Below are 144,179 nucleotides of genomic sequence, written 5' to 3'. Positions count from 1 at the left end.
GTAAGGAATAGCTGTGACAATAGAAATATATAGGCATATGCACACATAAAAACTAAAATACAATAGGCTATTTATATTAAAACTGAATTTGGCTACTCATTCTACCATTGAAATTTAGTCCTAATATACAGAACAGAAATAATTGCTTTGTTAATGTTTTCAATCACGTTTTGTCAAATCTGCTCAGCCATGGTGTTCTGAACAAACCACACCTGAACCGCAACTGTGTTTTTGCAGCCGCTCCCAATGCCAAAACTACACCAATATTTATTCCCACATTCCTCTAATTTGGCTCTAGATCTTGTCTTGGCAGCACATGGTCTGAGCAGAGTTAGCTCAAAACTGCTTGCAAACTTCCATTTCAATTATACATATGCCACAATTGCTTTAATAAATTAGTTAAACTGCTGTGTTTAATGGTGTGATTTGCTAAATGCATAGATCGTCCTTCCTTGTGCTGAGTCTTTGCTTGTCCGGGAAGAGAAGATGTAATTCATATCTCATTTACAACCTGTCTCATAAGATCAAGATGACTCACGATTTATGCAGGGACATTATTCTTATTAGGCTTGTAAAAGAAGGCATTAGTCCACACCAAGCCTAAGTAAAATTCACTCTACCTAACAAGGGCCAGGAGGGGGTTAGCTACGAGTTGCTCTTAATCAGGACTCCAGAAGGTGATGGCCTGGCGCCCACTGCTGCAATGATAAATATGAGTAATGGTTAAGAAGAGAACAGGGAGTTGGAGTCAGTGAAGGGTGAACTTTCAGACTAGGCGAGGTCTGTTTGGTGTTTTTGGTGATCTGTGGAAACAGTAAAAAGAAAGACAACATTCAGATAAACATTGATAGTTAAAGGGCCTGTACACATTTCTTTCCCATGTATTCAAGTTAAATTTGTGTTGCCCCAATACAGATGTATTGTATAAGCAGCTCTCGAAGTCAAAATAAATCCACTGTGTACTGTTTGCATCTAATTAAAAAGCATGTTACTGTCAGATTATCAGGAACTCGTTTCTGAAAGCTGGGAAAAGCGTTTATAAACTCATCATGGTGAATAATTTGTATGCTCTGAATACAGAAGGTAAGTGAGGAATAACTTTAAACCACTGCAAACCATTTCAAATGGACAGAACTGTCATAACTAAGTGAAAATAAAGTTATTTTTAACCCATTAACACCGACTGTCACAAATATGCAACAAACCGTTTGGATCCAGATATAAGCCGAGATAGTGATAATGCTGGTTTGTGCATATGCAGTATCTTCCTAGGAACCTTTGGTAAGCACTTGTTTCTAGCTGTCCCAAATTTTCAGCATACCCAAATTTCTATTTATTATGATTTTTTTTTCCTATAGTCAAATTAAAAATCTCAACTTAATTTACCATTAACAAGGCAAAAACACACACAAAACATTTTTTATATATACCTCTATATAAATTCAGGTGTTAAGGGGTTAAATCATAATTCTCGATTTTAAAGTTAAATGAGTAAATGCAAAATAGCTAGAGGTTAATGCCATTCCAGGCAAAAGTCAGTGCAATCCTTCATTTGTTCAGTATTGGTGAAGGTACTTTGCTCATTCAAGGCAAAGCAACATTTCCAAGCAGGTGTCAGATACTTATGTAAGAATGTTCCACAGTATGACATTAAACATACTGTATCTATCTTGCATTTATTCAATTACTGGCTTCACCTGCTTCATGTCTTTCTGTGGAACTTTCCATACATCCACATATTCATGGAGAAAAGGCCCATTTTAACTAATGGATGTTGCCTGAGCATTACCGCTGCACAAAGCACAGATGTTGTCTTTGATGTCAGTAGAACCACAGCTATAACTCAACCCAACGTCATCCCACAGACAGTGATGCAAGAGCAAAATAAAGTCAACACAACATGGAGGACCTCAACGCCTCCAGTGAGCACCACACGAGGATCCTGATTTTGCATGGCGGCTTTTGGAAATCCGTCTGTCCCAGGGCGTGTCAAATCGCACACAGAGGAGCAGCCGGGAGCACCGCAGAGCTCCGTCTTGGGCCCCTTTGATTTGTGCTTCGTGCAGCCATGGTTCTCACATGACCAGATAACTGCACTGGACTCGAGGCAGCTGGGATGGGACGGGACACAGGACAAGTGAAGAGGTGACGTTGTTGGGATGAAGACAAACATGGAAGGTCCAAACATCTGAGATCATGGAGAAGACTTTGGTTCACGCTTAAAGCAAGAGTTAGAATGGACACATGGATACCAAGTCTTTACCGAAAACTAATATGCAAATTAAATTACCCCACTGCGCCCTTTTATTTATGTGGATTAAACCATTAATCTTCAGGTTTGTGTGTGAATGCTCTTAACTACTAAGCCACCCAGACTTCTATAAACTTGACAAGGAATATGCAGATAGATAAACTCCAATACTACCAACTAACTCACCTACAGACAAACAATAGACAAACTACAAAAAAAAAAAACAAAACAAAAAAAAAACACCTTATATGATTCCAAAGAGATCATAATTGTATTGCCTGTAATGGTTCACAGTATGACATTACTTTTATCTATCAAGCATTAGAAGTATTTTTATTGCTAAAAATACATTGAAATAAAATTGTATCTCTCTCCAGGGACTAGGTCAGAAATTGGAATATACTAGAGGGTTTGCAAGAACCCTGGAAGTTGTGGAAGGTGCTGTGAAGAGCTGTGAAGCCATGATGTCAAACTCAAGCACCTGTCTGGGCCCCTTTTGTGGTACAACACAACAGTAAACAAAGCAGTCGAAATGGATTTAGACGATACAAACGTTGCATTTTTATTGCACCTTTAATTTGCAAGTTTAGATCGTAGAAATGACAATGATCATTGACAGACATGTTCACTCTCTACTTTGTTTGCTGTTGTGCCGGCAGTTACTTGGACACCACTGAGTATTCCCACGCATTACATACATCATAACCAAAGAGCAGCGATTGGTTAAATAAAACAAAAACAAAAACCTTTTGCATTTAAATAAGAAACACAATCGAATGTTGCTTGAATGAAGAAAAAACACACTTATTCCATCGGTAGATAATTTTACTTATCAAGTTGAAGTTACTCAAATAGAGTAAAATATTCTTAATTTAAGTTATTTTCACCTAGATATTGTTTTTTCCAATTTACGTATGTTTCTTTGTTAACATCTTGAGTGTGGGACCCTCCACCAGAAAAGTTAATTACTTCACCTTTGATATACCTTCCCAGTCTTATTGTGGAGGCTACCTGGTTTTACTATTGACTGAAACATCTATGATTTGTGGTATGATATCTCTCTCTCCCTCTTTCTCCCTCTCTTCCCTCTCTCTTGCTGTCTCATGTGATAGGGTTTCATAATAAATGTTCCAGGATGAAGCATTGCGTCTCGCTGCTGGAAAACACCATTTGTTTAGTGACAGATCAATGAAGAGATCCAGGGCATGGGCTGTTGGAGATGATGGACGAACTAGCAGCAAGAAAACCATAAGAAACACAACATCACTGTGGGTTTACGTTTATGTCACATGCAAACACTTTAGGAACTGGGGCAAAAACCAGCATGGGAGATGTGCCTGCAAAACAGACTTGAAAAATAAAAATGTTATATCAGTGTATGTATGGATGTATTGATGTTGTTTCCTTGTCAAATTTGAACCACAAAGAAAACTGAAGGTGAATTTAGTTTAATTCACGCTGGTATGAGGGGTCATGGATATGTGCGCTGTATTCTTCTCAAAATCTCTAACTCAGAATCAGGGTGTAATGTCAATGGTGATCTAGAAATGGGATCTCCATGTTAAAGTCCATTCTCCATCAACTCCTTAATGTGTTCAGACAACGAATAACAAATCGTTATACAACACAATAGCTCTGTCAATTAACAGAGCACCAGAATCACCCTCACTCAGCATTTTAGCCGGGTGTAGACTGATTAAAACTCCCAAACAGAGCGAGGTGGGAGCTTCCTGTCTTGACTAAGGAGGGGAGGTAGTGGAACATGTCTCTGGGCCCCTCCCCGCTGCTCCTCTGTCCTGTACAAAGACATCCTGGCTCAGTGAGGGCTTCCTGCTTCCTCTTTTGTGGTTTTGAACATGAACAAGGTGGTTACATTGGTCTAACCACAACTCAGCAGGAGGTAGAGTCTAGTCTGGTGCCTCGCTGTGTCAGTCTGGGCAGTTGTATGGAGGCATGTTGGAGACACGTTTTGAGCTGAAAAGGTATATAGGGATTATGAAGACTTTTGCTACGATTTAGACTTAGACTTAGAAATGATTTGGACACAGTCGCTCACACATCACAATATATTATAATAACAAAGAGCAAAAATATAAATGGTAATAATAAATTCAAGATAAAATATGGGGTGCAGTTACTAAAGAATCTGACTTAGACCTATGTGTAAACTCTTTCACATCAACCCTAGGTGAATTGATCAATTCCCATACCAGGACTTGGAAACCAAGACCCAGAAAATGTGGTCTTCCTTGGATCAACACCAATGTCCTCCAAATGATGAAAAAGCGAGACTTAACACTGAAACGCTCACTGCTCACCAAAACCAATACTGATCATCAACTGTACATCAGCCTCAGGAACAAAGTAGTACATGAAATACGGAAAGCAAGAAGTGATCATTTTACTGGGAAAATAATAGATGCTAAAGGGAACAGTTTTAAACTATGGCAGCAATTACATATACTAACTAATTCCTGCAAAACTAAAGATACCAAAATAAAATGTCTGAAAGATGGTGATAACATAATCTACAGTGATGAGCAGATTGCAAATTCACTGAATAATTATTTTATTGAATCTGTGGAAGCTTTAGATGAGAACTTTGATCAGACACACTTAGTTGACGACCAAACTGTTCCTCATACAAATGACATGTTAAAAATTCAACAAGTATCTCAACACAAAGTAAGTGAAATACTCACCAACATGAAAAGTACCTCTTCCAAAGACATTCTCAACTTAAATAATAAATTTATTAAAAAATATCATAATTACTTACTGGAACCCATAACACATATTGTAAACCTCTCCATAGCTACAAATACCTTCCCAGCGAACTGGAAAACTGCAGTTATTGTTCCTGTTTTTAAAAGTGGTGACAAGGATGAGGCTTGTAACTACAGACCAATAGCTATCCTCCCTGTGCTTTCCAAAATTATAGAAAAAGTTGTTGCTGATCAACTAATTGTGCATCTTGAAAGTAAATTACTTCTGTACTCAAAACAATTTGGTTTTAGGCCTAAATACTCTACTGAACTGGCAAACTGCCATCTAATAGATAACATTAAAAAGTCTTTGGACCAAGGTAATGTAGTTGGGGCAGTGTTTCTTGACCTAAAAAAGGCCTTTGAAACGGTCAATCATAGTATTTTATTGGGTAAGTTACATCAGTTCAATTTTGCAAATGAAACTGTTATATGGTTCTCATCATATATTAAAGGGAGAACCCAGTGTGTTCGGGTAAATGGTGTCACTTCTCAACAACGAGCCAATCCCTTTGGGGTGCCACAGGGGTCTGTACTTGGCCCCTTGCTTTTTTCCTTATATATTAATGACCTCCCTCAATGCTGTCCTACTGTTAATGTTCAAATGTATGCTGATGACACTGTATTGTATGTATCTTCAAAAACACCAGCTCAGGCTGGTGCACACCTGAGTCATGCCTTACAACTTGTCTCAAAATGGCTTAGTGTCACACCTGACTTTGAATGTGAAAAAAAACAGTTTCTCTTTGTTTTTCAGTGCGTACACAAACAAAAAACTTTGACTTTGAAGTGACTATGCACAATGAGAAAATTCAAGCCGTCAGTGAAGTTAAATACCTTGGCCTCATTCTAAATGAAAATTTAAAATTTACTGGTCACACAAAATACTTGGTGAAGAAGATTAAGATTAGTCTGAGTTGCTTTCGTTTCATACGTAAAGATCTATCGCTCCACACTTCTAAAATATTCATGAACGCAATGATCTTCTCTCATCTGTCTTATTGTATCACTTCATGGTCCCAGGCCTCCTCAACTACATTAAAACCGCTTTGTTCATTATACAAACTGACCCTTAAGATTTTTGACAAAAAGCCCAAAAACTGGCACCACTGTGAAATTACAAAGAAACATCAACTTTTTAACTTTGAAAATTTTATAAATTTTAACAATCTTAAATTATTTTTTAAGTGTCTTAACCGCAATACACCATTACACTCAGAATTTGCCAGGACCATAAAATGTTCACACAGAACGAACACAAGAGGCGCTACTAGTGGTAATTGTGTTGTTCCTAGGTACAGGACGACTCTTGGTCAGTCCTCGTTCTCTTTTAAAGGGCCTAGTCTGTGGAACGGTTTAACAGCTCATTTAAAATTGGAAACCAACTACAACAAATTTAAAAGGAAATTAAAGTTATTGTATGTTTCCAGTCAAAACTGCATCCACTAAAATCTACTGTATATATTTTATCTGTATGTAATTTATGTGTCTTGTACTTTCTGTTTTTATGCATGTAGTTTATATTTTTATATGGACAGGTGTTGAAAACTAGCACTTGTGCTAAAACACTCAAAGCAATGCATCTGGCTTGTCTAATGCGATTGTGATGTCCTTAATAAACATAAATAAATAATATTAGTGTCAATTAAGGCGTAATTATATAAATGTATATATGAGTAAAAATGAAGAGGAACAAAGAACAAACTGGTGCATAAACTGTAAAAAAGAAACCTTATTTTCTCTTTAATTCCTACAGCCACTTTTTGTATTGTTTTTTTGCCACCTGTCATCTTATTGGGTCTATCTGCTAATCTACACAAACAAAAACTCAAAAAGAAACAATGCATTAACTGCCCAAATATCAGTATTAAACCAGTTTTAGGTCAAATGTATGCTTTCCGATGAATAATAACCCTATCTTCAGGGAGAGAGTTCAATTTTGGGCCCCTTAAACCCTGGAGTACAGGACAACACACTCCTTTGTCCCCCCGTCCACTGCCCTGATAGTTTGATAGAACGAATATGGCCTTGATATCCATATGTAATCTGCACTGGCTATGTTGCTTGACTGAAGTTGGAAAAAATATTTTATAGATATTTACTTGTATTTTACTTCCTAACAAATCTATAGATGTATTGGTACCCTGTTGCCATATTCATATTTTACACACTTTTTAAAAAAATCAATAATATTGTTGTTGTATATTTATGATTTTATGTTTATTAATGTCAGAATATTTTGATTTCTCATCATATTTAATTGTTTTTATTGTGCAATTTTTAAGTTATTTTGCTCATGTATTTCTCTCGCACAAATCTAACTAATGTTCTTTTACCAACCTGTGTCTCCTCTCAATACTATCTTCACTGACATGTTGGAATAGATGGGGCAGGATGGGTGTATCTCCAAAATGTGAACGCTGTCAGCTCTTTGCTCCACAGCGGGAGTCCCTGTGATGTATAGTCCGGGAGTCCCATTGAAATTCCAGTGTCCCGTGCGGCCGTGGCACAGATGGAGAGGGCAGGTGATGGATGCTGCCTCATGTCCCAGGTCTAAGTGCTCCCATAGATTTCAGAGCACGTCGGACACTGACACAAATATGTTATGGCGACGCCTCATCGGTCTCACCTCTCATCGCTTCTTTTTTCATTCCTCAAAATGCCAAAGACAAATTGACTGACTGAAAAAATAATCTAATTGTACCCTGAGAGTAAAGTCTGAAGAAGGAAGTAGGATTTTAATTTTAAACTCAGGGTAGACTACATTCTTACATGGTTTTAAAAAGCAAGCTGGGCTGGCAGAACTTTAAAATGCATATAAAGGTAACATCTTGTTTTGTTCATTCTAAATCGATGGACAGGCCATGTGAAAACTCAGAACCTCCAGTCTTCAGACACTGCACTAGCACTGCATAATAACTGGATCAGAAAGAGGCATTTTGGGGTTTAAACCAATTTTGCTTTCTGGCTGGCTAATCATATCCAGGCTGGCGCCACCTAGTGCCTCTGCTCAATTGCATTTCTCTCCAGCTACTAGGTCAGGAATCAGAATACATGGGGTGGTTTGCAAGAACCCCATAAGTTGTAGACCGCGCACCGGCCAATCAGCAAAGAGCTGTGAAGCCATGACGTCAAACTCAAGCACCTGTCTGGGTCTCTTTTGTGGTACAACACAACAGTAAACGAAGTGGTCAAGATGGATGTAGACAAAGCAACAATTGGCAACAATTCTCGAGATCGAGGATTTCAAGCCAGAACAAAGAGAATGTTTGGTGAATTTTCTCTTGGGAAAAGATGTTATTGCCATTCTTCCTACAGGATTTGCCACATTACATATGCCACGACCAAATAGCAGTGATTGGTTAAATAAAAAAAGTACCCGCCTACCGTCAAGTGAACAAATCCTAATGCTACGAGGTCGGACAATTTCCATGAAGTGAAACCGGCTGATGAATCAGGCTGGGAATGAAAACATCAAATAGCACCATTAACAACTTGACCATTGTGTCCAATGTTTTTGTAATTAGAATAAATCTCCATTATAACTGTTATCAGTAAAAGCTATGTTTGATTGGAACATATCCATATATGACACAGATCCCTATGTCATAGTTATGAAATTTGAAATTAAAATTCTACATACACTCCCTTCAAGTCCATGGCACCTTTCTTTCTGCTGAGTTGTCACCAGTGCAAAGAGCATTAGGTGATATCAAATCTTCTGCACCACTCAAAGAATGTCTCTAAGTCTCATGTCTGGACTTGTCTGAAGTGGCCATGATTAAAAACAGTTGTTCACACCCATCACATAGAAATAAATAGAAACCACTGCTCTCATTAAACAGACCTGATGTACTTGATAATAAGGCGACAAGAACCTACTGCAGTCAGGTCTAATGTATTTAATGGATCTTAACATTCAACAGGTCTTTTTATAATGAGCATGTGTTGAGCATTTCAAGATACAAATCACCATTAGGATGCAATTACAGTTACACACACATCTCATCAAAATTGGGACTGAATTTGATACAAACCTGAGACTAAATCTGGACTAAAACAAAACATGTGAACCGTTTTGTGAGCCAGACCTTGATCACGGAGGATAAACTTGGAAATTAGTCCGTTTAAGACAGTGCAGAGGGAGAACACTGATATCACATGGTTAAAAAATGTGCCAAAAATGTGTTGGAATAACCAGGGATTTTCTTGTCTGGACTATTATCCATTTTACTACAAATACTGACGTTAAACAGTTCTATACTCTGGTCTGAGTGAGTATTAGCTCACCGAAAAACTAGTCCTCTTCCAGGGACAAGCTGACGATGCGGGGGGTCATCTTACCATATACCTCCTTCAGCTGTTAATTACATATGAGTAGAGGGAGGCCTGTTTAATTACACAGTATGGCTGACTCATGCATTACACTCCAGAGCCCCCCTCCAAACCCTCCCTCCCTCTCTTTCTGTCTGGTGCGGTCGAGTTTTAATACAAGGATACCCACTGACTTGTCTCTAACCTGCTACTGTTTTCCGATAAACCAGGAAGACTCCAGACCAATTCAAAGCATGGTTATGATGACGCTTTTTGCCACACTAGCATTTTCAGTTTGTGGTTGTCTGGAGTGTGGGGCCACCAGGTGCAAGTCATAAAAAGACTAAATGTAATTAGTTTTATCAGACTGCAGGAATCGTTTATGCCCCCTGCTGTTTTGCTTATATACTGCAGGCCAGGTGTGAGACAGGTTGTATGCCCTCTCGTCCCGGTTTATGTCTCCCTTGATTGAGTGGAAATAGCCAGTTTGCAAAACTTTTCACTAAACCTTTGATTTCATCTCAAAATCAAAAAAGCAGAATGAATGTTTTTCAGTTATTGTATGCACCAAAACAAAAGTAGTTGCTTCAGATCAGATGCATTTGCAGGAACTGTTACAAATTACCATTAAAATTTAGTGTTTGTGCCCATATTACACTGTTTTCTGATTTGTTATAATGTTTCATCCTCAAAAACTTACCTGGAGTTGTGTTTTGTTTCATTCACTGATGCTGAATACACAAATCCTGCTTAACCCAAACAGAAAACACTCTGTCGCACCTTGTGATGTCATGTGATAATACAGGAAGTTCTTCACTGTGTTTTTAAACTCCATCATTGGGGTGATTTCAGCACTGGAACCGCCAATTTCAACTGAAAAAAAGGTAAAAGGTAGCTGTTAACCTAAAAACGATACCACTTCATAACATCACAAGGTGGAAGATGTAGGTAGACTAATAATAAAGTTACTCAAACATGTGTGAATGAAACAAAACACAACTCCAGGTATGTTTTTGGGGTAACAACACTGTAACTTGGCTTAAAGCTCACGAGACAATTTTGCGTAACATAATTTATAAAAGTTTAAAGACTTCATTCATCTTAAGATGTTATTAGTTCTGTGGAGAGACAAAATCTTTTTACATTTGTCTCGGAGGACTGTGACTGTAGAACACAATATTTTATTCGAACTGTATTCTCAAGGACAACATTAAAACAAAACTGCGTCTCTGTGTATGGAGTCAAGACATGGAACTTGTTAAATCATGATTTAAAAAGTTGCACTAATGTTTCAAGAAAATGTACAAGGATAAAATAATGATAGACTGTGTGACTAAGGAAAAAGTTTAAAGTTAATGTGAGCACAAGTGAGGTATTGTAACATGCATATGGCTTATTGATTGGTGACTTGGTTTGGTTTTTGGGGTGGGGACCAATTATTAAAGAAATGTTTAATTTTTTTGATCTGTGAAAGGAGCAGGGTTTATAAGATTTTCTTCTCCCTGTTCCTTTTGTTCATGCAGCAAAGACAAGGCAAATAATGGTAGAAAGATGTATTTATGTTAATAGTCAGGGTTTTGTTGTTGTTCTTGTTATTCTCTTTAAATTGATGCCAACAAAATAATAGCATGAGTAATAATAATAATAATAATAATAATAATAATAATAATAGTATGTTTGCATAATGTAACTTTGCTGATGGAAGGTCCGTCACATGATGGCACTGTGACTTGTCTTGTATTATTCTAACATCATGAAGTGCATTGATTTCCAAGTGGAGTCCTGTATGTATGAAACAGCAGTGGTGAAACCTTTTGTTTGAAAGTTTTATTTAATTCTCGCAGACAGGAGGCAGGCCAGTCCTTATTGTACCTATAAAATAAGTCTAGACTCATCTCACATTTGAATCTCAGACAAAACAAAGTCATAAAGATGTTAATGCACAAATTATACCTGCACCTGTCCTGTCCATCGGTGTTATGGGCAGCAGAAGGCTATCACAGCAATTGGAGAGAAGCAAGGCATTTACTATGAAAGGCAGTTTTAGCAATAAATTATATTTGTGTGCAAAAAAACAATAGAACAAGTTTTAAATAGTTTGCAGTGGCTAAAAGTTATTCTTCACTTACCTTATGCAGTCCGAGCATCATAATTATTCATCACTTTGACTGAAGAACAGAATCACGTTAAAGCTGACAACAAGTGTCAATTGTCAGTGGACATATTTTGACCTGCTTATAAAATATATCAGCATTGGGGAAAAATAAAGTAATTACATATCCACGAAGCAAGCAGGTTACATGGTGCATTTCTACAAAATTATTTACTCTTGATTTTTCTTTTATTAGTATTTCTCATAGGAAGGTCTGAGGGATCAAAACGACGTACTAATAAAAGAAAAATCAAGAGCCAGACAGTGTACGGAAGTTTTTCTTTAAAAATTGCTAAGTGCCTCTCCTCCAATGCACCTGTCGCCCAGTCAGGTGTGCAGACTCTACAAAATGAATGAAATTATTTACAAAATCACTCCGAAAATGTAATTCAAAGATTAAAATTCACAATTCAGATGACTTCCCATGAAAAAAGGTTTTGAGTGAGTTTATTCCAAATGATCTATTGTTTTATCTGGTTACTTTACATTTTACACAAATACTTTTTCTTTTAAATACTTTTCAAACATGCCGCATTCCTGTCTCCAAATGCAAGGCTTAAACAAAAGAAAAAAGTCTCTCCCACACTGTCTATCTTGCAGCACCAGCGATTTTATTTACAAAACAGCAAAGCCCTTGGCCCTTACACTTCATCAAGCAAATTTGCCTGTAATCTGCATTTTGCTCGATGAAGGCTCCTAAAGTAAAATGTGCAAAGTTTTACTGTTGTAAAGCTTAAACAAAACAAAAAAAAGAATTTGTTGTCACCTCTTGAGACCATTGTTGCTGGCACCGGCTTGTAGCTCCCTGCATCTGTTTGAGTAAAGACAAAGAGAGAAAAAGAGAGATAGTGACTGGAGAGTGAGGAGAAAGAGATGTCGAAATAGACAGAGAGAGAGAAAGGTAGAGAAAGGGGAAGAGTGAGAGAGGAGGAACGAGACATATAAAGAGACAGAAATAGCAAAAGCGAGAGAGAATGAAAACAAGACAGAGAAAAATTCAAGAGAATGAGGAGATGTAAAGAGATAGACTGCAAAAGAGGGCGATATAAGGCAAGAAATTGAAAAGAGGGGGAAGAGAGAGAGTGAAAAACCACCTGCATATCTTTCTCAGAGGAGCTGCCAAGCTGAAGCGGACAGATGTGTGAGTGGATGTGCAGCAGACAACTCCATCACTCTCCCTCCCTCTCGCTCACCCCTCCCTCCTTCTCTCACCCGTCTGAATAAATCTGTGTCTATCACTGCTGCTGCTGGTGGTGCTGCTGCTGTTGTCCTTGGGATGTCATTAGTGTGAGTCTGTCGCAGAGGGCATCGAGAAGGACATTTAGAGATGATCAAGTACAGACACAAAACACAACACGGCTATTTGTACAGTTAAATCCACAGTTTGTAGGTTGTTGGGATTCATATTGATTTCCGTGTTGGAAGTTCAAATCTCTATAAACTATATCTTAAAGGTGCACCGTGTAACTTTTCTGGTTGAGGTTCCATTAATGCTTGTTTCCATGGTGATGTTATTGCTTTGGAGTGTTTCACAGTATGGCATTAAACCTTTCTATCATGGAGACCAAACCAGGCCAAGTTGCAGGTCAGAAGTAAGTATTTTTGAGCAATAAAACCTCCTGTAATTGAATAAATGTAAGGTAAAACTGTTTAATGTCATACTGTGGAACATTCCAAGCAGAGCGAAGCAGGTGAAGGACCTTAAAACAAAAAATTATAGTGCACATTTTAATAATTTGATTGAAATCATAATGACAAAATGTAAAGCAAGAACAAAATTTATTCCATTTTGGTTGCATTTGGGAAATTGTAAGTTACTGAAAAGTGAGCATTACCTTCATCTTTCATGCTTAAATAAATATGCAAATGTGTTTACACAAAATTTCAAACTCAATTTTGGTACTAATGAAATCCTTGATTATAATTTCGATTCCACAATGATAACAAAAAGCACAGACAATAGAATATGTTTTTAACACAGTAGTTTATTTTTGACATAAAGACCATTTAAAAACAATTCTGGAAAATATTGTTCTATTTTTCACATTGAGTGTATCCATTTTTGACAACCCCTAGAGGAACATTCTCAGCTAATTGTGTACCATTTCACTTTGGGGGGGTGAAATGTGAGTTATTATTATGTGAATGTGACGAGAAGAGATAAACAAAAAGCACAGAAATAGTTGTGTTTACAATTTTATAATAGGAACTGTATATTTTGCATTGGTATGTGATTTTTTGTTAGCCTGGTGTGCTTGGTTCAGATTGTGGTCATTTAAAAGTCCTGCCCCCTGGTCTCCTCTCAGCTGGAGCATGAAAATAAAAACAACACTTTGACAGTTTTGACAAGAATGTGGGACTAATCAGGGCCAAAACCAACGACTCCCAGCTTTGTTTTCTAAATGTAGATACATGAATGATGTAGAACAGTTGAACTAATGAGGATTTACGGACTGCTTTTTACAATTACTGTTAAGTTTGAGGAATGCCATTGTTTGGAGCAGTAAAGCTTTGAATGCATATGCGTAACCATATGGTCTCAGTAATATTTTTTCTCATAGACATGTAATAATCCAAAACTGCCATATAAATAACCATATTAAACAATTGTACATACTTCAATTGAGATGTTATTTGTTTGTTGCCCTCAGTATGACATTAACCATATGACATTATTTACCTCCAAAGAGACAAGAGGTGATGCTACTGGTCAGAACTGTGATGGGATGAGCCTGCTTACAGTAAGAATGCATGTTTTTAAGGTACTGTTGAACAGTTGAAAGTACTTGTAATTGAATAAATGCAACCCTAGAACTAAATCGGGACTAGACTAGGACCAAACCAGGACAAGAATGCACTCTTAATTTGATTCCGATTTAGTCTAGGTCTAATTTGGAGTTGAGTTGGAGTCCCAGCTGTATTGTCCTAATTTTGATATGCTGTTTCCAAGTGAATGCACTCTAAAAATCTCAGAAGCAGTCTAGTTAGTCTCTTGCTTCATAAATAAAAATCCATCTTAGTACATCTTATCCTGCTATTTGTAGGCTTGAGAAAGAGGTTTGCCTTTAGTCATCAAATGATAAAAAGTGAAGTTGCACAAGTGCGAGGCAGTGGTGTCTAAGTTGGGAGACTCTTAATTGAAGGCAAACTGCTCTCAGGAGAAGGTCTTTGTGCCAGATCCACTTGGCAGTAAAGAGGAGCCGTTAGAGCCTGTTTAACGGGCTCCATTCCATTACTGAGAGTCGTAAATGTCCAGAGAAAAACACACATCATCTCAAAGTGGGGAGTGGGATAGTCCAGTCTCATCTTGTGTCTGTGTGCAGTTTAATGGGGAATTTGAGCACTTTCTCTGCAAGTAAAGCCATGTTACAAGATGTTATTTAGCAGACATTTACACATATTTGAAAAGTGAACGTTAGAAGACCCCAGTGGTACAGGTCATCTCATGGTGCCATCCCAGAGAAGGGGAGGCTGGAGTCTGTATTGGGGTAAATAACCATTTTTGTGAAAGAGACATACATATTCACAATTCTTTAGATATTTATTCCCCCCCACCCATTAGTGAAAAAAGTCTAGGATGCTTCCCAGAATTTAATAAAGAATAAGAACTATAAATATTAATAATAGCTTTTCATTGTAACTCCTGGTAAGGGACTTCTGTAGCCACAGCTGCCCTGGACAGATGGAAGTAAGAGAGACTGCCACAAGAGGAGCACCAAATACTGTAATAGAGAGAATGAAGAAAGTAAAAACCAGTGGCATATACCATTGGCGGTAAAAACAGGGGTTGATGGTAGCAGTGACGTCTTGAATACAGGAGAACAAAGATAACTCAAATACACATGAATCACTCTAAATACAACCTAGAGTGGGTATATGAGACTCGGAAACTACTATAATATGGGTAAAAGCTTTAAAAAGGCTACATATAATCCTAAACTACCAAAACTATTCCACTCTATATTTATATTTTTACTTGAAATCACTGAAGAAAAAAAACAAACAAAAACTTGTACATTCAACACATGCACGCACATTTAGCCCCCCACAGACCAGCTCTCCTGCCCAGTGCCCATTCATCAGTTTGTGTATATCAATAATTTCCCATAATTACAGTGTGTTTGGTCTGGGCTCTGAGCTGCAGCCCGGCCTCTGGATCCTGGGGTAATATTTCTCCTCTTGGGGGGACACACTGAGAAATGCAGACTTTGTGAGTTATGCCTTTTGCCGATGGCGTAACAAGAACAAGATTAATATTGGCTCACAAACACCACAGCTCTTTTTAGATTAATTTCACATTTATAATTTAGTAATTGCTGTGCTTGGACATTTGGAAACACAGCTGATGAGATTTGCACTTTTGCTTGAGGTCTTGCTCCACTCCGGAGTCTGGAATAGGACTAGAAGTCTATATACATCATAGCAGGACCAGTTAAAAGTATCCCAGAATGTACAATACAGATGGGGAGACAGATGTTGTACCTGCATTGTTTATTTTGTATTGTCAAAAAAAAAAAAAAAACTTCTAAAAGTAAAAATCCATAATTTAAAGACTGACAACTTTTCTCACAGTTGCTTGCTTCAATGGAGATTTTATTGATTTGCTTTGAATGTTCCATCATATAGCATTAAACTGTCTCCAGTAAGACAAGCAGGAGACACCACCAGGCCAATTAACTGATCAGATCTGTGGAAAGGTAACCTGAGTAAAAAATATATTTTGAGAAGTGAAAACACCTGTAACTGATCAAAAGCAAAAATAAAAGTATGTTTAATATCATACCGTGGAACATTCCAGGCAAAATATTCACATGTTGGCCGACCCCTCATGGCAAATTTCAACAGCACACCTTTAAGTGTTGGATTATATTCAATTTTATTGCTTTATCAGATCAAAATCTAAAATCAAACTTGCCAGGCTCTCAAATATCATGCAGTTTTATTCAGTTTCAATGTTACACATGTTTTATATATTTTGTGTTTAAAACCACTTATACAATATCTTCACAAGGCTATGCAACATGAGCTTTTGGTAGGTTCATTTTCAGCCCCAAAAACAGTAAATAAAACTATAAATAAATTATATGACTCATTTTCCCAAATATATTTTCAATAACAAAGAGGTCTGCCCTTTCCAAATCGTGCTAATTCATAACACTATTAACAGCTCTTTTACAAAACCCCAGCCCATTATAGTCCCAGTGATATATTCAGAGCTGTACCCGATCCGTCACTCCGCGGGCACTGTCCCGTAGGAGACAGGGGCGGGCTCTGATTGGTGGGTGCTGGTCTCATTTGTCTGGGACGCCCTGTGCTGCTGGTCGTGAGCGCAACCATCCATCTCCCTGTCACATCAGAGCTCAAAGTGACACTGAGCGAACACTGCTCTCCTCCACGAATGTGTCAGTGTTACTGTATATGTATGTATGTATGTATGCTGCAAAAACATGGGTGAAATCTGTAGTGTACGTGTGGTGGACTAAACCAAAGTGTAGAGTTGTAAAAGCATGAGACTGGATGTTTAATGAAAGAGTTAGACTGTTTATTTGCTTATTGTGGCGTTGTCTATTCAAGCCTGGCTATGCTTCAGTTGTAGGGAGTATTATACCTTTGATAAGATAGCAAGGAGTGAGCTGGCAGCATGTAACCTGACTCATGCTATACTGATATATGTAGCACTCTGAAATGAGCTCTATACATAATCAATCTGGAACAGCTCTCACAGAAAGGGATTGGAAAACGCAAAGTGTCATGACGACTATATGAATGTGATTGGTGGAAGCCTCACAGAAGCAGAACAAGCCGAATAATCAAACTTTTGTTAAATCCAGTTGAGAGAAAAGCACAGACTCTATCAGTAGGCTTTGTCTGGCTGTCTGCTGTAATGTTGAATCTGTTGATGTGGTGAGGACGGTGCAAATTATAACAGAACAGACACAATATATGCTGTAAATACACTGGATTGTAGCGATGGGCTAATCTCCATCAACTGTCCAACATTCATACTTCAACATAGGGTTAAGGTGGGTGAAGTGTCTTGCCCAAGGACACAACAACAGTGTGCGCTGGTACAAGTGGGTGTGAACCAGCACCTGGAATCCCCATCCCAGTACCAGGCTTAACCAGGCTGACAAGATCGAGCATTCTCAAGGTGGTAGGTTTATAACATAGTATGATTGTGAACATGAAAGAATTTGTTTAAGGACCAATAAATATATTTAAAACCAGCTAACTTATTGCTGTTTATTGTGTTCCATATTTAAATACTAGCCTATATGTTCCAAGGAGGCCCATCAGTCTTGACTCATACGTTGAATGCTATTCAATAGATGTCTAGTCATTTATCTATTCAAACTCTCTTCTTGTCACTGTAGACAAGCAAACAATGTAATTAAGTTCAGCCATCTCTGATGAACTGACAAGACAACAATTATTGCCCAGACAAACACAATGTTCAATGCCTGTATTATTAATCGCACAAACAGCAGTTGGATAAAAGCTTCACGAGACGCCATCATTTGATTGTAGACATTTACTAATAATGGAGATATGTTGCCTGGAATCCAGAATAGAAACTTATTCAAAACTTTACAAAGATGTTAGTCTGGTCCCGATGAATCTCCCAGTGTTTTGTTTGCCATGATTGACAGATGGGTTAGCCAATCAAGGACATGCATGCAAAACAAATATATCTGATTATGAAAAGGAAAGAAATATCACAGGGAGTTACTGAAAAATATCACAGATTTCTTCAGAGTCAGCAACAAAGCACTAATTTAAAACTAAAATCTGAGATGAGGTCAGTTTAATGTTGTTTTTAATGTTGTTTCACTAGCATATATATAATGTTTAACTGTAGCAGACCATTCTGTCTCTGAACCATTGACCTGCTCACACCTTTCTTTGAGTTTGCCCCCGAAGCAATTTCCATTTTAAAGACCAGCCACATTAATCAGCGTGATGCATAACTACACAGTATATACTCCAACTTAAGAAAAATGCAGACTAAGACAAAGTAAAGCTAAACACCTTACTCTTCTAAAAGTGGAAAGCCATGTATTATGCAATCCATTTTTCATAGTTTTTCACAATGTCATTTAGGAGCTTTCCAAAAACTAAAGCAGATTTTGGGAATAGACTCAACATTATGGCCATCTGTTCATGCCTCCAGCCTAGACCGTCATAACTGTTGGAAAAAATCACCCAAAACTCATAGCTATAGTTAATGTACTTCCACTTGGAAATGCACACAAAAGCATTCATTGAATTTTCTACACATTTATTGATGGACAGTCTGACATAACATAAGGATCATAAACTCCAAATGAAAAATTAATGACTGTTTCGCCTATATCAGCTTGGCCAAAACAGTAAAAATAAATACTCGAAACTGCTCAAATAACATAATAGTCAATAGTCATGCCAAGTTGAGAACAAGGCATGTTAAAATGGTCAATAAAATTTAAGTTGAAATACAAGTTTAAGATGCTGTTGAGTCAGTTCTTAACTTTATTTATCCCCGAGGAGAAATAATAATAATGTCTCAAACGAAGGTCTCAATGCAACAAAATGAATGAGCACAGTATTATACATATCCATGGGTTTTGGAATGATAAAAAAGTAGGACGATTGCTATAACAGTTAACATTAACATAAGACCTTTAAATGTTGCATATAACAGGAAGCTGAAACCTGTGAATAAATGAATTTGAAATTGTCCCAGAAATACTATCTTGGTTTTTCTGTAATTAATTCCAATCTTCAATATTTGTGGTGTCTTAGGCAGTTAATTTGACAAATATTACCCCAAGTCCAATTCAAGGGATCACCAAGTACCACCAGTATGCAAGTTTATAAAAAGTATTTCTTGGGTAATTAACTTAAATCATTGCAGCTTTATTTATATGTAGTGTCAAATATTCATTGACTGTCTCTGTCAGAAAATGGTCAACAAGTTAAATTGAACTAAAAAGTGAACAAAATAAATATATCATCTACAAGTTACATCATAATATTTAAAAACAGATGTGGTACAGCACTGTTTGTTTGTCAGTAACTGTCCAGTGAATAAGACAAATATTACCAAAGTCCAACTAAGTGAACTGCACTTTTGAAAATACTGTCTCTAAACACTACTGGTCAAAAGTTTTAAAACACCCTAATTTTTCCAGTTATTTATTGCAGTTCCAATGAAGAGCTTGGAATGGGACAAAGGTAAGAACTGAACAGACAGAGGTTAAAAAAAGATAAAAGATAACAAAACACAAGTCCAAGCTCTGCCAAAATTAAGATGGTAAGCTTGAAAACATGGAGTGTCCAGTACAGTCTCCAGACTTAAACCCCATCGAGCTGGTTTTGGGATGAACTGGACAGAAGAGTGAAAGCCAAACAACCTACAAGTGCCACACATTTATGGGAACTTCTGCAACAGACTTGGGAAGAACTTTCTGAAGATGATTTGATTTCTATTGCAAAAAGAACGAGCCACGAGTGTGTTCAGCTGTTATATCTGCCAACGGTGGATACTTTCATGAATCAAAAGGTTAGAATACGTTTTGGTCAACAGTAAACAGTAAACAATAAAAAACTGGAAAAAGTGTGGTGTTCTAAAACTTCTGACCGGTAGTGTATGCACAGACTTGAATACTCCATCTTGCAGCTTTGCCTTATGTAATTAAAATATTCGCTGACTGTCTGTCTCACCTCTCTCATTGACTTGAGTCTAACTATTCAGAGGACACAGACATTTGTAAAGAGCAGTTTGGAGTCAGCTCAGCGTGTTTGGATCTGTGCCACTGTGTGAGGAGTCTCCAACACTTAACACAGCACTACACCACTCAGGCAAAATGTCATTCACACTTTTAAGCAGCTCTTAAATGAAATGATCTTCTGTAAGCATTTTGTCAGCCTATCTCCCACTCTCCATTACTAGCTGGCGCTCCCACCTTGCTACAAGAAGATTTCAGAGCTGTGTTTTGTTTCATTCACACATATTTGAGTCATCCTTTATTATTAGTCTGTCTACATCTCCAAAGTTCAAAATGCTCTGTTCTACCTTGTGATGTCATATAGTGGTAGTATTCAAGTTAACAGCTACTTTTTGCCTTTTGTTCAGTAGAGATAATAACAATAACATCTTTCCCCTTGATAAAATTCACCAAACATTCTCTTTGTTCCAGTAAAAAATCCTCGGTCTCGGGAATCGTGGCCAACACAGAATGTATGGCTCTTCAACTGATTGGCTGGTGCCAGAACTCACACTACCAGGGTTCTAGTGTATTCCGATTCCTGACCTAGTCGCTGTAGAGAAATGAAATTGATCGGAGACACTAGGTGGCGCCAGCCTGGCTAAGTGTTTTCTGTTTAAGAGAAGAAATCATCCTAAATATGCAGGGTTTGCGTGTTAAACATGTGTGAACGAAACAAAACACAACTCCAGGTTTGTTTGTGATGAGGAAACAACATTATAAAATAGCTCTAAAATAGCATAATATGGGCCCTTTAAATGTAATCTACAAAAATGTAATGTCTACAAAAAATAAAATAGTCCCAAACCATAAAATAGCAATAAATAAATGTAACTCCAGTTGATCCAATACATTTACAATTAATATGCTTCCAGACTGTCCCATGAATTAAAAGCTATTCAAATCTCTTAGTGTCCTTTTGTTTCCACTGACTAAAAGTTCATAAACCTGGTTGCAATATGATTTATTGAAGCCTAAAAATCCATAACAGTGGACAGCCACGAAAACCGTACAAATAAACCAACCCTGACGGAATTACTTTTAAATGACTTGTCCATTAATCTCCATAGCGTTCAGTTCCCATTGGTTTGAGCCTGTTGTCGTCACCCAGCCTGTATGTGGACAGTATTGGGACGGAGAGGGGTGGGGGTGGGGGTCTAATATTGCCCCTCTGTGGAGCTGCTGAGGGCCTGGAATGATAAGTGGTGGGACCAAACTCTGTGGGGGAACCAAAGAAATCCCGGTCTATGAGCTGAGGGTCATATTTCAGAGCGACACAGGGTAACTTGGTTTTGGTGATGAGTGGTACATAGAGCGGATATAATGGTAGTTCTTGGGGCGCACAGGTGGCAGGTCCCATGTACGGACAGTCTGTCAGCACATAAAGACTGTACTGGGGGTAAACTAGGTGAAAGATAGATGAGTTTTAACCATGAGAGATTGAGAACAACATGATGAAATGTTTTTTGTTTGCATTATTGAAGATGCATATGCTATTATTCGTTAGGGAAAAAATAAAGCTGTAGATTATTCATTCAGTTATTCGTGAATTATTTACTTATATGGGCTAAAGGTGCACTATGTAACTTTTCTGGTTGGGGTGCTTGTCTGTATGGATATATGCTGCATTTTAGTTGCCGTCAAATGTTGGAACTTATTGGTGGATCTCGGAATGATGTAATCTCTGAGTTCAGATGCAAGTTCCAGTTGTCAAGTCAGAAAAACAATGACCAGTATATTAGGCCTACAGCAAAGATTCAATAAAGTGCTCAAATCAGCCAAAATGAGGATTCAGTTAAGTTAATTTAGTAGCCTGCACTTTCTTACTACATTAACAGTTAATAATGCAACATTTGAGAGTGAATTTCTGCTTTTGTTGATATTTGCACATAGAAATAGTACAAGTACTATCAATATTTTAGCAGTCAGATATCAAAGTTTATCCAAAGGCAGGGTGCTGTCAAGTTGAATTTTCTAACTAGGACTCTAAAAATTTCACAGAGTTTCCAGCCAGAAATTTTGAGATTGCTGCGTGTTCCAGTTGCCAGGTACAAGTAGGAAAATCCGACCTCCAAGGACAACTGGAACTCACCAATATTATTGCTTTGCTTGGAAATTTCTGCATTTAAACTTATTTATTCATGACTTTCAGTTTTCTGTTTATTCGTTTTGATTGGTTTTGTTGACTTAAAACATAGTGTTCCTGTGAGCAGGCTTGTTTCTCCACAAATTTTACATGCAACTTGACCTGCTTGTCTTCACTGAGATAATTTAATGCCATATTGTGGAACATTCTTGGCAAAATAAAAACTTTCTTATGTGGCAAGTTGTGGACTGAAAAAAAAAATACATAGAGCATCTTTAACCTACTTGATTTAACATGAGTTGTAGGGACACGGTGGTTGCATAATATTTCTCAGTTGTTGTTTTTATCTTCTTCAAAATTTTGGTGCAACCATCAGTAACTAAAACTTGTCAGAACCCAAAATATTTGCGCTAAATTGTACTGTAGTGCAGTGTTGTTGGAAGTAGCGGTCTCTGTCACCAAACTTTTAATTTGTGTAATAATACGATACATAGCCAAAGCGGGCCATTTCCTTTCAACCTTCTCCTTCCTCCCCTGGATTAACTTCACAAACTTCCGACCATACTTATCCTTCTTATAATTTTCAATGGTTCTAGTTGCCACTTTAAATTTCCAGTGAACACACTAAATTACATGCACAATAGAAAAACAGACACACCCAGAAAAGAACTGGCCCTTTTTCAATCCCCACTTTTTAAATTGGCTGTTTTTGGTCATATTTGTTGACCTTAACTGTGTATATACCTGGTTTTACTTCTCAACTTCTGTAACTGTAACACAATGGTGCCGGTGCCGTCCAGTTTACGTGGCGAGTCTGGGGTGGACGCATTCCTCAAAAGTAGACCATATAGGATGTTGATGTGATGGTTGAAATTTTGGTTTATTTTAAGATGGGTTTGGGCCAATTCAACTGTAAGGGAAGATTTATTAGTGTAGCATATTTTAGCATGCCATGAGTTCATATAGAGGGCTTTAACCTTACCCAAGATGCTTATAGGAATAAAATACATATTCAATTACTTTCAGATGTCCAGAGTAGCCAAAATTGTACTCAAGTGAAATTACGTTAAGGGTAAAAAGTATTTGGGGAAAGATAATAAATACTAAAACTATTACATCATAGCATGTTACCCTGTTTTCTGATCTATGTTATAATGTTGTTTCCTCATCAAAAACATACCCAGAGTTGTGTTTTGTTTCATTCACATAAATTTAACACACAAATCCTGCATATTTAAGCTGTGGTCTTTTCTCAAACTGAAAACACCCTGTAGCAGTTTACTAAACCAACCTCATAGCCGCTCGGAAAGATCAGAGTGGGTCTTGGGGTTACAGCTTTGTGATGCGCTTGGAGGCTATTGTAAACAGATACGCTGAGACCCAGAATGCGTTTTGGATATTTATTAACAGACAGCTATCACAGCGCAGCAAAGAAAATAGATGGGACCAGTTGGAAGAAATAAAAGGTGAGTATGGATGAACAGTAGCCAGGCTGGTGCCACTTAGTGCCTCTGCTCAATTTCATTTCTCTCCAACGACGAGGTCAGGAATCAGAATACACTAGATGGTTTGCAATAACCCCGGAAGTTGTATACCGCGCACTGGCCAATCAGTGAAGAGCTGTGAAGCCATGATGTCAAACTCAAGCACCTGTCTGTGTCCTTTTTTGTGGTACAGCACAACAGTAAACAAAGCGGTCAAGATGGATGTAGATGAAGACAGACATTCTGTGTTGGCAACGAAACCTGAGATCAAGGATATAAAGCCGGAACAAAGAAAATGTTTGGTGAATTTCATCAAGGGGAAAGATGTTATTGCCCTTCTTCCTACGGGATTTGGTGCATTACATACATCACAACTAAATAGCAGCAATTGGTTAAATAAAAAATGTATCTGCCTACCTTTGGGCGAACGAGATCAGACAGTTTCCACGAAGTGAAACCAGCTGATGAATCAGGCTAGATGAATAGTGGTGGTCATCAAAAATTACGGCTACCCAGTCTTGATCTTCAAGGTTCTTTATTTGTCATTCATTCTGTCATGTGAGAGAAACACATGACAGAACGAAATGTGCTCCCCGAGGCCCAGTGATCAACCAATAAACTGAGTCATGTGAGTGCACCAGAGCAACACACCCACACCCTCCACCACACATACAGTGCACCAGTCCTGTCTCCTACACACCCTGTTCCACCTTGTGATGCTATGTCGTAACACAAGAAGTGCTCCACTATGTTTTTTAAACTCCTTACACTTTTGGATAATTTCAGCCCTGGAACTGACCATCTCTACTGAACTAAAGGTAAAAGATAGATTGAAATCAACCGCTACATGACATCGCAAGGTGGAGCAGAGCAGTTTGAGTTTTGGAAATGTAGACAGACTAATAATGCAGGATTACTCAAACATATGTAAATGAAACAAAACAGAACTCCAGGTTTGTTTTCGATGAAATAACAACATTATAACATGTCTTAAAGCTCACAAGAATCCATTTTGCACAATATAGGACCTTTAAATGTAACTGAGTAAATATAAGTAATTACTACCCTCCTGATTTAGATTGATATCATCTGAGTAAGTGGTTTCCCACTTCTGAAAACAGTTAGCTGTAGGTTTGTGGTTTCAACTGGTGCCATCAAAAACCTTATAAAACAGACTGAGAATGATAGAAAAGGTGCTAACGTCTGCGTGCGCATGAACAGAATCTCAAGTAAAACATTTGCAAAGAGTTTTCTTTCAACATTTGAATACATCATACTGTATAATGACATAATAAGAAGTAGGAGGAATGAAGATGAGATAATATGAGATAGTATTTGTAATAGGAACAAAGAAAGAAGGATAAAAGGAATTAAAACGTTGCACACTTCAGACACCCATATCATATAAGTGGTTCACATGGACCTGTTTGTATTAGGCATCACATAATAAACTATGTAATTCTGTCTGACCACTGTCTTTGCCAAAACATTTGAAATAAGCTTAGCCCTGATCTAATCCAAACTATGAAGTCACTTAGAATATATAGAAGATACACATTTTCCCTTTGACTACAATACAGTGTCATACTCAAAAGACTTACTCACCTATTTGTCTAGTAATGCACCGATACAATACTGCTATCAGATATTTTGCCAATACTGAAAAAATTGATGTGCCAGGTATCTTTCGGTATTGGTTCAGTCGATACGGCTCAGTTCCTCCTTCCTCTGGCTGCTTAACTTGTAATCATGCATTCAGAGTCACGGTTTTATGTGCTGGTACAAAACACAAACTGCTTCTCTAATTCTTTCATGTCTTCTGCAATTAAATTACACAATCCTGTTATTTATACGTTGTTTGCATTGTAATATATTGTTGTATTGAGTTCCACTTGTAAACTGTAAAGGTGTGAATGTGAGAAGTGAGAGCTGCTCTAAGAATGCTGCAAATGAGGGACTAATAAAGTTTTCTGCATCTGATATCCTATAGATAAATTGGTGTAACAAGACAATTTGGTGTTCCGTGTTAGCCCAGTTAGAATTAAACTTATATTTTACTGTGTTGTATTTAGTTTAAACGATAAACAGTTGAAACCACATTCAGATCTGTTTCCCCATACATTATGTGGCATCCCTAATTTTACCTATTCAATTCCTGACCTATTTGATACTCTTGACCAAATTATTACAGAATAGTTCTAACAGATCTACAAGAACAGTACCCTATTCAACTGATTTATGCCCCTGTGTTTCTGAGATAACCCTGAACAACTTTATAGGACTTGTTTGACCAATGACACACTCAGACTTTGGTGCTCACTTTGGTGCCCACTCTGCTCATTCACTTTTTTCAGATTTGGATGACCAGGTTCATGAAACTGTGGCCTGAGGGTGAGACAAACACCAAAGCCAAGTGTGAAATTGGCGGTATAAAACTCAGCTCTATCTGTGTGGCCACAAAGAGCCAGTGATAAAACAGTACATGAAAAAATACTCCAAAAATACTCAAAATTAATGAGGCCTTTAAGGAGAGATGCAAACATAAATGACAGCATGTAACAGCATATGAGAACAGCAAAATAAAAAGGGATGTTCTGAAATAGTAGAAGTTATATAGGCTACAGCTATAAAAAATGATTGGATACTCAGAGACTAATCATTACAAAAAGTAGTATGGAATCATGTAAAGATGCTTTACATAATTTAACTGTTTTAAAAATCTGAGGTAAAAACAGAACTACCTTGTTTGAAACAGTTCACAGTGGTCCAAGGCAATACCTCACTTAACTTATGCATTTTGAGCATCCTTATTCATCACGATGAGTTTTTAAGCACTTTTCACAACTCAGTTTTCAATCTCCATAGACTCAGGCAGTACACCACCAGGCCAATTTAAAGGTGAGATCTGTAAAGAGGTGACCCCACTCAGATGCAGAATACAATTATTTAAATGCAGAATACAATTATTTAAAATGTATTTTTGGCAATAAAAACACCTATAACTGAATATATACATCTTAGTTACCATATTACCATATTAAAACCATATTGTGGAACATTATAGGCAAAGCAATAGCATCTCCATGGTTACGGACACCTAACCCACAAAGTTACACAGTGCACATTTAACAGGTGGTATTGGTATTTGGTTTGAAATGTTAGTATTGTGACAAAAGAGAGTAGTATCAATATTAGCAAGTGATAATAATTGTAGTGTCATTGTGCAAAATGCAAATGGGAAAAAAAAAAAGATTTTGATATTTTGAAATGGCATTTCTCTAACACTGACATTTTTTGACATTTTAAGGGTTGCATGTCTACGGCTTCCATATGGTAAAACTGAAGACTTTAACATACTTTAAAATTAAGCTGTTTTCCTCACTAAACTTAAACACTAAACCTGAGATGGACCCTGTGGTGCCAAAATCCTGCGTCACATTCTTCATGCCACTTTGAGGAGTCAGAGCTTTTTCTATATTTGAGTAACATAGCCCCAGCGCGCTCATATTCATATCTTCATCATCTCCTCCTCACAGTCTCCAGATGTGGTTTGTGCCTCGCTCCAGCCCTGCTCTCACACGCCTGGGACACACGCCACTGTTCTGCCCCTAAAGAACCGTACACTTATGCTTCTACTGTTTATACTTTTGGTGCCAGCTGGATTCATTATTGTAGACCGCTAGTGTATTTTAATTAGGCGTGGAGAGGAGTTCCGGGCTTTTCAAAACACACGTCTCCTCCATGTCCCATTCTTGCACTTTGAGGCTGGTTTATTTTATAGCCTGGAATATATAGAGTGTGAGGATGTTTAGAATAGGTTGCAAGATATAAGAAAAATCAGCATATGGTTTTGGTGATATAGGTAAAAAATGATAATGCAATTTCTCTTTAATATGTGAAACTGAGGTAAATTGGAAGAGGTTTTTATTCACTTTGAGTCTAATTAATCCTTTTTTCAATTTGTAGAACCAAAATTGACATGCAAGTAAAAGTTCATCTGACCCAAAACCCAAACTTCAAATGGTCTTATAATTGCTTTCCTTCATTACAAATTAAAACAATTGAATCATAATTTGGTATATTTTCATTTTAATATGTTATGTTAAATAAACGCATTTATTTTAAATAAATTAAACTCAAATAGTTGCTTTGGATTAAATGCAAATGGTAACATAGTACTTTTTGTTGGTTTGTTTTTTTCTTTTGATTGTAGTTGTCATCTTGCCTGATTCATCAGACAGTTTCACTTTGTGGAAACCGTCTGACCTCACAGTATTAGGATTTCTCAATGGTAGGCAGGTACTTTTTTTATTTAACCAGTCGCTGCTACTTGGTCGTGACGTAAGTAATTTGCCAAGTCCCATAAGAAGAAGGGCAATAACGTCTTTCCCCTTGATAAAATTCACCAAACATTCTCTTGGTTACGACTCTAAATCCTCGATTTCCAACATTGAATGTATGTCTTCATCTACATCCATCTCGACCGCTTTGTTTACTGTTGTGCTGTACCACAAAAGGGACCCAGACAGGTGCTTGAGTTTGACATCATGGCTTCACAGCTCTTCACTGATTGGCCAGTGCACGATCTACAATCGCCGGGGTTCTTGCAGACCGTCTAGTCTATTCTGATTTCTGACCTAGTTGCTGGAGAGACATGCAATTGAACGGAGGCACTAGGTGGCGCCAACCTGGCTAGTTGTTCACCAGCCTAATAAAAATATTCATACAAGCACAAACTACAGAATCCTTCCATTCAACCAAGCTTTAATTTATTTTTAATTATTTTTGCACTATTTGCACTTAAAGGTGTACTATGTAACTTTTTGGCTGGGGGTCTGTAACTTGCTTGTTTCTATTGATATGTCATTGCTCTGCCTGGAATGTTCCACAGTATGAATAAATGTAAGGTAGAGCTGTTTAATGTCTATTACAGGTAGTTTTATAACTCAAAAATATCTAGAAAAGCAAGCATTGTGACTGTGAGCGAGGTTGTCTCTCCACAGATCTGACTGGTAAGTTGGTCTGGTTAGAAAAGTTACACAATGCACCTTTAAACTAAGTAGAGTTTCGATTAATATAACACTGCATAGATAGTTTGAATTTTGAAGATATATAACATGACACCAACTCCACTTTATTCACATTGTCAGGTTTGAGGACCACTTTGAGGAATTTGTTTGATTCAAAACACATGTCCGTGCATCTACAGACTTTGAAGAGAAATATCTTTGGCCACATCAACACAGTCTTTACAGAGCTGTAGACACTTGAACCAAATACAGTGACATTTACATCTTATCGTCTGGTTTAGAGTTTCCTGTTGGGATAATGTAGAGGCCTGGTGTTTGTGTAGAGCTAAAATATTCTCTCTTAAACTGTGATCAGACCGAAGATTGTAACTGATGCTACATTCTTCAAGTCAACTATCTGTGAAGTGCTTTTTACGAAATATACAAGACTAAACTGATGAGAGTATATTGACTAATGATGTCAATATACTACTACTATACTCTTCTACACTGTACAACTACTAACACTGCTAGAACTACAACAACTACTACTACTAATACTACAACTATCAATCAATCAAACTTTATTTATAGAGTGCTTTTCATACAAAAATGCAACACAAAGCGCACTACTACACAAAACTACTACTACAACAACTACTAACACTGCTACCGCTATTACTACTAATAATACTAGCACTGTTACAACTATTACTTCTACTAATACTAACACTGCTACAACTACTACTACTACTACTAAGACAAACACTGCTACAACTACTACTACTACTACTACTACTACTAATACTAGCACTGTATGTATGACCTGTGCTCAGGTCTCTGCACTGGCTTCCTGTGCCTCAGAGAATAGACTTTAAAGCAGCTCTGCTTGTGTACAAGTCTCTCCATGGCCGAGCACCAAAGTACATCTGTGACATGTTAGTGTCATATGAACCATCTCGCACTCTGAGGACCTCAGGGACCGGCCTCCTGCTGGTGCCCAGAGTCAGGACTAAACAAGGGGAGTCAGCGTTTCAGGTTCATGCAGCTAAAACCTGGAACAGTCTTCCTGAACATGTGAGACAGACTCTTCTGTGACGCTGTTTAAATCCAGGCTCAAAACATTTCTGTTTAACTGTGCATATGACTGAAAGGTTTTCATTCTGCACTCTTCTCTCCAATTTATGTCTCTCTTTTTTAATTTTAATCTTCATGATTATTTATGTTTTGATTTGTTTTTATTATGATTTTAATGTATTTCTTATTCTGTAAAGCACTTTGAATTACTTTGTGTATGAATTGTGCTATACAAATAAACTTGCCTTGCCTTGCCTTGCCTGTTACAACTATTACTTCTACTAATACTAACACTGCTACAACAACTACTACTACTAATACTATTACTACTACTACTACTACTACTACTACTACTACTACTACTACTAGTACTAGCACTGCTACAAGTACTTCTACTACTACTACTAATACTGCTACTACTACTACTACTACAAGAAACCCTACTACTGCTACTACTACTATTAATACTACTACTACAATAAAGCCTACTACTACTACTACTACTACTACCACAATGTTTACTACTACACTGAAGCCCACTAGTACAAAACTACTAGTACTACAACTTCTATTACAACAATAAAGCCTGCTACTACTACTACTACTGGTACTACTGCTATTACTATTGCTATTATTATTGCAACTACTACTACTAATATTGATAGATGATAGATACAGAGGTAATTTTCAGTTTCTTGCCCAGATAGTAAGGTTGCATTGGGACAGACATCAAATGAAAATTTAAAAAGAAAAAAAAAAATGCAAACTACAGAAAAACTTATTACACAAGTCTTGTTAAAGCAACATAAATATATGATCATTCACCATTAGAATTTCTTTATGGATAAAATTCATTGACAATACATTTCAAGTTTTTTAAATATTAATATGAACTTATTAAGGCTTTCTTTCATCAAGACAAAAAAGTACATAAATCTATAAGCCAAAAACTCTCCTTATTTGACCTCAAACCAGGAAGTCAATTTTCAGGTCCTGTTTTCGGCCCGATGGGAGTCCTGGCTCATATACTTCACAGCTCAGTGGGTATCTCCCCCTGTTGATACAAGTGCTGCAAAACAACACACGCTACGCTAGCTCCATGCCGTTAGCGTTTATCCTTGAGTCATTTTGTGTGGCATTTTCAGATGGAGGCTGGGGTTAAACTGACCCACATTAGCAGCAGATGTTTGGGTTCAGAAAGTGAAGAAACTCATGGTGTTTTTCTCAGCCAGTTGTGTGGGCGACAAGTTTGCCACCAGCGGGGTACGGCTGAAACAAGAGGCTCTCTCACGAATCTATTACTCTCTAAAATATGATGAAAACACACTGGAGAAAAAAGATTAATAAAAAAAGTTTGGTCATGACGAACATCATACATTTGAATTTGATTTCTTGCAATAATAACAGCATTTCACTTGCTTGTAACCAGCCAAGAATACACACTTTTCCAATACCTCACAAATATTCGTACAGACACCAGTTTTTTCTCCCCACCTTTAAAAAGACGTGATTGACAGGTGCTTTAGCCAATCAGGGGCATGCCTGATGGATCTTATCAAAACAAATACAGCTGCTTACCCTCCTGGGACCCAAAGAAAAAAAGTGTATTGCAACATATATATATATATATATATATATATATATATATATATATATATATATATATAGTGATTTTCTCTCTATTTGGATGTAAATGAACACTTTAACATTTAGATTTTGTTAATTTTATTTTTATTCATCATTTTGTAATTTGTCCTTTGTAACCGACGCTGGGGACATTTTGATATTAAATCCATGTGAAGTTAACAACCTAACAGAAACAACTTTTAACTTTTTTATGACCAACATCTCTGACAAGCTTCTACAGTCCCCTCAAAAATTTTTAAGCCTCCCTTTTAATTTATTTTATTTAAATTTTTAAATTTTTAATCTATATCCAGCCACAAACTAACATCTATTCATTTTTTTTCTTTTTACTCTATATTCCCTCAGCCCTATTTAGGCAGAGGAACCTAGTCCCCCCCATTAAGAGTGTACCTCAAAACATTTAAAAGATAGACTGGTTAACTCAATGTCCACTATAAAGGACACAAATGAATGGGCCAGGTCTCAGGAGGTTACATGTACAAGTGAAAGGAAAATAATGCAGGGGACGAAAAAAATATAAAAATCTGAGCTAAGATAAGTTTGATTTAGTTCTAAATGATAGAGGATCAATGAGCATGGCCTCTCTGAGTTTGGATTGTGTCTAAAATATTGATAACTTTGATAAAACTCTGAAAAGTTTATCAAACCATAATAGAAAGCTTAGATTTGGTACTTTTCAAAAACTCATTGATAGCCGTTGCCATGTCAAAATTTGGGGTCTAGCCAACAGTGAACCAGACTGATCTTCTGTGTAAAATATACAAGGAGAACCTGCGTGGATCAGGCAGATTTTCACTATATCAAATTCGACATTCTTTAGTGGTGACTTGCTCTGGTTATGGTATTTAAGAACTATATATTTTTACTATTTGGGGAAAGTAATATTTAGAAACTGTTATTTTAGAAAATGATAGTAAGTCACATTGTCAAGGTGATCCTAAAACTTGGCAACTTTTTGTTTCATCTGTCCTGCAGGCCTATATGTTAGTGTCTGTATAATTTCAAACCATTCATTTTAGACTTACCTGACTTTGAATAGCTCCTATTTCTGCCACGCTATTCGGTGTGATGGGCCTGTCTCGTCCTGTCACTCAAATCTGCTCTCTCTCCATCCCTCTCTCTCTGTTTCTCTCTTTCTTCCTCACTCACTCTCTCTTCACAGCTGTTAAAACATACACCATCTTATCCCCATAATTGTTTCAGCGTGAAGTCTGTTATTTTAATGTGCCATGCTCAAAGAGTCAAAACTATTCTGGTATAAAAGGAGTATTTTCAAATGATTTTTTACTTATTGCTTCGACATTTTTGTATGAACCATTTTTTACAGTCAGTAAATATGTTTTTATTATTTTTGTGATGATATGTTGCATAGATGGTGTTGCATTTTGAAAGATTTTATGTTAATAAAGCAATATTTATAGATTGAAATTTTAAAAATGCACATGTACAGTTTGGTCCTTGGTCCACCAATAAAGATGTAACTTTTCTGGTGGAAGGTCCGCCATCTGCTTGTTTCCATGGAGATATTACTATTTTACTATATTAAGAACTACTTATATTAAGAACTACTTACATTCACGTCAAAGTTGGTCCTACTGAAAAAAAAAGGTTGCTGGATTTGCGTAAAAAAGTTATGGAAAGCGGTTGCACGCAATAAAATTATGTTTAGGCTTTGAAACTTTTTTCGAACCCCTCTACACATATTTTTCTCGGAACATGAACATCACTTTTTCATGTTGATGAAATTTGAACAAATCATGCTGAATATGCATATTTATCTTATGTTACCTTATCATGAAATGTATAAGTATGTATAATTTAATTTAATTGATCTAATTCTGTAAAATAATACAAAAACAGTCTTTAGTTTTCCACAGTTCTGTATTGTCTTAAACAGAATCAAACACAAAGAGAGCACAGGGACAGAGATACACAGTTTGGAGCTGGACAGTGAGAAGATTTATTCCAGTGAAGAAGCTCTGGTCTCTGCCTGTGGACACAGAATAACACATGATGATCACATTCTGATGATCTACTCTGTTGTACATGTTTAAATACACTTATAGCAATTATTACTACAATAATGGACCAGAACAGAATTACAAGAACATTAGAACTGTATCTGCAGAAACAAAACTCACCATGTGCTGCTTTTCTTCCTCTAAACACAGTAACAGGGAGGGCATCTGGTATAAAGTCCTCCTAATGCCACATCACCTTGTACAAGTACGATAACAGTTTCAATAGGAAGTTCATTTTGAAAAATTTTAAAATAATTTTGTTTGTTTACTTACTTTGTTCATCTGTGGTCTGTGTTTTGTTGGTTCTCAAACATCTTCCTTTTTTCTGAAACATCAACTATAACATTCATGAACTTCCCCATAGCTCCAGCAGAGCTCTGGATGTCACTCTTTGTAGACGACTCTGGAAGCAACACATTCAAATCTTAGTACAACTGTCACACTCTTGTAGATGGACAGTCAAAAACAATTTGTTTCAAGCTGTCCTTACATTAACTCTAATTTCAAATAAAACAACACAAACATGTTTTAACAATGATGACATTGTAGGCCGGAGAAGCACATAATAAAATCTCTGAAAAGTCTTACCTCCAGATCAGCTCTCATAATCCTCCTGCTCCACACTGTGTGTCCTCTGCTCATCTAACTGTCCTGTGTCCTGTTACATTTGAATTTTCCCTCCAAAAGTTTTGGGGAGGAGAATTCCAGAGGGAGGAGCCTCACCAGAAATTATAATAAAGTCATGCTTCCTCAACCTGATTAAAACATGCAGGTCTCACATCGGCCACAATCAAGCGATGTTTGTAAGATTTAAACATGCTTGACAGAGAAACGTAAAAAAGTGATGTTATTGTTGTCAAATTTGTTTTTGCAATTTGAGCAACCCCTCTCGGACCATTTTTTCAGTGTAAGTAAGTAGTCCTATTATAAAGCAATAGTTTTATGAGGTAATGCATTTTGACAAGAGAAATTACAATTGCAGTATATCTACATGATTTCATAATTATTTGTCAGTTTTAAAAATCCCAAATGGGGAAGTACCATTATTACATTATAACTGCGCACGTGTGGGTGGTGGTAATCTAATCTAAACTACTTAAACATGCTTTTGCTGCTTCTGCTAATGACTAAACAAGTACCAGTAATTCCACAGTGAAGGTCCTGGCTGTGTTCACAAATGTGTCTGCCAGACTTTGGGTTTTGGCTGTGATTTCACTCACACTGGAGTTGTATTTAAGGGTTCCCTATAGACTCTTAACAATTACTGCATCCCTCAAAGAATGGACAGGAACTTAATCAAAGTGTGAAGGCAGATGTCAAGATGATAGAAAGGTGGAAAATGTCTTTGTTCAAGCGGCAACCAAATGTGCCTTTACTGCGAATAAGTAAGTTTCTGTTCTGGTGAGAAAGTGAAGCCAGCCTTATCTTAGAAGTTAGTTAGTTAGTTTATTTTCTTCTGTCAATTGGCATAATTTGTGGCCATACCGGCTTGTCAAAGACTGATCCCTTCACATCTCAGAAGCTCAGCAGGACCGGGCCTGTTTAATATTTGGATGGGAGACTGCTGGGAAAATCATGTGCCACAGGGGGGCACCAGTGGCAAAAACTGCTGTTTTGTCCTTGGGTAAGGCACTTTACTCACATTGCCTAGTATGAAAGTGGTATGTGTGTGTGTGTGTGTGTGTGTGTGTGTGTGTGTGCGTGTGTGTGTGCGTGTGTGTGTGTGTGTGTGCAGAGGGGTCAGATGGGCGCAGATTGGCAGCCTCGCTTCTGTCAGTCTGTCCCAGGGCAGCTTACCACCACCAAGAGTGGAGTGAATGAACAATGCTCTGTAAAGCGTCTTTAAGTGTCCAGAAAAGCACTATATAACTTTTTAGTTTGGGGTCCGTCACCTGCATGTTTCTATAATTATGCCATTGTTCTGCCTGGAATATTCCACAGTATGATATTTAACAGTTCTAACTTATATATTACACATTACAGGTGGTTTTATAGCTCAAATACCAAGAAAAACAGACATTCTGACTATGAGCAGGGTCTCCACAAATTTGACCTATAACTTGTCTTGGTTTGATCTCCAGGAAAATAGAAAGGTTTAATGCCTTGCTGTGAAACATTCCAGACAAAGTAATTTCAACATCATTGAGAAAGGCATGTGACAGACACTCCACCAGAACAGTTGCCCAATGCCTTTCAAGTTAAAGTGTACATTTGCAGAAGTATGTTTACATTTTACGTCTTGACACAATTAATAAGAGCTTTCACAAGATGGTGGACAACTTGTTTTGATATAATACCAAGTAATACTATGGTAAGTATTGTTATATTAATCTGATACCTATTATTTTTGTATTAAAATGCAGTAAAATGTTTTTACTGTAAAATTTAGCAGATAAACTAAAATACAGACAATGTATTTCCAAAGTCAACCAAACTTTTATAAAAATAAAAAATAAAAAAAAAGCTTTTTTTCTGGAAAAATTTGCATGAGAATCACTATTTTTCAATACCTGTCATTATATGGATATTTGGTACCAATCCTCCCTTAAAAAGCACAAATAAGGCTTTAACCCCCAGTCTTTGAGCTAATTTCTCTACCAATACCACAGAGTATTCGATTGTATTTGAAGCTTACCATATAAAAGGTCTTTAAGGTCTCCTATTGCAAATCGGATCCTCTGAACTATTCTTCCTTATGCGTTCTTTGTCAATCTGTTTTACAATTATTTTTCTGTTGGTCACGGAGCAGGAAACAGGCTCATGTGTCTTTTGTCGTAACTTTCCTCTTTCATGAATCGCCGCCTTGTTTCCTCTGTGTCAACCCTTCCAACCCAGACGCTTTGACCCCCAAACAGGGAAGTTTTATGCCGGTGACCTTTGACCCCTACGTCTCTGCATTTATGCCTGTGAAAATAGTGAAATTATGACACTTAACTCCGTCGCCTTATACGTGTCTGGCTTTGGGAGTAGAAGACATTGGGGGCATTGAGGACTGGGTGAGATCTTGACACCTCTCAATCTGGTTTAATGGAGGCCAGTTGTAACGCACTGACAGACCATCAAAATAAGGAATGAGATTTGTGATTGGTTAAGAAGGCCAAGAGTGATGGCTGAAAGGTGAGAAGGAGGAGACAGAGGTGGTAAGAAATTGTAGACTTTGACTTTGAATAAACTGGTCAGTATCTGAAATTTAGACAGTAAAACATTACAATCACTTAAGCTCTCAGTATGTAACTTTTTTTGGCCAAAAAACAAACAAAAATAAAGCCAAGTTTATTTACTACAGTTTATTTACTACAGTTTCCGATATCCAAATTTCTCAGTACGATATTTCTCAGTACGATATTTTCATGATACACATCTCACGGTACAATATTTATTGCGATATTTTGTAGAGGTTAACAAAATTGGGAATATGCTACTTTTTCCTTTAAAAATATCTTGACAAGACTTCAGTTCTGTCATGAACTAAAGAGCTATGATTTAAAAGAGCTTAAAAAGTTATTTAATCATGTAAACTGGACTGAAACAGAGCAAAGGATCATGGTCCATGTAGTTCCCTCTGTTTCTTTTAGCTCATGCTGCACCATAACAACGAATTTAAGCGAAGAGACTTGAGATTCGATATATTGTAATGATCCACAATATTACTGAGAGACTTTTGACAATACGATATCACAATATTTCGGTTATTGTTACATCCCTAGTTTGCCAGACTTGCATCTCCAGAAACAGACTCTTATTTCATCTGATGCAGCACCTCTGATCTATCTGTATAGTTTTATGCTGTTGACTACCCATCCCCAGAAACTTAAATATTATTACTTTAAATGCAGAATATTGTTTGAGTTGATATTGTTTGATGTGTTGAACGGAATATATTTTGCAATTCAAGCTAAATATTCTGCCAAATGAGTCACAAAGAGTAATGGAAATAAAAACAGCTTGTTTAATTATATGCTAAACTGTGCAGTGGAGTCAAAAAGAACAGTGCGAGTGGCCTAATAGATATTCACATTTCAAACTCCACCTCTGCAGTCATGTGTTTATGATCAGAGCAGTCTTGTATGATGTCACCAACTACTTGAAACTGTAGAAGCCACTAGAGTCAGCTTTAGATGTTTTTGACCAGAAAGTGGCAAATTTACCTAGTTTGTACTAAAATTGCTAAAAGAAATGGCTAGGAACAGTACATAATGCTATTAAAACACTATAAACACAATTTACTACTGAAAAAAGTGGACTTGGTGCTTAGTTCCACTTTTAAAAGAATCCTCCTAGATACATAAATCTATACGAGCTCAATAAACAATAGTCCATAAATCTCTGTATACACCATTTGTTGTGTTAGCAAGCGTGGATGGAGGTTTGTGTCGGGAGGACCATTCATCTTAAAAAAAACACATAAGCCAGTTGTTTTGTAGTTGCCTCCCTAAAATGCAAAAACAGACTTTTATTTTTCCTTTAGGCTCAGGTTGAAGTATTAGAGGGCTCATATTACACTATTTTCTGATCTATTATCTGTTATAATGTTTCCTCATCACAAACATACCTGGAGTTGTGTTTTGTTTCATTCACACATGTTTAACACTCAAAATCTGCATATTTAGGCTCAGGTCTTCTCTCAAATGGAATAATGTTCCACCTTGTAATGTCACGTTGTAATACAGGAAGTGCTCCAGTGTGTTTTTAAACTCCATATGCCTTCACTGGATTATTTCAAATCTGGATTTGCCAATTTCATGGAAGTAAAGGTAAAAATTACCACTTCATGACATCACAAGGTGGAATAGAGCATTTTGAGCTTTGGAGATGTAGACAGACTAATAATGAAGGATTACTCAAACATGTGTCAGTGAAACAAAACACAACTCCTGGCGTGTTTTTGATGACGCAGCTACATTGTAACAGGGCTTAAAGCTCACATGAATCAATGTTGTGTAATATAGAACCTTTAAAAGTGCTATCTTATTAGTATATTTCAAGTAAAAGTATAGTAGTTAGTTCCAACACTCTCTCCTCTCAACTTTCCTCTCTCACAATGTAAACTATTCACTATTATCAGTGCTTCAGCTAATATTTCTACCCCTACTTAAAATACAGCTACATTCTGAATTGTCAAATTTATAGTGTTCAAGTAACACCTTCCAAATGTGTCTCTCTTACTTAACAGCCATTTTAACCTCGACTCCAAACATGCTTTTTTCTCAGTCATAGTTCGCCCCCTATTGGCCAAGACCTGCATTGCATCCCTAAACTGGCCAAAGTGACATTTAAGTGACTTTGCCCACAATGTGCCATAGCCTCAAGCTTTAAGGCACCACTAAGTATAATAGTGTTTTTGTATGGGCCTTTTGTATTGAGTAGGGTTTAGACAGATGCAAAATAATCACTTTCTAATTATTGAAATAGATTCCAGATGCTGCTTTGTAATAACAGATGGTCTCATGGTACAATGAGTCAATGTATAAAAGCAGCAGAATAAAGGATTAACTTAATGAAATAAACACAAACAAATCAGGAGTTGGAAAACTGTGGAACTTTTGAGGCTACCCACACAAAGGGTCTTTATGTCAAATAAGCACATGTGGTCAGAATCTGTATCGGAATAACAATATTACAATAGACTAGAATATAATTACTCAATTAGCCTAAGGTGTTGTAATGTGTACTTTGAAATATGGTTAAGAAAAAAAGTTTGGACTGGAAGGAGTGAATACTTCTACTGATATTTGTACATTCATTTGTAAAATACACATATTACTACTACTTTTGCTTGTACCACCATATTTCACAACTAACCAGTAAGACCACATTTGGAGCTCACATAATGACTGTCTGCTCTGGTAAATTTTCCATTCATTTATTCCAAAGCCTTTTAGAAAAGTTTAAATTATTAAGAGTTCAAAGGCATCATAGAGGCTAAGCACCTACATGGTGACTAATATTCATAACACGTTGTTTTAAAGGTGCACTGTATAATTTTTCAGATGGAGAATTGATATGTTGTTGTTTTGTCCAGAATGCTCCACAGTATTGCATTAAATGTATCTATGTCCATGGAAACAAAAAAGTGACACCACCAAGCCAAGTTACACATCAGATCTGTGGAGCAACGACCCTGTTTATGATTTTGTAAGAAATAATAACACCTGTGATTGAATAAATAGAAGATAGATAAGTTTAATGCTACTGTGGAACATTTCAGGCAAAGCAACAACATCTCCAAAAAAAATCTGATGACAGACTTTCCACTAGAAAAGTTACACAATGTACCTTTAAACCCAAAAAGCACATTTACAAGTAAAATGCAGCTAAATGCTTTCATAACTTAGATTTTTATAACATTTCACAAACAGATTTTAAATAAAATTATAGGTCTTGTGGTAATTAGTTGCCTCATTGCAAGCTTTCAAACTTGTATTTTTTTGTAATTAATTTCATTTATTTATTTATTTTGCACATACAACATAACAATAAAAAGAAACACACTAGATAAAAAGTAGGTGCCGGAAGAGGCAAAAAAACAAACAAACTAAAGGGTTTATATAAAAAAATTGTACATTATCATATATATATATATATATATATACATGGAGCGACATAACCAAGTGGCGGGCATAGTGTACAGAAACATCTGTGCAGAGTACGGGCTGGAAACCCCAGGATCAAGGTGGGAAACACCTCCAAAGGTTGTGGAGAACGACCGAGCCAAGATCCTGTGGGACTTCCAGATACAGACTGACAGAATGGTGATGGCGAACCAACCAGACATAGTGGTGGTGGATAAGAAACAGAGCAGAGCCGTGGTGGTGGACATCGCAATACCAAGCGATGGTAATATCAGGAAAAAGGAACACGAGAAGCTAGGGAAATACCAGGGGCTCAAGGAAGAGCTGGAGAGAGCCTGGAAAGTAAAGGCATCAGTGGTGCCTGTGGTGATCGGAGCACTCGGGGCTGTAACCCCCAAACTGGAAGAGTGGCTTCAACAGATACCGGGAAAAACAATGGACATCTCAGTCCAGAAAAGTGCAGTACTGGGAACAGCAAAGATACTGCGCAGAACTCTCAAGCTCCCAGGCCTCTGGTAGAGGACCCGAGCTGAATGAGGGTGAGAGAGACCTACCACCGTGGAAGGTGAGAAACACTTAAAAGAAACACACTAGATAAAAAGTAGGTGCCGGAAGAGGCAAAAAAACAAACAAACAAAAGGGTTTATATAAAAAATTGTACATTATCATATATATATATATATATATATATATATATATATATATATATATATATATATATACTTTTTATCTAGTGTGTTTCTTTTTATTGTTATGTTGTATGTGCAAAATAAATAAATATATATATATAGATATAGATATAGATAGATAGATAGATAGATAGATAGATAGATAGATAGATAGATATAGATAGATAGATAGATAGATAGATAGATAGATAGATAGATAGATAGATAGATAGATAGATAGATAGATAGATAACACAATGAAACATCCACAATTGAAAGATTATCAAACATTAGCATGACATATCTAACATTTTCTCAAACTCTTTTTAAACATCACCTGTGATATGCAGTCACTAACCAGATGTGAAAACTGGCTCCAGAATTTACAGTCTTTGTATTGTAGGCAAAACTGAGCTCTTGATGTGACAAATTTTGGAACATGAAAAGTATGAATTTGACGAGTTTTGTATGTATGAATCTCTGCATTGGTTTTAAAATAAAATGTGAAATGTTTGGGGATCATTGTTGAATTATAAAGAATTTTATACATAAAAATAAAAATTTGATAAATATTAATCTCATAGATATTAAGAATTTTAAGTTTGGTGAATAAATGAGCAGACAATGTTAGTGGCATATAATGAGTTGCAATTTGAACAAAACGTTTTTGCACCAGTAATATTTTGTTCAGAGTAATAGAGAAAGTGCTTGCCCAGGCTATATTACAATATGACAGATAGGGATAAACTAAACTAAGGTATAATGTAAGTGTAGACTTTAAATCCAGAATTTTACGAACTTTTTTTTATAATACCAAGAGATTTATAAATTTTTCTGGTCACCCAGATAGCATGCTCTTTTCAGTTTAGATTATCATCGACAATGATGCCCAGACATTTGGTGGGTGAGACACGAATTATTTCAATGGAATCAGTTTTGATTTTAGGGTTAGTTGGAAATGAGTTTTTGCCACAAAAGATCATATAATTTGGTTTTTTTTGACATTCAGAGATAATTTGTTAATTTTGAACCATTTGTTATAAGCAGATAATGCAACACTGGTTTGGTTTATTAGAACATTAAAGTTTTAATTGGATATAAATAAAGTCGTATCATCAACAAACATTATTGAGGTAAGATCTTGAGATATATAACATAAGTCGTTTATGTACAATAAAAAATAATAAAGGATCTAATATGGTGCCCTGAGGACAGAGATTAGGGATTATATTAGGGATTAGAGAGTAGAGAGAGGATTAGGGTTAGGGTTAGTGGGTTAGGGTTAGAGGATTAGGGTTAGGGTTTGGGTTAGGGTTAGTGGGTTAGGGTTAGGGTTACAGGATTAGGGTTAGAGATAGGTTAGGGCTAGAGTGTTAGGGTTCGGGTTAGGGCCCTCACCCGCAGATGAGAGACGCACCCACAGACCGTAGCTATCAACTGTTCGTCCAGTCGACCTGTGTAAGCATGTTTAGGGTTAGGGCCCTCACCCGCAGATGAGAAATTTCCTCACCCGCAGACGAGATGACCCTAACCCTAACCATAACCCTAACCCTCTAATACTTACACTAACCCTAAACCTCGACCCTAACCGTAACCCTAAAGCCTACTCTTACACTTTACCCCTAACCTGAACACTCTAACCCTAACGCTAACCCTAACCCTAATCCTAAACATAATTACATAGGTCTCCAGGAAGAACAATTGATAGCTAATGTCAATTAAATACAACCAATCAATGAACCTGCCCAGGGACTACAGGTGGAAATTAGCACTGGTGCTACAACCTGATGCAATGCATCTCTCTTGTTAAGGTTAATGTAAAAATTGTTTGCTGTCCCTGTCTCATTAAAATAAATAAATAAATAAAAAATAAATAAATCTGTGGGTGAGGGCCCTCTCGTCTCCAGGTGACAGCTCTCTAGTCTGCGGGTGAGGGCTCTTTTGTCTGTGGGTGAGAGCCCTATCGTCTGCAGGTGAGGGCTGTCCCATCTGCTGTTGAGGGCCCTTTCATTTCTGGGTGAGGGCCCTCTCTTCTCTGGGTGAAGTCCCTCCGGTCTGTGGATGAAGGACCTCTTATCTGTGGGTAAGGGTTAGGGTTAAGGTTATAGAGTTTGGGTTAGGGTTAGGGTTAAGGTTAGAGGGTCAGGGTTAAGATTTTAGGTTTAGGGTTGAGGGGTTAGGGTTAGAGGGTTAGGTTTAGAGTTAGAGTCGGGGTTACAGGGTTAGGGTTATGGTTAGAGCATTAAGGTAAGTGGTTAGGGTTACGTTTATGGTTAGGCCTGGTGTTGGGATTGGGACTAGGGGTTAGATTTGGGTTTGGGGTTTGCAGTTATTAGGGTTAATGTAGCGCACGGCATTTGTGGGTGCGCTGGGTGAGGGCTGTTTGATGCCGCTTGCACCTTTAATTTCCTTTTGCTTTATATGACCTTTTCCACAGTATGGCAGTAAACTTACCTGTCATGTAATAAATGCAAAATATATGTTTTTGTTGCTGGCTTTGTTGCACCTCTCCATAAATTTGACCTGTAACTTGGCCTGTTGACGTCACAGGAAAGTCTCCATGACAAGCCCGGCTGACATCATGCATTACAACTATACTTAACATTCTTATCCGTTGTTTTCTTGTCTTACATTATTCATAATTTATTCAATCATCATAATTTCTTGGCCCAATCAGCCAAGACTAATCAGTGATCACAAATGTTTTCTTGTCAGTTTGGCTTGGTCCTACATATGTGCAATGCAATGCTTATCTCTGTAATTGTGTTCTGCTTAATTGCATCTTTGTGTTGTGGTTGGAGCTCATAAGATCTGTATCTCCAAATGAGGTCAGAAAAGGTCCACAGAGGGTGACTTTGGTAACAGACATGGGGCAGTTATAAGCGCTGCAAGTTTCAAGGTCCTATATTACACAAAGTTGATTTTTGTAAGATTTCAGACATGTTATAATGTTCTTACCTCATCAAAAACATACGTGGAGTTGTGTTTTGTTTCATTCACACATGTTTGAGTAACCCTTTATGATAAAAAAAAATACTAAAATACTCTTGTGTGTTAAACATGTGTGAATGAAACAAAACACAACTCCAACATTATAACATAGAACAGAAAATAGAGTAATATGGGCCCTTTAAGGATGTTGTATAGGATCAAAACACAAATGTTTTTGAATTTGGTTGTAAGATTATACATAGGCATTGATTTGTTTTAAGTTAAGTCTTAAGTTTTATCTTAGATTCTTAACAGCGACTCTCAAGACAGACTGCAATTTTAACCTCCAGTTTACGATTATAATGTTGGAGTTAGTTTTTATTTATTCTAGTAGCTAATTTGTGAGTTAATCCTAGTTGAGACTATGTATAGCTCTGCCATAAATCGACAAAGTCTTGATTTTAATCTGGTTAAAATATTATTGAATAAGAAGAATTTAGTTTTAAAAAGTGACTAAAAACACAAACTGCCTTCAAACGACAAGAGATGCTGCAATATGGCCATCTGGGGTGGTCTGAGGTTGTTTGGGGACGTTTCCAGCCAGTTTTGAGCATTTTGAAAATTTGGTCAAATTTGAGCCCAAACGACAGGGCCGGTCCTGACGAAAAATGTCATTTTTGGCCATGTCAGCTTTCGGCCCCAAACTGCCTTCAAATGACAAAAGATGCTCCAATATGGCCATCTGGGGTGGTCTGAGGTTGTTTGTGGACGTTTCCAGCCAGTTTTGAGCATTTTGAAAATTTGGTCAAATTTGAGCCCAAACGACAGGGCCGGTCCTGACGAAAAATGTCATTTTTGGCCATGTCAGCTTTCAGCCCCAAACTACCTTCAAATGACAAAAGATGCTCCAATATGGCCATCTGGGGTGGTCTGAGGTTGTTTGGGGACGTTTCCAGCCAGTTTTGAGCATTTTGAAAATTTGGTCAAATTTGAGCCCAAACGACAGGGCCGGTCCTGACGAAAAATGTCATTTTTGGCCATGTCAGCTTTCGGCCCCAAACTGCCTTCAAATGACAAAAGATGCTCCAATATGGCCATCTGGGGTGGTCTGAGGTTGTTTGGGGACGTTTCCAGCCAGTTTTGAGCATTTTGAAAATTTGGTCAAATTTGAGCCCAAACGACAGGGCCGGTCCTGACGAAAAATGTCATTTTTGGCCATGTCAGCTTTCGGCCCCAAACTGCCTTCAAATGACAAAAGATGCTCCAATATGGCCATCTGGGGTGGTCTGAGGTTGTTTGGGGACGTTTCCAGCCAGTTTTGAGCATTTTGAAAATTTGGTCAAATTTGAGCCCAAATGACTCCCACCACTCTTCTTTTGGCCACAACGGGGACACTTTAACTTCATGTCAAACTCACTTTTTAAAAGGACCTTGGATTTTTTTTTTAAGTCTTATGAAGAGTCGTACCATTAAGAAGACAAAAGCTTCCACTAACCTTTGACCTCTGCTTCTTGTCACCATCCCTGTGGGCACAATTTGCATTATTTGTCAGATACATTTTTCACTTTTTGTCATGCCATGTCAGGAGCAATGTTATATCCTGTCCCCTCTCGGATTTTCTTTTTAAAGCAGGTCAGTGAAGGTTGTTCTTGGTATTTTTCAGTGATATAGGATTTGCATGTCACTCAGACGGAGACTGACTTGCCCGGGAGCAGTGTCCAGATATGGCACCATTAGTAGGTTTAACAGGAGCCCGATCAGACGTGATGGGCCCAGTGAATATGCAAATCACCACATTTAGGAGACGAATGGCATTTGTGATAAGAATAACTGCTTTTCTAAGCAAAATGTCCATTAGGTGCATATTTAGTTTGCGTGTAGAAGAGCTTAAATGTCCTATATTACACGAAAATGACTCTTATGAGCTTTGAGCTTTGAGCCATGTTATAATGTTGCTACCTCCTCAAAAACATACCTAGAATTGTGTTTTGTTTTTGTTTTTTTCATTTGCACATGTTTGACTAGCCCTTTGTTATTAGTATGTCTGCATCTCCAAAGATCAAAATTATCCCTGCCCCTTGCGATGTCATGAAACTGTAATTTTTTACTTAACAGTTCCTTTTACCTACGTTCAGTAGAGATGGGCAATTCCAGGACAGAAATAATCCACATGATTCTAATTGGCCTAAATATGCAGGTTTTGTGTGTTAAACATGTGTGAATGAAACAAATTACAACTCCAAGTATGTTTTTGATGTGGAAACAGTATCATAGTGTCAACATAAATCAGAAGATAGTGTAATATGGGCCCTTTTGCATATGTTATAAAAAAATGTGTCTGATTTAAACCCCCTTTAACTATTCCGATTTAGATTATAATAAAAAAAAAATAATAATACTTGTTTTTGGATATATACTATGTCATAGAGTCTATGCTTGTGGAGATACGGAAACCAGTGCCTCAGTCTTTTTTTTAACTGGGTCTCTCTGAAACCTCTTGCCTTCTGTCTCCTATCATTACTAAGGCCCATACAAGGGAACATAAGGTCGAAGAAAAGGGTCCCCAAGTCGACTCTCACTTTTGGGGTTAGATTTTACGCCTGTTATCCCCCTGTGGTTCTGTGGTCTGGATAAGGGGAACCATACCTGCCTGAACAATAGATCAGCTCACAAAGCAAACTTAAGTCTGTAGCGGTACAATGGCTGACTGCATTGTGTTTTTAAGAATAGTGCGCATAGACGTTGTTACTCAAAGTCCAGGCACCAGAGTAAATCAAATTAGCAGCATAGCGCCCCTCAATGGTTGTCTAAAAAAGTGGGATGTCTTACTCTGTCAGCTTGTTCTTTGTTATTGAGGAGAGGATAGGCAAAGACGTTGGGTCTTGATCTTCAATCCTCTCCTGGTCTAATGATTGCCCGTAGGCACAAGGGCAGCAGGGCAGGTGGTGGGGTTGGAGGCCTGGGTGGATGGGACAGACTTGAATCAATCTCAAGGCTTCATTCATCTTGTTTGAAGTGCAAAAACACCACTGAAAGGTCACTTTATAGTAGCTTTGTTGTAATGCTAAAATTTTAAACATATTTTTGATACTTAAGTAAGAAAAAAATACATGATACTGATTTCAATAACATTCAGCACAAAATAATAGTAGTTTTTTTATGTTTTTATTAAAGGTGCATTGTGTTATTTTTCTGGTGGGTCTGTCAAATGCTTTGCTCCATCGAGATGTTATTGCTTTATCTGGAATGTTTCACAGTATAGCATTAAACCTTTCTGTCTTCATGGAGACCAAACTATATCAAGTTACAGGTCAGATCTGTAGAGAGACCTTTACTGCTCAGTGTCACAATGCATGCTTTTTTTTACGCATTTCTGAGCAATAAATAAATGTAATTGAAAAAATGTAAGGTAGAGCTGTTTATTAGTCCAATGAGGTTCATTTGGTCTTCAAGTAATTTATGTCATTAGGTTCTTTTTCAGACAAGTGAAAAACAGAGAAACAGCGAAATAGTGAAGGCAAAACAGCAAAGGCAAGCACACGAGCAACAAAACACAGAGCAGAACAGGAACAACTCAAATCGGCCATCTCTGACCACTGTAAAAGAGAGAACCACATTATGGACTAGGACGGACCAAACATCATTGGGACAGAGGACAACAAACATCGTTGCTGGATTAAAGAGGCAATTAAAATGTGTGAATGTGCTCACGGGACTATAAACTGGGATGAGAGGGCTTTTTTACTCTCACACACCTGGGATACTGTCCTGAGGAAGTTGGACTGCAGATTGCGCTGTCATCCTGCCTCTAACGGTAAGAAGACAGTGCCAAAACCTGTATAAATCAGCTGACCGGACACGTCACAGCAACATCAGGTGACCACTCTGAGGAAGAGCACTAGTGAGCAGTCGAAACTGTCAGGTATGAAAACAAACCCTTGGTCTGAAAAAAGAACCTAATAACATAAAGCTGTTTAATGTCATACTGTGGAACATTCCAGGACTTGCTGTAACATAACCATAGAAACAAGCAGGCGACAGACCCCTAACTAAAAGTTACATAGTGCACATTTAACAATGTCTTATACTAGTTCTGACATGGAACAAATCTAAGTCTAAAACTAATCTAAAACTACTTTCCAAAGATTTAGCATCAATTAGTGTCTGTATCAACCCAGATAGAGGGAATTTTCCAAGACTACTAAATATTCAATTGCTTGCCTAATGTCAAATTAACAGAAAACAGGCTGTCCAAAAAATATTTCTTGTGTAATTACAGTGAACTTCACAGTGTACAAGGCTTCAGGAGGTAGCAATCAATACCACGTCATCGTTTTTGCCATCATAGACCTTGAATGTATACAAATAGAAGCTCTAATTTCACATCAGCTATAATTCATTTTATTTACAAAGATGGTAACCTGGTAACCAAGCACAAAATAATACACATCCATTCGTTTGTATTTTCTTGATTACTTGCATCAATGTTGGAAACCACAACACTTCTCCATACAATCATGAATGCTTATTTTTGGTCTTGGTGGTTTTGCTGTTTGGATTCCACTGGGAATTGTTAGTGGGATTTATAACTATAGACCCACAAACTTTCAGTTGCTTGGTGTTCGTGGAAAATTGTGAACCAGTGCCGTGGAATAATGCAGGATTCTAGGTAACAACAAAATGATACAATAGTGGCCTCTTGTGGACATTTAATCAAACAACAGTCACCTTACATAACATGAACACACTTTTATTGATCTTAAATAACAGCGATTCATGTCTCCTTTTTATAATCCCTTGTGCTTTACTGAAACTTCCTTTCCTTTGAGATCCTTTAGACTTTTAGTATGTTCTTCTAACTGTGCCATCGACAGCAGTTTAAACTCTGTATGATTGTTGAAAACGTTCACACTTTTCACATTTTTAGAAGATTTCACAGAATTACCCAGATCTGAAACCGATTTTGCCATTAGATTTTTTGTCTGCTCTTTGCTCACATTAGTAGTTGCACTTCTGTTGACCAATCTTTGAGTCTTTGCACTTTGGGATTGCGTTCTCTCCACTGAAGGGGGGTGGGGTCTCATGATGCACCCCGGGGCAGTAGAGACCTCCCTTTTTGGTGTATATTTTGAACCCAAAGTGCTGGTTTTGGAGATGCGTGCACTGGTTATTATGGTGGGTGAGTCATTTGATGGTATAGGAGAGCTCCAGTCATCTCTTAGCTTGGCGTTGTGCTCCATGTTAAGGCCCACTTCGTCCATATATTCAGCCTTTTGTGTTGCGTTCACCTTGAGGAGGATGCAGTCTCTGGATGGAGGTTGGTGAGGGCCTCTCTTCTGGATTCGAGCAAATGCAGCCTTTTCACTCTGGGCCACTTTGACAGAATCTATTTGTTCTAAAAAAGAAGCACACGTTTTTATTTAAATTAACATACAATTGTTACATGTTATTGATAGAATTTGTATTTGTCACATACATTTCTTGTCATATATATATCAAATTGACCAGTAGCAATATAATGGCACTTTTGACCATTTGGAATCAGATTAATAGCTAGTGTATGCTTGGTTTTCATTATTATTAAGAATTATTATTTATTGTAAGCCATTTTACATTTAAATGATTTGGATTTTAGACTACTGGAAGGTTTACCAAAACTTCTGAATGACAAACACTGTGTTAAGCAAGTAACATTTATTTTATCCTGGATATTAGCATCTAAATGTAGAGCTACATTAATACCATATGTTCTAGTTTGCTTCAGTGACTTGATTTTGGACGTTGTCATTAGAGTAATAGCTTTGTAAAGAGTTTTTCCAAACAAAATTAAGATTAAAATTAAAACTGTGTAACTTTTCTGGTGGAGGGTCCGTCAAATGCTTTTACCCATGGAGCTGTTTTTGCTTTGTTTGGAATGTTTCACCGTATGGCATTAAAGCTTTCTTGATACTGTGGTCCAAAGCAAGAAAAATATTTGACGAAGGCTCTTTATGCTTAACGTTATTTGAAAATAAATAAAAGCTTTTGGACATCAGCCATCTGAGTGTGCCATGCATTTTTCACTTTTGTTTTGCTGTTCCTTGCATTTGCACCTCTGCAGGAGCTTTGGTGTGCATTTTCTGTTTCATTTGATTCTTTTCTATCACCATGGAGACCAAACCAGACCAAGTTACAGGTCAGATCTGTGGAGAGGCAATCCTGCTTACAGTTGGAAGGCCTGTTTTTCCAGGTATTTTTGAGCTATAGGAGCGCCTGTAAATGAATAAATGTAAGGCAGACCTGTTAAATGTTGTGGAACATTCCCGGCAGAACAATGACATGTCTATAGAGGAAAACTATAGACCCCCAACAAAAAAGTTACATAGTACCTTTAAAATTACAATTAAAACACACCAAGACATTACCTTGAGTTGAACATTTGGCTGAGGAGCTGGTGAGGTTTGGCAGAGATTTTCTTCTGTTGCGAGGTTTCCCATTGGGTGAAAACACTCTAATGACGGGAGCAGAGGCAGGTAGGTTGGGTGTATCTAAAGTCAAAACTTCCTCAGTCCGGACATGTTTTTTATCCTTGTTTGCAGAGTCTCCATAATCCCAGAAGACCTCTCCAAAATGGTACTGCTTAACATTTGCAATACCGTTCACTACAAAGCTTCAAGATAAAATCATGGAGAAGATATGTCAGCATATGCAAAACCGTATGTTTAATTTGTAAATTTGGAGTTTTAGTTTTACCTGTTTTCCTGAAAACAAACAGACAGGATTTGGTTGGATTTAGCTCCTGCCACTATTGCCCTGAGACAGTCTCCAGTCAGAAAGTTAAATATTCTAATTTTTCCATCTGCACAGCCAGTGACCACACGCAGGTAAGTGAGAGTAAGTGATTTCACCTCTCTGAAAAACAGACACAGCATTAGAACAACACAATATAGTTTAAAGCCACACTGCGTAACATTTCAGTCACCACCAGGCAAAGTTACAATTGAGATCTGTGGAGAGGCAAGCTTGTGTTTAAAGAAAAGCCCTGTAATGAATGTAAGTTTATGAAATGTCCAGTAGAAATATACTATATAGGCAGCTCTTAAGGAACAAATGCGGCTGCTGTGTGCTGTCTGGAACTAATTATAAAGACTTTTATTGTCTGAGAATCAGGAAGAGCACTGTTAGCATTCTAGTTGTTGTTAGCATTGGCAGAGAACTCCAATCTGCTCTCTGAAAGCTCTGAAAAGCACTTTTAAACTCATCATAGTAAATAATTAGGGCTGTGGGAATGCATGAAGTAAGTGATGAATAACAAAGTGCCTCTAACTTGCTGCTGTAAATGTGATGCTTACTTTGGATGGTGGAAGGTCTTGATACAGTCTTTGGCCTCACAGTGAGTGCTCCAGGCCATGACCACACCTTTGATGTCTCCGGTCAGAAGATGCCATTCATCAAAGAAGAGACAGCGCACGGAGATTTGGTGGCCGTCAATCACCTACAATGTACAGAAAATATAAATAATGTGCACTGTTGTTTAAGCTAGAGTGGTGGTATTATATTACAGTGTATTACATTAGTAAAGAACACTATGAAAACAAGATAAACAATACATTATCACACTTCTGCTTCTTGTATTGATGGAGATAGGAGATTTAATACCTTTCTAAAATTCTGGACAAATTAATCACATCTCCATGAAAACCAGCAGGGTGTATACTCTCCATTTGAAATGTTATGTAGTGCAGCTTTAGAATAGATGCAGTTTTAAAAAGCCCTTTGGTATTGTACTTTCTTTGATACTGTACTTTAGTTTGATTTGTGGGTTTTAGTTTGAAGACCACATTACCTTGATCACAGCTGCTTTCTCCAAGTCCCATATTTTGACCTGTCCTTTGTCGCAGCTGCTGTAGACTCTGCTTTGGTGGATCTTCACACACTGGACAGGGCTGGGGTGCTTAAAGTTGTACTCCTCACAAAGTTTCCCTTTTAACAGATCCCAAACTAGAAAATAACAAAAGAAAATATGTTTAGTCTCACATCTATTCTTATTATTTTCATTATTTACATACCTTTTACAGTGCAGTCTTTGGCCCCTGAGACAAGTCTATCTCCACACACATCCAGACAGTTAACCACCCCCGCATGGCCAGACAGCGTCATTACACATGTTCCTTTTTTGAGATTCCAACATCTGCAAGGAGAGAGCAGGAATGAAACTATATCTGTGACTCAGAAATACATGAGATTACACAAGTTGTGTAAATGTAAGGTTGTCAAATGTAAAGAAAAATGTGCTGTTCAGATGTATATGATCAAAAGACAGTACTTTAAAAAGGAAAGCACAATATATGATGATATAACTGGTCAATATTTTTTCACAGTTGCCCCAGTTTGTATGTACCCATGTATCCTTCCCACTTTGTGAATGAGATTTATCTTGTAGGTTTCACAACCATCATTAAAAAAAATATATTAAAGTATATTACATTGCAGGTATATTTACTATAACTTTTTCCATACGTGGGCTTTGGTTTATATTTTTAATGATCACAAAAGCTAGACAAATATTGGACATTGAAAGAAAAATCAAACCATGCCTATCTTAAATTTGATGAAGTCCAGTTTTGACCAATGAGTGTAGAGTCTTGAATTATATATTTTATAAATTTAACTTTCACTATGTCAGCTACTAACACACACTCTTCTGCATTAGTCATACAGTTTGACTCAATACAATTCATACCTACTTTTTAAATTTTCTTACCTGATTATTGCATCAAAACTTCCAGTGATGACCAGGTCCTTGTCCTCGTACAGCCGCAAAGCTCTGATCTGAACACCGTTTCCCTTGAACACAGAGATGACTCTGGCCTCCATAGACACATGAAGGATCTGCACTGTGCCATCCTTGGAGCCCACCGCCATCAATGTGCTCCCCCTGTAGTCTATGACACGCTGAGGGTTACGTCTGGACAAAAAAAAACAAAAAACAAATTAATCAAAGTGCATCTTATTTTGACACTGACAATAGATTATGGTCATTAAAGAAATCAAGATTCAGGTCACAGTTCAAACCCAGGAGCAATAACATTTGAGGTAAATAAATGTATAAGAATCATATGCATTTCAGAACACTTAACTAGATGTTAGTAGGTTTACATAATAAGATATTATAGAGACTGAATATACTTCTCTAAAGAATTTACTTCTCTATACATGGCTTTCAGAATGATGACAAATTAGGGCCGTTGCCATTCTGATGAAGTTGTTAATTAAAACAAAATATTACTTGTTTTGAATGGGAAAAAATTGTTGCTTATAACAGGAAAGTAAAAGACAAAAATAGCAGCGTTTGTGATTTGGTTATTGCCATTCAATGTGTAAAACTGAATCTTAACTCTGACCCTATCTTCTATAGTATATTCATCATAAACAGTACCTCTCTTACTTATCTGTGACATTGGTAGTGAAGAATCCACCACAGAAAACATTACGCTCTTCCATTTGTACCAGTTTTGTTTTCAAAATGGCCTGCAAAATTATTAAAGTAAAAAAAAAAAAGTAATATATTGAAATATTGCAATGTGCATTTTATTATAATACTAGAAATGAATTTACCTCTTTGCCATCAGATGTATCCTCACTGACAGGCACTTGGACTTTGACAACATTGGCATAAGTTGGACTCGCAAAGTTTCCATCCTTTTTCTAAAAACAAAAAAAAATATTCCGTAATATTATGTATATAAAATCAGTAATTAAAGATAGTAGTTTGTTTGTGTGCATGTTAAGTACCAACCTTGACCGCATCCATGATCTTTTCATTAATGCTTTTTCTAAATTCAATCTCACTGAGGGTTTCTTTTGCAAGGAACTCCCACCTCTTTGACACCTTATTGCAGATTTTTAAACAAGACTGATCCAGTAAACCTTGAAACGCAAGCAGCAGATCAAGCTATTATTATTTCTTTTCAACAATTTTCTTTTACTTACTATACTGAGCATACATGTTATTTACATTACATTGCACTTACCTAAGATTCTTTTAGCCAGATTAACAGGTAAATCGGATATAAAATCTTTGTATCGGCTAATCCCACTATAGGACTTGGAGGAACCAGGAACTACCATTATAGCAGGATCATCTGACTCTTCATTAGTGTTACATCCTTTAAGAGAGACACAGAAACGTGCATTCATAAGAAATAGAAATCCTACTAGAGTTGCTTCGATCCAACTATTATCAGTGTTTTTTCAACCATGAGTAACAGAATAATGAAAAATTAGAAACTTAAAATGTTACCAAATCAATTAACAATTTAAAACTGAATATTATATGTTCTGAATGGGGGGAAAAGTCCTCAAAATGTTGCCTATAACTGGACGCTGAAACCATGAATTATTAGAGGCACTTTACTGACCCCATTAGGTAAGTCGAAGAATTACAATAAAATTAAACAGGTTCAAAAACAAAAAAACTAGTTACCTTCAAATGTGAGTAGTCCACGCTGTTGTCTGATGAGTAACACGTTTGTTAAGTTAGCAAGAGCCCGTAATAAGTCATTGTCACAGCGCAAAAGAAGTCGGCAAAGATAGTGAGATTTGATCCAGTCTGGGTGGCTGTCAAACCACTCTCTTATCTCGTGTCCATTGAATCCACGCGGTTTTTCTTGAGATTTTGTGTTGAGGCCAGTGCCAGAACAAGCTAAATTATCTGATCTGGCGTAAGAAAACATTGACCACGTTGTATGGTCTAACACACGGTGCATTTTCTCAGCACTTGAAGGCTTCTGCATCGGGATAGCAAGTCCATTAGGAACCTCCTGTGAAAAGTGTCTCCAACAGTCCATAAATGATCCGTAGAAATCGGCGGAGTTTTGGCAAAAACACAAGCAGGACATATGCCACAGAGATGAGCACACGGTTTGCACTCTGTTAAATCATAGTCGGGTGAATTTCTATCTATTGCAAAGTTCTCCATGTCAAATATAAAGAACAAATAACACACCAGGAAACTGTCTACTACTGGGCGTTATGGCGTCGTTACCTAGCAACGTCTCTAATCACCATGGTCTCAGCTTGTCGTTGGGTGGGCTCCATATACAGTCTATGGTTAGCTCACAAAAACATAAACATTTTGCGGGTGAGAACAGATGAAACTGAAGTGTAGTTCAGAGAGAAATGCACAATAATGACACTAGTAAATGAGAAAAAAACTCGTGCGCCGCCCGGGAATCGAACCCGGGTCGCAAGAATGGGAATCTTGCATGATACCACTACACCAGCGGCGCCGTTGAGAAGATAGACCGGTAGATTTCAAAATTATAGTATAGATAAGTAGAGTGTTTTCACTCATATTTTTTTAAGTTTATGGATTCATTAACAACCAATTCAACAACAATTTATTTTTTGTATCTGTATCAATTATCTAAATATGTCAGCCAAGGAAAGAAACGCGACATAACCATATTTTTGAAAAGGATGTAGATACTCTTATTCTGAAAGAGTCATATTTACTTCCGGGAATTACTTCTACCCACCGCCGTTAGCATGAGCTAATATCTAACACATGTTTTCAGATTATTTTAAACTAATCTAAAGCAGTCTGACACTTTATCTTCAGGTATGGACTTTTGAAAGTGCACGCAATTGTTAATTACTTACTTAGAAATAGTTTTTGCTCTTGTTACTACTCTTTTTTAAAAACTACATTCATTGCTATCAGAGTAAGCTAATGTTGGTTTGGAGTAGCAAACAAAGTTAATTTTGCGGTCACTGTATTAATGCAAGTTTTGGGTTTGTGGTCATGCTTTGTGGACAATACGCTTTGCTTGTTTATCCACTGTATAAGTCTAGTTATAATGGTTAGCGCTAGCTATTAGCGCTACTTTGCTATCGTGTTAGCCCAGTTTACACAGAATAATTAGAATTGTCGTCCTTGCATAGCGTGCAGAAATGACGGACAGGGGCGGTGGTGTGGAGTGGGTTGAAACTGCAGAGGTCCTTATAATTCAGGAATGCATACCTCCAGATGCCAGTAACTCTACAGACACTGTCACCTCAGGTATAGTTTGGATTTCAGTCATTTGTTAAGTCATTTTTGGATATAATCAGTAATGTTTCTTCAATATTTTCTCTTCGCATGTAGTTATGCCTATTTTGGAGCCAGCTGAAGCTCCTATCCAGAAGCTATTAGATACAGTGGTACCAGGAGAGAGTGCTGGCTTTTGTAAGTCTGAATTCTGCATCTATAATAGGTGATCCAAGTAACTCATATTTACTTGAACTGTCTTATTTTCTTTAGGTTGTGAGGAGTGTCTGTCTCTTTTTCAAGATCAAACTGACCCTGCAAATATGAGTGGACCGTCCTTCATTCTGGACTTTCCAACAGCTGTGGATGTGCCGCAGCGGGCTCTTCTAACAATACCTTTTGGGCTCATGATCGGCAGGTCCAGCATTCCTAATGCAGGTGTGGGTGTGATCAACCATGGCCCTACTCTGTCTCCTGGGATGCACTTCGGCCCATATGAGGGAGAAGTGGTTGCAAAGGAAGATGCATTGTCGAGTCATTTCTCATGGGAGGTATGTTCAGAGTATTTTCATTTTGAAGATACAAAAAATAGCAAAAAATAACTGAATTCTGTCTACTCAACAAAACATTTTCAAGATGACACTAGAGAGAGAGAGATTGGGTTTTTAACTTCATACCATGTTTTTCAGTACGGAATATATGGTGATTAAATAATACTTCAGTTGACTTTATTAATAACAGATACTTCTTATTCGAAACTAGTGGTTCCAACCAACTTAGACTCTGAGTACCCCCAATCAATGATACTGGTGTTTCTTAAGTGATTATAAATGTGTTTACCTGTACACTGCCAATTTTAACCATTTTTATATAAATTTTGAATACCTTTTTATGCCACTATTATCCTACTAAAATATACTGCAAAGAATATTTTGCATTCAAATACCAATATTTTGGTATATTTTACAAAATTCTTTTGTTACAGTGCTGCAGTTTTGTTGTATGTTTAGAGAAAGGAAACTCGTTTATGCAACACATTTGACATTTTCACTGTTTTGATGATTAAAGTGGGTGTGTTTCATATTAACTTTGCACAAGATCAACTCGATATGAAATATATCATACTGAACTAAAAGTGTACTGTATCGAGATATGTATTGTATCATGGCCTATGTATTGAGTTATATATCGTATTGGCAACTTCTTAAAGATACCCAGCCCTAGATATAAGGCAGCAGCTTATTGGTATCCTCTCATAGCTGTAGAAGCTAGGATGAGTTTTGATGATGATGATGTTTGCCCAGTTGACAGAATAAAATTTCCTTTCTGATTACACAGATAAGTTATTAAAATGTAAACATAAATAATCTCATTTGCAGATCAACAAAGGAGAAGAGGGATACGAGTACATAGATGGGGCCAAAGACACTCATTCAAACTGGATGAGGTAAAAATTCACAGAGGTATTATGTCATATTATTGCATATTTTGCCTAGGGACTCATAACTTGTCTTTCATAGATATGTGAACAGTGCTCGTAGCAAAGAAGAAGCAAACCTGATTGCGGTACAGTACAAAGGCAGCATCCTGTTTCACTGTTGTGGTACAATCAGTGCTGGGGATGAACTGATGGTGTGGCCCAGCAGCAAGATGCTTGGCCAGTTCAGCGAAGCTTGGACCCTGTTCTGGTTTTCAAAGTTGAATACAAGAGGTATGTGTTTAACATGTTTATAGCAATTGTTTAATATGTCTTAGTATAGGCCTGTCACGATTATTACTATATTGACTTATTGTTTAACATATGAAAGCTGAAACAATAGATTTTGGAGCTCAGTATTTATCTTCTGTACATTTTCTTTACAATAGTGAGGATTTTTATTTATTTATTTTTTTTGGATATAACAAACCACAGACAGATTTGAGGTGTAGAAGGTTGAACAAGTAACTTCTTTGGCTAATTATTGCTTCATTGTTTTTATTTGTTGTTGCTGCTCAGACCTATTAATTTTGCTCTCTCTATATATATATATATAGAGAGAGAGAGAGACAGAGAGAGACAGAGAGAGACAGAGAGAGACAGAGAGAGACAGAGAGAGAGAGAGAGAGAGAGAGAGAGAGAGAGAGAGAGAGATCAGTATTATTGTTTATCACGGTATATCTGTAGCAGTATATCGTGCTTCAAAATGTGTTATCATGACAGGCCTATCTTAGTATACACATTTCAATAGTAAATAGTAATCATTTGCTTTTTTCCCTGCTTGTGTATTTTTTTAGAAACCAACCCAACTGCCTCCAGCCAGATCTTCCTATGTCCTCACTGTCAGTTATCCTTCACCACAGAGACTTACCTACAGCGACATATTGAGAACTTCCACTCAGATCCAAATATTGAAATTATTGAACTTCCCTCTCCCAATACAGACATGGGTCACGATGGACAGTCAGTTGAAGTGCTCCAAGAAAAAGGTTCTGAAGACTCTAAAACTTGCTCAGATTGTGGAAAATCTTTTAAACAAATTGCTCACCTTAATAGACATAAGCTTTGTGTCCATTCAAATGAGCGGCCCTTCTGTTGCACACATTGTAAACGGACTTTTAGCCAAGCATCTGGTTTAATCAGGCATCAACTTGTGCATAAAAAGCCAGGTTTGATATCACAAAAGGATCTGGAGTCCAACGATAATCTGACATGTGAAATATCAAATCCAGATGAAGTTCAAGAGGAGATTGAAAACCAGAATTCTAAAGAAATGGAGGAATCAGCAGTAACTGAAAATTCTAGTACAACAGAGGAACAACCCCCAGCTCAGCCTGAAGAACCAAAAAAGTGTCCAGACTGTGATAAAACATTTACTCTTGAGTCTAATCTGAAAAAACATGTGGCACTTGTACATGCTAACATCCGCCCTTATGTCTGCTCATTCTGTCAGAGGGGCTTTAGGCAGTACAGCGACCTGTCCAGACATCTGAAATCGCACAAAAAAACAAAGAAGAAGATGAGGGAAGATGTCAGTAAAGAAGACTCAATAGTTTTGATTAGCTGCCCTATATGCACGGTCACTGAACCCTCTGTAGACGAACTTAAGGAGCACATCAAAAATGAGCACCCAGATGTTGTGTTTGTGGAGAGCCAAAAAGATGACGAACCTAACGACCAAACTGAGGAACAACCTGCTGAACAACCTGCGGAACAAACTACAGATCAACCTGCGGACAGTGAGGTAAAAGCTGACAGCCCCATAACACCACAAGTAGAAGAATCCACCGTATCTCCTCCAGTATCAACGTATCAGAGACCACAGCGGCACGAAGCAAGATCTAAAATTTCAGCTCTAGCAAGGCTCATTGCTCCAAAACGCAGGAAAGTTCAAAACACAACGCCAGCCAACAAAACTGCATCTAGTGAGGAAAACTGTCCCGAACCAGAGACGCCAAGCAGCAACAGTGTAAAGCCAACCAAAAAGTTCAAATGGTACGGTTGTAATCGCTGTAAACGTACGTACCCAAATCCAAAACTGCTCAAAACTCACAAATGCCCCGCGAGGAAACTCAAATGTCTTCAATGTGGAGCAGTTTTTAGCAAATCTGGGTTTCTTAAAAGACACGAGCGGACGGCACATAGCGATGATGCCGATTATAATCCTACACCTGCTTGTGATCTTTGTGGTAAGGTCTTTTCTAGTGCTTCGAAACTTAAACATCATCAGAGAAACAAAAACTGCGATAAATACCTTTGCAAATCCGAAGTTTTCCCCTGCCCTTTTTGTCAATTTTCCTTTAGCATCAAAAACTACTTACTGAAGCACATAAGGAGGCACCATCCCATTGATTATCTGTCTCACTGTGAGTCAGAAACACTTGAAGACCTTGGTGTTGAGGAAGAAGTTCGAGAAAAACGCTTCAAATGTACACTATGCCAAAAGACCTATGTGAGTGAAAAAACATTCAAGAACCACGCATGCTTTCAACAGACCAAAATCCTTTACTTGTGTCCAGATTGCGGTAAAGGGTTCAGTAATAAATATGGTCTGAAACAACATCAGCGAATTCATACAGGAGAAAAACCATTTAGTTGCCCCCATTGCCCCAAAAGCTTCACACACGTGGGGCAGCTCAACGTGCACCTCAGGACACATACAGGGGAGAAACCTTATCTCTGTACACATTGTGGAGAGAGTTTTAGACAATCAGGAGACCTAAAAAGGCATGAAAGAAAACATACAGGAGTCAGGCCCCACACCTGCCCCGAATGTGGTAAAAGTTTTAGTCGTCCTCAAAGTCTCAAAGCTCATCAGATGCTCCACCTCGGTCAAAGGATCTTTAAATGCACACAGTGTGGCAAGAGCTTCTCCAGGAACTACCATCTCAGGAGACATCACCAGAAGATGCACTCGTAAATGGGATGAAGAAAAAGTATAAGATAAAACAATAGTTACTACCATTGACAAAAATTGTATGGTGAATACATCCCCTTAGAGTTGTCAGAATTTAGTTACTCATATTGTTACTTGAGAATATTTTCTGTACACAGTATTTTTTGCGCTGTGAATGGTCAGAACTTTCAATCTCAGTATTAGCAGAACGTTTTAATTCTGTGGGTTAAGTTACAAGACACGTATTTATGCTCTGAAAATAAATGGTTGTCACGGGATAGAATCACCATAGTAAAATAAGAGATCGAGACAGCGAGTTGAGAATATGAGGAACTTAAAAGTTTAACCCTAAATGTGGAGAGAATTGAAGCCTCATGTAATAGAATAAAATATGAACTTTTTGCCTGTCATTTTTAAAGTTATCAAACAAATTTTGACTGCTGGTAGAGATGATGCTTTGCCACTGTTTTTTGAGAAAAGGTAAACATTCTTCTTCATATTTTGAATCTGAAATATAGAATTTGTTTAAAAATATCAACTGTATTTCACTTTCAGGATTTTAATAATTTTAGGTTTGACTGCATAAGGTTTTTGCTGCATAGTACTACACGCTCTTATACTTTTTGTGCAGGGACTGTTTTGTATATAATATTTTTTTTGGCTTAATCCAGCTTCATTTTCTTAATTTAAAGTTTAATTAATCAAAATAATGTATTATAGGACAGTGGAAGATGTCTATTTTGAAAACTAAAGCTTGTGTAATTTTCTTTTTTAATAAAAATGAGACATCTTGAATTTTCACTGTTGACCATTTATTCCACAAAACATACAATGCAAAGCAGGTGCACTGTACAAGCCTTAATATCATGAAAATACCCATAACCATGCCTATTATTTTAACTTAGTAATCATTTTTGTATTTGTCCAGATCTACTTTTTTACATGACATATTATAACATTGTCTATTGAACATTGCTTTCGTCAGTTCTCGTCATGTTAGCTTTTAGTTCCAACTTGACTATCATATAAATATTAAGTAAAATTAAAATATTTTAGTCTTAACCTGAACTATACAAACATACTGGTATGACATGAGATACAAGTTACACTCAATTTCATTTTAAACTGTGCGTAATTCAAACAGGTAGAGAGACCTGGCAGTGTTCCATGTGCTACACGGTGGTGGTGGGTGCAGCTGCTGGTTACATACAAGCTTTGAAACCGTAAATACATTTCTGCTGGCATCGGTCCAGTACTTCACATCAGTAGTCCTAACTAAAATCACAAGTCTTTGACAACATCCATTTTTGAGGGAAAAACAGTTGTGGCACAGCAGTTGAGGAGGCTTGTTTTCGTGGTCCATTCTCGAAAAAGCGATGGTTTGAAGGTGCACGGTGTCACTTTTCTGGTGCAGGGTCCGTCACCTGCTTCTTTCCATGGTGATACTGCCTGGAATGTTCAACAGTATGGCATTACACTTATTTATCTCTACGGAGACAGCAGGTGACACCACAGGGCCAAGTTTCATGTCATATCTGTGGAGAGGCGAGCGCACTCACAATAAGAATGCAAGTTTTTAGGTTAATAAAAACCCATGTTATTGAGTGGAATGCCATACCGGGACATTCCAGACAAAACAATAACAACTCCATGTCAAAGAGCAGGTGGCAGATCCTCCAACAGAAAAGTTACACAGTGCACCTTTAATAAAATAAAAAAGTTGTTCATTCGGTTGAGTTGATGTGTAAAAAAATCACAAATTCACTTCTGTAAGGTAGGCAGCAGGTGGTTCTTAGGGTTAAGTGACTAGGCCCCTACAAAGGATGAGTTACTCTTTGTACAATATCAAAGACATTTCTGTTCAATCTTCAGTCCAGTGATGCACCATATATTAAGTCCTTTTTAGTGCAAATCCCTCCAATGTACATCCTTCATTACATATACTCTTAAATGACTTCCTTCGTCATTCGTTTATATTATGTTAAATGTTATACATGTTAAAAATGTATACAAAACCAACTGATTGTAAAGTCACACGTCACATATGTACAAACTCAAAAATGTCACGAAACAGGGCGAAAAGAAAGTTGTAGGAACGTTTTTTGGCAATTGAAAGCAACAGCTGGGTACGCACATAACCACTAATTAAGGAATACTTAAGTGTGGAAACAAAGGAAGAGAACATCAAGAGCTTAACAAAAGAACAAGTCTGTCTGGTACTAAAATCATTTTCAACATTCCCCGAACAGATAACCATGGTAAATATGAGCAAGTGGGTGAGTTACGAAGGCGGGGGGCACAAAATGGCTTCTCTGCCCCATTAACAAAGTCATCAGAAATACCCTGCGGTTCGTTGAAAGCACAATAACACTGTCCTCTTCTTGTAGTGATGGAGAAATGCATTGTTAGAAACGTGAAACAAATAAAGGCTTTATAACGGCTCGGATTTCAGCTCCTCCACTTGGCACTCCAGGTCCGCCACCTGAAAGGAAAAAAGTACAAGTAATAACTACACATACTGCAGTATTAGTTACAGATCTACAACTACAGCATTACTAAAATCTGAACTGATGTATAGTTATAGGTACACAGTAAATAAGATGCTAGAAGACAGGTAAATCAGAAAATTGCCTACAAAAATGCATTTTGTAATGTACTCTGTCAGATTTTATTTCATGTATTTTGAATATTTAGGATACTGTCACTTTGATTATTGCATTTATTTATCACTGATTAAAGAAGGAAAATCTTACTTCCCAGCACTGATTGCCTCTGCTGTTCTCACTGAATTCAATCATTCAAATTGTCAGCCAACTGATAGCAGAGACTGACATATTTTTTCCAGAAAAAGGCTGTCCTTAAACAATAAATATTCCATCTAACCATCTATCTATTTATAAACATCCGGGTGTCACTGGTGATAACAGTTTTCTATTAAACACATTAATTTCGTTAATAGACTTATTTAATGTGAGCCAGCATGGCTTCTCTCTTGCAGTGTTTACCTGTTCTTGGAGTTGTCCAGACTCTTCTTTGAGTTGAGTAGCTTCAGCCCCGACTTGTGCACAACGCTGAGTCTCCCTCTTGAGATACTCAATCTCCCTGTAACAGATAAAAAAACAGTTAAGTTATGCCATATAGTCCACCCACGGTGCGTATGTCTTCTTCCAGTCTTACTTCTGCTGGTACTCCTTGATGAGGCGTTTGGCTTTGCTGTACTTGCGCTCTAGGGCCTGGTACTGAGCCTGTGTCTCCTTTAGGTGCTCATCCACGGCCTGGCACAGACTCTGCGCCTCCATCCAATACCCCTCCAACTTCTCCATTCGCTCCTTGTTTTCCTGGAGGGTCTGCTCCAGCTGGGCCTTGTCCATGCGCCACCTCTGCTTCTCCTGCTCCGCGTGGTGAAGCTGTGAAACAGGTAAAAATTGTAGTTTCTTCAAAAATTCAAACTGTTCAGAGAATTCACCGAAATGACAGTCTAATCATATTTTGCCAAACTGTGTAAAAATGTGTCTGGAAATGTTTTTGTTTAAGTGAGTGAAAGAATTCTCAACCAATTTTGAAGAAACATTTTGAAATCTTTTCCTGTCATATTTGAGCACTCAAAATAATCATCTGACATTATCTTTTATAACTCATAATTAATTGTGCTTCATTATATGTGGATGGTCAAACCTAGAAATTCCCAAAATATGTTACTACTAATACTACTACTAAAATCAAGTTCAAAGTAAATGTTTAAAACATTTAGAAAACTATTGCTATTGATTTAATTTCTCTCCATCTTAGTTATGAACATTGCTTTGTGTAGCACTGACTAAAACAAAAACAATTCAACTGTTTCACCTTCCTGTCATGCAACAATCTGAGGACTTTCACATTCAAAAGATATATTATTTATCATTAATCACTATGGCAACGGTACGATTTTCTTAACACTCTGAAACTCATGAATGTAACATCTTCTTACCTTCCTCTTGAGCTGCTGGATCTCAGCCTGTGTCACAGCATGTTTTATCTGAAGCTATAAAAAAGAGACAAAGTTTTAGTATTCTTAAAGTTACCCACTTCTCAAAATCCTCTATCTGTAACTACAGAAGATTGTGATGTCCCATTGAGCCACTTATCTGTGCTCACCTCTTTGTACTTATGGGCCAGTTTCTCAGGGTCCGTCTCCAGGGGGGACATGTCCTCATTTTCGGCTAAGTCAAACACCTCAATTGCACTGGGATAGGACGGGCTGCCCTCTTCGTCGTCATCCTCTTCCTCGTCTGTGCCATATTCTCCACCCTGAAGGTAAATAATCACATAAAGATCAATTAAAATCGTCAAAAAATATATATGTATAATAGTTACAATACAATGAGTATATACACCGATAATACATAAAAATATCACTAGACTAGTACAAAGTTGATCTACTCCAATGTGGTTTGTGTTGTTATGACTGCCAAAGAACACTAGATGGCGGCAAAGATCATAAAATACGTACATCCAAAGCCTGTTTTTCTAGATCCATCTACATCCTGACTACAGATATACTATATTCTAACTACTAATACAGTAGAAAGACTAATATTGTTGCTTCTCTTAAACTGTATGTTTATTTTATATATTATATCAATTATAAGGTATGTTATAGTTAACATAATATTTCTATAAGCTAAAATACATCCTTTCAAGCTTATGTATGTGTAAGTTGGCTGGAAGTAGGAATTATTAAAAAGAAAACTACATCATTTTGTGTTACTTATAATACCAAATGGGACTTGAGAAAAGAAAATATTCCAGTTATAGTAGGCCATGTTTTACAGTCAGCCAGACTTCAAATACTCCACATACTTAGATGTTTTTAATAGACTCTCTTGGCGGAAACACAAAATCTTCAGACAGAAAGAGTTCAGATAAATATTCTTATCAAATGGATGCTTACGTGTGCTTTAAAAAATGCTAGCTGTGCAAAAATACAGCATCAGAAATTGATAATAGCATGAAAATGTAAACCTTTACACGTTTAGGGTATATCGTAATTTGTAAAACATGGTAAAGCACTTATTTAGTATCTATACTATATTTATTTAATCCTCTTCAACTTAAATGTTATGGTACAACAAAAAATAACAAAGCAAAACAATGAACCCCGAAAATATTGTTCCAGTTTTCGTATACTGAAGAATAACACAATATAGTAATTATCATGACAGGCCTAGTGGTGATCATTATGTTTTTGCTGATTATTATATAGTAAGCCACAAACCTCTTGCTCGTCCATGTACTGATTATATCTTTGCTCCATCATCTCCCTTTGCCAGCGCTCCTGCTCCAGGGTCTGCTGGATCAGCTGGGCCACTTCGCTCTGCTCCCCCGGCTTCTCTCGACCAATCACAAATCTGGAAAGAGACAGTCAGCGATTTCAATATTACGAGGTATTTAAAGATTTTATAGTCTCAAATGGCAGTTAAAGTTGATCCAGTCATTAGTTTTATACACAGTTATGGTTGAGGTCTTAAAATATGTGTGAGTGGGTTTTTATGGGCAGCTATGGATGTGTATGTAAGTAGGCTATACTAGAAAGTTATTTTTTTAAAATGCGTCACTATCAAATTTATATTTTAGATGTATTTTTTAATTACACAGTGGAAGGGAGAGGTAAATAAAACAATATCTAATGATTTGGCAGTCTTGTTTATATACATGTGCAACATTATAACATGCGATTTATATTTACAATTATATAATATTATGTGTTCTTAATAAAAATTGAATTGTACTGATGAACCTGTTTAGACCCAAACAAAAGCCAGTCTCTATGGGCCTTCACTTCAAAGATTAAAAACAGCTCCAAACTCAAACTCTTGTAACTCCTTGTAAGACTTTCATTCAACATCTTTAGCCTTTTTACGTTGTGGCACGGTCTAATTACTGGTAAGATATAAACAGTAAATGGGGAGAAGCTTCTGCAACTCATGCTTTAGCCATAGACTGTTATTAAGCTAACCGCGCAACCTTTCAATTCCTCCAGCAGCTCCACTGGGTAATTAAACGATCGCTAACAGACTTCCTGTTCGAGTGTCTGTCTGTGTTGTCTGCCACACATTTTTATGAATAGGTCAGCGCTCTTAAGCCATTCAAATTCACTGCAGTGGATTTATAATGCATGAGCTCAATGTGTGGAGAGCTGTGATCTTTGCAAGTCACACCACAGTAACTGAACTGCACCCGTGCTAACCACCAAAGCCTGAATTATGAATGAGTTTGAAAGAAAAAAGGAGAGATGGAACCTTAAAATAATAATAAATAAAGGGCCCATATTATTCTTATTTATTATTTTCTGATCTATGGTTTATTTACTCACAAACATATCTGGAGATGTGTTTTGTTTCATTCACACATCTGTAATATACAAGTCCTGCATAGTTTTTCTCTTAAACAAAAAACACTCTGTTCCACCTGTCATGGGGTACAGGAAGTGCTCCACTCTGTTTTTAAAACTCCATACACCTTCACTAGAATCATTTTGATATTTTAAGCCCTGGAATTGCCAATCTCTACTGAACTTAAAGTGAAAGGTAACTGAAAACTACCACTACATGACATCACAAGTTGAGTTTTTTTGATCATAAAGGATTACTCAAACATGTGTGAATGAAATAAAACACAACTCCAGGTATGTTTTTGAGGAGGCAACATCATTCCAACATGGCTTGAAGCTCACAAGAGTAAATTCTGCATAATAAAGACCTTTAAATTGCCAAAATGTTACAATAAAACCTTTTTTTTTACTGGTCATATATTCACAAGACCTAGAGGTTCAGTACTAGTTTACAAAATGTAGTTTTCTATGTGGAAGTTAGCACCAAACACATAGTAGCTTATTCATGATTGTTTGGGGAAGTGGCCACCAGTAACAAAGAAAGCATAATGTGAGTGTAACAAGCTGCTTTAATTAAATTTGACTTTTCTGGAGGAGGGTTGGCCACCTGCTTACTCTAAAGAATGACATTAAATTGATCTATGTTGTATTTTTATTGCAAGTGTTCTATTGTGACAAAATATCTTGAGCATTCTTATTGTGAGCTTGGTCACTGTTGTGAGGAAAAAAAAAAACATTTGTTTTTGTGGGCACACAATTTATAATCATGTCAAATGTTTCCCGTGATCTAATGTACAGTTGGCAGGATGTGGTGGTGTTGATTTTGGCTCAACATCAAAACCATGAGGCCTGAGTGGGCGAAGAGATGAATGAACACATGTTTTGGTCACACACAAAGTATATGGCAATGTTAAAGGAGCTGCAATTTTAAGATGAATCAACCCTGCTCTGAGCTAGTGCTGGTTTCAGAGAAATCACATTTTACATTATTTTTTCCCATAGACTTTTCAAAAAATAAAACTATTAAGAGCTTAAAGGCAATAGTTTTCAGGATATTTTGTTGTTTATGGACTTTATATTACCAAAATAATTTTATAGTTTCATCAGTCAAACTCATACCATGGTTAGAGAAGTACTAGAATGAAAACAGATTGTGAATGAATATGCTTTTGTCACAGCTATGGCAAACCTAAAAGAAGTCAGCCAGAGCAGCTTGTGCAAGTTCAAGGTGTGATACTGTGTACGTAAGTGTGGAAAGGCACCGAAATCCAATGATGCTGTGAGAATAATAAGGAGGTGTATTTTTAGCGGCTCTCACTTGACGGTTCCTGAGGTGTTCCTGAGTACAGAGGCTGCGAAGTTCTGAGTTACTCCCACCAGACTGGTCCCATCCACCTCCACAATCAGATCATTCACCTGGATCCTGGACAAGAAAAGAGGAGATGAGAGGAGGAGAAAAGAGGAGAGGGTTAGCTGTTGAAGAATTATTTATGTGAGTGTACAGTATTGGAGAGGGATTGAAACATAAGGCATTTTGAAAGTTTGCTGAGATTAAAGAAATGCATAACAAAGGCAGCCTTAATAAAACTGCATATTAGAGTGGGCAAAATTAGTTTCATTAGCGCCTTAAAAAGCAATATTGTTTTAGCTTATCTTATCACTGCTGTTCAAGTACTAGTTAAGTATATGTGAGTTTTGTACAAATACAACATTACAATTTTGGATAGGAGATCTGAAATTTACAAGAGAATTCCATTTGGTAACTTTGATTTTTACACATACGGCTATAAGTACTACAACTAATAGTGCTAGTACAACTGCTCCAACATCCTCAAAATACTACCACACCTTTTAGTCACAATACTTTTACTACTTAATTTACTATACTACTAGAATTTTACTCACGACACTGAGAATATAGTAAACAAGATGAATTTTCCTTCATATTAACCCAAGTACTTTCTACCGACAATGTACCAATAATACAATTTCTGGACTTTCAAATTAGATAAATGCCTGGTGGTCATTTCATTTAGATATAATTTAATTCATGACTCTGAGGACTAACCTTCCGTCTCCTGTGTGCAGCTCCTCCCTCTGTGACGGTCTTCACGAAGATGCCCAGTTTCTCCAAACCCATGTCTGCTCCTGCTCCCATCCCGATAATACTGATGCCGAGGCCGTCGCTGTCTGAAAACAAAGAACAAGGAAGTGTAAGTACACAAGTATTAGAATATACTGTATATATTACTGCATATATTTTAAATTTCGCTATAGATGTGCTGTATTGTAGGTGAAAATGTGATCAGTTCGAATTTTTGGTTTAGGGCCACCCGTGCATTAAAAAAATGCATCATTCAGTGTATGAAAATGTATAGATACTTACTTGGCAGGAGTTGTATGTTGTAATTTTATGTTACCCATCTCCTCCATGTAGTACAACTTGCTACTGAATAATTAGCATAGATAGAAAAACTCATTAAAGCTTCTAACTCGCTGTTCTTACTATAGATTGTATACTATTACCAGAGCTTTATTGGTGCTCGGGTTTTCTTCTTGCTTATGTGTTATTTTAGATACGGTCCAGTCCCTTTGGAAATCATCACTATCTTAATTTATTTCATAGCAATAGTTCCTGCAGCAATATATCTCAACCATACACACTATAAAATGGGCTCTGTTTGTTTCTGTGGTTTAAAATTTATAATCATGGCGTGTAATCACAAAATCAATTGAAACATCAAGTGGAGGCAAGTGGAGGAGCAGTGATGTGCACATTAGACCATTAAAATCGACTCTGGCTTCTGCTCAAACTAGAAACACTAATTTATACTTTATGTGGACATTTGTAAGTACTTTTACCACAGTCTATCCATAAACAGGACATGTAGTAGGCTTGTCACGATAACAAAATTTGAAGCGAAGAGATACTGCGATAAATGATCATATTGAAACTACATTATGCCTTTGACACAATGGCAATAAAGAAAGATGATCTCAGTAAACCACTTTAAACAGACAGCATTAAAAAGCCTTAGCTGCAACAAATAGATAGCAGAATGAACCTATAATTTGCCACAGAAGTTAGTTATTCTACTCCCTAAAGCTCAAATAGTTTTGTATTGCCACAAATACCTCAAATCTCCACACTTTCACAAAGAAAATGTACACATGATAAATGCTGAGCCTCAAAATATATTGTTCCAGCTTTCATATATTGAACAGTAAGTCAATGTAGTAATAATTTTGACAGACCTAACAAGTATTAAGTTTTTCTTGCATCTTGTATGTGTTGCTGTTTTGTCATGAGCTGTATTCAAAGAGAAAACCATGTCATGTGTAGATGTTCAAGTAGGGGTGGGCAATATTGACAAAAATGTATATATATTGTTTGCTTTTTCTATCACAATATTCAGACAATATTTTAAAAATGCATCAGTAATCTGTTAAAATGTGCAAATAACTGTCTTGGTCGAGGTTTAAGTATTGTGTAAAATATGAATGGACCATAAAACTGACAACAAAACAAGAATAGATTACACAAGATGGTTCTGTCTCTTTTTTAGGTCAATCAATAGTCTTCTCCAACAGTCTTATATTTTCAATAAGCAAACTGCAGCTACTCAGCCTAAAGCAGAAATCGAAAGGTCCACAGCCAATCCTCTGTCAGTAAACAAACAAAACAAACAAAATTCATACAGTTCAGTCCTTAAAAAGCACTGTACATAGATCATGATTCTTTGTATTGTCTGAGAGCAATCAAGGCAGAAGAAACTGCTTCCCTTGTAATCTATGATAACGTTATAGAATGTAGCAAGAAGAATAACAAAAATCTATCTACGATCCTCGCCCCTGCAGACAGCATTCACTCAGTCCCAGAGGAGTTTCACAGGAACATGGGTTATACACAACACAGGGATAAAAATAGTATCATAATAAATATATGAATGAACCTCCTGTTAAAGGCATGTTACTAGAGATAGGCATTTCTAAGATGGACAGAAAGCACCTGCATCTTGTGGGACATGAGTTTTCAACAGAATTAGGTCTGTTTTTTATTAAGTTTGGAGGCTCATTATCTTCTGTAAAGTAAACTATAGTGTTCACATCACGAAACAGTTTAAGACTATAATTTCAATCTAATCAATGTTACAATGTTGTTTCCTCATCAAAAAAATATTTGGAGTTTTGTTTTGTTTCATTCACACATGTTTAACACAGAAAACTTGCATATTTAGGCTTTTCAAACAGAAAACACTCTGCTCCACCTTGTGATGTCATGTGGTAATACAGGAAGAGCTCCACTGTGTTTTTAAACTCCATACACCTTCACTACAATCATTTGATGGAATAGTCTATTTCTACTGAACAAAAAGTAAACATCACAAAGTGGAACAGAGCATGTTGAGCTTTGGCAATGCAGACAGACTAATAATAAAGAATTACTCAAACATGTGTGAATGAAACAAAACACAACTCCAGGTATGCTTTTGATGAGGTAACAACAGTATAAAATGGCTTAAACCTTAAATTTTGTGTAATGTAATTATATAATTTAGGCATTTTTTAAGGGGTGGAGGTGTACTAAACTTTTTAAATATATATTTTATTATCACAATAACTCCCTGAGCATCTATTCCTCAAAGTGTAATGTTCTGAAGCCCTGCTGACCACCCACCTCGCACCGCTGTAAGCAAAATAAACAGTGGTAATTATTTGTGAGACAACAAGCCTGTGGACTTTGGAGAAAAGGCTTTGCAGGCAGATTTCTGACAGGTACAGATGAGCACTGGGGTTTACTATACTTTCTGCTGTCCAAAGGAAATAAGCAGGAAGTTTGGCGGATGTATGTATGTGTGTAGAAGTGCACTGAACATACACTAAAGAGTTAATGTTAATAATATTGATCACACACTTATTGTAATCGCAATAATCATTTTTGTAACCTAAACTTGAATAACTGTGCAGCCCTAAATCGCACAGTATCATCATATGTAGTGGGAAGAATACTTTGAAAATGTATTTATTCACAGAATACTGAATATCTGCATTAAAATGTATTTTGTAACATATTCTGATACATGGGCCAATCAGAGTACTATATTCTGAGTACTGTATATAGAATACTTTCACACTGAGTTGCATTATATTATATTGTAGTGTAAAAAACATGACATATAATTACAAACAACTGTATTTTTGTTGCTATGCCTCAATTTATGTCTAATTAGAAATAAAAAAATCACACACTGCAAGAGCTGTGCAAGTCAAAGCCCAAATTGCATGATGAAGTACAGCCATGTATTCCTTTTAGTTTAGGAAAGTAACTGTACCAAAATACAGGTACTCAAAATTAGTATTCAGAATATGCATTTTCAGTACACGTACTCAGTTACTTCCCAACACTGTATGTAGTATAATATTATTATCAGTCAGTTATTCAGAAATTGTATATAGACAACATGAAGACGGTAAAAGAAGGAGTGTGTTAGTGATGTAATGAAGCTGGTACAAAGTGTACAAGTGTGATCGGCCAATTTTTCATGATACTGACTGCTTTGAATCCAGATATATCAGTCTATTTCTAGTCTGCAAATCCTGGTACCTTTCTCGAGCTCCACGGGGAACAGGTCCAGCCTCTCCACCCTCTTCTCCAGCTCGTACTCCGCGGACGCCGCCATGGGGTCCACGTCCTCATTACGCCGGTCGTAGTCCTCGTTGGGGTAGGTAGCAAACACCTGGAAAATAAACACACACAAAATTAGCAAATCCCAGATGCTTGCTTCATTAAAAAGTAATTTAACACAAGACTTGGTGCATACACAGGAGAATATAACAAGGTAGATAATAAAGAACTATAAACTTTAATTTGTTTTACATTTTGAACTTAAAGGTGCACTGTGTAACTTTTCTGGAGTAGGGTCTACCACTTGTTTTTCTGCATGGAGATGTCATTGCTTTGACTGGAATGTTCCACAGAATGGTATTAAACTTATCTATCTCTATGGAGACAAGCAGGTGATGATGCCAGGCCAAGTCACAGGTCAGATCTGTGGAGATGTGACCATGCTAACAGTGAGAATGTATGTATTTTTGAGCAGGTGGAATCAGAAAAGTTACACGGTACACCTTTAAAGTGCCCATGTAAAGTTGTTTCCCAGAGTTGTGTATTGAGTTAAACACATGTTTAACTCAAAAATCCTGCATATTTAAGTCATGAGTTCTTCTCTCAAACAAATAACACTCCACTGTGTTTTTGAACTCCACACACCTTTACAAAAACCATGTGGATAATTTCAGCTCTGTAACTGCCAATCTCAGAACAAAAGGTAAAAGGTAGCTGTTGACTTAAACTACCATTTCATGACATCAAAAGGTGGAACAGAGTATTTTGAGCTTTGGAGATGCAGACAAACTAATAATTAAGAATTACTCAAACATGCGAGAATGAAACAAAACACAACTCCAGGTATGTTTTTGAGGAAGTAACAATATTCTAAAAGGACTTAAAGCTCACAAGGGTAAGTTTTGTGCAATACAGGACTTTGAATTTGCATTGAAATACAGCTTGACTGACGTGAATGGAGTGTACAAGACCATTCTAGACTGTTGCGTTGTATATAAGCTCTAAATTGAATTATTGTGTCAAACCAAACGAACACTAGAATAAAACAGCAAAACATATTTCCTTTGTGGTTGGAATGTAAAGATCTGTAGTTAACAAAATGGCCACTACAATAAGACACATACATTAATACTGCAGCCATAATGCATCTGAAACGTATTGATCTCTTTGAGTGAAGGCTCCTCCTCACATCCCAGGGGCCGTATCACTGCACAGATGTGTGTAGATCAAATACAGAGAAAATCAATTGGGGCCACTAAAGATGCTCTGATATGGACAGAGAGAAGTGCCTACAGTCAATCTGGCTTTGGCTGTTTGGATAAGCACCAGCGGCATGCAAATTCTGAAACTATGTTAAAAGTATGTGGGCAACATAGATAGGAAGTCATTATTAATTGAAAGCTACGCAGTGAGCTTTTGAAAAAAGAAATTTGACTATTTTTGTGTTGTATTGTTAAACGTCTTTTGTTTATGTTCATGAAAATAATATTAAAATACATGTGAATTGTTTTAAAGATTCTATATGATACAAAATTGTGAGCTTTTAGCCATATTAGAATGTCGTTACCTCTTCAAAAACATACCCAGAGTAGTGTTTTGTTTATTTCACATGTGTTTAATAATGGATAACCCTATGTCTTGTCAATCGTCATATCAATGTTGCACTGTCTACCATTGACCTCTCGTATAAAGCTGTGATTTTATATTTTATTACTTATCTTTCTTTTTTTATTTTTACTTGCACATTTACATTTATATAATTATGTCTTAGCTGACACCTGTCTCTTGCTATCTTTTTTGCTGCTTATTTAGAATTTATTATTACCATTTATATTTTTGCTCTTTGCTATTATATTTATTGTGATGTCGGAGCTACTGTGTCCAAATAATTTCCCTTGTGGATCAATAACATTTGTATAATTCTATGTCTAAGTAAGTAAGTTTAAGTTTAAGTAACCATTTATTAGTCTGTCTACATTTCCAAAGCTCAAAATGCTCTGTTCCACCTTGTGATGTCATGAAGCAGTAGTAACTTAACAGCTACTTTTAGAATGTTTTTACTTTTTTTGTTCTGTAGAGATGGGCAATTCCAGGGCTGAAATTATCCAAATTATTCTAGTGAAAGTGCATGAGTGGAGCACTTCCTGTATTACTACATGACATCACAAGGTGGATGTGTGGAGTGTTTTCTATATGAGACAAGAACTCAGCCTAATTATGCAGGGTTTGTGTGTAAAATGTTTGAATGAAACAAAACACTATTCCAGGTCTGTTTTTGATTTGGAAGTAACATTATAACACAGATCAGAAAATATGTGCCCTTTAAGTAAGACAAAACAATCAAATCAATATGAGAGAAACTTTTTTGTCATATTGCACAGTCCTGTTTTGTAGTTTAGGCAGTAGGGTTGCCAAAGAAATGTGCACCTACTGAAGAGTAGTATGTTAAGTGTTTGTGTAACAGCTGAAAGTACATTCATTTATATGCTCAAAACACCGTCAAGGATTTCCAGTGTAGCTTGTAGCCTGTCAGCATTACAGCCAGTGACAGTCTTCTAATATGGATAGTCACGGAGCTAACTTCCCACACTCTCTGGTCTGACACTATGGCAGTTTACATAAGCACCTCCAGCATGCTAATTCTGCAGCTGCTACTCTCTTTCTCCCTCTTTCTCTATCTCTCACCGTATTTCTCTCTCTCTCTCTCTCTCTCTCTCTTTCTCCCTCTCCCTTTCTGTCTCCCTCTTGTTCCCCCTCTCTCTTTCTCACTCCCCCGCTTTGTCTCGCTCGCTTTCTTTTTAACTCTCTCCCCTCTCTCTCCTCCCTCTCTCTTTCTCTTTCCATCTCTTTCTTGCTCACCCTCTTTCACTCTGTCTGCCTCTCTCCCTCGCTCTTTCTCTCTCTCGCTCCATCTCCTTGTCTCTCACTCTCTCTGTCCCCCTCTCTCCTTCTTCTCCCCCTCTCTCTCTCTTTCTGTCTCTCTCTCTCCCACTCACCTCCTTTCTGTGTGTCTCTTTCCCTCTCTCTTTCTAACTCTTTGTCTCCCTCTCCCTGTCTCTCACTCTCTCTGTCCCCTTCTCCTTCTTCACCCCCTCTCTCTCTCTTTCCGTCTCTCTTTCTGTCTCTCTCTCTCCCTCTCTCTTTCTAACTCTCTTTCTCCCTAGCCCCTGTCTCTCACTCTGTCTGTCCCCCTCTCCTTCTTCTCCCCCTTTCTCTCTTTCCATCTCTCTCTCTCCCTTACTCACTCCTTTCTCTGTCTGTCTCTCTCCCTCTCTCTTTCTAACTCTCTCTCTTCCTCTTCCTGTCTCTCACTCTCTCTGTCCCCCTCTCCTCTTCTCCCCCTCTCTCTCTTTCCGTCTCTCTCTCTCACTCACCCCCTTTCTCTGTCTGTCTCTCTTGCTCTCTCTTTCTAACTTTCTTTCTCCATCTCCCTGTCTCTCACTCTCTCTGTCCCCCTCTCCTACTTCTCTCTCTCCCCCCTCTCTTTCTCTCACTCAGCCTCTTTCCCTCTGTCTGTCTGTCTCTCCCTCTCTTTCTCCTCTCTCTCTCTTTAAAACCCCATTTAGTCTCCAGTGTGGTTTTGCATGCACACCTTGTACGCTCGACCAGCCAAACTAATTCAACTCTTTTCTCCCACATTCTTCGGTCATTTGCACACCATTTTCTCAACAACTTCAGCAGAAACATTTAGCACAAGGGCGTCTGAAACTGTGGTATTTATCATTAGTGGTGTACAGTTTGCCGGTATAGATAGTATACATTTATAGTACACATATGTTTTCCATTAATAGAAGAGACTATGGTGGTCCCCCAGTCTAAAAACGAAGCTGAACAAAAATTTGGTGCAAAAATTGGTAGCTGTAGTATAAAAATAGTCTTAAGCAACTATCAGAACTATTCCATTTATTTTTGTAAAGCCCAAAAACAGCATGGGTGACATACTGGCTTGTGCAGCTAACCGTAAGTGAGGTTCAAATAGGGCCCAGGAGAGATCACAAGATTACTCAAACATGCATGGATGACATCTAAAACCACTTCTAAATCAATTCACATTAGGGATGTAACAATAAACGAAATATCGTGATATCGTATCATCAAAGTTCTTACAATAATATCGTGGACCATCACAATATATTTATTTACAAGTCTCTTTACTTAAATTAAGAGTTATGGTGCAGCAAAAAGACAGAAGGAACTACACAGACCATGATCCTTTGCTCCATTTCAGTGTAGACTACATGAAGAAATAACAGTTCTAAGCACTTCTAAGTCTGGATTAAGTCTTGTCAAGGCATTTAAGAGGAAAAAGTAGCATATTAACAGTTTTAGCTGTTTAGCCTCCAAATAATATCGCAATAAATATCGTACCGTGAGATGTATATAGTGAAAATATCGTACCTAGAGATTTGGATATTGTTACATCCCTAATCCTGAACCTCCCCACCATATCGTGAGCTTTCCCACAATATCGCAATAATTATCGTACCGTGAAGTTCATACCGTGACGATATCGTATCATGTACATACAAATTAATCCTGACTTTAGACCTGGTTGAGCTAGATCCTAGTGATTGTTTCTAGATCTGGCCTGGTTTAAATTGTAGTAGTAATCTGTAGTAACTCCCTTTTGGTGCTACTTGGAAATTCTCTGAGGTGTGAAAAGTTGTATTTAGCAGTCTCATCTCAAGTCATTTTCTATTTTACTCTTTACAGCAGTGTCCATCTGTGTTACAAAGTCACAGTACTTTTGCACTGACAGCACTCGGGCCCGTCACCATGGCAACCCGCAGTAAAAACCTTGTCTGTTTTGACAGCATCTTTTGAAAGCGACCCAATCCCTGCGCTCACTAATGTATTCACATGATCATTGTATTTTCAGGCACCGGTGATCACTCACAAGCTTCTTATACAGTGCACTGTCGCTCCTCCATACTGTGCAGAGAAGCCTTGAACCAAATACTTTTATAATGCAGCACGATCCCTTATATCCTTACATTTTAAACGTTTTGTAGATTCGAGCTATAGCCTATACAGAGACAGTGTTTCACCACAGATTTTGTTAAGATTACGGTGGCACTAATTATTTTTATTTGAATGGTTTAATCTCATTCAGTTTGTAGAGTCTAAATGTCAGGTTCTGCCTAATGAGCCCATATTACACTATTCTCTGATCTAAGTCTAATGTTTCCTTATCACAAACATACCTGGAGTTGTGTTTTGGTTCATTCACACGTTTAACACATACCTAGAATTGCAAAAACTCTACTGAACTGAAAAAAACAAACAAAAAAAACACCACATATGTTTTTATTAAGAAGGTAATGGTTTTATAACATGACGTAAAGCTCACGAGACAAGAGTCATTTTTGTGTAATATACAACTTTTAATCTTTTGTAATTGTTTCAAGTTTATGATAATACAATGACCAACAAAGTCTAATTTTGTTATGCCAATATAGTCCACGTTGTATTTTTGTTGTAATTTTAGACTATAGGGGGCCACTGTTATAGTTTCCTGTATTAATGGGAAACACTGAGAGTGACCAGGATTGCATCGCACCTCATGGTATTTTCATTTAGCCAAAATAGGGCTACAGCAATCTACAAATTTAAGTTGGTGCAATTATTAAATTGCAAAAGCTGAAATTATTTGTATAATGATGTTCTCTGCAAAGAACAAAACATCTTATCCTGTAGGCTAACCTGTAGTTTAGAGCTTTATGTTCTGAAATTCTTGGATTAGTTTATCTGTTCCTATTTCAGTCTTCTCTTCTGACTGGAGGAGTTGTTTACAATATGCACTCTGAACAAAATTCTACTTTTTGAACATCATGAATCACGGGTTTCAGACAAACAGTTCCTTCCTGAATTGAAGGACTTCGTGAGGACTCACAGAGGACCATTTCCCATTGAAAAGATATAATATTTAGATTTGAATTGCTTAATTACTATGACCACAGATGATGGTTCCTTACTAATCCTAGACTAAACATGGATTAAATTAGATCAAAACCAGAACAAATTAAGAACCAAGTCTAAATAAGGAATATACAAACAGACTGACTAGATAAGGTTCTAAATAGCAATGAATTTCCTTTTCTCAGTGTAATTTTATTCATGGCACAATCTGCTCATACTACTGATATTGCAATAGACATGCAGTGATGGGAAGAATACTTAAAATGTATTTAGTGACAGAAGACTGAATACCTGCATTATCATGTATTTTGTAATGCATTCTGATACACGGTCCAATCAGAGTACTGTATTCTGAATACTTTGAATACTTTTACATCGAGTTGCATTTAAATTATACTGTGAAAACTTAACAGCTTTATATTTGTTTCACCATTTTAAAGCATGTCCTATCACTAATTGGATATCGAAAACTCACACATGCCTCACCAAGTGTGCAGAGTTGTCAGTTTTTCTCACTAACATTGCAGTTTTAAATTGCATGATCAAATACCAATAAATATTCCTTTGATTATGGAAAAGTAGCTGGATTCTGAATACCATCAAATGAAAGAGAGACTGTATTGGAATATAGATGCTCAAAATTTGTATTCTGAAACATATTCCCGGTACATTATTCAAGTATTTCTTAACACTGTACATAAATCTTAACAGTTCTCCGCACTATTTAATTTGCATTTTTGTGGAATTATGCAAAAATAATCAAATCAAATCAAATTGCAGATTCAAAGAGAGCCTTTCTATAGATGATGATTGTACACACTACAGCCCTTAATGGCTTTTGATTTAGGTTACCTTTGTATTTAGAGGGATTAGCACAATGTGGATTATCAATGGACAAAATACAGTGGTTGCATGCTAAGTAACATGCAGAGGACATACAGGCAGGCCACCATAGACATGCGTGCACTGGGGGTATCTGCTCACGTGGCACCGCTCAAGTCTTGAGGAGGGCACAGCTGGTGACTCCATAGTGCCCTGGTTTTACGCCCACTACCAGCCAATCCCTGATCAACAAGCATACACACTGCAAAAAATAATATCTACAAATGGGCCTGTTACGATAATTATTGTGTGTCATTTAATATATGAGAGATAGAACTATAGTTTGGGGGGGGTCAATATTATCGTGTGAATAAATGAATTCCATGCCTTATTGCAAGTGCAAACTAAGTACTACAGTGTGTCATTCTGTTATTTATTTATAGCAGCTCATGATTTTTTTAAACACTATATTTAGAATAGTTTTTGTGGTATAAACTTATTGTGTCAGTGGCAAAAATTTATTTCAGTATTATCATTTATCATCTATATTTACTTCAGCAATACATATGCACACATACATAAATATATATAGGACTGCCAATACAATACATACCTCGATACATAGGTCATGATACAATACATATCTCAATACAGATCAATTCGATACGGTTCAATAAAAAAATATGGCTAAAATCATGGCTGTGATAGTAAAAGTCTTTGTTAAACCACTTCTTGTGCAAAGTTATGTCAAATGTGTTGCATAAAAGAGTTTCCATTGTCTAAAAAAGCAACAAAATTGTAGCTCTGTAACAAAATAATTGAGTAAAATATACCAAAAAATACTCTTGGTGATATATCGATACATGGTCCATGATATTGATACTGTATCATCACATTAAGCGATAAGATATATAGATATTTTAATATTTTTGCACACTCCTACATACATACAATACTACAGATAGAGGTGGGAGATGTTATTGAAAAATGTGTATCATATGCAATAAGATCTCATCTCACAAGATCTTGCAAGATAAAATTGCCACAAAACTGTGCAAATGTTTCCACAATCTGGCAGAAAGATAACTGCACCAAATTACCAGTAGTCAAAACATCTCAGACCTCGAAACTAAATAAACCAAAATGAATCCGCAATACTCAAAATGAGACACATTCTGAATTCAAGTCAATAAATCTTTTACAGTGTATGCCTGGCTGAATCTATGTAGCCCATAATCAGATGTATGTCATGACCTGAGCCCTCTGGCACTAGTTCACAAAGACCACCACGGAACTGATACTGTTATTTAATTAGCACTTTCTCTTCTGACCAACAGACTGTTAGCTCATCCATGTGGGTTCAGCCAGTGCAGCATACGTAAGCTAATAGGATTTATAGGTTAAGTTGCGTTCACGTGACGCTACTATATTTGACAGGCCTATGTAGTGCAAAAGAGGTAAAACTTCTATGGGGGTAGTTTAGAGTGGGTGGTAGGTGATTGGTTAAAGATGCACAATGTAACTTTTTGGTTAGGGGTCTGTCACCTTTTTGTTTCTATGGATATGTCATTCCTCTGCCTGAAATGTTCCACAGTATGACATTTATTAAATTAGAGGTGGTTTTATAGCTCAAAAGTACCTATAAGTTTTCTGACTGTGAGTAGGGTTGCCTCTCCACAGATCTTACATGTAACTTGGTCTGGTTTGGTCTCCATGATGATAGAAAGGTTTAATAACATACTGTGGTATCTCCATGGTTATTGACCTCCAACAGAAAAGTTACACAATGCACCTTTAAGGCAAGAGAAGTTTATGTGTATAGCACAATTCATACACAAAATAGTTCAATGTGCTTTACAGAATAATAAAGACATTAAAATCACAATACAAACAAATTATTATAAAATGAACATTAAAAGAGAAGAGTGCAGAATAAAACTTTCATATGCACAGCTAAAAAGACCCGTTTTGAGCTAAGTTTAATATCTCTGCAAGGTCGTTTTTTAAAAAAAAGACATAAATTCCAAGGTCTTTTTTAGCAACACAACTTACTTGACAGCTGGTATGCAAATTTGTTTATAGGTAGAATTTTTAATCTTGCTAAAACCCAATGTGATTTTTACTTTAGCAAAACGTAATTAAAACAATTCATCATTATAGCATTGTTAAGTTGCTCTTTCTAGCATGTGGCAATGATTTTTTTCCCCTCTTTACATCAATCTCACATTTAATGCATTAAGTTAAGTGAACTGTATACCGCAGAACAATTCAAACCATTTAGTAATTATAATTATTTGCATAAATCAACAATGCGTACATATATGTATAGGGGGTCTATATAAAGTCTGTGAATGGTGAGGTGGCAGTGCTTAGAAGAAGACAAACATTGGGATTATCAGAGGAGGAGGAGGAGGGTGGGGGTAGGCAGGGATGGGGAAGGACGCTGCTCCAGTTGTGGCAGATAGTAGGTCAGAGGAGTGAACAGATGGCCAGGAAACTCCCTCCCTCTCTTTCTCTCCTCCCCTCCCTCTCTCCCTCGAGCTCTCTCTTTCTCACCGCTATCTCTCTCACTCACTCTCTCTTCTCCCTCATTCCCCTCTCTTTCTCGCTCTGCATCCTCCTCCCCCCTCTCCCTTCCTCTCTCTTTCTCTTCTCCATCTTTCCCTCTCGCCCACTCCCACCCCTCCACCTTCCCTCGCCTTTCCTCCCTCTCTCTGTTTCTTCTCCCACTCTGTCTTCCTTCTCCTCCCTCTCTCTCTTTCACCAGGGACGTTGTACTAAAGCTCAGTGGGTAGTGCCAGTTTACCATCCAAAGCACCCACTTGAGGCTATAAAAACGTACCTTTTAGAGGCAAGTGCCATTTAACACAGTACTAAAATACTGATGGAGACTTGCCAAAAAAAAAGAAAGAAATAGTTGTAGTAGCTGTAGGGGTGGGCGATACTGAAAAAAAAAACATCAAATTTATTATCCCAATAACAATATTTCAAGGATACAATGTGCTTAAATGTACTTGTAAATGTCATGTTTTGTGTTGAATTATTGGTAACCCCAAATGGACTCTCAAAAATTTACAACTCAAGCCAGAAATATCACCCTCTTACTGACTGGCTACACTGCCAATTTGTTTTATTTTTAGGACTTTTTTGTAATCTGTATGCCTCAGACATTTCATTCAAGTGCCGTCTGACATATATTCTTGTGCTACTAGTGGAAGAGGCTGAGTTTGTATTTTAATAATATTGTTTTATTTTTATTTTGTCATTTTCCACAGCTTTTTGTATTTTGCATCTTCAAAACCATTGTGATATTATACATTTTTGATATATAGTCCACATTTTACTCTGCAGAGGTAACACACTGTCCTGGTTTAGATCCTACACTTCATAATAGGCTCATAGGCTTTGATGAACACAAGTTTTAGAACACAATTTAATCTTTGTTTAGCAGTACAATAATCCTAATTCCTTGGTTTAGACTTGCAATAATCCTTATTGGCTCATTGTCATCTGTGTACAAATTCACTTTCCAAATATTTTATGAGCTGCGCAAAATCTGTTAAACCATTTATACTAAACACTAGACCAATAAATGGGGCAGATATTTTGACTTTTTTAGCATATCAACTTAAATCTCCTGCATGGGCCCATATTTTGTTTTGGTCAAACTGCTGCCTAAAAAATGCACACAAAGATTTATATTTACACTTTAATATGAAGAGATGGCTGCACAAAACGTCTCTACACAGCTCGCTTAAAGGTTAAAAGTGTTTATAGAGCTTGTCTTAAAACTAACACAAAAACATGCATTATTAATTTATTGCATGTGTTATTGTGTCCACTTCTCCACAGATCTGACCTGTAACTTGCCCTGGTGATGTGGCCTGCTTGTCTCCATGGAAATAGTTAAATGAAATACTGTGGAACATTTCAAGAAAAAAACAACATGGAGTCAAGCAGGTGACAGACCTTGTATCAAAAATGTTACACAGTGCACCATTTTATTATTTGTGGAACGTAATTAAAAGATATGTGCAGTTATTATCGGCCATGAAAAAATTAAATTAAAAAATCTGTCAATCTCTACTAAACACTGACACTTGCCTTTGCTATTCAGCTTAAACATGATTGTATAATTTTGAACTGAAGTACCCTCTCCTTTCTGTCCTACTCTCCCACTTCAGCCCACAACAGCAGGTCAACAGCTGTGTATCTCCTCTCTGTTTGCTCCTAAATTTGGACGAGGCCCCTGGGATGTGCGGAGGTGCCAGTGTTTTTGATACAGAAATACCCTGTTGTTTACACATTATCAGTGCAGCACCCAACTCTCCATCACTATAATGGTTTCTTTTCAAATTAAGGTTTTAGGGCCAGCAAGCTTACTCATTCCTTTTCTAATTTAACCAAATGTAATTAAGGTGATTGCATTGCATTATGGGTTATTCTTAAGCATAGTGTGATTGTTCAGTGATGTAATTTGGAGGAATAAACAAAAGCAAGACAGTAGATGCCAAAAATAGCCACAGTGACTCACTCCAAACATTCTAATTAGCTTCCCTTTGGTAATAGATTAAACGAGGAGGTACAAAGTATTTATAAGTCCAGCTAAAATGTGGAGCCCTTGTTTTAGTTCTGTTAATGAAGTCCTGTTTCACGATTTCAAGTAAGTTGGTTTTAGCGCAAAATTAGTAGCAATCAGAGTGAAATTGCATTTTGAATGGTCACAATTAGAAAATTCCCAAAGGCTGCAATCTTTTAATCAACACAATGTCATTTGAACTAACAAAATATTATTCGAATGACTGGCTAACCTTGTTGTTACTTTGGACTTGTTGTGGACATGTTCTGAAATCAGGGCCAGGCAGCTTGACTAAAATGATTGCAATTTTTTTTCTCACACATTTATCAATCTTTTTTTTTTTTTTTAAATCTATTCAATAACAAGGTAAAATGCATTGGATTATTTTATTAGTTTAACAATTCATATTTCTTTGTTTTCTCAAATGTTAACTTTTTAGGACGTACTGACAACAGAATCTATTTTAAAACCTTAAAGGTCCTATATTACAACTAAACTGACTCTTGTGAGCTTTAAGTCATGATATAATGTTGTTACCTCCCCAAAAACATACCTTGAGTTGTGTTTTGTTTCATTCACACATGTTTGAATAATCCGGGTTTATTAACTTGTCTACATCTCCAAAACTCAAAATTATCTGTTCCACCTTGTGAAGTTTTCAAGTTCAGTAGAGATTGGTAAATCCAGGGCTGAAATTATTCAAATGATTCTTGTGAAGGTGTATGAAGTTTAAGTGGAGCACTTCAATTAACACATGATATCCCAAGGCGGAAGAGAGTGTTTTCTGTCTGAGAGAAGAACTCTGCCTAACCATGCAGGGTTTGTGTGTTAAATGTGTGAATGAAACAAAACAAAACTTCAAGTATGTTTATGATGAGGAAACAACATTATCATAATAGTGTAAGATGGGCCCTTTAAGTATATACAGTAAAATATTTCAGGCTTATTCAGTTAAGATCTGATTTATGCTTTAGAAATGGAGCATTCATTCATGTTTATTCCTAATTTCTGGTTCAGTTTCACCAATTTCATCACACTAAACAGGTTAAACATGTACAGGGTCGAAGCGTCAGGTATTTACTCTCTAAATCCCTCTAAAATTGGGGGTTAATCCATATCCCAGATGTGTGACACGCAGGCACAGAAAGGGGGCGTGGCTACTGAGGCTGTTGCCCAGGACGACTTAGCCTCAGCCAATCATGTGGATGTATTAGATTTGTCATAGAAACAGTTGCATGGCACTGGGAACCGTGTAGTATTTTGGCAGGACCGCCGTGGTCAGCGGGCTTAGTACTGACCCAGAGAGACAGGCCAGTCAAAACAAGGTCACTCCGAAATGAACTGAGCACTGCATGTACAAGAAAGTATTGCAAGCATTATAAAAATCAAACAAGAAAGATGGCAAGAGATTCAAGATTTATAATTTGACAGGAAAAGAAATGACAAGCAAGGATGGATTACAAATTACACATAAACTAAAAGTCACATTTAATGATCACAAACTTAAATCTTACATTCTTTCTGTCCAATAAGATAAATAATGTGACTATAAGCAATCTAATGTTATCTATTTTAATACTATTTACATAATAAGTATTGAAATATGCATGGATGTTCCCAAACTAACTGACTTCACCTGAATTGCCTTTAAATGCGCACTATGTGACATTTCCGGTGGATGGTCTGCAACCTGCTTTTCTCCATTGAGATGTTAATGGTTTCCCTGAAATGTTCCACAGTATGGCTTAAAACTAACTAAATTTACCTCCATAGTAATAAGTAGTAGTAAACAACCGCCAAGCTAAGCATTTCAAACACACGTAATTGGATAAATCAATGAAAGAAAGATAGATAGGTGAAATATTCCAGCAACAACATCTCTATGGAGACAAGCAGGCAGCAGACCATCAACCAAAAAGTTACATAGTGCAACTTTAAATGGGTAATGTTTAGGGATGTAATGATATCTAAATCTCACGGTACGATATTTTCACGATATGCATCTCACGGAATAATATTTATTGAGATATTTTTGTAGATAAGATACTTTTTTTGTTTTTAAAATACTTTGACAAGATATTGACGTGAGTTGTTTCCATCATAATCCCAAGAATTCAAGTAAAAAACATATCTTTTCATGTTGTTTCCGATGTCCGTAAGCTGTTTCTACTATAAAACCATGCATTTAAGCAAAGAAACTTGCAATTCGATATATTTGGAGAGCCCACGATATTATTGTGAGACTTCTGACGATACGATATCACAATATTTTGATTATTGTTACATCCCTAGTAATGATGACTAAAATTACTACAATTACACCTTCCATGCTATTAGAATACAGTAAACACAACAAAAGCAACATCAAAACTGCTAACATTAACTCTCATTACAAATATTGCATCCAGTCCAATTTAATACTTAGAGTTAAACATAGGCCTGTCACAATAATTACTATATCAGCTTATCGTTCTTTATATTAAAGCTGGAACAATAGATTTTGGAGCTTAGTATTTATCGTGGGTATATTTTCTTTGCAAAACTGGGGACATTTTTGTTATTTTTGCTATAATACAATGAGATTTGAGCTGTAGAGAGCTGAATAAGTCACTTCTATGGCTAATTATTGGTTCATTCTGCTTTTCATTTGCTGCAGATCAGATCTCTTTACTACTTTATTTTAACTGTGTCAGTGGGATAAAGCAAGATTTATCTGTAGCCATATATCATGCTTCAAAATTATGTTATCATGACTGACAGACCTACCTACAGTTACACAGCTCTCTCAGTATCTCATCATTCATGGTCCATAGAGGGGAGCTGTAGGACAAGGTCACAGAGCACAGGTGTACTTCTGTTGCTCTCTTAAGCTCCCTGTGTGCAGCCTTCTGACATAATGGCCTCCCAGACTAGACAAAACAGCATTCACAATATGACAGATTACATAACGCAGTCACAGTCACCTCAGTGAGTGGGCACTGCAAATACTGTGATGTTTCAACCCACCATCACAGCCAGAACAACTGAAAGAAGTGGAACAGAGTGACCTTGGTGGGAATCTGTCCAGCTGAAATAGAGTAACCTCCACAGAGACAAAGTAATAGACATTTTTGGGATGCGTTGACATGTGGTGATGTATGGGCTCAGCGTGGGCTATCCCTCATCAGCTGAACAGAGCAATGGGAACTACTATACTGTACTACAGGGCTTCAATCAGGCTGCTAATATTACACCTCAATGTTATGACCTTAACCTATTGAAGATCATTTTATATTTTAGAACATAGGGCTGCCTTAGTATACCAAAATGAGTATTAGTCAGCTCTTTATTTTGTTTCAAGTTTAAGGATTTATATGGGACAACAGCAGGTAGGAGAATGTGTGGTGTCAATCAGCTGATGATTTGGGAGTTAACTTTTACATATAAATACTAGGGATGTAACAATAACCAAAATATCGTGATATTATATCGTCAGAAGTCTCACAATAATGTCATGGACCATCACAATACATCGAATCACTCTTAAATTCTTTGTTATGGTGCAGCAATGGCTAAAAAACTGAGGGAACTACATTGACCATGATCCTTTGCGCTGTTTAAGTCCAATTTAGATGTTGAAATAAAGGCTATTAAGCACTTTTAAATCTTAATTACTTGGATTATGACAAGAGAAAAGTAGCATATTCACAATTTTGTTAGCCTACATAAAATATTGCAATAAATATCGTACCATGAGATGTATATCGTGAAAATAGCGTATCAACAGAATTGGATATCGTTACATCCCTAGCAAATACACCTTTTTCTAGTACATTTCTGTATAAATATTTGTATTTGCATGTTCTCCTGTGCAATTATAGTCTTATAGGTCAGATGCATGGTCAGTTCATATTAGTTTATTTTAGTTTTTGCCACACTCTCCTCTCCTTAGTTGAGTAACAGGTCAATAGGGGATTTCTTTAGTCAAACAACAATTTCTTTAGTCGACAACTACAGCGCTATTGGAATGAGCCATAACACTTCTTGTCCATATTGTACATTTAGTAATTTTTTATTCAAATTAGACAAAATAGCTATTTAATATAGCTTTTTTAACTGCCAAAAAGTCCTATTTTGTTCATTATGTTCACTGACCTTGGTAATAATGATAATTTTGTTATATTTCCAGGTGCCAAAGAGAAAATTGGATCAAACTTAATATATCAGTGCAATTATTTACACAAATTTGCCAAAATTCAGTAAATAAAAACAATAAAATACCACTGAATAAACACAATGTAAAGGAACGGTCTGGCCAAGTTGGGTAGGCAAGCTTTTTATTAGGATGATGTTTTGTTTTGTTTTGTTTTTTTGGTTGTGTTCCTTTGGCTATAATATTCCACAGTACTAAATCAAAAAAGTATTTTCATGGAGAATGTTCTGAAATATGGTTTTAACTTTCTTTTTCTAAGGGAATGCAGGTGCCACCGCCATAAAGTTACATACTGTACCTTTAAATAGCACATCATTACATTTCCTGATATATAGCCTAATTCATTGATTAGTCAGCTAAATATAACAACTATCCTAATAAAGCTATGCACCCATAAAAGACAATTTCATATTTTGTAGCCTGCAGTTGCCTCCTACAGAATACAATTATCATCACCACAGTTGATAACAATATGAGTCCATGTTTGTGCTAATGATACAGGGCCAAAGAAAATCATAGACATGATTTGAGGAGCCAGGCAGGGCGTAGGAAGCACAAACCATCACTAAACACCAGGGTCTGCTGCTCTGACAATAGAAGGATATGAAGAGCTGTAAGTAATGATTAAACAGGTTGAAAGAATGAAGTCAGAGTTGTATTAATCCACGTTTATCACTGGTTTTGTGTTAGATCATCTGGTTTATTGCAACTTGACTTCATAATTTTTTCCATTGTTATTCCAATTTAGCAATAGTCCAATATGGATTTTTTTCCCTTCATTTTCTGTATTTGTTTTGCTGTCGTACCCAATAATCGATATTTGCAGATATTGAAGGTCCCATATTATAAATAGATTCTTGTGAGCTTTAAAGGAACTGTTTGGAATTTTGGACATAGGACCTCATTTCCTAGTGAGCCAGAGTGTTGGAGGCGTGTGGAGACACTTTTTAAATATTCCATCCAGTCCTTGTATTTGCAGAAGTTGCTGGTGCTAGGCTAGTGCATGTCAATGGCCATAGTTATCCTGTCAATAAAAACAGTCTTACCCACGCCACAAAACACCTGAAGCAAATCTATTATTACTCCAGACTGTCGATGTAAATGTCTGTGTCGACAGAATAATTTTAGAAGTAAAACCAGCCTTGCAGTTGAAGGATTTATGTCTGAGCAGCAGCAGTGAGTTGTACTTCCTGATAGAAAGCTTGGCAGCGGCGGACTGATGTATGAGAAAATAGTCCCTCAACATGCAACGATTCATGCGATGCAGGGTGCACCAGCGACCTCTGCAAATACAAGGACTGGATGGAATATTTAAAAAAGTGTCTCAACACGTCTCCAACACGCTGGCTCACTAGGAAATGAGGTCCTATGTCCAAAATTCCAAATTGTCCTTTTAAGATGTGTTATAATAATATATAGCTCAGCAAAAACAGACCTGGAGTTGTGTTCTGGTTCATTCACACATGTTTGAGTATTACTTTATTATTAGTCTACATCTCCAAAACTCAAAATTCTCTGTTCCACCTTGTGATGTCATGAAGTGGTAGTTTTCAAGTTAACAGCAAGCAGAGATTGACAATTTCAGGGCTGAAATTAATCAAATGATTCAAGTGAAAGTGTGTGACATTTATAAACACAGTGGAGCACTTCCTGTATTACCACATGACATCACAAGGGGGAACAGAGTGTTTTCAGTTTGAGAGAAGAACTCACTGTGTGTTAAAAGTGTGAATGAAACTAAATACAACTCCAGGTAGGTTTCGGATGAGGATACAACATTAAAATAAAGATCAGAAATATCGTAATATGGGCCCTTTACTACTGAACAAACATAATGTGGTCCTGGTTTTGTCCTCCTGGTTCAGACTTATTGTTATCACTCTGCTTTACACTGACTTACCCTTGGTTTAATCCAAAAGCAAATTGAACAGACTTGAGATTTTCTATCTTGTACCACATCTGCCATTCAGCTAAATTATTAAACACAACATCACGCCAACAGGCTATTCTCTGCAAAAAACCGCTACTATTATTCATTGTTAAAAGGCAAAACAAACAAACCATAACCATAAATAAGACATGAGAGACAGCTTTCTGTGTTCCACTGGAGGCAGACCCTTCAAACCAGCCCGTGACGTGAACAATGCCTCTATTGCTATTTTTACTAACAGTAGGAGACTTGTGACAAAGGAGGAAAAAAAAGGGGAGACGGAGAGAAGGAGATAGGGCGGGAGAGATAGGATGAACAAACAAGAGGTCTAGTGTGAAGTCAACTCTGAGTTAAACTGCTATTTTTGCCAGTTTTGACACAGCAAGACATGGAGTGAAAAGGCTTCCAACTGCTGCAAGATAGCTTTAATTGTGGGCAAAAAGCTGAGGAAAATATGTGCTAAAAATGGCGCTTCCTGTTGGAGAAAGACCTCAACTGACAAATGATACTTGAAGATAGGAATGTAGCAATGTCAAATTTTAGTGTTATGATTATCATAAGAAGAAATATCACGATTTTATTATTATTCATGATTATTGACACTACAACCAAACAACAATGACATCCTTAATTCACTTGCATTAACGGTGTCTAATAAGGCACTGGTCCTATGATATAAAACTTACTGAATGATAAAGTTAAAGATACACTGTGTAACTTCTAAGATGGAGACTTGCCTTTGCCTGGAATGTTCCACAGAAGGGCATTATACATATCTCCCTTGCATTTGTTCAATTACAGGTTTTATAGCTCAGAACTACCTTAAAAACGTGAATTCGTGCCATGTGCAGGCTTGCTTCTCCATAGATCTGACCATTACGTTTATGTCCATACTGTGGAATATTTAAAGCAAAACAGTAATATCTCCATGGCGATAACCAGATGGCAGACCCTCCACTAGAAAAGTTACACATTACTCCTTTAATGTGATAAAAAACAGCCAGATAAGCACATTTAGGTGTCCTTTTTTTGGAGTATCCACGAGTTTAAGTATGATGAAAGTTACGACCATTGCCAGAGTGATTAATTAGTGAGTAATTAATTTAAAAATCAATATTGTGTTTTTGAACAGAGTGAATATTATATATATATATATATATATATATATATATATATATATATATATATATATATATATATATATATACACATATTTAGACCTGAGTATTTGCGATTGTCGATTAACTGAGTAATTTTGACATCCCTACTTGAAAATGTAACCAGCAATTATGTTTAATTTCATCTAATCAGATTCAAGAACTCAAGAAGTCCATTTTATTCTTCTGTCCACAAAGATTGATCAGGGACTAGACTTCAAATTGGCCAGTTAGCCTTAGTCCTGGGGTTGCAGTGGATGTTAACTAAACAGAATTGATTTGTTGATAGTGCCTCGTGTTTGTGTCACTGCTGTCTATTTACATTTAATTAATGACTAAACAGAATGTGAGCTAAACCCAGTTAGCTCAATAGTACAAGAAAAAGACACAAGAATGGGTCAGAGATCAAGAGCTCAATAATGAACCGACAGAGATTTAAAGATATGGACATTTTAAGATGTAGTAAATAGTAAATATAATAAAAATATTTAACCAGATTTGAAATACAGATATTTTACTTTTTATTTAATTTCTTTGCAATAGTGGGGAGATTTTTGCAATTTTTGTGTAATAACGTAAGATTTTATCTGTAAATATTTATGGCAAATTATTGGTTCATTCTGCTATTTACTGTTCTTGCAGCTCAGGCCTTCTGATGTAGCCTGATTCATCAGCTGGTTTCACTTCACAGAAACCGTCTGACCTCGCAGTGTTAGAATTCGTTCGCTCGACGGTAGGTGGGTGCTTTTTTTATTTAACCAATCACTGCTATTTGGTAGTCACATATGTAATGTGCCACTAATGGGGCAAACTGGTATATTAAGCTTTTCCCAAATCTCGTGGGAACAAGGGCAAAAACATCTTTCCCCTTGATAAAATTCACCAAACATTCTCTTTGTTCCAGCTTTAAATCCTTGATCTCTGGAATCGTTGCCAACATAGAATGTATCAATCTCACTGATTGGCTAGTGCTTGAACTTGCACTTCCAGGGCTTTTGCAAACTGTCTAGTGTATTTTGATTCCTGACCTAGTTGCTGGAGAGAAATGAAATTGAGCGGAGGCACTAGGTGGCGCCAACCTGGCTACTTCTGATAATGCTCTCTCTGTGTTTAAAAATGGTTAACTGGGATTATAGTGCTTTGTGTCAGAAGCATAAAGTAGTTTCACAGTTATTGCTTATCGTGATATCTCTCTGTAGTGATATACCGTGCTTCAAAATTTGTTATCGTGACAGATCTATCCACAGCAAATATGGTTATATTTTTGACATAGTTTAGGTCAATCTTAGCAAAAATGGCTTTGAGACACTGTTGATGAAGACACATCAAAAACTGTTGTAACATGGAGGATTGACGGCCCCCGCTGGCTTTCTTGAGATGTTGTAATGTTGACATCTGTGTTCCTGCATCCTTTCTCCTTTAAGACTTGAGGATAATACAGTAGCGTGACATTTTATCTGCATAATTTGACCCCTCCTCTTTGACCTTGTCCTCCCCACCCCTCCCTCTCTACCCCACATCCGCCCCTGCATCCATCTCCATAACAAAGACTACAGTGATAAGTGTGAAGAGCCCAGTGGGAGGGCCATTCTCTGACTATGGCCACACAAAATGCAACAGCAATGAATTATGGGATTTTTATCCTCTTGGTATCTGATCTCCCCGGGACCACGTCATGTGATGATGGCAGGCTTTGTTTTGGCTCCTTTTCTCACAATGCATGAAGTCAAGAGTAAAAGTTGAGTTTAATTACCAAAGAGAGGAGCAGGGGTAGCGAGAGGCAGAGCTGTGTTTACATTCAATTTCAACTAGTTTGTCATAAGATTATGGTTATGACAGATTATCAAAAAATAGATATAGAAATAGATTTAAAGATATGCATAATGTGAATATTGAGAATACAGTTTATACTAAATGATTTGATTAAAAATAAAAATATAAACTTTGTGGGTAATTGTACAGTAATTTTGGATTTGTTTGATATTTAAACCTCAGTGCATTTAAAGGCATTTCTGAATGAATACAGGAAAACATAGAAAAGAAAATGAGAGATGATTCATTATATTTTTCAATATTGCTTCCTCCTATAACAGTGCCAGAATATTCACATTTGTTCATGATTTTTTTATAAGACGACAACATAAACATGATATAAAAGATAAAGGATTATTTAATTTGCTAATAAAAGCAATGGGGCTTGCAACGTTTTATAAAATATTTATACACGCTGTTGTAAAAACCTGCATTTTGCATGTAATATTCTATTATTAAATAACGCTTTTATGATTCATAATTTTCATCTTACATTGTGAAATTACAGTAGAATAACCATGGTGTTTACCACAAGCTTGTTTCCTAATAAAATGAAGTCCCGCCCATTCGTAACATGACTGACACACCATTGGTCAACTGTCTGGAACCTGTGTTTTTGTTTGTTTTTTTATTTTGCATTTTCTCTCTCATCTATCCTCCTCCAGTTCCCACTTACGTAACAGAGGCATACAATATTAACGAACCAAAGAGTATTTTAGCCTGTACAAGCATCATTCTTATGTACGTGTTTATATCTATCTAAATTAAATATTCACCCACTCCGTTTATTACAGTCAAAACTATATTAATACTTGCTCATATTGCAATATTAAAGCAACACTATGTCACTTTGTGGAGGTAGCTCATCATCTGCATGATTCCATGGAAATAGAAAGTTAAAATTAAATATTCTCCATAGGGATCGATACGGTTTATATCATACTGAGAAAATATTATAGCCAAAAGAGCAACATTTCCATGGAGACCAAATAAGAGTCAGTTTTGTGGAGATGCAAGCCTGCTCACAGTATGGTAACATGTTTTTGTCAGTTTTTCTGTGCAATAAATACTGTACAAGCAAAATGAAAATCATGCTTTTATTTTTGTCTATTTTTGGCTAAAAAGTTACATACTGGGGCTTTAAATATATGCAACAGATTAAATAAAAACAGCTTTAAATAATGATATAATCCATTCACTTATGGTTTCTCAGATACAATGCTTTTGTTCTATCTAATGAACCTGATTCAAATGTATTTTTGTATCTGAAATTAACAAATTATCTCCATTCAGCACTCTGTGTCCTAATCACGTATGCAGCATAAAGCTATGCTCCTCGCCGTCGCCATGGAGAGGGGAGAAATGTCATAATTAGCCAAACCGTGATGCACATCGAAGTCTGGATATGTGTGTGAATGAGGTCTGACAGCAATTAGTTTTATCAGCTGTCAATCACTTGTTCCCAATACACGCCTCCCTGAAGACCCCCCGCCATCTTGTTTTTTTATAACAGGCTCACTATAGACTTATAAGAGGTCAAAGGTTGCGTTTCCTCCCAGGCCACTTAAACATTCACTTAATTATACTTCAAAAGACATGGGCTAATCTTAGGATAGAATAAATAATAGAAAACAGGAAGTGGGGGTGACAGTGGGATTTGGAGGTGAAAAGGCAAATTTACGCCCATTTGTGAAGCAGTAGCAGTTTTCATTTTACTTCAAATGCAAATACTTTTATAGAAATATGAGTCTGAATGGTATCAAGGTAAAATGAGAATATTGTTAGAAATAACTTTGTTATTCTTACAATGACATTACAATAATTCGCTTAAAAGCCCTGAATCTGATTTTATCCGGTGTGTTTGAGCTAAATTTGTCTTGCTCCAGTATAGGTATTTTTTATAAGCAGATCTTGAGGGCAAAATAAATCCATGCAGCTGATCGCATCTATTTATAATCTGTTTTACTGTTCGAAAATCAGGAAGTGCACATAAGCTTGCTAGTTGTTGTTAGTTACCATCACGGCAAACCTCTACGCTGGTCTCTGAGTGTTGTCAAACTCACTTAAAACTCATATTGGTGAATAATTAGAATGCTTGGAATGCATAAGGTAAATGAAGAATAACTTGGGACCACTGCAAACTGCAAAAAGTCAGGTACAGCACGTTAACGCATTAAATAAAAATGAAATACTAAAAATCCCAGAATTCAAAACATAGCAGCATTCACATTTACACCACATATAAATGGGACTAAATTGGGACTAAATCCAGAACTACACCTGCACTTGATAATGACTAAACCAGGACAAGAATAGGACCACATGTCAGAACTAAACTAGAATGAAACCAGGACACAGAGCTGACACAACCTCAGTAATTAAGTTGTACTAAATGTGGTTTAGTTGATAAGGAGGCACTAAACCCATTTAAAGTTATCATATGTAGATGTGGGTTTGATTAAGATTATTGTTACGATTATTGCGAGAAGAAACATCATAATTTAACAGTGTACCTTGTAACATTTCTGGTTCAGGGTCCGCTACCTGCTTGTCTCCATAGAGTCGTTGTGGATTTCCCTGGAATGTTTCATGGTATGACATTAATCATATCCATTTAGCATTTATTCATTCATTATGGGGTTTCTATTGCCCAAATATTCCTTCTGTGAATAGGGGTGACCCTCCACAGATCTGAACTGTAATGTAGCATATTACTGTAGCCTGCTTGTTTCCCTCATGATAGATAGGGTTAGTCTATACTGTGGAACATTCTAGACACAGCAATAACATTTCCATTGAGGCCAGCAGGTAAAAAAGTTGAGCAGTGCACCTTTAATGATTACTGACACCATGAGCAAACAGTGTAATCCTGAATAATTCATGTTATCCTTGTCATTCTTATAACTCTGTCCCAGGGTTTCTCTGAAGTCTTCTCCAGCGAGATGGGCAGTGTGGAGCTTGGTGTCATTTATCGCCTCGACTTCAGTGGAGCGGCTCAGATCGGACGCTGCTCTCCGGATGATTACTCTCCCAACATGCACTTACTCACTCTGTATCAACTCTGCCTTGTCCACAGACTCCTCTAGCTTCCCTTTCACTGCCTTGGACATGTAAATCACAAGTGTACAGTCCTTATACAGCTTCATCAATACCTAATTTCACAGAACTGTAACGATATCCAAATCTCGCTTTACAATATTTTCACAGTACTGTTTTTTGCAATATTTTGTGGAGGCTAAGAAAGTCTGACTATGCCACTTTTTTTATTTTTAAAAGTCGAAAAAGCCGTTTAACAACAGTTATTTCTTCATGGAGTCTGGACTGAAATGGAGCAAAGGGTCATGGTCAATGTAGTTCCCTCTGTTTGTTCATGTATTGCTGCACCATAACATTGTTGAATTGTTTTAATACTGTTTTCTTTAGACTATATTGTGTAACAGAGCTACTTGGCCAGCTGTTTTTTGCCTTTGGATCATTATAGTGTATTAAAATGAAAGGCTTCATTAAAATTCTGCTTTGAGTCCTGATGTAGTCCAGTTAATCGACTCCTGACTTGGTTTGGTCCTGTTATAGTCCAGATTTAGTTCTAGCTTTGGGTTTATTCCCAGTTTAGTTCCAATTTGGATGTAATCAGTGAGTTTCAAAGCATGTAGCCTAAATATAAATGCTTTTGTGTACTAGTTTATTGTATTAATAATAATAATAATACTAATAATAATACATTTTATTTATATAGTACTTTTCTAAACATTCAAAAGACGGGGAATAATAGAGATAAATGTACATCTACTAGTAATTGTCTATTCTCTTCATCATAGTCTTCTAGCATTATTTACGTAACAGATTCCACTGCTTTATGGCTGGTGTACACAGATAGGGCCAGCTGCTTTGGCTGGAATGCGGGGCCATCCATTAGCAACTGGCTACTGTGAAGGGAGCGCGTTAGTGTGTGCAAGGCCCCGTGTTGATACAGGGCAGAATCGAAATGTCAGCATCATCCTGACACTGGCAGAGCATGGTGAGTTCATGAAAACAGCTGACAACAGAGAGACTATGCTACATCATAACAGATTAGCTCTCTAAGGACGCAGCAGGAATCCATCACGCACACAGTAATGCAGAATTATAGTTATTACAAGATTAGCCAATGCAATATTTGTATTAAACACTATGGCCTTTCAATAAGATATATACTACATGCATGGAATCTAAAATGAAAATAAGTACAAGTATGATATCCTTGTGACTACAACTGAGTGAAGGTTTGAAGTTAAGGTTAAGTTTTGACAAAAGGTGTCTACATTATTTCATTCTTGTCTCCATGGAGGTACTGCTGTGCTTGAAATGGTCCACAGTATAGCATTAAAATTAATTATATCTTTCATGCATTCAATCACAGGTGTTTTAATACTTAAAAACATCCTTTAAGTGAGCAGGACTACCTCTCCACAGATATAACCTGTAACTTGACCTTGTGGCGTCACCTGCTTGTCCCCATAGAAAAGATACATCAATATAGTTTGCAAATAAAATGCAAAATAAAAGGTAACCAATGTTTTCCATCTGTAAAGGGCATGCAGATGAAAAATAGGGCTAATTTGGGTACATTTACAGAAATGGTGATTAATGGACACTGTCCCTGCTAAATAAACCAAATACATAAAATAAATAGTAATATGATGGAACATTTCAGGCAAAGCAACAGCATTATCCCAGAGACAAGTGCATGGCAGACCCTCCAGCAAAAAGTTATACAGTGCATCTTAATTTAACTTTCATGAATATAACACTGCATTGTGAATATTGTCTGTATCCTCTTGTTCCATGCAGCCTTTTCACATACATATATGACATTACACTGGTATTACTGTATGGTTTCAGAACGTACCTTGATGGGGTCTGTGCTGAAGCGAATCTTCCTGGATGGGGGTGGCTCTTCTTCTGGAGGTAGTCCAGTGATCTCCACACAGCTGGACTCTGGTTCGTATCGGTCATCGTCCTCATCCTCATCCGCCTGACTCCCCCCAAAGTCCTCCCCCACAGCGCTGTATGTGCTGATATCCACTGACTCTGGTCCCGAAGGCTCATCTGGGACTCTCCTGTGCTCTCCCCCCTCTGTGTCCCTCCTGTCCTCTCCCCCCTCCGTGCCCCTCCTGGCCTCAGCCTCTGGCCTGACGATGTCACTGGTCTTTGGAGAGCTGTGTGAGTCGTCTCCATTCTCTGACAGATGGGAGTCATTTTGTGTTGTGCTTTTAGGTTCTTGTTCTTCCTCGACTTTGGCCTCGACTCCTGCATCTGACACAGTCTTTTGTTTGCGTGGCTCTACAGACAGTTCAGGAGCTGCACTCTCTCGACCATTGACACTCTCATATGGAGGTAGCACCTTTCCTCTTGGGGCCCGAGGTGGGGCCTCTTGGCCCTTGTTTGTCTCCTCCTCCCTGTTGCTTGATGCAAAAGTTGTGGCTCTCTTTGTGATTAATTTGGAGTTGAGAACACCCACCTTGGTGCTGACCCCCCTGGAGGGTAGAGGAGGGGTGGAGGACAGGCGGTGCAGGTTGTTTCTGAGTTCAGCTGCTCGCTCAAACACAGCACTGAGCTGGCTCACTGTGGGGGACACAGCCTCACTGGTGTCTAGGCTGTCCAAAGACTCTGTGCTGCCATTGAAGCGGGACACGTCCAGGCGGCCATCCTGGTATCCTGCGCCCTTGTCTGACTTCAGCAGGACTCTGGTGGTCACCAGTTTGTCCTGCTTCTCCTGCTGCTGTTGCTCAAAGATGCGCCTTGTCTCCTGCAGTTTGGAGTAGCTGGGTGAGGAGGCCCGCCCGTGCCCATTCTCTGGTTTCACATCAAACTTATTGACTCGATCAGACACAGTCGATCCCAGTTTCAACAAAGCGCTGTGGTCCACGTTCTCGTTGAGGCTCCCGGCTCTGGGCAGGGACACACGCCCCGGCTTCTCGATGCTCTTATCCTCCCCTTCTGCCTCCGCCGCCGGGGAGGTGGTCTGCATCTGCTGGAACATGTTCTTTATACGGTGCACGTTGGAGCCGTACCTGCGCCCACGGGGGCCCTCCTGCACGTCCCCGTTGGATGCATTGTCTTTGACGGGCTTGAGGGCCTGCATCCCCGCCTCGTACGCGTTCCGGTGCGGGGATGGGCTCCTGAGCGTGGAGCCGGCGCTCTTGGAGGTGGACTCGGTCTTCATCATGGTCAGTCGTGCGTCACCCTCAACGGATGCTCAGCGACGGCATGTCTCCTTTGACGACTCCCGGTGTGGCGGCGCAGGTCTGCGGAGATGCACCGAGCAGCAGCTGAGAGGAGAGCGAGGTGGCGCCCAGACTACACCGGCAGATGGAGAGAAACAAAAACAACAGATCGTGTTATAGGCCGCGTGCATCCGTTGCAATCCTGGTCCAATGCAACGGTGAAAGTGAGCACGATGCATCTGTCATTAGCTTGCCCGCAGTTACATTGATATAGGCTACATTACCAAGAAGCACGGGCATTCGCTGTGAGCATAAAATGTGTCGCACGGAAAGTAGAACAAAAACAAGCCGTGGATTTACCGCAGAGGACGACAGATTGCTTACGTTTAATCCCTTTTTACAGACAGCATCATTTTGATCTCTTCATTCTGGGAGCTGCAGATTTCTGGTTCTCCTCGCGTAGCGGCGGTGTGCTGCGGCTGCACCGAGGGGAGCCCGCGGGGTCCTAGCGCCGAGTCGGCCCCTCCCCCTTTACCCAACACAAGCGTGGCTCCTGTGCCGGAGTGTAGAAAGACCTCTTCATATCAATAATAACAAGGACACATAACCACACAGTCCCTTCATTTTGCCCAAACCAGATGATAATAAAACAGACGCATGCATCACGAAAAACATCACGATGCATCATCATAAGGCTAAATCAATGTATTTATTTATCCAGGAAAGAAAAAATACTTTTTTTTTTTTTTTTTTTTTTTTTTTTTTTTTAAAGAAAATGTAACCTATCCTGTAACCTATATTTCAGTTTACAGTTACATTTGCATTAATATTCTACTACTGCTCAATAGCAATTATAGCAACATCTCTAAAACATGTAAGTCTCCAGGAGGAAAAGTTGACAGCTGATAGCTAAGGTCAGTTAAATACAATAAATCAATTAACCTGCCCACGGACTACAGGTGGAAATTAGTACTGGTGCTACAACCTGGTACAATGCATCTCTCCTGTTAAGGTTAATGGATATTGTGCAGTGTCCCTGGCTCATTAAATAAATAAACTAAACCATATTCATGTAGGTAGGTTCAGTGTTGAGTTAAAATCGGTGTAAAATAGGCCTTTTGTTAGCTGTTTTATATCAAGATTTTAAAAATGGTTTAAAATAGTATTTGAAAGTGGAGGCCCATGCAAGTTGAGCCCATGGCATAGCTCAGCCTGTATGAGTCTGTTTGTAACAGGTGGGAGAGTTCAGTGAAAAGCCTGAGCACACATGGATTAGAGTTACACAGATTATGGGGCAAACAGCCAAATTTGTCTACAAACTGGACAGATTGTGCATTTACTATCTCTAAATCTTACCACATTACTGTACCTCTTATACTCATATAATTCTACCAAAACCTAACACATTTTTTTCAGGTTTCCTATAGGTTAATACACCTGCCTGTAATCTACTTTAAACCTATCCTCCTGTAACGTATTATGCAAGGTTTTTTTTGTGTTTTTTTTTACCAATATCCACATATTTATTTAATAATTATGTCCATGGTAGTAAATCATAACAGTAAATCAAGTGTTACGCCCACTGATTTTAGTGTCATACGTGAGAGAGGCAGGCGCTAGGACCAAGCAGACGTCACGTACGTCAAACCTTATTGACCAATGACATCCGTTATGTGCAGGCTCAATGCTGCTTCCTGCACTCTGCATCTGATCTGTGCTTATAGATGCATTAAACATTAGCAATACAGGTAGCACAAATCTCTTTTAAACAGTTTTTAATAGTAAATTTGATGTTTTGGAATATCAGATGGACTGGCAAACTACATTGTTATTAATCTGTTAAAGTCTATAATTTGGTCATGCAGTTGTAATTACTTTGCTGCAAACCATTGGAGAAATAGTTTTGATAGAAAATGTGTGGTAAGTACTGCAGTCACGTTCCCTGCAGTGGTTAAGAAGCTCCTAGGGATTTGGCTTGACTTGAGTGTCATAATAATTTTAAGTCGCTTCTTTCTGAGTCTCAGGGGAACAGAGTGTGCAAAAGTTCAAATAGCTTTTCTGACACTGAGCTAAATTATTGGCTTTTCAATACTGTGAACAAATCATAATAGCTTGCATTTGAAAGTGGCTTGTTGTGCTATGCTGGAATCAAATAATGCAACCCAAAATTGTCTTATAAATGACCAAAGTTATAGAGAATTGTGTCTGTACTGCAAAAACAGAACTTTGTGATAAATATATACTCCACTTGGGGTTTGAAAATCAGGAGCCCAAGCTTTAAAGACATAGTAAGTTTTCTTTTATCCAAAAATATATACTAAAATTTTGGTTGTGTTATTACATGAAAAACGTAGAGGACTTGCATTTCCACAAACTCATGGAAATTTTGTTTTCTTTAGGTATTCTTTCACAGTATGACCTAAAATTATGAGGTGACGTAACACCTCCAAAAAGTTACATAGGCTGCTGTGTCTTTAAGTAGGCTATAACTGCTTATTACATATAGACACAATATTATGAATGAATATTTGCTTCAACAAGCAAACAACCATGAGACTTCATAAAGCCAATTCTTTTCAGATCAACAACAGTGTGTTTCAGAGCTCAAATGGCCAATTTAACAGCCCTGTAAACTGGAGTTTAGACAATGAGTAAAAATCCAACTTGGGGATGTTGGAGATGTGAAGTGGTTGTGTTGAGTTGGAAATTCCCCACAGCTCTCACAGACGTCACCCAAGGTCAAAATCCCAATGTTTTTGTTACAAACTTGACAAATCACTGTTATCACTTCACTGATATGAAACTGTTGCTTCTTCTGCTTTCTTGAGGCGACACTCACTCGTACAGTTAGTTGGAGAAATATTTTTTTGTGTTATATATACATTTTTTATAATATGTATATGTGAACCTAGATGGACAAAGTATCCAAAATTTACCAAAATAACTTACGAAGTGATTTTTAGTAAGAGTTAGAGTAAACAAGTATTTGGAGAACCTAACACTTAAGTGAACTGTTTGTAAATGCATTTATAATATGATATGATTTACATAAGTTCATGTAATCAGACAGACAAAATTAAATATATACTGTATATTATAGATAATACACACAAAAATGTCAATATAAAGCTTTTGTAACAGTAGAATTACTCAGAGTGGAAAAAGTAACCACAAATTTACTCAAATAAGAGTACAATATATTACTCAAGAAGAAGTAAAAGTATTGTGTCAGAAAACTACTTTTGAAACCTACAAGCATGCCCATAAACTTGATAATATTCAAATCCTTTACCTTTATATCTTATGCATAATTACAGACATGGCATGCATTTTAATGATGTAAGCTAGTCATGTGTAACTTTACTATGTTTTTTGAATGAATGCAGAGACCCCAGACAGTGTGCCGGATGTTATGAGGTGAGTGGGTCAAAAATAGCCGCAGCGTCGTTTGTGGAGACCCAGCCCTGCTCCTCTTGGCCCTGTCAATCACAGCCCAAAACAAGATGGCAGAACGGAGGAGCTGGTTCTTCTTCTTCACAGGCGAGTTTTATATTGAAATTCCTTGCACATAGTCACAAAAACTGAAGTAGAATTGTTGACACTGGCATTTGCTTTGATTGCATTCTAATCTATGTGCATAACAGTAACTATGGGGCTACAGCTTTGTCAAACTCTTTACTCTTCAGTACCAGGTCGTAAATATTTGACTGTCTGACCATTATTGAACTACACCAGAACTAAACTTTGACTTAAGCACGAGTAAACTATAACTTATTGGACATAAAGACATAATATAAATAGGTTTTAAGTTTACAAAGTTGTTTTAAAGGTCCTATATTGCAAAATCTACTCTTGTGAGCTTTAAGCAATGTTGTTTCCGCCTTAAAAACATACCTGGAGTTGTGTTTTGTTTCATTCACACATGTTTGAGTAATCCTTTAATATTATAGTCTGTTTGCATTTTCAAAACTCAAAATGCTTTGTGATGTCAAGAAGTGGTAGTATTCAAGTAAACAGCTACCTTTTACCTTTAGTTCAGTAGAGAGTGGTAGTTCCAGGGCTGAAATTATCTAAATTATTCTAGTGAAGGTGTATGGAGGTTAAAAACACAGTGGAGTACTTCCTGTTTTCAGTTTGAGAGAAGAACTCAACCCAAATATGTAGAATTTGGATGTGTGGATGAAGCAAAACGCAACTCCAGGTGTGTTTGTGATGAGGAGACAACATTATAACAGATCAGAAAATATCAGAATGTAGGCTTTTTAAGTATTACCAGAAGAAGCTGACATGACTGCAGTGAATATGCAGTATAATAAAACTTCTTGACCTTTAATGTGAATAATTCATACAATGTTTATTTGTTTTCCAGTCTGTGCTGTCAGTGTTTTGGGGGCCAATGCAGAGTTTAAGTTCACTGTCCCTGTGGGAAAGTTATTTACATATGAACTCATGAGAGAGACTTTCCAGAGTGACTTTGAGCCAATATCCAAACTTTACGGTATCTATTCTTGTCCTCCTCACTATTACGAATTTTCATTGTGATGATGTGAAACTAAAATATCTTTCTTCTCGTAGCTGGTAACTTGTATGATGACCCCATAATATTCAAGTGCAAGTTACAGAATTTTCCAGACCTCCCAGAGTGGCTAAGGTTCACCCAGAGACACCCATACGATAATGGATATCTGTACGGTACACCCATGGTCCCTGGTAAAAGTATCATTGAGGTAAGTCTAGTCAAAAATGTGTATGGGATTTCCCTGTTGCTAAAATTTCACATTGACTAGAATAGAAGTAATTTGAGGTGCAGACTTAATTGCAGCGTTTAGTAACCGCAACCGTTTTTGAGGAGTATGTTGCAATGTGTTATGGGAAATGTAGGAAAACACAGATGTAATGCTAAGTTTTAAAATGCTGTTTGGTTTGACAGGTTTGGGCAGTAAACAAAAGGAGCTACCAAACTACAAGGCAAATTGTTGTTATAAAAGCAGTAGAAGGTAAGAATTATCCTTTTTGTCATAACAAAATCATATAAAATGGAAAAGAATGATGCAATGTGGATTTTTGTGCTGTTACTGATATCTGATATTTGTCTTGCTGCTGTGACTGACAGATTTTAAAATCTATAGCAAGACCAAAAATTTTAGGTTAAGTTATAGTAAAGTTCGCTAATAAAGAAATGTATTTATTTGGAATGTAAAAAATGTGTTACATATGTAAATGTACAGCCATACTTTTTACCTCTACTCTTCTTTTTTAATTCTAGTCTATTCAAAAAGACAAATCTGATGCACTAAGAACAAACTGGGAATGACACAAGGGCACACAGAGATTGGGGCAATGCAGAAACACTGGTGCCAAATTTCAGATAAATGTACAATACAGAACCGATATTGTCAATTTGTGCACCTCCTTTAGAATTTTTATAGGTGATATTGCAGCAGATATGTCACCCATTTATAGATAATGTATTTTTAAGTTGTGTTCTGTTTTCATAGTTTTTGCATGTATTTGAAGGGTTCTGTTTAAAGTATAAATTATTTTACTTGAGTATGTTTGACTACTCTGACCATGTTAATATAATAACCATTTGCCCTTCAGAGAAGATCCTGCCCTATCAAGCAGAGTTCTTCATTAAACTGCGAGAGATTGAGAAGGTGCTGCCCTCTGCTGTTCAGAGTGAGATAAAGGCCGACCTGCAGAGACTGTGGGACACAGAGGCTTTGGAGATAGTGAACATGACCAATGCCCTGGACCGAGGGGGCAGAGTACCCCTCCCTCTGGCAGGACACTTTGAAGGGTAACACAGCCTATTGACATTTGGGCCTGTATAATAATAAACCTAAAAAAGTTACGTCCAATCTCTTCAAAGATAATCTGAAACTATTATTTGCGTACTCTTAAAACTTAGGAAGTCAATTTGATGACAACTTTTTCCAAAAAAAAAAAAGGTTTGTAAATGTTATGTAATAAGAAACAACACAAACAAATGTAATGGTTTACTTATTTCTAGCCAAGACAAGCCAAATTTGTAATAATTTACAACAGAAATGAATTAATAGAAAACTGTGAATGTTTTTTATTGGTGAACATTTACAAAGTATTTGCATCTAAATTATCTTAGTTGTGACCCCCATAAACATAAAACAAGCTACCTACAAAATTATAATCTATTATATTTTCTTTCTTTTTTTTCCATATCATCCGGGGACCCCTGAAATCAATTGGGGACCCCCATGTTGAGAACCACCCTGTTTGTGACTGAGGCAATAATTATTCATGGTTATATTTCTAGTAATTGCTAAGCCCCAAGACCAAAGACATTTATTTATTGATGTATTTTCCATCACTGACTGATACCCTGTGTATGTATGTTGGTTCCAGCGTGTATGTCAAAGTGGGCTCGGAGCAGTATTTTTCAGCCTGTCTCCTGAAGGTGCTGAGTCCGGACCATTCCAGACAGTGCAGTGAAGCCGACAAAGGGGCCAAAGTCAAAGTCCCGGGAGGATGTAACTTCTGCAGTATCCCTAGCAACTGCATCACCTGGTGCAAAACCCAGCTGGTAATGTCACACTTCACTCCACAGTGCAGACTATCGAGATTTGCTTTGAATGTCATATCTTTGTTCTTTTACTATTTATTGCATCAAAGTGCGATAAAACTATAACTAAACTGTGTATATGATGATGTAAAGGTGCACTATGTAACGTTTCTGTAGATTCTATTTGAACAGAAGGGTCTGGAAATATAAAAATGTGTCAAACAACCAAGCACGTGACTTTCAAATGCTGAAAACATCTTAAATTTTCTGTATCGCGTATTTTTATTTTAGCAGTGCTTTTCTCTGCTTGGTTCATATGTGTGTTAATCACGGGCATTGGAAATTGTAAAGCCTCAAGACGCACCTTATACAAATAAAGGTCACTTATAGGTCAGGCTGTTGTGTTAATGCATATATAGACATTTTAAAATTCAAATTTGGTTATAAACATGATTTGAACTTCTGCATTGTATTATGATGCCATTGTGGAGAACGAAGACCCCTGCTTTAATAGATTCTATCCTTTCTGTTCTGTCTTCCTCCAGTTTGATCTGTCCATCGCGACGCCTCCCCCTCCCGAACCCACCATGGGAGCTGGGATCCTGGAGGAGGGGGGAGACTTCGACCCCCCCGAGTCCCCTCCCAGCAGAGACTATTTTCCAGACTACATTGTTACTGTGATCGTGTCCCTTATCATTGCCATTGTGCTTTGTGTGCTGCTGGCCTATGTTATGTTCTGTAGACGAGAGGGAGTGTAAGTAATGCTATTTAAGTTGGTTAGACAATACAAAATGAGGAAAAAAGACTAAACTAACAAGTGACAACATCTTTCTTTTCATATTTTCAGGTCCAAAAGGAACGCAAAGACAAATGAGTAAGTCGTTATTTTATATTTCTCAGTTACGCATACAAGTATTAAAAAAATCCTGACAATAAATAAAAATAAGTACATGCAATGGAGTGCGGTGCATGCATAGACTGTATATATACATGGACATAGCTAATGTTCATGGAGACATTTCCGACTCCATTGACTCTGGCCCCAATTGACTTTACACCGAAAAATTGTAACTGATGCAGTGGGCGTCGTCGTTTTGGTCTTAAAATGTTCATATTAAACAACTCTACGTGATTCCGGTGTTTTTATTTTGCTATTTTGTCCGTGAATATCGTACATTCCTTTTCCTAATAAGCAGAGGTGGGGACTTGTAAGGTGTGACTGGGACTCGAGACAGACTTGAGTCACTATTTTTAGGACTTGAGACTTGACTTGATAAAATGGACCAAGACTTGGAACTCGACTTGGACTTTAAGATTAATGACTTGGGACTTGCCTCGGACTTGAGGACTGTGACTTGAGAAGCACTTTTAAATCTGAATTATTTCTATTCTAACTGTAATGAGTCACTCTATGATCTTGTTAAGACATTTAAAAAGGAAAATTTGCTTTTCTGCAACTCTTATATACTCATAAATACTCATATATAATATACTATGACTGTATAAGTACAATTTAGTTATATAAATTGCAAAAATCTAAGTTACTTTGGTTTAAAGACTTGAAATGACTTCAAGTTCAAAGCAGATGACTTTGTCTTGACTTATGGGCCAGTGACTCGAGACTCGACTTGGACTTGCCTGTCTTTGACTCGGGACTTGACTTGGACTTGAGGTCAAAGTTCAAAGGTCAAAGGTCAAACTCGGCTCCAAATTTGCTCCTATAACTGCCAGCCTCTTGAGCTTCATTTGACTGGAGCCAAACACTATGGGTAACATCACATTCCCTCAGTTCACTTCTTCATACAATCAATGGGTGCGTGCTGGGGCGAGGGTCTTTATCACCGCTTTTGGTTTTAATCGAAACTATTTTAAATATTACCGCAAATGCAATAATGTTGTTGTTTTTTCCAGATTTCAGCTGTACCATCACCACACCATCCTCCAGGACACAGATGAGTTGAGAAACATGGCGGCAGATCGCAATGGGCCTCCGCCTCTGTCCACCATGCCCATGTTTAACTACCGGACGGGAGAGAGAGCGGCCCCCCTACAGTCTGACAGCATCCCCCTCATCCACGCCCAGCAGTGAGTATATGTTTGAGGTAATATCTAGGGAAGGGTCAAAATCTCATGCCACAAGATCTCGTGAGACAAAACTGCCTCAAGATCTTGTAAATTTTTTTCATATTTTTACATTTGCTTTGGATAAAATGATTAACTTTGCTGACTAATTCCTATTGAGCACAGCAAAACTGTAAAATTAAATTAATAAAAAGTTGTGAAGCCAAAATTGTGAACTGAATACTACAATTTACTAGTATTTATTAAAAATTATGCCCCACTCCTTAGAAATTGTGTCTTGGCCCATCCCTAAAAATTGTTGATTTTGATATTTACTAGTTCGCGTTTGGTTTAACTTCTTTTTCTTTTTTTTCAGTGAGCCCCACAGTGACCCACAGCCCAGATAAAACTATATATATTGATTGTACTGTTCTAATTTGACAAAGTACAGAGTGGAAATAAACTTTAAGCAGTAATGACCAGATGTGCAATAATACTCTAATACTCTTGGTACTATAGTTTTGTGTATTTATGCTGAAAGTATTTGCAGTGACAGCTGTTATGAAAGTATTTGTGTGTTTTAAATCATACATAGTTATTACTGTTTGCGAGCTAAATTCAAAACTGCATATACATGGCTTTCAGTTTACTCTGTGGATGCTGTAACTTGTGGTATTTTTATTGCATTAACTGAACAAAAGTAATTTATTGTATGTGTAATTGTTTAAAAAAAATAAACTGTAGTTGGTGGATAATGTAGCTCATTTGCCATACTTTACATTATGACTGAAGTTGTCTTCAGGGTTGATGTGATTGCTTTATCTTGAATGTTCCATAGTGTAGTATGTAACAAATCTAAGCAGATGGGGCCGCCTCACCAAATTACAGGTCAGCTCTGTGGAGAGGTGAACCCACTAACACTAAGAGTGCATGTTTTTCAAGACATTTTTGAGCAATAAAAACACATGTAGTTGAATAAATGCAAAATAAATTCAAGATTCATTTCTTGAACATTTCAGGCAAAGCTATAACATTTTCATGGAGACAAGCAAATGGCAGATGCTCCACCAGAAAAGTTACACACTGCCTCTTTAAATAAAAACACAACCTTACCTTATCCTCAATGCACTAGTGCTGCAGAATATGTCCACCAGGTGTCACTGCAGCATCTGAAAACAACAGATGGCATAGCACACATCTCTCCTCACCAGTGTATACTTTTTATGTGTGAATTTTACCATCATTTAACTTAATTCATATATTTAAATGTGTTTTTATAATCTAGGTTTTTCTCTGGGCCTGTTTTCACTGCATATGGCAAATGTCAGGGCAACTATTGTGGAACATGTAGATCGGGCTCCACTGATACATTATATAATGTGTATGCAAGTGTCAAATGCACTAAAGTATAATGTTTTTTTTAAGTTTCACAACAGTTGCACACAGGACAGTGAAAACTGAGTAGACCACTTCACATGCTTTATTTCAGCACCCAAAATAATTAAAAACATCTCGATTTATTATACATGTACAAAATAAGTACAGAATCTCTCTTTAAAACCATGAAAGTGGGTCTGCTTCAAATTTCCTTTTTTTCTAGAAACCCTTCGCGAAAAGACATCAAGAAACAAACATTAACAACATGGAGAGATGTGTGCAAGATATTTTAGTGAGAATTTCCACAGTGGTACAACAGACAAGATGTGGGCAGAAAAGTTAGGAGTTTTAAACCAGGGTGAGTTGTTGTATCTACAAAATATATATGATGCATGCTTTACATCTTTGCATAGGACCTCCATTCTCAAAACCAACACGTCAGAAGGCAAAATTGCACTGCATAGACAACAAAAAGTCAAATTTATAGCACCACGTTCTGCAGGCATTGGTGAAATAGTTACAATATTGACAGTAGAAACCCACTGTCAAATATAAGCTGGTCTGAGCACCTTAGGATGTTGCAAACTGTGTGATTATTGGGGTGACTTCTTGTATTGAGGTAGCCATCTACATATTTCCTTTGTCTTGCTGGTATCATTTTGGTGTTTTGGAAATTTAGAACAAGAAGACACTTCACACTTTTTACAATTTATTTAACACCAGAAAAATGGTACAATTTATTTGTTGTTTTCAATGTCCTTCCGCAGTGGTGGGCAAAAATGGCAAAGGTCATCTGTTTTTTCAAAATATCCGAAGGGAATTTTTTCATATACAAAACCATATATTATTTTCTTGTTGCCAGTGGAAATAAAGGTGTCATTTTAAAAAAAAAGTGTCCTTGGGTTTTTGGTAGAAAAGTAGCAGTCCCCAAACTTCTCATGATTGAACAATCCTTTGTAGAGTGGTTTTGAGAGCATGTTGACCGTAGGCAGCCGAATGAGTTTGAATGCACAGAAAGGGGGGATTTTAGAGATGAACTGCTAGAAAAAAACAACAATTTCATGTCCATATTTCGTTCATTTTTACAAGAAGCAAACAGGGCCGATTTCAGCGCCAAATTCCTGATCGGGAGCACCAACATCCATAGGAGCAATGTCAATGATTGGCAGGCGAGATGTCTTTGTTGTCTTGTAGTCCATGACTGTCTTGCCCCATGTGCCAGTGTGTGACTGCAGGGAGGAAAAAGAGAGATAGAATTAATTAGATGTAAATAAGTAACTAAATAAGCAAAATAAGTAAAGGAAATAAGTACACAATAAGAAGTAAGAAGGTACTAGTCATCTTGCCTCAGTGTAGTTACTTAAAGGTGCACTGTGCAACTTTTTGGTTGGAGTTCTGTCTCCATCTTGTTTCTATGGATATGTTATTGCTCTGCTTTCAAGCTTCCATAATATGACATTAAACAGATCTAAGTATTTATTCAATTACAGGTGGTTTTATAGCTTAAAAATACCTAGAAAAACAGGCATTCTGAGAGAGGGATCGCCTTTCTACAAATCTGACCTGTAACTGTAACTTAGCTTGGTTTGACTCCATGATGAAAGGTTTAATGCCATAATGTGAAACATTTCAGACAAAGCAATAACATGGAGAAACTAGCTGGTAGACCCTCCCCCAGAAAAGTTACACAATGTACCTTTAAATATTGAAGATTTGTCTTCAATATTCCATAAACATTAAACATCTTTATCCTCTGATCAAAGCTATACATTTTCAAATCAACTATTGATTTTGACTATTTAATTATTTTACTTTCTGTGTCAATCAACCAGCAGAATCAGTTCCTCACTTGTATAAACCCTAAAGGGCTCTCTAATCTCTATGATGGATATTTATGGGTTCAGCTCTCTGGTATTATGTGGTATTTTGATTAATTTTACCCATTCAAAAACATAATATTTTAGTTCATGTTATTTGTGTCAATTGGTATAACAATGGTACAAATTTTTATCTTTCTGAAACCCTTGTAAATTTATGACTGACTGACTGTACTGCCATTATTAAACCAGTAAGACCAAATGTTACAACCATTAAATTCCCAAGTCTATGCAAGCATCAAAATCTATTCAGACATGACAAAATAATATTCCTCATATTGAATAACTAAAACACATACTCCAATTAGTGTTGTCACAATATAAAAAAATCAAAAAGACTCAATACTCCTACCCATTTTGATACCCCCATGACAATTCTGAAAGGCTCCATTTATAGACAATAGTTATTTTCAACACAAATTAACAGTCCTTTCATTATGTTGTGTTATGTTATATTTTGTTTGTTTTAATGTTTTTCATATTCTGTAAAGCACTTTGAATTACTTCTTGTACAAATTTACCTATACAAATAAACTTGCTTTGCCTATGTGGTTTTAACTGTTCAAAAAAGGTAAAATTTTGGCCTGTTGATGTCATTTTTAGATCATCAATACTTGCACAAATGAGTATCATGTTTCAATACCAGTTTTAGTATCTCTGACTCTCTGATTTTTTTACTTTCGCCTGTTTAAATCAGGGCTACAACGTATCTATTCTTTAATACTGAGTAACGTAGTGGCATTGCTTTTCCATGTTTTTATATTGTGTTGATTTTAATGTAAAGCATATTGGTGGTCGTAAAGAGCTCTATAAATAAAGTTTGATTATTTGACTGATTGATTTTGATCCTTTTGACTACCCCCCTATCCCCCCATGGTGCGTACCGTGCAGCCATCCTCGCTGACGGAGTAGGTGAAGCGGCTGTTGCCCTCGGCTCTGATCTCCACGTCGTTGGAGCCCTGGAGCAGCAGAGCCTTCTTTCTGTTGCCCGTGGCAGCGTCTGTGTAGGCGATGCTGTTCTTGCAGTGATATGTGATGTTCTGAGATGCCTGGTTGGACATCAGGCGCATGAAGGTCATCTGAATGCTGACGTCTTCTGGGTCGGAGCCCTCACTGCCATACTGGAACTGTAAAGAAGGTAGAACAGGTATTTAACGAGAGTGTTGTAGTAGTAGTAGTAGTAGTAGTAGTAGTAGTAGTAGTAGTCACGGTCTTTTCGGTCCTCTTTTCCTAGTCCCATTTAATTAGACAATTGATGCCCCATGGATTGATATAAAAGTTGTTTGTTTTCTTTTTCTTTCAAAGTAATTTTCTATTAACTAAAATTAAACATAACTCCAGGTTCTACAACAAGTCCCTCTTTTCTGCAATTTGAGGTGGTCACCCAAAATATCGATGTGGAATTAGAAGTAGGTGTTATACTAGTAGTAGTAGTTGTAGTAGCATTGTAGTAGTAATTTAATAGCAATGATTCTAGCAGTAGTGGTAGTTGGAGTAGTACTAATGGTAGTAATGATAGTAGTATTATTATTAGTAGGTGTGGTAGTAGTAGTAGTATGAGTTATAGCATTGTGAGAATATTAGTAGATGTAGTAGTAATCTCTTAGTAATAGTAAAAGGTGATGTAGTTTTCTGACCTGGAATCCACCGGTCATGGACTCGCTGAACCAGACGTGCTTCTTCTCTCTGCTCTGGCTGATGTACCAGTTCTTCATGGGGATGGTGGACTGGCTGGGGTAGATGCAGGTCTCTCCAGTCTCCATGTTGCAGTGAACCTTGATGGCATCAAGAGGAGAGCCCTGGTTGGGGTCCACCCAGTATGATCCTGTGAGAAATACAAGTATTCATGAACTGGGTCCTTTGAATCTGTCTATTTCACCACTATAATGCACGTTTTGACACTCACCGCTCTTCCACTCGGGGTGGGACATCCTCAGGTCACGGCACATGCGGATGGGGCTCTTCTGGGAGCCGTCGGGGCTGCGGATCTTTTCAATCTTCTGGGTGAGGGTCTTGAGGGTGGTGTCCACCTCAGTGTCACGGTCAGCGATGGCCTTGGGGTCGTCAGCACGGTAGTGTCCTCCGCGGAGAGGATCAGGGCCCTTCTCCTGGAGAGGCTGGCTCACAAAGTCAAATCCACCGCCAGGGGGTCCAGGGGGTCCAGGGGGTCCAGGAGGTCCAGGAGGTCCCTGTGAGGAGACACCAGTGTTTTACAAACAACATTAGTCTTACAGACATCTATACTGCATCTGTTACTCTCTGTAGTCTGAGAACACTGGTCTACACATCTTCTACTCATCTAATCAGCCACAAGCTTGTTTCTATGGGTTTGAACTACAAACTCACAGCAGGTCCCATCTCCCCATTGCGACCGCGAGGTCCAGGAGGTCCGAGTGGTCCGGGCATGCCATTCACTCCATCTTTACCAGGGGAACCGTTGGATCCAGCAGGTCCCTGAGAAGCCACAACAGAGAGGCAACTTTAGTCTTATTAAATGTAATTCAAACTGCATGTCTTTGCTCATATTTATATGTACAATAAATAATAATTTATTTTATGAATTTTAATACTCACTCTAGGTCCAGCGGGTCCAGAGGTACCAGCAGGTCCTCTCTCTCCAGAGGGGCCCTATATATCCAAACATGTGGACATTAGAATATAACAGGTGCTTTGAGTGATGACTTAAAGCAGTTTGGGTTTATGTGTTTTAGATACTCACAGCAGGTCCAGGCAAACCCTGCATTCCAGAGAATCCTCTGTGTCCCTTGTGGCCTCTCTCTCCAGCCTCACCAGCCTCTCCTCGGTCTCCCTTAGCTCCAGCAGGGCCCTAAGCACAGATATATTGATTTATCATAGTGCAATGTAGAGTAATATATCATAGGTTTATATGGATGATAGGTGTAGGTGGAGATGCACTTACAGCAGGTCCACGTTGGCCAGCAGGACCAGCAGGACCAGCAATACCAGCAGGACCCTACAACAAGAGCAAGGCAGTGTGGCGTCAGATATCATACAACAGTTTAAATATGTAGATATAAATAGACTATATAAAGCAAGAAAATGCTCACAGTCTCTCCACGATCTCCAGATTTGCCAGAGGGGCCAACGGCTCCGGGGGCACCAGGAGCACCAGGAGGTCCAGGGGGTCCAGCATTGCCACTCTCTCCACGGTCTCCCTATGGAAGTATACATGAAGCATTTTCTTCAACCATATTACTGTGGTAAAGAGTGTATAAACAGAGAGAGAGGGATACCTTGGGTCCAGGAGATCCATCACGTCCAGGGGCACCATCGTGACCTTGGGATCCCTGAGGTCAGACACAAGTTTAAACATGGGTTTGTCCAAGGTGCTAAATTGTTATGCATTGTTTGATTGGTCTTATTACTTTAGAGCATTCTTATTATGTTGTATAGTTAAACTCTGATCTGTACCTCACGTCCAGCCTCTCCAGGGGCTCCAGACAGTCCAGGGGGTCCAGCAGGTCCTGGGGGTCCACGCTCTCCTACAAGGCCAGCGGGTCCCTGCTTTCCAGGCTCACCCTGAACACAACAAGGACAAGGTCAAATGTAGGAGTTCAAATGTAGGAGTTCAAATGAAGGAGCGCTGATCATGATAAAACTTAGTTCTCCATAACACAGTATTATAAACAGAACACTCACTCCAGGTCCGGGCAGACCAGTGAAACCTCTCTCTCCACGCTGTCCGGGCAGACCCACAATACCGCGCTGTCCAGCAATACCCTGAGGTCCAGGCAGACCAGGGGAACCCTACAACACACAGACATGAGTCTGGAGGAGCAAAGAAAAACTTTACTTAAGCACTATCACTGTCATCACTTACAGGAGCTCCATCAGAGCCAGGGGATCCCTTCTCTCCAGCTATTCCAGCGGGTCCAATGCCTCCCACCTCTCCAGGGCGTCCAGCAGGTCCAGTCTCACCACGAGGTCCTCTGGGTCCATCTTTGCCAACGGGTCCACCGGGGCCAGGGGGGCCAGCAGCACCCTGTCAAAGATCATCAGTTATCACGAAAAGATCATAATAATATAAGCTTTAAAGACAAGTTCATTATGTAACACTTACAGCAGGGCCAGGGGGTCCAACTCTGCCAGCAGGTCCAGGGAAACCAGTAGCACCCTAAAACATGAAACCAAAAAGGGTGAATGCTCACTTTAATATTATGATCAAATCAAAAGTTTTCTCTGAAAAAGGAAATTTACAGGAGGTCCAGCACCACCACGAGCACCCTTGGCTCCAGTGGGTCCAGCAGGTCCCTGAAGACACAAACATTTATGTCAGACACACATAATGACACTACAACACTAAAATGATATATGTTGAACCAGAGATGCCTTTTTCAGACCCAGGTTCATGACCAACCTGAGGTCCAGCAGCTCCCACAGGTCCAGAAGGGCCGGGGGCTCCAGCATCTCCTTTGGGTCCAGTGTCTCCAGTCTCTCCCTTAGCACCAGGCTGACCATCAGCACCCTGAAATGAACAGAAAGGAGTTGGTGAGATATACTTACTTTCTTAAAATAAACAGAAAAACACTAATTTAAAAATGTTTTTAAATTATTATTGAAAGTTTCTTACAGGAGGTCCAGCAAATCCGGCAGGTCCAGCAGGGCCAGTCTCTCCACGCTCACCCTGAAATAATCAAATAACAAAATATGTTTTATTTACCATAATTTTTTTATTCAAAATGCCAGTGAAAATGTGTTACAGTGAACTTACAGGAGATCCACGAGGTCCAGTGGGTCCAGCAACGCCAACAGCACCAGGCTCTCCCTAAAACAGAATCATATTTGAGGATGAAACAATATAATACACAAGTATAAATAATAATAAAAAACATTCTCTCTTCTCACCTTCTCACCCTGAGCACCAGGAGGTCCAGGCACTCCAATGGCACCAGTCAGACCACGAGCACCATCTTTACCAGGGGCACCATCAGCTCCTTTGGGACCACCATCGCCCTGACAAAAAAAGACACATTATAATACTTGTCTATTTATTTGGTTTTATAGTATTTAAATGTGTGTATCATAACAGCACTCACTCTCTCTCCCTTGGCTCCGGGGATACCTCCAGCTCCTCTCTCTCCGGGCATACCCTGCATACCGGGGGCACCAGCAGCACCAGGGGCACCAGCAGGACCAGGCTCTCCCTACAGAGGGACAGAAGATATAAGGTTATTATTCATCATTATAAACACAGCTAGAGACATTGGCTTTACAAAATATAGTCACTAAGTTCACATTTTTATTAAAATGTTTGTGAAACACACCTTGGCACCATCGTTTCCAGGAGTACCAGGAGAGCCACGAGCGCCAGTGGGACCACCAGCTCCAGGACCTCCACGCTCACCAGGGAATCCTCTCTCTCCCTACAGGAGCACCACACAGGGATTATTTAAACATAACAGGGTAACATATCTGTATACATATGGTTTGGTAAATATGGGCTGTACTCACTCTGGGTCCAGATGGGCCAGGAGGACCAACCTCACCAGGAACACCCTGATCAAGAAAAGTACACATCATTATCACAGCATTAATGCAAAGTAATTGACTGAAGTCATCCACTTGTCTAGGTGTCGTACCTGCTCTCCGGGTTTGCCGGTCTCACCAGTTGCTCCTTGGGGTCCAGGGAGACCCTGGAATCCAGGGGCTCCAGCAGGTCCTGCCTCTCCCTTCTCTCCAGCAGGTCCCTGGACACAGAGAAGATATTAGGTTCAGTTGGACTTTAGGTGGATCACAGAAACTTAAACAGTAAGGGCAAATGGGACAAAGAGTGGGGTCTTACAGCGGGGCCAGAAGGTCCAGGAGCACCAACATCTCCATCTTTGCCGGCGGCACCCTATAATCACAACACAAACATCAGCACTTATTATCTGCGTGGTTATTCAGCTGATTATAAAAGATGTCCTATTTAAACTTACAACAGCGCCAGAAGCACCAGCAGGGCCTCTCTCACCAGGTTTGCCAGGCTCACCCTGAGAAAATGGGTCATCATTTTAGAAATATTCAAAGTGTGATACATAATGTACATGGCAGTTTCTCTCAAAACCACACTCCAGCAGGTTAATTCACTTACATTGGTTCCCTTGGGTCCGGGGAATCCCATGACTCCGGGTTGTCCTCTGGATCCAGAGGGTCCAGGGGGGCCAGGACGGCCATCTTGTCCAGGGGCACCCTAAAAGTAAATGCAACAGTAAGATCAATATTGTAGTGATCAAGTATTGATTAATCAGGCATTTAGTATAGTACTTACAGCAGGTCCAACTTTGCCATCAGAGCCAGGTGTTCCAGGGCTACCAGTCACACCCTAAGACAAAATCACATTTATATATTATATATATATTAACATTCATTAAATATCATGTATATGTGAGGTAAAACTAATGCAAAGCAAAACATTCTTTTAACTTTATAAGATATTTTGTAGTTAGACAGTGTGTTAAATAGTTACAAGTTCTGAGATTTGATGCTTATGATTATGATTTTGATTTGATTGAAATAAGGATAAAGGACTGAGGCCTAATTTTTTATAACCATACAGCACATGATTGTGTAAAAAATATAACAATCTGTTCCCAAAACATACCTTAGATCCGGGGGCACCAGGAGCTCCAGGGCTACCAGCTTCACCAGTGGCTCCCTGAGCACCCAAGGGTCCAGGGGCACCACGCTCACCAGGGGCACCCTATCACACATGAGGAGATCTGTTAAACTTATGAACAGGAATAATATGAAGTAGTGACCTGTGACTTAAATCTGAAATGGTACTGACTTTGCCTCCAGCAGCACCATCAGCACCAGGGAAACCACGAGCACCAGGGGCACCCTACAATGATCGACAAAAACAACAAAGGTGAGGCAACATATTGCAAGAAAGACTGATGTCATTTTTATATACTTAATATAGGTTCAACAGAGTGGTTGTCCAAATTTTTTCTTGTTTGTTCATTTCTAGTATCTTTTCATTTTACTTCATTTGGAGAAATGTATCTTTTCTACTATGACCTGTTGATCTGGCAAATATTATGTTTTGCTAACAATTTTTTTAGCAACTTTGTGATTTTCACTAGGCTACTGTTTCATAAAAGTTATAATACAGTCTAAGGTAAAGGTCATATTACAGGCCCAATATGTACTATCTTTGTGTTTTGGCAGTAAAGCTTGGCACAGATTGGATGTATTGTCATTATTAGAGATGTCTAATTAGGGCTGGTCAATTAATCACATTTTAATCAAGATGGTGATGTCGAATTATCAGTCATATGCTTGGGATAGGTGAGGTCTACAGCTAGTCCTCTATCAGCAGGTGGTTTAGAGCAGAGTTCAGACTTGATATATTTGTGTTAAATAGCACTGATTAAAAGACCCTCTTGTTTATGTTCATATAATCAATACTAAAAGCCAATTTTTGAATGCCATCAAATGGAAAATCAAGGTTGATCAATTGCCAATAACGAGTTTTTTAAGGGTGAATTTTTAAGAGTGTCACATACGCGCTCTCCGGGGGGTCCGCGGGCTCCAGCACCACCAGGCTCTCCACGAGCTCCTCTCTTTCCCTCCTCACCGCTGGGTCCAGGCAGTCCCTGGATACCGGCTGGGCCCTGGACACAAAATACATCATTACAAATTAACAAATTAATCAGACACAAGTATAGATAAGTAATCCCATCTATAATCAATAGTCACAGTTAAGAAAATATTTTTAACCCAGCCAGGAGCGTTTCACATTTGAGAGAAGATTGAAATATGAACTAATACAACTATATTTGTTTGTACACATCATTTTGTTTGTACACATTGTAAGGTTAGCAGTTTTTTTTAATAATCAGATGGGATAGCTTGCAGAAGATATTATTGTTACAATACTATAATATAATTTAACTCATTTGCAATTCATGACTATTCAGAATGTGATTTCAATTTGTTTGGAATTAATCATAAATACAGTTTATCAACAGATTAATGTTGAGTCTGGCTGGATACAAGCTATTAATTCTTTATTACTGACCAGAGAACTGTAAACTGAATAGATTTTTGGGGGTAAATAACGTTGACTGATTTATTGATTAACTGACTTCTTGTAGCAAGTTGGATGTCCTGCTCATGGACACAACAACACAGGAAGTAAAGATGTCTAAGCCTTCAGTTTAGTGGGTGAAAACTCTAGTGACTGATCTGCTGCAAATATTTCAATATATTATTCACTTACAGGCTCTCCCTTGGCACCGGGCTCTCCCCTGGCACCGGTAAGACCTGGCTCACCCTGTGGACAGAAGCATAAACATTAATGTACCTTAATAATTGAACAAAGTTTAAATTATAACAAGACTTAATGTTATTTTTTGTTTACATTGTTTCCTTTGGCACCAGGGGCACCAATAGCTCCCTGGCCTCCGGCGGGACCACGAGCTCCGGGGAAACCAGGAGCACCAGCAATTCCAGCGGGACCCTAAACAGAAAAGGTGAGTGAGTGGATGGATAGGATACAGATAGACAATAGAGGTGGGTGACCAAAATTAAATATATTTTAGTTCATTTTCCCTACAATAATAATCAGATAATATTTTGGGTAGTCCATCAGAAATGCGCAATAATATGCATGTGTATTTTTCTTAATTAAGGTTCATGTACTGTGCAAAGTGAATATAAAATATAGGAAAAAAAATGTAACTTGATACCTAATGTTTGGAAGATTACACTGCATGTTTCTTAGCTGTATTCATTTCCACTTTTTGCAGTTTATTGACAATGTTCATATCTTTTCATTATACCTTAGATATATCTGAGGTTACATTTTTGGCAATCCATCATAAAGTTGCTCAAACCTGCCAGTACATTTCCTGATTAAGGTTCATGTAATGTATGAAAACTGGAAGGAGAATAAAAGTAAATATCACCTAATAATATTGTATGAAAGATAATACTGCAAGTTAATTTTCAGCCCTTTTGCAAGTTTTCTTACAATAGAAGATATATGACAATTCTGATATCTTGTGGTTGACATTTTCCCCATCCCTAGTGTAAAGCATGGACATAAACAAGCTGGTTATACTCACAGGAGATCCTTTAGCACCAGGGGAACCATCAGATCCAGGGTTGCCCTATTAGAAGAGAATTGTTGTCATTAGCAACATTAAAACATCAATACTCTGTTTAAAGTTCTCTGATATAGGTGTATATTATAGGTTTATATTATGTAAGTAAGTAAGTCTTTATTTATATAGCGCTTTCACAGACATTTTGGATTATACTATACTTACAGCAGCTCCGGCAGGTCCAGCAGGTCCAGGGTTACCAGCCTCTCCGCGAGCACCCTGGGGTCCCTCAGCACCACGAGCTCCCTGAGGACCAGTCTCTCCCTAAACAAGAGCAAAAGATTTATTATAGCGTGTCTAGCGTGGGAGTAAAATCATATTGTCGTCAGTCATAGTTTAAAGTCCACACTGTTGTGGAAACAAATAATCCACAATAGGCAACATCCTCCACTGCTTCCTGGGCCGTAAACAGATCTAAGTCACCTTCACTAGCCCCTTTCAATGTGGAGGAGCAGCATTTCTACTCTGAGATACTCCTGGGTGACAGAGCTTGTCACCAAAGGCAATGACAATATTTCATAGATTATACAAATATTCTACTGTTAAATTACACAAAACTACTTCTGGCATATCAGACAGTGCAACTTTGTTAAAAAATAAAACAATCTTTTAGTTTCCATAGAATAAGTACCTCAGAGGAATTAAATAAGTATATAAATATGATCAAAGGCTAACACTTGTTCCATGATCCTCTGGATATTCCTGCTGATCCCAGTCTGAAATTTAGGTAGATGCATTCAAACAAAATATATAGCTATAGAGTTATTCAGTGATAGTTTAAATATGTGCTCATTGTTAAAAGTCTACTATAAGCTTCACAATACACTGGTGATCCTGTGTATATGGGCCTTAAGCAAAACACAGACCCTGTATTTGTTTTACTCCATACATAGTATTAAAAGCAGCATGTGCAGATTCTGGTCTATTTCACATGCAAAGTGCTCAAATTCAAGCTTGCTTCTCTCATTCTCACAAGGATAACCTGTATCAGATCAGAGCAAAGCCAGATGCTAAACTGAGGCTTGCTCTGGGTAAAGGGGGAGAGGGGAGGGGGGAGGAGGGGCTGGGGCAGGGGGTATTAGAGGTGTGCTGGTGCCATCTGGTGGCTACAGGGTTCAATCAGAGTTCAGGGGACTAGTATTAAGACTCTTGGATATTGGTGACAAAGTGCAATATTAATATTTTGGTCACTGAAAACATACCTTAGCTCCAGCACCACCAGGGAATCCAGGAGGACCAGAAGGGCCGGTGGGTCCCTGAAATGTACAAAGAAAGATTTATTGAAACAACTATTGACAATGACTAAAATAGAAGACATTTTCGACAAAGATGTATAGATTAGACATAATGTATTATTTGAGTCTATCCATGGGGTTCAAAGGAATTAAAAATTAGCACTGTTGCCATAGCAATTAACAAATAACACAGATATCCTCAAAATGTCACCTATAACAGGAAGTTCAAACCCATGAATATTTCATTGCAATAGAATTTTTTTATTTTGTAAATTATGAACTGGATGAAATTTTATTGTATTTTTTATGTTTATTGAACCATGTATAAATGTAAATAGAAAACTGTACATATTTCAGTAATAATGAATAAACTTCTTTCTTTCTGAATACTTACAGGAGGTCCAGCAGGGCCGGTGTTGCCATCGTTACCACGAGCACCCTGATCAGAAGAGAAAGAATAATTTAAATATAATACAAATCTTCAAAAATTAAACTATAAATCAATCATAGGCTATTGTCTTACAGAGGGGCCAGGGGGTCCAGGGCGGCCTCTCTCACCGGGGAGACCACGAGCACCCTACACAAATGAAAAACACATATGATTTAGTTTATAATAACCATAAAAAGAAACAGATATTTAACACACAGTTGTACCATGTGGAAGGAAAGTATGACCTAAAATGTGACTAGTGTATCTGCTTGTCTTATATGTTATTCCTCACTATTTTTATTTTGTTTTCATTTTGTTTTTATTGTTTTGTTTTGTTTTACTGAGAGAAGCTTGATAAATATTTAAATTATCTACTACAAAAAGGTTGTAACTTACCATAGCACCGGGGATACCATTGTCACCAGGAGTACCAGGCTCTCCCTATGAAACAGTAGCAAAAAGAATTAGATTTAGTTGTCCAGGTTAAATAATAATACACCACAACAATGGTTTTTGATTTTACCTTGGGTCCAGCAGGTCCAGAATCTCCCTTAGCTCCATCTAGACCGGGGAAACCCTAAACAAGAGCAAGACGAACAGATTTGGTAAGAAAACTGAACAGGAAACCCCATTTGAAAATAGAGATTCAGTACTGACTCTGTGTCCCTTGATGCCGGGAAGTCCAGGAGTTCCGGGGAATCCACGGGCACCCTGAAAGAAAAGAGAATCAACATTTAAAATATTAGTTTAGTAGTAGTAGACGTAGTTGCATCCAGTATATATGAATGGTATTTATGTAGCTGTACATTGGAAATTATAAGAAATTTTATGTCAGTTTAACCTTGTGACCTTTGAACTCTGGGGTCACTCACCTGGGGGCCAGCAGGTCCACGCTCACCAGGGCGACCAGGTTTGCCAGGCTCACCCTAAAGATACAAACAGCAGATTTGAGATAATATAAGTTTAGATGTATCTAAATTTACATTTGACAAATAACAAAATGTCAATGGAACTATTTTTTGATGAAAAACAAAAACCTACATCATCTCCGTTCTTTCCAGGAGGACCAGCAGGACCACGTGAACCCATGGGACCCTAAAATGGAATAACAGATGTTTTCAATGTAAACGAACAAAACAGCTTCAACTTGCAATCAGTGTTCGATGTTAGAATCATTCAAAAATATAAAATGTTACTTACAGCAGCACCGGGCTCACCAGGCTCACCAGGGGGGCCAGTGAAACCTTGGGGACCCTATATGAAACAAAACATTATCATAAATTTATTTTTTACACATTTCTGATTTGATGTGAGGAGAGGGGTACTTACAGAGTTTCCAGGAGGTCCAGGGGGGCCACGGGGACCCATGGGACCCTGTTATTTGAGAGTGAAAAGAGCCTTTAGTTTGTGATAATTAGACTGATATTGTAAAGACATTTCTGATGGTGAATTTGTGTGTGTGTATATGCGCGCGCGTGTGTGTGTGGAGCAGGTGCTTTACCATGGGACCAGGCTGAGGAGGGCCGCTGGATTTGGAGTGGTCAGTATAGGACATTTGAGGAGAGTAGTTCTGTAAGAACAAGCAAAGGAAGTGTGTTGACTTTAGTCAAAATGCTAAGGCTAACATGCTTTATAGATATTTTACTTAAATTAAATAGGTGCATATAATATATAAAAATACCTTTGAGCATCAGCAGTACTATTTTTCCATTTTAATTTACACTGACACAGAGTTAGTTTGTTGGTGTAAAGGTAATATACACCATATATATATAGTTCACTGAATTTAACAAATAACATTACATCATTTTATTATCATTGGTTGACATTTGGTGACCCAAACTCAAGTATGTTTTTCCAGCTCAGATTCACCATAAACCACATGTTATAATGACAGTCACAGATGATATAAAAGAGAAAATGAGACACTTACTCCACCGAGGCCAGGGGCGCCAGGAGGTCCGGGAGGTCCTGGGAGACCGGGCTGTCCGTCAATACCGTCATTTCCAGGAGGACCAGGGGGACCCTGAGCAAACATAAAGAATGATGTGGATCAGACAAATATATCTTTCAGTTTTTCTTTCAATAAAAACTAAAACATAAAATAAAATAATATGTAATTCTTAATTGTCATTCATGTGAAGTGCAATGTTCTCAGGGGGATTTGTTTCACTGTCTCATAATGAATATTGACCTTTGAACTTTTAATGACCTACTGAACTTTTGACCTTTACATTACATCACACATCATTACAAGATACTGTAGCATAGCTTAACTGGCACATGCAAATATTAATCTTTACTTTTTTTGTAATAAATGCACTGGATCATCTGGATCTATCAACAGAATTGTGGGGGACTGGGACAAGATGGGCCCCTAAGACCCAAACCCCTTTTCCCGCTTCAAATATTGATATTATTATAATCAATATTTGCAAAGTACTCTTGGAAAGATTGACAGCTACGACTGCGAAGACATCTAGCTAGTATATATGTTTATAAAACAGAGGGGGAAGTATGAAGGCGAGCATGAACTTACCGGGTCTCCTTTAGGTCCACGCTCACCTGGGATTTCCTACAGAAAAAAACAAAAAAAAATTGTTAGGATTTTCTGCTTTAGGGAGACTAATATAATGTAATGTAACGACAAAGACCAAAGAGAAGATGAAAAGGAACTTACAGGAACTTCAGTAATGGGTCCTGGAAACCAAAATAAAAGGACACAATAAATATCTCAATAAGAAAGTTTTTCACTATAAACTTAAGAACAGATTCTGCAAGAGGACTCTAAAGCCCATTTCACAGTTGCAGGCTTAGGCCTTGTATGTTTTTGACTGAACTTGACATATGCAGGTAGTGCTGCTTCCAGTAATTTCATTACTGAGATTATTAATATTAGGAAAGGCTTCAACAAAGCAGGTATATTCCAAAAACTGGATTTTAAAGGCAAAAATTGTAATTCCAAATGGTCGTTTTGGTGAATCCAAAGAAGGCCAAAATGCCGACCTGTTTTTGGACAGGCAGACACGTGACTGCATAGGTCAAAGGTGAGCATGGGGCACTAGGTGGCGCCACTGCGCAGTAGTGAGGTGCAGAGTAGAGCATGGCACGGTACCATCGGGGCAGATGGGGCAGCACTCTCCCTCGGGGATGATTGGGTCTTCGCAGTCGTAGCTGTCTTCGCAGATCACATCGTCGCACAAAACGCTTCCGCTGTCACACACACAAATCTGGCAGGGCTCGGGTTTCCATACATCCTTATCGTTGTAAAACTGTCCATCGGATGTGCAGCTGCCGAGTGGGTCTGAAAAGAGGAGAAATGTAAGTATTTACATAGTAAACTCCAGAAAAGTAACTGTTTTGGCTGTGGCCCTGAGCACGCGTTAACACTAAACTGAAACACTTCACACACCCTATAAACTAAGTTTTCACTTGTGCGTATATTTGAGTGATTGGTAGCCCGCGTGTGAACAGGCCTACCTGCCAGCAGTTGGCTAGATTTTGTTTGCTACGTAATTTAAAATAATACAACTAAAAACACATAATTTTAAATATGCACTTTTGACGAGAGGATATATAAATGCGTGATTTTTCTTTTAGTAGCTGAGCATATGGATGATGCGCTTGCTGTATACGTTTTGACCACAAGGCGGCGCCATCTACTCACAGTGAGAGCTCCTCCGCGCCCTTCGCTGGTGATTAATTAGTGTCTAGACAAATTTGGTGTCGACGTCAAGCTAAAACAATTTTCTTTTCCATTAACTTAAAAAGTTTATTTCTGTGCAAAAGAGAAGTGCTTTGTTTTTTCTATTATGTGGTGATTTACAGAAAAAGATAAGTTCCTAAACGGTGTAAGTGCATACCGAAATCTTAATTTTAAAACATCATAATTAATATGGCTCTTCGTTTAAATTTCAGTGAAAAGTCTAAAAAGACTGAGAAGTCTAATTGTCCAGGCTTAGGCCTAACTAGGCCATGGACGGAAAACATCTGTTAAACGCTGCATATCTTGGCACGTGTGGTAGAGTGGGGTGGTTCGTTCAAAACGTCGTTTTGGAGCAGACTTTCGCTCTGCAAAGGTGCAGTGGATGTCTAAATATCAAACTTTGCCCTTGTCTGTGTTTGATTTAGTTTTGGGTTTGCTTCAACTCTTTGTGAACCCAGTGTCCTGTCGTTACGCATCAGAGCGCAGCTGCTCCCCTCGGGTCCCCAGGACGCACACTGAGCAAGTACGTGCACGTTACTGAGAGAAGCACAATAAAAAAAAAAATCCGGTCTATACGATCGCACAGTTGCTTCAAAAACTCCGTAAAAAAGTCGATGTGAAACACGTTGCCCCATCACTGCCCACTGGAGTCAGGTATCCCGCAGAGCAGTCCCAGCATCCTCCTGCGTTATCCACATCCTCAAGGCGCCAGTGCCACAGTCCCAAATCTAGCCAAAGCAAAGTTTGAAAGTGGTACTTACTATCATCCTCGCCTTGTCCTCTCGCCAAAAGCACCGCTGCGCTGAGCAGCAGCGCTATCCGAATATCCACAAAGCTGAACATGTCTAAATATTAGACATGTAGATTCTTTGTGGTAGGGGAATCCTGTTTCTCCTCAGACTCCACTCATATACGGTAGGGTCCGGTCTGTGCGTAACTCCAATCCAGACCCCTAGCAGAACCTCCCTACTGCCCAAACAAATGACTTAGCTAGGCTTTTATATGCCTGGACTTTTTTAGGGAGGTCCTGCGCTTAGGATAACTGGTACATGTTGGAATCAGAGTCCCGCCTTCATCACACAGGGGCCGCCTTAAAACATGTCAAACAAGTTCACGTTGCCCATCCAACGTGGATGATGAACGTAGACACCATTTACGCACCGGCATCGCGGCGTGAGACGCGTCTCCTCTTTTCCCAGGATTAATAGCTATACCAACTCTCTTGCAACTATTTTCGCTCCAATAACGTAGAGGTTGTTTTTGTTTTTTGCATGTGAACATAAGAGAATAGTCAGAAGAAAGTGTGTTTTGGATGTGATTGGAAGAAGCCAGTGAATGCTTGTAACAATTAGGATATTCTTGTTTATAGTTTAATTGCAGCCCAACTTGTTCAAGTGGCCAAACAACTGCTTTGTCCTGCACGTTATACCCTGGCATGGTAAGGACTGGGATTTATAGAGGTGTCAAGCACTTTCTAGACCTAGCAAGAAGATATTTTCATTATTGCCAGAAATGAAAACAGTTAGTCATGTCTATTGCAAAAGAAATAACAAGACTCAGGTTTGTGTAGACCTGCATTATGGAAATATACAGTTTTATGATGTGCATAAACTTGATTAGAGAGCTTAGCTAATCTTATCTAGTCAACGTTTCTCCAAACACCATCTTCCCATCAATATTGTCCAATCATATTATTGATGTAAACTACACCGTGCACTTCTGGTTGAATATTTGAGATAACTTAAAATCATGGATGATCTTCAGAAGGCCCGCCCCCCACCTCCAGCATCTCGCCCGTCCCACAGCGTCTGAGTGGAGAGAAATGGGAGAAGAAAATCTGGCTCCTCCACAAAGCAGTGTCTGGATGTGATGTGGACACGTTGCAACTTCAACTACAGAGCAACCCAGTCTGACCTCTCATTTAGCCATACATGTCATCATTTCACCAACATAAGTCTGTACCACCAAACCTCATGCAACTGGACATTTATTAAGAAGAATTCGTCCCCTTAGAATTATGTATAAGATATTTAAATTTAAAGGGGCATTGTGCAACTTTTCTGGTGGAGAGTCTGCTACCTGCTTTTCTCCATGGAGATGTCATTGTTGCATTTGAAATGTTTCACAGTATGGCACCTGCCGATCAGCATGGAGCCCAAACCAGGCCAAGTTACTGGTCAGATATGTGTTTTCTAAGTATTTTTGAGCAATAAAACCAATAAAATAAATGTATAGTAGAGCTGTTTAGTGTCATATTAGGGGAGAGTCCAAGCAGAGCAATGACATATCCATAGAAACAAGAACGTGACGGACTCCCACGCGAAAAATTACATAGTAAACCTTTAAAGTTCTAACCATTCTTAGCACAGTGAGTGTGAGTGAGTGGGGAAATGGATTTGTGCTCATATAAATTTAAGAAATGCAACATATCAATATAGCAAGATTATACAAACAACTAAATTTTGTTAAAAAATAAATAAAAGAAAAAAAACATCAGATAGCATCTTATTGAATAGATTTTTATAGTTTTATGTGCACAGAGAGATATTTTTGCACCTGACTGACTAAACCTAATGATTGACTATTCAGCTCAGTGTTGTTGCAAATCACATGAGTACTTTCCTATTCATTTCTGGTATATATTGTTTTAAAGGTGCATTGCACAACTTTTCTGGTGCAGGGTCCACTACCCACTTCTCTCCATGGAGATGTTATTGCTTTGCCTGGACTGTTCCATGGTATGACTTTAAACATATCCATCTAGCATTTATTCATTAAGGGTGTTTCTATTGCTCAAAAATACCATAATTGCTTCTATGAATAGGATCTGAATTATAACTGTAATCTGCTTGTCTCCCTTGTGATAAATCGGTTTAATCTATACTGTGTAACATTTTAGACAAAGCAACTTTACCCTTGAGAACTGCTTAAAGTCTCATTCAGCTCAACTGCATCCAATAAGCAAAACTGTGAATGAAATGTTAGTGAATATTAATAAAATACATTTACTGTTATGGCAATCTGGCACTTTAGGACCAACAGATACAGGGCTGGTTAAGTGTCTTGCTCAGTGGTGTGGCATGGTTTGTGGGAATAAAACCGGTACTGCAATACATAGTTTTACATTTACCTACTGATATCCTCATCTTGATCCTTTTGCCTTGAGTGTAGCTTTTAGAAGAGACTGAAGAGACTGGAAGAAGCTCTCAGCTCAGAGTAAAATAGAAGTTGTAATTTGGGTGTTTGCGTTGGACAGTCTGTGGAGTGTTTATGTGGCGACTCTCAGTTCAGACTCTGGTGGTTTGGGTGGAAGCGGCACAACGAAGAGGCCATACTGCTTTTGTATTCAAATGCTAGCCATTTTCAATTCTTTCCAACTGAGTATTACCGGCTTTTCATGTGAACTTAATCCATTGGTAATAGGTCTCTCACGATAAATACTATGCTGTACTATGTCGACTATATCAATCGTTCTATAAATAAAAAATAGAACTATATTTTTGGGGGGTCAGTACTTATCCTGTGTACGTTTTTTACACTCCTACTGTACACTACTGGTAACGTTTGAGTTATTTTTTGACTGTCGGATAACAATTAAGGCTTAAAAGTAGAATAAAAAACTAATATGACGAAGTACTAAAGTGTTTAATTCAGCTATTTTTATTGCAAATCTGCTTTAGGGTCATTGTGTCAGTGGCATACATTAGTTGCAATATTATCGTTTATCACCAATATTTACTTCAATATATTGAATTTCACAATGTGTTATCATTGTCTAATTGGTAACTTATATCTGTCCTGAATAATGTTACAGGAACAGTACAGTTTGGTGTCTGAAGACTGTTTAGATGTGAGGCAATAATAAATAATGATAAAAAATTGAATTGTGAACCTATCCGTCTGTTATTTTGTCATTTTATTGTGATTCAGTGGTTCTCTTTCTCTTTCCTCCACCTTTTTTTGTTTAGCCTCTACATGCTCTGAGTGAGTGACAGGTGAATTGAAGCTATTACAATGAAATGTGGAGGAGTAAATGGCTTAAGTTACCTCCTACAGGCATTGTATAGACACTATGTAAACATGAGCTGTGATGAAATCAAAAATTGTAATTTAGCTTAAAGGTGCACCATGCAACTGTTCTGATGGAGGTTCCACTACCTACTTGTCTCCATAGAGCTGTTATTACTTTGCCTGGAATGTTCCATGATATGACATTAAACATATACATGTAATGTAGCATAGTGCTGTAACCTGCTTGTCTCCTGTGTTATAGTTTAATCTATACTGTGAAACATTGTAGACCAAAGCAATAACATTACCATAGAGTGAGCAGCTGGCAGACCCTTCCATGTTACACAGCGTACCTTTAAGTTAAAAACACTGATATGATTGGGGTCAGTTGTTACTGGTTTTTACGAATAGTCTTACAGTAACTACAGCTGACTACACTGTGTGCGCCTCCCTGCAGCCGTGTGCATTCTCTGGCAGACTGTCTCTGTCCTCAGTCCTTCCTCTGTCCACGTGTTTCTACTTGTATGGGACTCTCTCACTGAAGCTGCTCCTGCACTCCTCATTTTGGCTCACTTTCTCTTTGTGCTAGAATAGACCTGTCATTATAACAAATATGATAATGAAACACTTAAAGCTACCATCTGTAATTAGATAGGCCGACCCGCCCCCATTTTATTCTCACGTATCACCACTAGATGCTACCTATGTTACTGCTGTCTGATAAGTGTGTCAGCTTTGGCCTGACAGAGAAAGCCTAGAGACCACAGCTAAGCAAAGACAGAATCGTATCCTGCAATAAACTTACATATAGTAGTTTTAAAGATCACTTTTCTGGTGATGTCATCCATTGCTTTGCCTGAATTTTTCCCCAAAACACACATAATTGACTAAGATAGATACTGTATATAGATGAGTTTAATGCCATATTGTGGCACCTTCCAACATGGAGGTGAGCAGATGGTGGGTCCCTCACTAAAACGTAGCATAGTAGCACATTTAAAGTAGATAGATTTTTTTGTTATTATTTGACCATCTCTACGGTTCATATTTTAACATACTACAAAAATATTAGTATAGAATGCTGTTAATTTGTCATTTAATGAATGATAAGTTAAGGCCTATTCTAGATCCTTAATATTGTATTTACTAAGCACTTATTTACCTAGGCACTCTATTATATCTATTAGACCCTGACCGATATATCGGTTGGCCCATCTGAGCACCTGGAAGCATATGTTTGCTGATAGGGGCCGATATTTCACGTGGGCATGTTATACCTCGTTATAAATCTTAGACTCTCTACATTATGTTCATTTAATCCAATTTACAGACAGATAAATGTCCTAATATGTGGCTCTGCATCAGTATTTATCTGTGGAGTCATTTGTCAGTGTGTGTGTCCGTATTGTCCCTGAACGCACCCCCAGAGTCACATGCGTTTGTTTACACCCGCAGACATAGATCCATGTGCGCAACACTGACATTATTTTCTTTTCTCGGTCAATCGTTTTGAGTCTGGATCAAAAGAACATTTATTAGTGCAGACTTGTGATGTCAGGAGGAGCCTGTGTGAGCGGTGAGTGTTGGAAATATGTCGACTTTGAAGTTAGTTTTGGTTCGTTCTGATAGGTTAGCATTAGCTGCTGTAGCTCTCACACATAAACAGGCTGTTTTCTATTGGTCTATTGTAAAGTGACTATATTGGCCATATATTTGATACTGGACCTGCACTGATATGTAAATGAGCTTTGAATAGAGGTGTGCATTTACGGCTAAAGGCTAATGGCGATTGTTTATTTACTCGCTAGTAGTGATGGGTCGGTCGTGAACGAAGCGGCTTTTAGAGCCGGCTCTTTGAAGCGAACGACGGGAGCGTATTGGGATTGAGAGCCGTGTTTCTCTTCACGCTGCGTGCAGACTGGTGATAGTTTGACAGCAGCAGCGGCTGAAAACGAAACTTTCAAAAATATGCGTGTGCTTAGGGCAAAAAACAAAACAAAAACGTGCATATATATATTCAGCATAAAATAAATAAACCAGGATTTATCTTGGGGTCGAGAGAGGGAGAGAGATAGAGACCGAGTCCCGACACTCAGTCCTGGTTAAATTCTGGTTTAGTCCTGTTTTACACATGGTTTAGAGCTGTTTTAGTCCTGGTTTAGTCCTTTTTCAGTCCTGGTTCAGTTCTGGTTTAGACCTGCTTTAGTCCTATGACATATCATGTAAAAAGGCAGAATAACAATAAATTTTGTCTAAATAAACCCAGTTTAAAAACCACCAGAGCCAAACCTAAGTTTTTTTTTTAAATAATTCAAGATTTACAGTGAATTTTTACATCACTAAATATATCGGTGATTATATTGGCTATCGGCAGCTACAACTCCCATTATATCGGTATCATATCGGCCACAACAAAATCCATATCGGTCGGCTCTAATATCTATAATGATATTTGTTAATTATTTTCAATTGCAGGTTTAGGTGTATTGTTTAGACAAGCCCATAAAAACCCACCTGCTCCAGACAAATTACAGGGTATGGGGAGAAAATTGTACTGTATTGAAATAAATCAGTGCAGTATATTTTTAAATGCATGTCATCAGGTGCAGATTCAAAAAGACTATATAGAACACCAACATACAGAGAATTTCTAAATTAAGTATAGCACTTCTAATAGTGATGAGGGGCTAGCTTGGTGAGTTGCCCCTCACACTTTTTTGGGATTCATGAGAAGTCACTGCCTAACCCAAAAAAAAATAATTCTGCTTAGTCACTGTTTATCTGTCCTGTTGTTCAAAGGCAGAAGACTTTACCTCCCAAGATTGAGAATCTCTTTCTGAGGTAGTGTCCTGGGCCCAGAGGGGAGGAGCCTATTGTACGACATGTTTTTGTGTTTTTAGTGATGGGGGAAACTGGGGCACATAGAGGAAATATATGCAGGCACAGGGAGAACATGCAAATTCTACACAGAAAGGCCCCGTGCTGCCCCAGAATCAAATCCAGGACCTTGTTGCTGTGAGGCGAGAGCATTAACCTCTGTGCCGCTGTGCAGCCCAAAGCCTGTACTTACTTTATGTGTTTTGTGCTTCACCTGTTGATTGACATGCATGTACTGTATTTGGGAAAGTTGCCATGTTTGTTTTGAGAAAGGACCGACTATCTGACATGGTGTAATAATGCAGGTCTTTATAATACAGGTCCAGTGAACTCCTGTTCAGAAGTGCAGGACTGAGAATGTGGCATTTCACATCTGCTTTTACTTGTTTTTGTTTTAATAATTATAAGTTAATACAGAGAAGACTTGACTGCAGGACAATACAGCATCATAACATGATTAAATGCTCCTACAGCTCAATTTTGTGTGACTCTACTTGGCGAACTTATACACTCATTTCGACTGTTGTTTTCTTTGTTCAAAAGCGATTAAAGTATTTTATTCAATACACAGTATGCTATTATTAAAGGTACTGTATAATACAAAATTGACTCCTGTGAGCTTTAATACACGTTTGAGCGTTGCTGCATCATCAGAAACATACCTGGAGTTTTGTTTCGTTCACACATGTGTGAGTAAGTAAGCTTTTATTATTAGTCTGTCTACATCCCCAAAGCTCAAAATGCTCCATTCCACCTTTATAATGTCATGAAGTGGTAGTTTTCAAGTTAACAGCTACCTTTTGTTCAACTGAGATTGGCAACACCAGAAAAAAAAAAATCAAATTATTCTAATGAAGGTGTATAGAGTTTAAAAAGAAAGTGCCACATATCATGTTATATGACGTCACAAGGTGGAACAGAGTGTTTCTGATTGAGAGAAGAACTTAGCGTAAATATGCAGGAGTTGTGTGTTGAATGAAACAAAAGACAACTCCAGGTATGTTTTTGATCATGATGATACATTATAACATCAGATCAGAAATAGCATAATATGGGCCCTTTAAAAAAAAATCAGACCCCATAGTCGTCCCCGCAGATTGTTGCCTGGACTGAGATGGGGAAGCGCAGACAGACAAATGGCTGGTGTGACAGTGCAGTCTCCTCTGTGAAAATAAACCCAGAGCTTCCACACAGTGTTATGGGCGAACTCGATTACAGGGCCAGTGCCTAAGCTTCAAATGGAGCCCATGTGAACTACCATCATCTCATAGTGTGTTTCTGCCACTCTCACCATACAGTAGTCATTAAGAAAGGGCTGGGTTTGGAGATGTCTCTTGTACAAAAGCTAACTATCTATAAGTGCTATTGGAGATTCAATGATTTTGAACACTCTGTTATAAGCTTTGAATTGTTAAAAAGCTGAAAATTGACTATTCTCCATGGAGACAAGCAGATGGCAGGCCCTCTACCTGTATCTTTAAAGGCTAGTTCTTCTGCTCCTCTTAAGCATGTCACCACAGTGCCCTGAAATTCATTAATAAACCAAATGCTGGAGGACAGAATTTCTGGAATAGTATGAGAATCTGTCTTGTTATATAAAAGAATTAGTATAAGACCACATGGTAATATTAATAAAACTTCTTTTAGAGTGACCCTTTTCCTCGTCTGCAACTCGTCCAAACATATTTTCGCTGAAAGAGTTGGACACATTTGATCTAGCCTCATTCCCAAAGAAATCCTCCACATTTTAACCTCTTCTCCAACAATATTTTAATTACTCATGCCTCTTCCATGCTCCACCCACACAGGACGTCCCAGTTGAGGCGTGAGAGAACCACTGAGGGGACTACATCATCATGGCCTCAGGTACTTTCAGTCTACTTCTATAAAGTTTTAGCATCAAACATCTCATACAGTTTATACACACAATCTAACAGTGACATTTGGTCATTCAGCAGTTAACAGTTGTTATCGCTAATGTTCATTTCCTCTGAGCTCTAGTTGCTCACAGAAAACTAAAAATGAAAAAAGAAAAACTAAATTTTTTCCTTTCTCCTCAGTCTGGTTTTCTTTCTGGCTTGCTTCTCAACCCCTTTTTCTCTCTCTCTCTCACTCTCCCTCTCTCTCTCTCCGTTCACTCCCCCTCTGCAGCAGACAGACACAGTGTGGATGGAAAATATGACTCCTGACTTCAGATAATATGGTACCACTAAAACAGCTCTGAAAAGAGACAGTTTAGTAGTCTAACTTTTATCTGAAGAATACACTGCATTTACCCTGATTTGGTTTATTAATGAATTTAAGGGTACTCTGGTGATTGTAACTTGTAATGCCATACTGTGTAACATTAAGGCAAAGCATAACATCTCCATGAAGAAGAGCAGGTGGCAGACCGTCTTCCAGAAAAGGCCAACCAAAAATGTTACTAGCTAAAGACGTGGATATCAGTCACCCACTGCTCCTGACAGCTTTTCTTTCGAGACTTGACCATTATTTTTAAAATATGAATTAATAGAAATTTTAGTAGGCACCAACAACTACTGAAGATGTTCTGCATGTGCATGCTTTGAATTTTCTAAATCCAAAACACTGATATTTATCTTTTATTATTGTATACTTTGTACTTTTGCATTCAACGTGACATACTTTTTCAGATTAGCACACAAACATGACAACGCTATGACCATGTTTTAAAAAATACAGTCGTCATTACAAAGCCTTACTTGGGTGGGTGGCTTTCAAACTGTGCACTTTGGTGTCTGTTTCTTCAATAGTCCCCTCCTCCTCCCTGACTGATACCCTGAAAGTGGCAAAAGTAATTGTTGTAAATGAGATATAGGTACTTGCCCACTATGTAACTTTTCTGATGAAGGGCCCACCTCCTGCTTGTCTCCGTGGAGATTTAATTGATTGATTTGCCTGGAATGTACCACAAGCAGCATGTTTTTCAGGCTATATTTGAGAAATAAAAACACCTGTAATTTAATAAATGCAAGAAATGTAACCGACAATGCTATAACAATACTGTGTAACATCTCCATGAAGACAAGCAGGTGGCACACCCTCCTCCTGAAAAGTTACATAGCACCTCATGCGTGTAAGCATAGACTAAAAGCTCCCCAGAACATTTTAATGCTAAGGACGTCCTGTACAACCTAACTACTGCTCCTGACAGATTCACCTAACTGGACTGAAGTGTGGGTCAAATGCAGGACCAATTTCTCTATTGTGCCTTGTTTAGCATATTACAATTCTTAAAATCCAAAATTTAGAGAAACAGTATATGATAAAAAAAAAAATAGACTATTTTACAAACAGAATGGGTGCATAGAAGCATTTTGGGAAACCCTTTCATTGCTGACTCATCAAATTGCGTTGTTTTATAATTTAGCATTAGCCGAACGCCAGAAACCACAAGACAAAAACTTAGGCACCCAAAATAAAAGGGTGTCAAATTACTGCTGCAGAACTGTTCCATAATGAAGTAAAGAAGCAATACTCAAACCTTAGCCAGAATAACAGTTTGTTAAATTAGATCTACAGTAGTCAGTAGTTATTTTTAAGTGACAATTGCTTTTATTGTTACTGTCACCACGACTTAAGTATCTTCTAATGTGCGATAAAAGGGGCGTAGTTTGAGTCTGTTTTCTCACAGACCTCCTAAATGTGCTTTCCATTTGACCTGCGTATGTTTGTGGGGCTGGTCTCTGCACATCTGGAACAAAACTTAAAATTTAACTCTTTGTCTTCAAATGTTGAGGCGTCCCCCATTACACTGTCTGTACATACTGTAGTAAAAATAGTTTAAACCCACAGCTTGGTTTGTTAGTAAGCTATGGCTACAGTAAATTAAAAGTGATTGAAACTTAAAGGTGCACTATGTAACTTTTTTGTTTGGGGTGGCCGGCATGTGCTTGTTTCTATGAAGATTTGATTTGCCTGGAATGTTTACCACTACAACATGAAGCATATCTATGTTGTATTTATTCAGTTACAGACGTTTTTACTGGTAAATTCTTGCGCTGAGCTGGTTGCCTCTCTATAAAATCAGACACGTAACTTTGCCTGGTAACGTCTCCATAGAGAAGTTTAATGGCTTACTGTGGCACATTTTAGTTAAAGGAATGACAATTTAATAGAGATGTAACAATAACCGAAATATCGTGATATTGTTCTCAAAATAACCATCACAATATATCGAATTACAATTCTCTTTGCTTAAATTAAGAGTTATGGTGCAGCAATAACTAAAAAAAGACAGAGGGAACTGCCATGATCCTTTGCTGCATTTCAGTGCAGACTACAAAAAGAAATAATAGTTCCAAGCACTTTTAAGTCTTAGTTAGTTTAAGTCTTGTCAAGGCATTTTAAGAGGAAAAAGTGGTATATTAACAGTTTGTTTAGTCTCCAACAAAATATCGCAATAAATATCGTACCGTGAGATGTATATCGTGAAAATATTGTACAGAGAAATTTTGATATTTTTACACCTCCCCACCATATCGCAATAAATATCGTACTGTGAGGTTCATACCGTGACGATACCGTATTGTTTTTTTTTTATAGTTGAAATATTATTATTTGAAAATCTACCTTGATAAAGCTAATATTTAATATTTAGCGTGTGCTTTTAAGGATCTTAGCTAGAATAAAGACTGGTGGCTCATTCTAATGTGTTAAATATGCATATATTTCAATTATTCCCTGTATTGAGCATCAGTCTACAGCCCTCGATCATCCCTCTGCTTTCTGTGTTTAGATATGTGGCCCTTGATGAAAAAAGTTTGGACACCCCTCCCCTAAACTAAATGTGCACTGTGCAACTTTTCTGGTGAACCACCTGCTATCTGCTTGTCTCCATGGAAATGTAATTGCTTTGTCTAGAATGTTCCACAGTATAGATTAAACCTTTCTTTATCACAAGGGAGACAAGCAGGTTAAAGCACTATGCGACATTACAATTCAGATCTGTGGAGAGTTGCCACTATTCACAGAAAGAATTATTGAATTTTTTGAGCAATAGAAACATCCATAATGAAGTCAATTTAAGTCATACCATGGAACATTCAAGGCAAAGCAATATCATCTCCATGGAGACAAACAAAAAGTTACACAGATCACCTTTAACAAAATGTGAATAACCAAATAATAGTTGTTTTGTGGCTCAGTAGTTAGAACATCTCAGAACTCCTGATATGAGCCTGATGTTGTTGTGATGTCTTCTATACCGTTGTGAGATAGGGCCTGTGTCTGTGGTAGTTTTTCCTTTATACAAAATAGGCTAGGCTAGCTTCTGTTTGAGGCAGAGTTTGCGAGCAGCAGTGAGTGTGGAAAATGAGCTCACAGGTCCCGTCTGGAAAGGTCATTACTCCGTTTGTCTGTCCGCCTCCCCCAATGCAATCCCCAAAGCAAGCCCTCCTCAATACCTTAACCTATAGAGATGCTAAAGCTGAGGCTAGTGTGGAAGAAGGAAGCAAGAAAATTACTAGAATAACACAAATAATGAAAATAGACGCATCATAGAAAGGAAATCTTGCAAAGTGTATTCAGTTTCAACGTGTAGCCTAAATAGTGTGACATAGGTTTCTTGAATGCAAAGGTAAAGTAGTAGGTCAAACAACAAGAGGCTCTATAAGAAAGAGTTGTAAGTGAAACAGCTCGTAGGGAAAACTTTTGCCATCTGCGGATGACTCATTCTCTCCCCTCAGTCAGAATGAAGTTTAGCTGCTGCTAAGAAGCTTTAGAAGTTTGGGAAGTTGTGAATGCACTAACGGTAGTCCCCGGTTGTAAGCCTGCTGCGATAATTACAAAATCTTTACTAAATATTTGCCCTAGTTGGGAACATTTTGTTATTTTTTGTTGTAAAGCCCAGTGTTTCCCAAACTTTTTTTCTGGGGACCCATATTTTAAAAGTCACAAACTTTTGTGACCCAAGTCAATAGACATTATTCATAAATCTCAAAATAAAGTCGGATTTGATCATTATTGAACATTAATGAGGATATTTTATTGTTGACTGAGTGATCGTGTCTCTTTGAACAATTAGTATTACTCAAGTTTTAAACAATGAAAAACAGTAAAGGAACCAGCAATAAAAGGATCCATTATTTGGACATTAAATGTAGCCAATTTCTTTTTCTTTTCAACATTCAACTGAACCAGCAGTATTGGAACAAAATAGTCAATAAAATTATTACAAAAAGATTAGAAATTATACAAAACATGTCTTAACATTTCAGCATGTGTCAGAACTGTATATTGCAGACCTACATGCAGATCCGGACAAGGTGACCCAAAGAAAATCTCTTGCGACTTTGGGAAACAGTGGTATAGCCTACCATTTATACCACACCAGATATAAACTGCCGAGGGTTGAATAATTAACTTCTATGATGACTTAAAAGCACTGTACGTGATTTTTTTAAATGGTTTTCAGTGGTCCAAGCTTATTCCTCACTTTCCTAATGTATTTATGTATCTAATTGTATTAAAAGACAAGGTTACCTCAACTACATGGAAACAAAAGCATTCTGACTGTGAACAGGATCACCTCTCCACAGACGTTACCTACTGTGGAACATCCCTGACAACAAAATCTGGAGACAAGCAAGTGGCTGACCCTCTACCAGAAAAGTGACATAGTGCATCTTTAAATACCTTGAATGGGAATTTGTTATGTGCACCACAGGGACAATGGCAAAACAAAACACCAGATAATATTTTCAGTTCTCAATATTTGGAACTCCTTGTGGCTAGCACTCACACCTAAAGGGCCTTTCTGTGCAGAGTTTGCATCTTTTCTCTGTGTCTGAGTAGGTTTTGTCTGGTTTGCCCATCATTCCAAAACATACACAATAGTTGAAATTCTCTAGCTAAGGTACTGATCAAGAAGCTCAAGATCTGGAGATGGGTCCCCTGCTCTTGACAAGTTACCAAGAACTGTCAAATGCAGAGGACAGATTTCCCATACAAGAACAACTGTGCATTTTAACTTGATAATAATCTAATAATAAATTGGTTGCAGTTTCAAATCATGTTCCAGAAAAGTTGAATGATGGCTTTAATGTCTCAACAATGCATCATGATCGTCTTGTGTGTTGGTGACATTGTGAAAAGTAAAGCCGGTCCCTGCATTCTGAGCTCTGCCTTATCCAATTGCGATGGTGCTGATAAGTGTATGTAAATGTATTTCTGAGCATGTGCAGAAGGAGCCTGCGTCGTGTTGGGTTGAGTTTACAGTCCAGTCCGAGGTTTGAGCTGAGCACTTTTAGAAGAGTTTAGGAGCAAGAGAAAAGTGACCTCAATCTGAAAGAATGTAGTGTGTGGTCTGCTCTCCCTCCCCTCATCCACATCCAGGACCAGAGCCTAGACCACTGCAGCCACCTCCTCCTCTCCTCCTTCTCTCTCTTCCTCCTCCTCTCTCTGTGTCTCCTCTCTCTTTCTCCTCCTTTCTCTGCCTCCTCCTCCCCCAACCCCCCACCCCCCCGCTCTCTTTTGTCACCCTATCTTCTCTCTCCCACTTTTCCTATCTCTCTTTTGCACTGTCATTTCTGTCTTTTTCTCACTCCTTTTTCCTCTTCTATCTTATCTTCCTCTCTATATTCCTTTTTTTTTTCTGTTTCCTTTCTCTACCTCCTGTAACTCTCTTTCTGTCCCTCTTCCTCCTGTCTCCTCCCTTGTCTCGTGGTCTTCACTCAGTTTTCCTTTCTCTCTTTCTCTTCTCTAACTTCCTCTCGTCCTCCTCTCCTCTTTCCTCTCTTGGTCTCTTTTTCTCTCATATCTGTCGTCTGTCTCTCTTTCTCCCTCTCTCTTTCTCTTCACTTTCTCTCTCTCAGTCTCTTCTTTCTCTCTCTTTCTCTTCACTTTCTCTCTCTCGGTCTCTTCTTTCTCTCCCATTCTCTTCACTTTCTCTCTGTCTCTCCTTTCTCTCCCCTTCTCTTCACTTTCTCTCTCTCTGTCTCTTGTCTCTCTCTCTGTGTCTGCCTCTCTCTTTCTCCCCCTTTCTCTCTCCCACTCTTTCCTCTGATTGCAGCTCTGCTTTCTTTTATGGAGGATGTCAGTATAGTTGCCACGTTAAAGACTCGCTCACTCATTCATTTCTCAGTCATTCACACAGCAACAATGCATCTGCAAACACTGTAATTAGTAACTTTTCTGTACATAAACACTGTATAAGTTCTGTCACCTGCTTTTTATTGTCTTTGTAGTGAAATCTGACTTCTGTGTTTGAGGAGCACTTAGTTAAAGCGCCTATAGTAAGCTATTTTCGGAACTACTGTATGTTGTTGTTTACCCATCAAAGACAAACCTGGAGTTGTGTTTTGTCTCATTCACACATGGAATACACAAACCCTGCACATTTACCCAGAGTTTTTTCATTCAAACAGAAAACACTTTGTCCCACCTTGTGATGTCATGTGGCAATACAGGAAGTGCAGCACTGTTTTTTAAAACTCCATAACCTTTAGTAGAATAATTTGAATGATTTCAGCCTTGGAATTGCCAGTCTCTACTGAAAAAAAGGTAAAAGTTAGCTGTTAACTTGAAAAGTACAGCTTCATCACAACTTGGAGATGTAGTCAGACTAATGATAAACGATTCCGCAAATGTGTGAATGAAACAAAACACAACTCAGGGTATGTTTTTCATGAGGTAACAGCATTCTGACATGACTAAAATTTTGCATAATATAGGACCTGCAATGCATGATCTTATTGTGCATGTTGTATGAATGCTTAAGCCCATATGTTGTAGAGCAGTTAGCATTCCTTGATGTCAACACGATAGAGCCTTTTCCCACTTGACTTGCTCGCACTAGGTGAATTGGTACTGGTTATAGATAAAAGGATCATAGTTGATAGAAAAATAATATAGCATTCAGTGGGTCTAGATTCTGGTCGAAAGGTCTGCAGTCTAGTGCCCTCCACATGTTCAAAACAAGAGGAAGGATTTATGTTGGTTTGTGTCACTGAGAAAATGCAGGACTAACGGCTTTCAGATGTTGGCGGAGGAAGTGTGGAGAGGTAAAAAGGACGGGAGCAGTCATTATTGTGCTACATATACAAATAAATAAAGTCACGAGGCATATAATAATGTGGTCAAATAGTTTTAACCTATTTTATCATAGGTAAAAGGAATGTAAAGTCAAAATACATAGATTTATTTTGTCATTTCATCTATCAGACTGACCACAGCTGCTGTCACGTGTTGATGAACAGAGATAAGGGGGCATTTACCTTGGTTCACACATGGGACTCATTTCTCCAGCGACCATCACGTAAAAGTAGGCGTGGTCAGTCTGATAGATCTATCAATTCCACAGTTTTGTTCTGTCAAGCTGACCACCCACACCGGGGAACAACAAGAGACACATCACGGCAGCACCGCTGACAAACACCGTCTGTCCTATCACTTGAAGCATGTCAGGTACATGAGCAATTCAGTGTTTTACATTATTTGTCTTATCAGAAGAAAACAAACCTCTACACTCATTTATCATTCCCTCCATTCTCGATCGTGTTGAATAACTTCTATAGCCACAGCTGCCCTGAGGCTGACTGACAGAAGCAAAGCTGCTGTCAATTCCTTTGACCACCGTCACCTATCTCACACCACATTCAGGTGGGTAAAGTGTCTTGTGATCCGTGCGCGATCCCGGATACAAGCGATCCAAATGAGTTTCCTCTGCAGGGTGGCTGGGTGCTCCCTTAGAGATAGGGCGAGGAGGTCAGTCACACAGGAGGAGCTCAGAGTAGAGCCGCTGCTCCTCCACGTCGAGAGGAGCCAGCTGAGGTGGCTCAGGTATTTGTTCCGGATGCCTCCTGGGCACCTTCCTCGGGAGGTGTTCTGGGCATGTCCCAATGGGAGGAAGCCCCAGGAAAGACCCAGGACGGGGACCCAGGAGGGACTATGTCTCTTGACTGACCTGGGAACGCCTTGGGGTCCCCCCGGAAGAGCTGGAGGAAGTGTCTGGGGTGTAGGAAGTCTGGGAGTCCCTGCTTAGACTGCTGCCCCTTTGATCTGGTCCCAGATTAGTGGAATAAAATAGATGGATGGAAAATGTCTTGCCTAAGGACACAACGGCAGGACTTGATCTGAGTGGGAATCAATTCTGTGACTTTCATGTTGGGGACCCACTGCTCTCACCACTAGGCAAGTGTACTTGAGAATCCTCTTAGATCAGATGTAGCTTCTGTACAAGAACGATACAGTATAATTATTGAACCAACAGTTCCACCTTTCTTCATGTCTTTTTATGGACACCTGGATGTGTCAAAAAACCAGGTGAGCTGAGTAATGATTGTTTAATTTTACAGTGCAGTGTGTGGAGCTGTGCATTTAACTGCTTCTGTTAAAATATGTTGTAAAGTTTGAGCAGTCTCCCCCATGTTGCCTTTTTATAATGTTCCCAGGTACACCTCGGTTCACTGACTAGAATAAACTTAATTACTTTATAGTAGTTAGTTTAGTGCACTAGTTTTGAAATACATTTAACTGGATCTACCATTTTTAAGGAAAGACTGAATATCCCAGTGAGTCAGAGGCTGCTGCAGCTTTTGCTCAATAAACGTTGATCCAAAAATAAAAGTGAAATTAGAGGGTTCTGGAGTGAAGGAAAGGGCCACTGGGTTTGGTCTGGTCTTTGGCCCCACACACCCGGCCACACTCTTCTTCTGTTTCCTAGTCCAGTCAGAGTTAAGGAAGAACAGACACTAGAATAGACAAATACATTAAATTAAAGGTGTACTCTCTGACTTTTGTGGTGAATGATGTGACTTGCTATTCTCTGTAGAGATTCATTAACCTCGAATGTTCCACAGTATTTCATTAAATTCTAGGAAGACAAGTAGGTGGGACCATTAGAGGAAGTTACTGATCAGAACAGCATAAGTGTATATTATCAGGGTATTTTTGAGCAATAAAGTTCCATACATTTCAGGCAAAGCAATAATATTTGCACTGAGAAGAGTGACATACTGAAAAGTTAAAACAATTAAAACAGTACTATGAACTTTTACAAAATTTTACTAAATTCATTGTTAGTGTCCAGGCCTTTGATGTATAGAACAGATTGAACTTCAGTGTTAGCCAGGCTGGCTTCCTATGGGATTTGAGAAAAGCTTAATATATCAGTTAGCCCCGTTGGTTAAATGATAAAAGTACCCGCCTACCGTCGAGTGAATGAATTCTAACACTGCAAGGTCAGACGGTTTCTACGAAGTGAAACTGGCTGATGAATCAGGCTACTACTGTGTTGCTTTAAGAATAAATTTCATGCAGACAAGAAATTGAGTTCAATTTCTTCTGCTATTTCATGAATGCCGCTTCCACACTCCACCTCCTTTTTATTTTTAAATCTTGTCCAGTTAAGCCTGCAAGCAAAACATCTTGTAATAATAATAATGTCATTTAATGCCATTGTAGTCCCTTTCTGTGTAGCTTATTTTCCAGTCTCATCCTTGTTAGCTACCTAGACAGAACCATGACACACAATACCAGATGTTTTCAACACAACTGTAGCAACTTGGAAAAAGCATCTTTACTTAATCCATTGTTATAATCCAATTCAACAATTTAGGTAGACTTTGTCTTATTCTACAACAACAAAAATAGACCTCCTGTGCTATACTGTAAGCTTTATGCTGCTGCAGATAACAGTAATAATAGTGTTTACAGACTTAACTTCCTAACTTTAGTAGATTGTTACCAGGGGGCATTAGGAAGGTTACATTCACATAAGCCAGAATAATTCTACAGACCTGCATTTAATTGGTAGCACATGGGAAGAAGCGCTATGGCAACAAAGATGAGCTCAAAGCTTTAACGTGACTCTGGTATAATAATCCTAGCTTTTCGGTGAAGCTATAAAATTTGACCTTTACTTGGGGTCAAACTTTGCAGGTTTGGGGCTCCAAAATATAGCTTAAAGGTGCACTGTGTATTTGTTCTGGATGAAGGCCATCTGCTTGTCTCCATGGATATGTTGTTGCTTTGTTGGAATGTCCCAGTGTGGCATTAAGCATTTCCATCTTGCATTTACTCTATCACATGGGTTTTTATTGACTTAAAAACTTACATTCTTACAGGGAGTGGGCTTGTCTTTTTACAGATCTGACATGTAACTTGGCCCTGTGGTGTTTCCTGCTGTCTCCATAGAGATAAATAAGTGTAATGCCATACTATGGAACATTCCAGGCAGTATCCCCAATGGAGAAAAGCAGGTGATGA

The 144,179-nt window shown here is 38.0% G+C and overlaps 5 protein-coding genes, 1 long non-coding RNA gene and 1 other non-coding gene across 7 annotated transcripts; 2 read left to right on the top strand and 5 right to left on the bottom strand.

The window, feature by feature from the left end:
• Positions 1 to 33,403: 33,403 nt before the first annotated feature.
• LOC129407926 (uncharacterized) lies at positions 33,404 to 34,441 on the bottom strand. Its single transcript, XR_008631780.1, has 4 exons — positions 34,142 to 34,441; positions 33,827 to 33,956; positions 33,674 to 33,749; positions 33,404 to 33,522 (listed from the first exon to the last, which is right to left on the bottom strand). It is a non-coding gene; the product is annotated as an uncharacterized LOC129407926 (long non-coding RNA).
• An 8,312-nt stretch (positions 34,442 to 42,753) lies between these two features.
• On the bottom strand, positions 42,754 to 54,684 carry fbxw10 (F-box and WD repeat domain containing 10). The gene is given in 14 exon segments (XM_055149915.1): positions 42,754 to 42,870; positions 48,722 to 49,119; positions 50,129 to 50,373; positions 50,457 to 50,615; positions 51,056 to 51,198; positions 51,550 to 51,704; positions 51,773 to 51,894; positions 52,468 to 52,671; positions 53,152 to 53,234; positions 53,322 to 53,411; positions 53,503 to 53,633; positions 53,738 to 53,872; positions 54,190 to 54,480; positions 54,483 to 54,684. Coding segments are annotated over 14 exon segments (2,475 nt in total).
• A 239-nt stretch (positions 54,685 to 54,923) lies between these two features.
• Positions 54,924 to 54,994, bottom strand: trnag-ccc (transfer RNA glycine (anticodon CCC)). Its single transcript has one exon. It is a non-coding gene; the product is annotated as a tRNA-Gly (tRNA).
• Positions 54,995 to 55,219: 225 nt separating this feature from the next.
• On the top strand, positions 55,220 to 60,902 carry prdm9 (PR domain containing 9). The gene is made up of 7 exons (XM_020918245.2): positions 55,220 to 55,326; positions 55,650 to 55,767; positions 55,852 to 55,932; positions 56,008 to 56,285; positions 57,114 to 57,181; positions 57,255 to 57,445; positions 58,009 to 60,902. The coding sequence occupies exons 2-7, from the start codon at positions 55,659 to 55,661 to the stop codon at positions 60,129 to 60,131; spliced, it is 2,850 nt and encodes a 949-aa protein (XP_020773904.2). The 5' UTR covers positions 55,220 to 55,326; positions 55,650 to 55,658; the 3' UTR covers positions 60,132 to 60,902.
• An 18-nt stretch (positions 60,903 to 60,920) lies between these two features.
• On the bottom strand, positions 60,921 to 99,165 carry LOC110154303 (neurabin-2). Its single transcript, XM_055150373.1, is given in 11 exon segments — positions 60,921 to 62,589; positions 63,113 to 63,209; positions 63,285 to 63,514; positions 64,078 to 64,131; positions 64,245 to 64,397; positions 65,365 to 65,497; positions 67,799 to 67,903; positions 68,549 to 68,556; positions 68,558 to 68,670; positions 72,086 to 72,218; positions 97,406 to 99,165. Coding segments are annotated over 11 exon segments (2,397 nt in total). The 5' UTR covers positions 98,726 to 99,165; the 3' UTR covers positions 60,921 to 62,538.
• Positions 99,166 to 100,533: 1,368 nt separating this feature from the next.
• sgca (sarcoglycan, alpha) lies at positions 100,534 to 108,080 on the top strand. Its single transcript, XM_055150375.1, has 11 exons — positions 100,534 to 100,643; positions 102,110 to 102,263; positions 103,093 to 103,221; positions 103,299 to 103,450; positions 103,654 to 103,720; positions 104,325 to 104,523; positions 105,108 to 105,285; positions 105,810 to 106,018; positions 106,112 to 106,138; positions 107,176 to 107,349; positions 107,702 to 108,080. The coding sequence occupies exons 2-11, from the start codon at positions 102,227 to 102,229 to the stop codon at positions 107,730 to 107,732; spliced, it is 1,203 nt and encodes a 400-aa protein (XP_055006350.1). The 5' UTR covers positions 100,534 to 100,643; positions 102,110 to 102,226; the 3' UTR covers positions 107,733 to 108,080.
• A 707-nt stretch (positions 108,081 to 108,787) lies between these two features.
• col1a1b (collagen, type I, alpha 1b) lies at positions 108,788 to 126,021 on the bottom strand. The gene is made up of 50 exons (XM_055150403.1): positions 125,825 to 126,021; positions 124,473 to 124,661; positions 124,038 to 124,057; positions 123,897 to 123,932; positions 123,291 to 123,383; positions 122,859 to 122,927; positions 122,687 to 122,731; positions 122,558 to 122,611; positions 122,399 to 122,452; positions 122,230 to 122,283; positions 122,015 to 122,068; positions 121,881 to 121,934; positions 121,754 to 121,798; positions 121,451 to 121,504; positions 121,322 to 121,366; positions 120,895 to 120,948; positions 119,858 to 119,956; positions 119,654 to 119,698; positions 118,948 to 119,046; positions 118,807 to 118,860; positions 118,091 to 118,198; positions 117,370 to 117,423; positions 117,184 to 117,282; positions 116,851 to 116,904; positions 116,674 to 116,772; positions 116,519 to 116,572; positions 116,383 to 116,436; positions 116,180 to 116,287; positions 116,052 to 116,096; positions 115,865 to 115,963; positions 115,637 to 115,744; positions 115,446 to 115,553; positions 115,312 to 115,365; positions 115,171 to 115,224; positions 114,958 to 115,065; positions 114,798 to 114,851; positions 114,661 to 114,714; positions 114,421 to 114,582; positions 114,240 to 114,347; positions 114,012 to 114,119; positions 113,834 to 113,887; positions 113,648 to 113,755; positions 113,500 to 113,553; positions 113,299 to 113,406; positions 113,154 to 113,207; positions 112,926 to 113,033; positions 112,486 to 112,768; positions 112,217 to 112,404; positions 111,464 to 111,706; positions 108,788 to 109,931 (listed from the first exon to the last, which is right to left on the bottom strand). The coding sequence occupies exons 1-50, from the start codon at positions 125,904 to 125,906 to the stop codon at positions 109,785 to 109,787; spliced, it is 4,338 nt and encodes a 1,445-aa protein (XP_055006378.1). The 5' UTR covers positions 125,907 to 126,021; the 3' UTR covers positions 108,788 to 109,784.
• Between the last annotated feature and the right edge of the window lie 18,158 nt (positions 126,022 to 144,179).

Source organism: Boleophthalmus pectinirostris, unplaced genomic scaffold (assembly GCF_026225935.1).
Source record: "Boleophthalmus pectinirostris isolate CB_2022bp ecotype Guang Dong unplaced genomic scaffold, ASM2622593v1 HiC_scaffold_14, whole genome shotgun sequence".
Taxonomy (NCBI): Eukaryota; Metazoa; Chordata; class Actinopteri; order Gobiiformes; family Gobiidae; genus Boleophthalmus; species Boleophthalmus pectinirostris.
Note: the sequence above shows the minus strand (reverse complement) of the source record. Positions and strands in the feature narration are given on the sequence as shown.

What these genes read in the sequence shown, in the direction of transcription:
- prdm9 (XM_020918245.2), top strand. Translation starts at nt 55,659, where the DNA reads ATGACGGACAGGGGCGGTGGTGTGGAGTGGGTTGAAACTGCAGAGGTC. An exon ending in TACAGACACTGTCACCTCAG is followed by an intron (nt 55,768 to 55,851) that starts GTATAGTTTGGA and finishes CTTCGCATGTAG; the next exon opens with TTATGCCTATTTTGGAGCCA. An exon ending in CGAGTCATTTCTCATGGGAG is followed by an intron (nt 56,286 to 57,113) that starts GTATGTTCAGAG and finishes TCTCATTTGCAG; the next exon opens with ATCAACAAAGGAGAAGAGGG.
- sgca (XM_055150375.1), top strand. Translation starts at nt 102,227, where the DNA reads ATGGCAGAACGGAGGAGCTGGTTCTTCTTCTTCACAG. An exon ending in GCCAATATCCAAACTTTACG is followed by an intron (nt 103,222 to 103,298) that starts GTATCTATTCTT and finishes TTCTTCTCGTAG; the next exon opens with CTGGTAACTTGTATGATGAC. An exon ending in AGGAACGCAAAGACAAATGA is followed by an intron (nt 106,139 to 107,175) that starts GTAAGTCGTTAT and finishes TGTTTTTTCCAG; the next exon opens with ATTTCAGCTGTACCATCACC.
- col1a1b (XM_055150403.1), bottom strand. Translation starts at nt 125,906, where the DNA reads ATGTTCAGCTTTGTGGATATTCGGATAGCGCTGCTGCTCAGCGCAGCG. An exon ending in CTGCCCCATCTGCCCCGATG is followed by an intron (nt 124,058 to 124,472) that starts GTACCGTGCCAT and finishes TTTGGTTTCCAG; the next exon opens with GACCCATTACTGAAGTTCCT. An exon ending in CTGGAGAGGCTGGACGTGAG is followed by an intron (nt 113,888 to 114,011) that starts GTACAGATCAGA and finishes GTCTGACCTCAG; the next exon opens with GGATCCCAAGGTCACGATGG.